The 138450-nt window shown below is 33.7% G+C and overlaps 14 protein-coding genes, 2 long non-coding RNA genes, 2 other non-coding genes and 1 pseudogene across 31 annotated transcripts; 7 read left to right on the top strand and 12 right to left on the bottom strand.

The window, feature by feature from the left end:
• Positions 1 to 19590: 19590 nt before the first annotated feature.
• On the bottom strand, positions 19591 to 25427 carry LOC18601593 (F-box protein CPR1-like). Of its 5 annotated transcripts, none has more exons than XM_088805298.1 (4): positions 25153 to 25427; positions 23200 to 23841; positions 20428 to 21629; positions 19591 to 19866 (listed from the first exon to the last, which is right to left on the bottom strand). In XM_088805298.1, the coding sequence occupies exons 2-4, from the start codon at positions 23286 to 23288 to the stop codon at positions 19853 to 19855; spliced, it is 1305 nt and encodes a 434-aa protein (XP_088661424.1). In that variant the 5' UTR covers positions 23289 to 23841; positions 25153 to 25427; the 3' UTR covers positions 19591 to 19852. The 5 variants fall into 5 exon arrangements, with proteins under 5 accessions (XP_088661424.1, XP_088661425.1, XP_017975313.1 ...); XM_088805299.1 differs by lacking the exon at positions 23200 to 23841 and adding an exon at positions 21797 to 21899; XM_018119824.2 differs by lacking the exon at positions 23200 to 23841 and having other exon boundaries at positions 20428 to 21899; positions 25153 to 25426.
• Positions 25428 to 27999: 2572 nt separating this feature from the next.
• LOC18601592 (F-box/kelch-repeat protein At3g06240-like) lies at positions 28000 to 29619 on the bottom strand. 3 transcript variants are annotated; one of them, XM_088805300.1, is made up of 2 exons: positions 29093 to 29225; positions 28000 to 28954 (listed from the first exon to the last, which is right to left on the bottom strand). In XM_088805300.1, the coding sequence occupies exons 1-2, from the start codon at positions 29191 to 29193 to the stop codon at positions 28048 to 28050; spliced, it is 1008 nt and encodes a 335-aa protein (XP_088661426.1). In that variant the 5' UTR covers positions 29194 to 29225; the 3' UTR covers positions 28000 to 28047. The 3 variants fall into 3 exon arrangements, 2 of the variants coding, with proteins under 2 accessions (XP_088661426.1, XP_088661427.1); XM_088805301.1 differs by having other exon boundaries at positions 29111 to 29223; XR_016025777.1 differs by having other exon boundaries at positions 28008 to 28250; positions 29111 to 29619.
• Positions 29620 to 35800: 6181 nt separating this feature from the next.
• LOC18601591 (Saccharopine dehydrogenase) lies at positions 35801 to 40218 on the bottom strand. Its single transcript, XM_007032581.3, has 3 exons — positions 39713 to 40218; positions 38349 to 38673; positions 35801 to 36729 (listed from the first exon to the last, which is right to left on the bottom strand). The coding sequence occupies exons 1-3, from the start codon at positions 40063 to 40065 to the stop codon at positions 36040 to 36042; spliced, it is 1368 nt and encodes a 455-aa protein (XP_007032643.1). The 5' UTR covers positions 40066 to 40218; the 3' UTR covers positions 35801 to 36039.
• Positions 40219 to 44557: 4339 nt separating this feature from the next.
• LOC148763196 (small nucleolar RNA snoR8a) lies at positions 44558 to 44650 on the top strand. The gene has a single exon (XR_016026082.1). It is a non-coding gene; the product is annotated as a small nucleolar RNA snoR8a (small nucleolar RNA).
• A 1374-nt stretch (positions 44651 to 46024) lies between these two features.
• LOC148763195 (small nucleolar RNA snoR8a) lies at positions 46025 to 46117 on the top strand. The gene has a single exon (XR_016026088.1). It is a non-coding gene; the product is annotated as a small nucleolar RNA snoR8a (small nucleolar RNA).
• Positions 46118 to 47425: 1308 nt separating this feature from the next.
• Positions 47426 to 50511, bottom strand: LOC18601590 (pentatricopeptide repeat-containing protein At2g03380, mitochondrial). The gene has a single exon (XM_007032579.3). The coding sequence runs from the start codon at positions 49998 to 50000 to the stop codon at positions 47628 to 47630; it is 2373 nt and encodes a 790-aa protein (XP_007032641.2). The 5' UTR covers positions 50001 to 50511; the 3' UTR covers positions 47426 to 47627.
• Positions 50512 to 50645: 134 nt separating this feature from the next.
• On the bottom strand, positions 50646 to 56373 carry LOC18601589 (uncharacterized). 5 transcript variants are annotated; one of them, XM_088805283.1, is made up of 5 exons: positions 55867 to 56373; positions 55712 to 55775; positions 54292 to 54509; positions 53362 to 54190; positions 50646 to 53086 (listed from the first exon to the last, which is right to left on the bottom strand). In XM_088805283.1, exons 3-5 carry the CDS (start codon positions 54505 to 54507, stop codon positions 51006 to 51008), a joined length of 3126 nt encoding a protein of 1041 aa, XP_088661409.1. In that variant the 5' UTR covers positions 54508 to 54509; positions 55712 to 55775; positions 55867 to 56373; the 3' UTR covers positions 50646 to 51005. The 5 variants fall into 5 exon arrangements, with proteins under 5 accessions (XP_088661409.1, XP_007032640.2, XP_017975317.1 ...); XM_007032578.3 differs by having other exon boundaries at positions 55752 to 55775; positions 55867 to 56372; XM_018119828.2 differs by lacking the exon at positions 55712 to 55775 and having other exon boundaries at positions 55867 to 56371.
• A 2958-nt stretch (positions 56374 to 59331) lies between these two features.
• On the bottom strand, positions 59332 to 60794 carry LOC18601588 (PPR containing protein (DUF179)). Its single transcript, XM_007032576.3, has 2 exons — positions 60470 to 60794; positions 59332 to 60228 (listed from the first exon to the last, which is right to left on the bottom strand). Exons 1-2 carry the CDS (start codon positions 60612 to 60614, stop codon positions 59498 to 59500), a joined length of 876 nt encoding a protein of 291 aa, XP_007032638.2. The 5' UTR covers positions 60615 to 60794; the 3' UTR covers positions 59332 to 59497.
• A 2920-nt stretch (positions 60795 to 63714) lies between these two features.
• On the bottom strand, positions 63715 to 66141 carry LOC18601587 (Tetratricopeptide repeat (TPR)-like superfamily protein). Its single transcript, XM_007032575.3, has one exon. The coding sequence runs from the start codon at positions 66055 to 66057 to the stop codon at positions 64039 to 64041; it is 2019 nt and encodes a 672-aa protein (XP_007032637.2). The 5' UTR covers positions 66058 to 66141; the 3' UTR covers positions 63715 to 64038.
• Positions 66142 to 69359: 3218 nt separating this feature from the next.
• Positions 69360 to 73720, top strand: CM1 (chorismate mutase 1). Its single transcript, XM_007032574.3, has 6 exons — positions 69360 to 69671; positions 70692 to 70917; positions 71032 to 71118; positions 71752 to 71895; positions 72948 to 73040; positions 73126 to 73720. The coding sequence occupies exons 1-6, from the start codon at positions 69484 to 69486 to the stop codon at positions 73360 to 73362; spliced, it is 975 nt and encodes a 324-aa protein (XP_007032636.2). The 5' UTR covers positions 69360 to 69483; the 3' UTR covers positions 73363 to 73720.
• Positions 73721 to 76846: 3126 nt separating this feature from the next.
• Positions 76847 to 79212, top strand: LOC18601584 (early nodulin-like protein 17). Its single transcript, XM_007032572.3, has 2 exons — positions 76847 to 77181; positions 78539 to 79212. Exons 1-2 carry the CDS (start codon positions 77001 to 77003, stop codon positions 78877 to 78879), a joined length of 522 nt encoding a protein of 173 aa, XP_007032634.2. The 5' UTR covers positions 76847 to 77000; the 3' UTR covers positions 78880 to 79212.
• Positions 79213 to 80808: 1596 nt separating this feature from the next.
• On the top strand, positions 80809 to 82715 carry LOC18601583 (early nodulin-like protein 20). Its single transcript, XM_007032571.3, has 2 exons — positions 80809 to 81075; positions 82353 to 82715. Exons 1-2 carry the CDS (start codon positions 80913 to 80915, stop codon positions 82670 to 82672), a joined length of 483 nt encoding a protein of 160 aa, XP_007032633.2. The 5' UTR covers positions 80809 to 80912; the 3' UTR covers positions 82673 to 82715.
• A 521-nt stretch (positions 82716 to 83236) lies between these two features.
• LOC18601582 (uncharacterized) lies at positions 83237 to 84277 on the bottom strand (annotated as a pseudogene).
• Positions 84278 to 85246: 969 nt separating this feature from the next.
• Positions 85247 to 88708, top strand: LOC18601581 (glutamate NMDA receptor subunit epsilon-1, putative (DUF3598)). Of its 2 annotated transcripts, none has more exons than XM_018118711.2 (7): positions 85247 to 85540; positions 85622 to 85716; positions 86049 to 86166; positions 86301 to 86419; positions 87263 to 87449; positions 87554 to 87688; positions 88152 to 88708. In XM_018118711.2, exons 1-7 carry the CDS (start codon positions 85304 to 85306, stop codon positions 88440 to 88442), a joined length of 1182 nt encoding a protein of 393 aa, XP_017974200.1. In that variant the 5' UTR covers positions 85247 to 85303; the 3' UTR covers positions 88443 to 88708. The 2 variants fall into 2 exon arrangements, with proteins under 2 accessions (XP_017974200.1, XP_017974199.1); XM_018118710.2 differs by having other exon boundaries at positions 87545 to 87688.
• Positions 88709 to 89119: 411 nt separating this feature from the next.
• LOC108661687 (uncharacterized) lies at positions 89120 to 90414 on the bottom strand. Its single transcript, XR_001927457.2, has 3 exons — positions 90119 to 90414; positions 89633 to 89861; positions 89120 to 89320 (listed from the first exon to the last, which is right to left on the bottom strand). It is a non-coding gene; the product is annotated as an uncharacterized LOC108661687 (long non-coding RNA).
• Positions 90415 to 91827: 1413 nt separating this feature from the next.
• Positions 91828 to 94546, top strand: LOC108661795 (uncharacterized). The gene is made up of 3 exons (XR_001927629.2): positions 91828 to 91969; positions 92249 to 94431; positions 94532 to 94546. It is a non-coding gene; the product is annotated as an uncharacterized LOC108661795 (long non-coding RNA).
• Positions 91906 to 96325, bottom strand: CDC2CAT (CDC2C). Its single transcript, XM_088805532.1, has 9 exons — positions 95667 to 96325; positions 94555 to 94839; positions 94061 to 94378; positions 93576 to 93803; positions 93253 to 93350; positions 93070 to 93178; positions 92448 to 92972; positions 92191 to 92305; positions 91906 to 92108 (listed from the first exon to the last, which is right to left on the bottom strand). Exons 1-9 carry the CDS (start codon positions 96063 to 96065, stop codon positions 92098 to 92100), a joined length of 2088 nt encoding a protein of 695 aa, XP_088661658.1. The 5' UTR covers positions 96066 to 96325; the 3' UTR covers positions 91906 to 92097.
• Positions 96326 to 97736: 1411 nt separating this feature from the next.
• LOC18601579 (putative WRKY transcription factor 3) lies at positions 97737 to 101936 on the bottom strand. The gene is made up of 4 exons (XM_018119894.2): positions 101384 to 101936; positions 99876 to 100576; positions 99631 to 99786; positions 97737 to 98491 (listed from the first exon to the last, which is right to left on the bottom strand). Exons 1-4 carry the CDS (start codon positions 101804 to 101806, stop codon positions 98209 to 98211), a joined length of 1563 nt encoding a protein of 520 aa, XP_017975383.1. The 5' UTR covers positions 101807 to 101936; the 3' UTR covers positions 97737 to 98208.
• Positions 101937 to 112906: 10970 nt separating this feature from the next.
• On the bottom strand, positions 112907 to 119548 carry LOC18601578 (DUF1336 family protein (DUF1336)). Of its 3 annotated transcripts, none has more exons than XM_007032563.3 (10): positions 119080 to 119548; positions 117438 to 117737; positions 116870 to 116953; positions 115968 to 116447; positions 115397 to 115532; positions 115108 to 115270; positions 114789 to 114917; positions 114029 to 114223; positions 113450 to 113572; positions 112907 to 113272 (listed from the first exon to the last, which is right to left on the bottom strand). In XM_007032563.3, the coding sequence occupies exons 2-10, from the start codon at positions 117712 to 117714 to the stop codon at positions 113159 to 113161; spliced, it is 1701 nt and encodes a 566-aa protein (XP_007032625.2). In that variant the 5' UTR covers positions 117715 to 117737; positions 119080 to 119548; the 3' UTR covers positions 112907 to 113158. The 3 variants fall into 3 exon arrangements, with proteins under 3 accessions (XP_007032625.2, XP_088662033.1, XP_088662032.1); XM_088805907.1 differs by lacking the exon at positions 119080 to 119548 and adding an exon at positions 118344 to 118366; XM_088805906.1 differs by lacking the exon at positions 119080 to 119548 and adding an exon at positions 118114 to 118286.
• Positions 119549 to 138450: the final 18902 nt, after the last annotated feature.

Raw genomic sequence — 138450 nt, 5'->3', positions numbered from 1 at the left:
AAGATTTTCTATATATTGAAACTCTAGTACTCTAAGGTGATAAAAATCAATGGACTTGCCAAGAGACACTTGAAGGAAAGAGAACAAGTACAAGTACCTTTGTTTTTGTTCATGACTATTGAAATTCTCTTTAAAACAGTAAGTGGGTTCTAATGAAGATTCACTTATTTGGCATTTGATGGGACTTTTATGCCTTTTTGTCATGTGTGGTAGGCTTTTTGATAAACAGATTTGAAAGGAGTGAAATGAAGGAGTTTTACAGTGAACTTGGGAAGAAATAATAAAAGATAAACAAGGCAAGAATATTTTTAAGCATACTAAAATGGTGATTGATCTTTTGTCTTCAAAAAAAATTCTGACATTTTTAATTAAGGTGTTCTATTTCATTTGATTACTGTGTTTTCAGTCTCGATGCACTTAATTACATTATCAAGACTATTATAGGTATCAGGATGTTAAATTCAGGTCTCAATATTTTACCTTTGCATTTAAAAAAATTGTTGTGCGACTTCTTATAATGAATGCATGTGTTTCATGTCATGATGCACTTAAATGATAACAAGCACATATATTTTCATGATAAATCATTCAAGATAGACTTCAGGTGTAATATTATTCATAACCCAACATTGTTCTCACTTACCTTTGTTTCTCATACATGTTTCATGCCTTGTAAGAAGTCTTGGAGTATTTTGAAAAGCACTCTATGTCGAAAGAATCGATTCTTATAGATGCAATGTCGATTCTTGAGTTTTAAGATAGGCAAAAATATGTTTTATGTAGTACAAGAATTGATTTTACAAAATAGAGATATCGATTGTTGCACTTGACATTTTGATTTCATTGTATGCTTAATCTCTATAATTTTTCTCCTCTTTGTCTTGATTTGCCTACAAAACAAATTCTCACTTGATTTTTGGTATTCAAATGCCTTTGGATCCTTTTGTTAGTCACAACAATCAAAAAGAAAATTTTCTTTGAAGCTCACACTTATTTATCTCTATTAAGTAAACAATTAAGAAAAAGTAATCTTAGAATAAAAATTTATTTGCTTCACTCTTGAAATCTATTATTTAATTTCTACATCCCTTTGTTTTTTAATAAATGACCTCAAGCGTATGTCTTCAACCAAAGAAAATTCAAGTTTTTGATTTGGTACCCAAGCTTTCTTGGGTCCATGCGTGTTAGTTCATCCCATTTTGGTTCTACTTGGAACCTCAAAGATCTTAACAACTTTACCTAGGTAGGTTTAGTTTTTTTTGGAACCCATACCTTTTTGCCAATCTTTTCTTTAGGAGATATCTTTCTAAGATGATAAATATATATAGAGTGACCAATCTTATGACTGTAAATGCATAAATGTGATGCACTATGTTTTTCATTTTCCTTTTCAAAAAAGGTTTTTATTTTTGTCTCTTTTAGTGTTCTATGATATCATATACCTTCCTTATCAAAAAAAGTCTTTTCAGTTTCAAACATCTTATTGAGCTTCTATGAACTCATGTTCCGTTAAGAGAATGATTCATTTAAATGCTCATTTTTCTTTTTCAAATTACTTACTTCATCCTCAAAGCATTTGACTTTAACTTCTAGCTCACTCTTGACTTTATTTAGATAATCATTTTCAACCTTGAATTTAGAAATAATCTTTTTATATTTCAAGGTCATATGCTCAAATTCAAATGCTAAATCATCATATGCATCTTGAAGTTCATCAAATGTGTATGAATCATCAAGATAATTACTTAATAAATTAATTATATGGTTATTTTAAATGATATCCTCACGTCCATATGACAGTACATGATTTATCTTTGAAAATTTTTTTCAATTTATTAATTTTAGACGTGTGCATCTTGTAATTAGATAAAAAATTTCTCTATGGTGGCTAATTTTTTTTTTTTTAAAGTTGGGATTTCATGGCATAAAGGAGAGCAAGCTCTGTCCATGTACAAAAGGAGCTCAAATTTTTGGTTGCTATATCCCCACAAGTTGGGTATATCAGCCAAAACCTGCATAATTTCTCTATATAACAATAACAAAATAAACAGGGTATTTCATAAGATACATATACATCAAAACCCATCATCAACCATAAATAAACATGAAACTAAGCTAAGGAATACTCCAACATATGCTTGTAACAAAAATAACCAATCAACAACTAGAAGGTTGCACAGAATCAGGGTTAGTCAACATATAATATAAAGGTAACCCCACTTTTCGCCATATCATTGGCTTCCTCGTTGGCAGAACGAGGGATATGTCTGATTTTCAAATGTTGAATTGAATGGAGCAAGTTGAAGATCTGAATCATCACTTTTCTCATCCTCCATGGTACCTCATGAGGACTTTGCACCCATTTAACTACATTTATGGATTCAGATTACATTTTTTACTTGTAGTCACTCTAATTTGATGCCATAAAAATGATAATAGCTTCCCTTACCGCTAAAAGCTTAGCCATGTTAGAATCACTAAACCCCACCAATTTAGAGAAAAGAGCAAGCATCGTTCCTCTGCTATCTTTTAGGATTCCATCAATGTCAACTTCTCCCAAATTGCCTCTCAATGTTAAACTTAATCCACCCTACTTTTGGCCTGGACCAAGCCACTACTTTTCTAACTATGACAATGGCACAGAAGTTCCTCCCTTGATTCAAAAATCTCAAAAGGTCCCCAACTGAGATGTTTAAGCTAGGCATTTAGCCTTAGTCCACCAAGCCATTCGAGCTTTGACCAACTCAAAGATCATATCAACATCCCATTCTTTTCCTTTAAACACTAATTAATTTATAGCAATCCAAATTCCCTAGTTAATAGCATAAAATGCCATTTTTCATATCATTCCATTCCTAATCGAAGAGTCAAAGCCAAGCCAGGACAAAAAGCAAATAATTGGGTTTTGGTGCACCACCCACTGAAGGTTCCATAAGCCACACCACAATTTCCATAGATACCAAGAATAAACACAAACAAAAATATGACTCATTATTTCTTTTTCCTTTTTGCAAATCACGCACAAGGAGGCAACTTCATTAATGATACCGAAAGAGGCCAACGTGTTTTTCACTAGAAGTTTACCATATACCAATTGCCATACAAACACTTTAACATTGCGAGGAGCAATATCGGCCCACAGATGCTTTCATATACTTGACTACACATTATTAGATGCAAGAACTGTCTTGTGGAAGCTTTTAGTAAAATAGCAACCATTGTATTCACCTTTCCACATGAGTTTGTCATTAAACTCTTTCCCTAAGACTTGGTCATCAATGACCGCACCAAACTGTCCCCATTGCTCCATCCCCCAACCAAAAATCTTATGTCCTAGCTCAACATTCCATTTCCATTTGTCTCCATTCCACGTCCCAAACTCATTACTAAGTGATATACCAAGATCAGCAAGCATAAAATTTCCATATTGATAATCACTCGAGAGAGGTTTGATTATATTCCTCTATTGGCACGAAGCTTACTTACCTCTCCCTACTTTCGACACAAAAGATTTGTTGTCTAGCTACAACTTTTCAATAATAATTTTCTACCATAACCCTTTCCCTCATTATTGAAACTCCATAGCCAATTGTTCAAGAGGGCTCTATTTTAAGACCTAGCTTAAACATTCTCAAACCTCTCGTATCCTTGTATGTACAAACCACCTCTCACCACACATGGTGTAACTTGTGGACTAGATAAGGGCCTCCCCACAAAGACCTCTGCTGGATCTTTTCAATAGTTTGACGGACCTTAACAAGCATTGGAAAAAGGGACATTAAAAATTGGGTAAGCTCTTTATGACAAATTTTAACAATATAACTCGAGCCACCATCAACAAGAACCTTGCCTTCCACATAGACAGTTTATTCTCCAATCATTTGATAACAAGCTGCCATACACTAACAGATGCAACATTAACCTAAAAAGGCATACCCAAATACACAGTAAGCCACGTACCCACATTACAGTTAATGCAACTAGTCCAATCAACAACGAGGTTCTGATCAATGTTAAACACCATAGATACTAGTTATAGCAAATCCTTATATTATTTTATAGTCATTTGTTAAATTTGTTGTCACTTGACTTGTGACACTGACTCCATTAACAAAATTACCTAAAAATAAATAAAATTACAATTAAAAATATAAAATAATATATACAACGCAGTCAAAGGTATTAAGCTTTAAAAGTTTTATACAACCGATCATCAAAAAGAGATAAAAGAGGATGGGTTGTGGACTAGGTTTTGTTTTTAAGCAATAATGGATATTGTCTAGTATGGGTACTAATTATGTGGACTAGGATTGTTTTGCTTTCTACTAACCCTTATGATGTTTTGTTTGTTTAGTGTATATATTTTGACAAGGAAGCTGTAGGTTTTAAAAGCAAGAGAGAAGTCTAGAAATGTATGTATTTATTTACTTAGTCTCATGAAAAGAAAAAGAAGAAAAAGGAAAAAAAAAAGGGAATTAGAAAAAAGGAAATGAAAAAATGAAGGAAAATAAAAGAAAAAAAACGTAAAAAAGAAAAAAAGGAAAAAATGATAAAGATAAAGGGAGAAAGATGATTATGACAGTTACACGAATTTAAGGAGCGGGGAGTGTTTGTTGGTCATTTTATTTGAGGTAAAAACTAACATACCAAGTGTAAGCCTTTTCAATGAGGGACTCGGAGTAATGATACTTGATAATGTGCTACGTATACTTTTAAAAAAGAAGAAAATGGTAAAGCACATGTACTTCAAGGAAAGGTTAAGAGAAGTTCTTTTAACTACCTTCATATCTGAGCCATCAAACTAAACTCTCTAGAACATCCTGTAGACACCTAAAACAAAAAATTTAAATTATAAAATAAATAAAGAAAAAAAAATATATATATATATATATAAAAAAGAGGGATGCGCCCAGCCATCCCGTCCCCCACCCACTACGCGTGATGGGGTTCTGGCCACTAACTCCCTGGTGCCAGAACCCCCTTTGCCTGGTTGTCCAAATTTTTGGATAACCCGGCTCTTTAAGGGAGCACCTGCAAAAAAGCCAAAAAAAAAACGGAAACAAAAAAAACCCAAAAACGACCGCAAAAAAAAAAAAAGAGGCAAAAGAAAAAAAAGAAAAAGAAGAGGGAGAGAGGTGAGAGGTCGGCAAAGGAGAAAGAAAGAAAGAAGAAGCCAACGGGGAGAAGAAGGAGAAGGAGAAGGAAAGGAAGAAAGAAGAAAAAGAAAAAAGAGAAGGGAGATCCGCAGGGAGAAATGAGAGAAAGAGAAGAAGAAAGAAAGAAAGAAGAAGCCAACGGGGAGAAGAATGAGAAGGAGAAAGAAAAGAAGAAAGAAGAAAAAGAAAAAAGAGAAAGGGGACCCGCGAGGAGGGAGAAGAAAAGAAAGAGAAAGAAAGAAAAAAAAAAGAAAATAAAAAAGAAGACAAAGCAAGTTGACCAAGAAACAAGACAAGAAAAAAGTTGTGGGCTCTTGAATTCATCTGAGTTTCGTCGGACTCAAAATTAGGTAAGTTTTGCATTTTTTGTTATTTGGGTTATTATATTATTAGTATTAATTTTATTAGCATTCAATATAGTTTTTACAAAAATTATAAATGTATTTATAAAATAATAAATAAGAAAAAATATATTTAAGAAATCAAATAAATAATTAAATAATAATAATAACGATAACAAGAGTAAGTAAATGCGAAAAATAAAATAAAAAAAGAGAGAAAGAAATAGTTATATTATAAATATATTTAGATAGTTGTAAATATAATATACATACAAAAATACATGATACGAATATAATATATATATATATATATATATATATATATATATATATATATATATATATATAAAATGAATGAAAAAATGAAATGATTATTGGAAAATTTTCACTTAAGAAAGGCAAAGAGTTGCTTTTTTTTAAGTGGATTTTTTTTTGGGGTGCAAAGTTCGAGACGAATTTTCACCGAAGCGTCGGGATAAATCCGAATTCTAAACTCCAATACCCGTTAAGCCAAATAGTTATTGTTAAAAAAATAATATATATATAAAAAATTTATATAATGTTGCATCGGAATTTAAATTAATAATATTAGTTAATTAGCTTAAATAAATATTACTGAATAAAGTTAATTTAATCATTTTAAAAAAAAATTAATTAATTGTTTATTCGACAAGTTATATAATCAAGTTAAATGTTAATCAACAATGTTAGTTAAAAGATACGGATCTAAATAAAAAATTAAAAAAAACAAAAAAATAATAAAAAATTAAAAAAAAATAATAAATAATAAATAATCAAAATTTTTTTTAAACAATCAATAAACGCGTGCATGTAGATATCATCATTTTATACTGTCATTGCATGCCACTCTTATTTTGCAAATGGTACGGGAATCCCGATGACGGGATTTCCCCTAGGAGCTTGTAGAGACGAGTTCTTCCGGAGATATCTCTAGGTGAGAAGAATTTCGAGACTTCACCAAAGCATTGGGATGGTCTTCGAATAATTTTTCAATAAAAGATTATCGACTCCATCATTTAAAATAAACAAGTCATGACATCATTTTACGCTCGCATCATTTGCATACATAAAACCAAATAAAAAACTTAGTCTATCAATTTAACAAAAATTTAATTAATAAAGTAGAGATTAAATTAAGAAAATGCTATATTAAGATAACTTAAGATTAAATGGTACCGTTCGTGAAACGGGCGCCACAGAGGTGCTAACCCTTCTCCGTGCGTAACCGCACTCCCGAACCCATCTCTGAAAACATGGACCAGTTCTCGTTCTGTCGACGAATCTAAAATCAATTTAGAACTTCGTCGATAGAATCGGATTAATAGGTGACAAATCACACCTTAGATAAAAAAGATTGGTGACGACTCCCACACGGATTTTAATTTTTACCCGCGTCTGGCGGACGGGTTCCCGGACCTGCACGTCACGACAGATGACGACTCCACTGGGGAACTCGAGAGTCAAGCCATTAATTAATCATAAGTTATCTTTAGCCTTGAATAATTTGTTATTTTCCCTAGCATCAATTTTGCATATTTTTGTTTAATGCATTCATTTATTTTGTCATTATTACTTCACTATTTTTAATAATTGCGGAAAATTTAGGATAAGGGGAGCGTGAAATTGTTGGTCCGAGATCAGCATATTCCTTCTCACACAATACACATCTTGCATTCATGCATAAGCCTTCCACCCGGGCTTTGTCCTTAATTAGGAAGGAGTTAAGTAGCTACGCTCTCGTGAGGTGATAACCTCCGCATGGGCTAGTGAAGACTCCCACTCAAATCGAACCTAGTCCGTTTGAAGCTTGTAATGGGTGAGGATCGGGGTGCCTTACTAGTCCGTGTGGACGACAGTGAGGAGCGATTTGGGAACCTTTAGCTCCATTTTCAACCCAAACTCAGTATGTAGAATACCGAGAGTCACCTTTGCTTAGGTAGAGCTTCACCCGTGAGAATATACCTTTTGACTAGGTACACATGAAGGAATTTTCATAATCCTCTTGTTCTAAGTTCTTCTCCGTAAAGTAATAAAGGTATCATATCATTAATTATTTTTATTCATCTTTTTTAATTAGAATAGCTTTTGGAATTCCTATTTACTGTACTAACTTGAACTTTTTGCATATGCATGTTTGCATCATAATTTTGCATATAGGAAAAGTATGTCATTTGACAACCATTGACGAAGTAGATGCAAAAGATGACTCCTGAATTGCAACAAGAAACAATAGCTTATGCACTGAATTACTTTGTTGAGGGGTGTTATGTGACAGATACTTTTAGTACATGATCATTCATATGTGCATAAATCCTCATTTCATGACAATAAGTATTTTCACCTGTAAATAAAGATAAGGGGTTCATTTTTTCATTCATACATGCATCTAATTCACGTTTATGATTACAATAAGGTTCCAAAAATAGCTCGACCACCTAAGCCAAGTGACCAACGTGTTCATAATACGCGTCGATGAGCAAAGATCATGGAAGAAGAACAAAGTGAGCGAATGGATAGAATGGAGAGAGCTCAAGAAGAAATGAGAGAACAGTTAGCAAAGATGATGGAATTGATAACAAGCTTAAGTAAAGGAAAAAGGGTTGCAGAAGAGTCAGCTCCGTCAGAAAACCCACCAGCACAAGACAGTGGAAACCAAAGGGATGATCCATCCTATCCCCCAGGGTTCACTCCACCACATGCCCAAACCTCTCAAAGGGTCCACCCTCAAGTGATGCCATCCGTTTATTACAATGCACCACCCCCGCTAGGCCATCAACCGACTCACGGGCAATTTGAGCCATATTCTAGGATAAATCCTGCTGAACCAATACATGTCCCAGATTTAGACGATCCAAAAGAGCAAGAAAAACTAAGAAAGGACTCGTCACAAACAGGAGAAAATGAAAAAGACCAGAAAAAGTATGATCTGTTAGAAGCACGTCTTCGTGCTATCGAAGGAGTTGATAGGTTTGGTACCATGGACGCAACCGAGCTATGCTTAATGCCGGATGTATTGATCCCTGCCAAGTTCAAGGTTCCGGAATTTGAAAAATATGACGGAACAAAATGTCCCATGGCACATATTACCATGTATTGTCGGAAGATGGCTGCACAGTCTCAAGATGATAAGTTACTGATCCATTTTTTCAAGACAGTTTGATTGGGTCAGCTGCTCGGTGGTACGTACAGCTAGATCGAAACCGTATTAAGACTTGGAAAGACTTAGCAAGAGCCTTCATAGCTCAATACAAGCATGTGGCTGAATTAGCCCCTGATCGGTTGTCATTGCAGACTATGGAAAAGAAGCAAAACGAGAACTTCAAGGAATATGCCCAAAGGTGGAGAGATACAGCAGCGCAAGTTCAGCCACCTCTCACTGATAAGGAGATGACTGTTTTGTTCATAAACACACTCCGAGCTCCATTCTATGTGCGCTTGATCGGCAATGCCACAAAAAACTTTGCAGATTTGGTCTTATCGGGAGAAATAATAGAATGAGCTATCAAAAGTGGCAAAATTGAAGTGCATGAAGTTGCCAGCTCAAAGAAAGGGAATACGCCCAAGAAAAAAGAAGGGGATGTGCAAGCAGTCGCTCACGACAGCCAACAAGCCCACAACTTTAACCCGTATTACCCGTACCCCCTATACTAACCCTTCTATCCGAACATAGGCAACATCACACAAAACCCATATGTGTACCAACCTGCCCCGCAACCAATATTTCAAACCAATGTTCTTCCACAAACTCCACCACCAAGACCGGTAGCTTCAACCAATAATCTTGGTCATGGTCAAAGAAGACCTATAACTATCCTAGAAAAATCAAAGTTTGATCCTATTCCAGTCCCTTACACTACATTGTTGCCGCAACTCATAGAAAATCGACTCCTTGCTTGAACCCCTTTAGAACCACTCCAACCACCTTTCCCGAAATGGTATGACCCGAATACACATTGTGATTACCATTTTGGAATTCAAGGGCACTCCACCGAGAATTGTACTGCTTTAAAACATAAGGTCCAAGCGCTCATTAAGGCAGGACTTTTAAATTTTGCCAAAAAAGACAATTCAAATGTTGATGGGAATCCCTTGCCTAACCATGGAGGTTCGACAGTGAATGCAATACATGAAGGGATGATTCGAAGGGTGAAAAAGAATGTCGACGAGATTCGAACACCGATGGATAGAGTGTTTGAGGCGTTGTCCAAAATAAAAGTCATCACTCCAGAACCGATAGAGATAAAAGAAGTAGGACATGATCTCACCCTTTCTTGCAAATTTCATATGGGGGTTGTTGGACATTCCATTCAAAATTGTGATGGCTTTCGTCTTAAGTTGCAAGAGTTGATGGATTTGTCAGAAATCGAGTTTTATGAAGAAAGTGAGGAGGAAAAATTTTGGAAAAAGACAATTCCCTTTTTGTATGAAACCTTTCGATTCGTGGGGTGCAAGGCATCGGACGAGGTCAATCAGGTTCCACGGATGTTTGGTGAGCTATCAATCCATATGATCAAAGATGAAGAACTTAACGAGATCCCTATGGTGTATCCAGTACTGCCAAGAGAGGAGCTAAGCAATTGGACAGCCACAGAATTGCCCATCATCTTTAAGTCTTCCGAAATGTAATGAACAATTTTATCTAAATGCCTATGCCCAAGGGTGTTAAGAGTAATTTCTTGGTTAAGTAGGGCTTTCTGTTACCTTCATCATTTAAATAAATGACAATGCATAATGTGCTTCATAATTCATCAACCTTTTTGCATGTTTCCTTTCATCTATTCTTTTAGCCAATAAATACTCGCCCATACACGCGTCCAACTTTACCTGTTTGTAGGTCTTTAAATAATGAACACGAAGACAATCTAGACAACGATTTGAATATCGATTTTGAGATGATTCCGAACGTTGATGAATTGAAAAATGAAAAGGAGGTGGACGACTATGGCTTACCCCCTGATTTGTCGAGAATGCTGGAACAGGAGGAAAAGGAGATTATACATCATCAGGAACTCACAGAAATGATTAACCTCGGAAATGGGGAAGAGAAGAAAGAGGTTAAGATTGGCACCTCGCTGTCATCCGATGAACGTCAGAAGCTAGAAGAATTGCTCTGTGAATATGTGGACGTGTTTGCTTGGTCATATCAAGACATGCCAGGTCTTAATACTGACATGGTTGTTCACAAGTTACCTTTGGAACCAGATTGCAAGCCTATTAAACAGAAGTTGAGAATGATGAAGCCAGAAATGTTGCTGAAGATTAAAGAGGAAGTAAAAAAGTAATTCGATGCTAGATTTTTAGAGGTGGCTAAGTACCCTGAATGGGTGGCTAATATAGTTCCAGTTTCTAAGAAGGATGGAAAAGTTCGAATGTGCGTCGATTATAAGGATTTGAACAGAGCGAGTCCGAAGGATAGCTTCCCTTTGCCGCATATTGATACTCTTGTGGACAACACAGCAAAACATGCTTTGTTCTCATTTATGGATGGCTTTTCTGGTTACAATCAGATTAAGATGGCACCCGAAGATATGGAAAAAACAACGTTCGTAACCATATGGGGAACGTTTTGTTACAAAGTAATACCATTTGGATTGAAGAATGCAGGCGCCACCTACCAAAGGGCAATGGTAGCTTTGTTCCACGATATGATGCATAAAGAGATAGAGGTATATGTGGATGACATGATTGCAAAATCTCATACAGAAAAGGATCATACTGTTAATCTCAAAAAACTGTTCGAGAGATTGCAGAAGTTCCAGCTCAAGTTGAATCCTGCAAAATGCACTTTCGGTGTAACTTCTGAGAAATTGTTGGGGTTTATAGTAAGTGAAAAAGGAATTGAAGTGGACCCGGATAAAATACAAGTTATTCAAGAGCTACCACCTCCCAAAACGCAAAAAGAAGTGAGAGGATTTTTAGGGAGGTTGAATTACATTGCTCGATTTATATCCCAGCTCACCTGCAAATGCGATTCAATCTTCAAGCTGCTTCGAAAACGAGACCCAAGAGAGTGGAATGAAGAATGTCAAATAGCCTTTGATAAAATCAAAGAATATCTCACAAATCCACCGGTACTGGTGCCACCGACAGTCGGAAGATCTCTTATTTTGTATTTGACTGTGAACAAGAATTCAATGGGATGTGTACTGGGGCAACATGACGAAACTGGGAAGAAAGAACAGGCCATATATTACTTGAGCAAGAAATTCATGGAGTATGAGTCCAAATATTCTGCGCTCGAAAAGATGTGTTATGCGTTAGCATGGACCGCCCAAAGACTCCGACAGTATATGTTGTATCACACAACATGGTTGGTGGCAAAATTAGATCTCATCAAGTATATTTTTGAAAAATTCTGCCTGTCAGGAAGAATAGCTCGATGGCAAGTGCTATTGTCTGAGTATGACATTGTGTATGTGTCCCAAAAATCAATCAAATGGAGCGCTATCGCCGATTTCCTTGCAGATCGAGCTAATGAAGATTATGAATCTGTAAGTTTCGATTTTCCAGATGAAGATTTGATGGCCGTTTTGCATGTAGAAGAGGTTGGTCCCAATGAACTTAACCCATGGAAGGTGTATTTTGATGGAGCATCCAATGCTTTGGGGCACGAAATTGGGGCAGTATTGATTTCTCCGAATGGAAAGTACTATCCAGCCACGGCGAGATTGAATTTCAATTGTACTAACAATATGGCGGAGTATGAGGCGTTGGTAATGGGATTACAAGCAGCAATTGAGATGAAGGCTGACGCGATAGATGTTTACGGAGATTCGGCTTTAGTGATATGTCAAATGAAAGGTGAATGGAAAACTAGAGATCCTAAACTAGTTCCATATAAAAAGCTGGTTACAGAATTAAGCAAACAATTCAAAGAAATCAGCTTCAACCATTTGCCTCAAGAAAAAAATCAGATTGCTGATGCTTTGGTCACCCTCGCAGCGATGTTCAAAATAAAAGAGGCGGCTGATGTACGCCCTTTTGATTTAGAAGTCCGTGAAGTCTCCGCTCACTGCTTGAATGTTGAAGAAGAGGTTGATAGTAAGCTGTGGTATCATGATATCATGCAATACATCAAGCACCAGGCATATCTTGAGAATGTCACGGATAATGACAAGCGAACTCTTCGAAGATTAGCAATGGGTTTCTTCCTTAGCGGAGAAGTGCTCTACAAAAGGAGTCGAGATCAAGTACTCTTGAGATGTGTGGATGTTGCAGAAGCCAACAAAATAATGAAAGAAGTCCACGAAGGAACTTGTGGAGCTCATGCTAACGGACATATGTTGGCTAGATAAATTATGAGAGCTGGTTATTATTGGTTGACATTGGAATCAGACTGCATAAACTTTGCTCGAAAATGCCACAAGTGTCAAGTATACGCTGATAGAATCCATGCTCCACCAGCCCCATTGCATGTTTTCACAACACCTTGGCCATTTTCAATGTGGGGAATGGATGTGATTGGACTTATTATGCCAAAAGCCTCTAATGGACATCGATTCATATTGGTGGCCATTGATTATTTCACGAAATGGGTAGAAGCAGCTTCCTATGCCAATGTGACACAAAAGGTGGTGTGCAGGTTCATCCAAAAGGAGATCATATGTCTGTATGGGCTTTCAGAAAGGATCATTACGGATAACGCAAGCAATTTGAATGGTGCGATGGTGAAGGATGTTTGCGTTAAATTCAAGATCAAGCATCATAACTCGAAAACTTACCGTCCGAAGATGAACGGAGCGGTAGAGGCAGCCAACAAAAACATCAAAAAGATTGTCGAAAAGATGACTGAAGTTTATAAAGACTGGCATGAGAAACTTCCTTTTGCCTTACATGCATATCGAACTTCTGTGCGTACCTCCACCGGGGCAACTCCGTACTCATTAGTATACAGTGCAGAAGCAGTTCTAACTGTTGAAGTAGAAATCCCATCATTGAGGGTGTTGATGGAGATAGAATTGGAAGATGCCGAGTGGGTTCGCTCCCGCTACGAACAGTTGAATCTGATTGATGAGAAAAGGCTTGCGGCTCTTTGTCATGGTCAGATGTACCAACGAAGGATGATGCAAGCATACGAGAAAAAAGTTCATCCCAGGCAATTCCGAGAAGGAGAGTTGGTTCTCAAGAGAATACTTCCTAATCAAACTGATATTTGGGGAAAATGGATGCCGAATTGGGAAGGGCCATACGTGGTAAAAAAGGCTTTTTCAGGATGAGCTTTGATTTTGGCTGACATGGATGGGGGAGATCTGCCTAATCCAACAAATGCGGATGCGGTGAAGAAATACTATGCTTAAAAAAAAAAAGAAAAAAAAAACGGAAGGGGTTCATGCTGAAAACCCGAAAAGGGCAGCTCGTACCTAAAGGGGGGGTTCGTGCTGAAAACCCGAAAAGGGCAGCTCGTACCTAAGGGAGGAGGCTCATGCCGAAAACCCGAAAAAGGGCGGCTTGAGGTCGAAAAATAGGAAGATAGAATGGAATTTGGGGATGTCAGCCTAAAGATTGAGGTAGAAATACACCATGATTGGAGCTCCACAATTTCACAAAGTATGGGAAGTTAAGGAATCTGCAACCTACAGATTTGCTCAAAGCATCAATCAAGGACAATTCTTGAAGTCGAATATCAAATTGTTTTCTTTTAGTGGTCTGAGTGTTCATTATTTAAAGATCTAATGTTTACCCTGTAAATTCTGTTTGCCTTGAACCATTTGATTTCTCATATATGAAGTTCTTTTTCGCCTCTTTATTTTAACTCTTTCGTTATTTACCATCCCATGATTCACATAGTGATTGTCATATAAATGAATGATAATTGGTAAAAGGAATAAACTAATTAAGCAAGAAATTACACTCATTGTTCAGCAAAAGACTTAAGGATGAAAAAAGGAATGGCAGAGCCCTGAACCAAAGACAAAGTCAGATGTCAAAAAAGAGGGTACTTAAGGGAAAATTTGGAGTTACCTGAATTCTACAGGAGGAAAGAAAACAGGCAAAGAAGATCGAAAGTTGCAGTGAAAAATCCGATGAAGCAAGAGGAAGGTCTTGGAACCTTAATGAATCGTAAACATGAAAAGCATTCAATCATGTCAATCATGCATACATGCTTAGCCACGCACTCGACAAGAATCAAAATTAATTCATGTCCCAAGCGTCGAAGGTAGAAAGTCACTCGACCTAAAGGGTTGAGATTGTAAAACTTTGATGGAAAGATTTGAGTTTTTTTTTTTTCATTTTATGTTAATCCAATTAAGTTAGCATTAAAGAATTTAAATCGAACCTGTAGTGAGATAGGTCGAGCCTAGATTAAGTCTAGGAATTTCAACTTTTAAATCGAACCTGTTGTGAGATAGGTCGAGCCTAGATTAAGTCTAAGAATTTCAATTTTTAGATCGAACCTGTTGTGAGATAGGTCGAGCCTAAATTAAGTTTAGGAATTTCAATTTTTAAATCGAACCTGTTGTGAGATAGGTCGAGCCTAAATTAAGTTTAGGAATTTCAACTTTTAAATCGAACCTGTTGTGAGATAGGTCAAACCTAGATTAAGTCTAGGAACTTCAATTTTGTAGATCGAACCTGTTGTGAGATAGGTCGAGCCTAGATTAAACCAAGGAATTTTAATTGAATTTGTTCCAACATGGGTCAAGCCCAGATCAAGTCTAGAAATTTCATTTTAAATCGAACTTATTTGGAGATAAGTCGAGTCTAGATCGATTTGATTAAACCAACTGGCTTCGAGATAAGCCAAATGTGGTGTCTACGTCTTTGCACTATCCTTGATTCTCAAGAATGTACAAAGAGAGGCAACTGTAGACACCTAAAACAAAAAATTTAAATTATAAAATAAAATATATAAAATAAATAAAGAAAAATATATATATATAAAAAAAAAAGAGGGATGGCTGGGCGTACGTCCCCCACCCACTACGCGTGATGGGGTTCTGGCCACCAACTCCCTGGTGCCAGAACCCCCTTTGCCGGGTTGTCCAAATTTTCGGACAACCCGGCTCTTTAAGGGAGCACCTGCAAAAAAGCCAAAAAAAACGGAAACAAAAAAAACCCAAAAAGGACCGTAAAAAAAAAAAAGAGGCAAAAGAAAAAAAAGAAGAAGAAGAGGGAGAGAGGTGAGAGGTGAGAGGTCGGCAAAGGAGAAAGAAAGAAAGAAGAAGCCAACGGGGAGAAGAAGGAGAAGGAGAAGGAAAGGAAGAAAGAAGAAAAAGAAAAAAGAAAAGGGAGATCCGCAGGGAGAAAGGAGAGAAAGAGAAGGAGAAAGAAAGAAAGAATAAGCCAACGGGGAGAAGAAGGAGAAGGAGAAAGAAAGGAAGAAAGAAGAAAAAGAAAAAAGAGAAAGGGGACTCGCGGGGAGGGAGAAGAAAAGAAAGAGAAAAAGAAAAAAGAGAAAGAAAAAAAAAAGGAAAATAAAGAAAGAAAAGGAAAATAAAAAAGAAGACAAAGCAAGTTGACCAAGAAACAAGACAAGAAAAAAGTTGTGGGCTCTTGAATTCATCTGAGTTTCGTCGGACTCAAAATTAGGTAAGTTTTGCATTTTTTGTTATTTGGGTTATTATATTATTAGAATTAATTTTATTAGCATTCAATATAGTTTTTACAAAAATTATAAATGTATTTATAAAATAATAAATAAGAAAAAATATATTTAAGAAATCAAATAAACAATTAAATAATAATAATAACGATAACAAGAGTAAGTAAATGCGAAGAATAAAATAAAAAAAAAGAGAAAGAAATAGTTATATTATAAATATATTTAGATAGTTGTAAATATAATATACATACAAAAATACATGATACGAATATAAATATATATATATATATATAAATGAATGAAAAAATGAAATGATTATTGGAAAAATTTCACTTAAGAAAGGCAAAGAGTTGCTTTTTTTTAAGTGGATTTTTTTTTTGGGTGCAAAGTTCGAGACGGATTTTCACCGAAGCGTCGGGATAAATCCGAACTCTAAACTCCAATACCCGTTAAGCCAAATAGTTATTGTTAAAAAAATAATATATATATAAAAAATTTATATAATGTTGCATCGGAATTTAAATTAATAATATTAGTTAATTAGCTTAAATAAATATTACTGAATAAAGTTAATTTAATCGTTTTAAAAAAAATTAATTAATTGTTTATTCGACAAGTTATATAATCAAGTTAAATGTTAATCAACAATATTAGTTAAAAGATACGGATCTAAATAAAAAATAGAAAAAAACAAAAAAAATAAAAAAAATAAATAATAAATAATCAAAAAAATTTTTAAACAATCAATAAACGCGTGCATGTAGATATCATCATTTTATACTGTCATTGCATGCCACTCTTATTTTGCAAATGGTGTGGGAATCCCGATGACGGCATTTCCCCGAGGAGCTTGTAGAGATGAGTTCTTCCGGGGATATCTCTAGGTGAGGAGAATTTCGAGACTTCACCAAAGCGTTGGGATGGTCTTCGAATAATTTTTCAATAAAAGATTACCGACTCCATCATTTAAAATAAATAAGTCATGACATCATTTTACGCTCGCATCATGTGCATACGTAAAACCAAATAAAAAACTCAGTCTGTCAATTTAACAAAAATTTAATTAATAAAGTAGGGATTAAATTAAGAAAATGCTATATTAAGATAACTTAAGATTAAATGGTACCGTTCGTGGAACGGGCGCCACGGAGGTGCTAACCCTTCTCCGTGCGTAACCGCACTCCCGAACCCATCTCTGAAAACATGGACCAGTTCTCGTTCTGTCGACGAATCTAAAATCAATTTAGAACTTCGTCGATAGAATCGGATTAATAGGTGACCAATCACACCTTAGATAAAAAAGATTGGTGGCGACTCCCACACGGATTTTAATTTTCGCCCGCGTCTGGCGGACGGGTTCTCGGACCAGCACGTCACGACACATCCAAAAAGTGAAGATAATTCAGTGAATCTTGCCACTCATTTTAAGTTACTTTCACTTTCCCATGTGACATGGTTATTTCATGATGTTCTCATACCGTAAGACAATACTTAAAAGAAATAATAATTAACTAAAATTGGGTATCTATGGAGACTTTAAAGATGAGGGCTTTTAATGCATTAAGATTATAGACCTTAGACAGGAAGAGAGATATTTTTATATAAAGTTGTTTTTTAATGACCCTTTTGTAGAATCTTGATGTGTAAAATACAAATAAAAAAAGAAAGATAGAAAGAAAGAAAGAAAAGAAAGCTTTGTGAGTGCACCTTGATGTATTTGTGTGATCTAGAGAATAGGTTGAAGTAAGTTAATAAAGTTGTGTGGGGGATGGAAGTAGGGGGAGGGAGGGTGAAGGAGAAAAAGGTTGAAGGAGAAAAAGGTTAGTTGAGGAGTAGGCATTTATGGGGAGTAGGGGGAGGGAGGGCCAAGGAGAAAACGGTTAGATGAGGAGTTGGTATTTATGGGGAGGTGCGACGGTGTTGATCATGTTTTTTATTTTATTTTATTTTTGAGTAAGTAAGATAGGGAGGATGAAGGAGTTGAAGGTGAAACCAGGGGGGAAGAAGAGTCTAGCTCAAGGTAGAGGGTGAGGAAGTTCTTAACGGAGGGAGTGGTGGGGGTTGCTCATGTCTTTGAAGTGATGGTAGGAGAAAGTGGGGAATTACCATGGCTTGGCTTGAGTTGTAGAGAGAGATTGTAGGAATAGAGGTCATCTATTGGGGTTTAAATGAGTGGTGGGTGGGGGGAGTTTATATAGGGGTAGGGGGAGGGTGGTTTTCGGAAAGAATGTTAAGATGATGGCTGGTGATTTGATGAGGCGGAATGTTGGGTAGGTAATGATGGGGTGGTACAGATTCAGGTCATGTGCACACAAATTTCGTGTTAAAAATTAGATTGTAAATTTGTCTTGGCTGGATTTCTTGTTGACTATGATTGATTGGAGTTGGCGCAAATTTGCTGGCTATGCGCTTGGAGTTATTGTTGAGGCTATGTGCTGCATTTGGTTTAGGAGCCACCACACTTTTGGTTTACGAAACAAATTTAAGTTTAAGAGTACAGTTGCGTATAAGGAAGGTATTATCACTCTCACAACACCCATTTAAATTGTGTGTCAGAAATTCACTTGATGAGCTTACGAAAAACTCTTACCAACCCAAATATTCTTAGAATTTCCCTTAAGCTTACTAACACAAGTGAAAAGAGGCATTCAAAGATTGTTTGCTTAACATGAAAAAAAGCATTACGTGGGTTTCAGATCGTGTCAAGCTTAAAGATCAATTTTCAGAAAAGTGATGTTATAGGGGTACGGATTAATGTGACAGAACTGAATATGTGGGCAGTAAAAATTCAATGTAAAGCAAGTGTCTTACCATCTACTTATTTGCAGTTGCTGTTAAGTGCTAATCAAGCATCACTGAAAATCTGGAAACCAGTGATTGAACGATTTGAGGTGAAGTTGAAAGGGTAGAAGTCCACATTGTTGTCACTAAGAGGTAGAGTCACTTCACTGAAATCAATGTTGAGTGGTCTGCTTATATTCTGTATGTCCTTATTTAAAATGCCTCGAGGCATTCCAAATGAACTGGATAAGATTTAAAGAAGATTTCTCTGAATTGAGAATCGGTTATGTTAGTTGGGACAGCATTTGTACTTATAGAAACAAGGGAGGACTTGGGTTAATTGATCTGGAGATAAAAAATAAGATCTTGCTCACTAAATGGTTGTGGAGGTTTGGGATCGAACAAGACAGTCTATGGAGAGATCGTGATTGTAAAGAACGACTAGGATGATAATATAAAAAATCTTTTTAGTTATTAATGTGGAAAAAAAAAGAAGACAGAACGATGCCCAGCAGCCAAATCCTAAAACAGAACCTTGCACATCTTTGTCTTCTTCCCCTCCTCCATATGTTTTTTGACGCTATGAACATTTGTTTTATATCAATGTCTAGGCTAACATCAAATCCCTAAATCTAAATATTTTCTACAGGAATAAATGGCAACATCAACAACCGGAACTTAGTAAGGTAGGAATCGGCAACACTATCCTGGCTCTACCAAACCAAAAAAAATTTCAAAAATTCCACACTTATTGATCTTAAAAATCTTTATTTATAGCACAAAGATTCTGATAAACCCAAATTTAGGATGGTAATTTTTCTGTACATTTATGATATCATCTGTACACTGAAGATTATTTCTCTGTTCATTTTTCCTTTCTTATTTATTGAACCTGGCAACATTGACTTTCCATCCTCCCCGTATGTCTCACTCATGATGGTACAGGGCTCTCAACCTTTGCTTCATACTGAAGGAAGCATTTCGGAAGGTTATCCAGGGTGGAAAAGCCTTCACCAACCAAAATCTAAGACAAAAACTAGGATTAGCAGAAATACACGAGAGAAAATTCTTGTAGCTTCAACATATCTTTTAAACCATGATATGTTCTAAGAAACAAATTACCAAGGCATGTACTGCTACAAGTAATTTACAGGCCTAAGGATGTAAGTATTTCAAGACAATATGAACATTAGCAGAAATGACACCTCTTTTATGGAAAATAATGATGCCTTTCCTTTAACAGACAAACTATACCTTTACTTGTAATGGACTAAAAAATATGTCTCAAATCAAATTGGGAACTCATCCTGTATGCCTCTAGGCCATGTTAGAAAAGGAAGAAAGGGTTGGGAAAATTCACAATTCTTCTGTGCTAAATTCTAAATAGTTGGTGTATATATATATATATATAGCAAAACTTTAAGCATGTTCAATTCTTTGAATGGGCAACAAAAGGGTTAAGACAAATGCAGCAAAAATGATTTTAAAAGATGCAAATCTGTTATGGATCTCCAATGCTAAGTAACAGAGATATAAAAAGACCTTTGTGCAAAAGAAAATATAACAAGAGTTGAAACCTTTTCACCTGTATTATCTCCTTCAGCGAGCATTTGATAGCCTCCTTTGACTGAAACAAGGCTATTCACGTAAACAAGAGTAGCAAATGACTTTGGAACCCCATAAATTGGAAGATCCTTAACTTCTTGGGTCCTAAGGTTGTAAGACACCACCTGTCCGTTAGTGCCTTCCATTAGAATCTCATCATTTTTCCAAAAAACCAAAGGCTTTTCCACTCTTTTAAGAGGTCCGATTGTCAATACTTTTGTCCAAGATTTCCTCACTCCATATTCCTTCATCACACATATCTCAAATGATTTTTCAATCCCCCTCCCTGGATAGATTATTAGAGAAATGCACCCATTCCAAATCAAAAGACTCCTACACATCGAATAATCATACATGGAGAGAAAACTTGGCATTGGTATTACTTGGAACTCCTCATTTCCCATGTGGAATGAAAGGATGACTTCATTTCTGTTATCATCCATAGCATGCCAGTGAAAGGATCCATTAAAGTATGTTTCGAAACATGGAGAATACCAGACATGGGCAGGGACCTTAACATTGATTTCTTTCCAAGAACCAGTTCCCAAAGAGTAGACTTCAACCCTGGAAAGGTGGGGTAAACCATTCTCATTTATCTCCTCCCAATATGAAACTATCCTAACAACTTTGCAGTGGTGACTTTTTGCATCATAACCAAATCCCAAGGCACTGGTTTGCGGGATCAAATTTGGTATTGATGGAGAACAAGGGAGACAAGACTGGGGGAGGACCATGGACTCCCTAGTTGCAGGGTTACATAGAACTATATCATCCCTGTAATTTGATAGACAGATAACGCCATCACAATGACCTAAAAGTTGCAAACATGGCTCCTTCTTATACAAAGACAAGTCAACATCTAAATTTACAAAAGAAAAACCGTTGCTGCAGACCAAAGACAACATATTTTCTTTCTTCCCTAAGCATGTCAGAAGGCAGCGCTTGAGAAGGACACATACATTGTTGTTGCAGTTGTACTTAAGGTGCAATTCAATGAATTTAGCATTGCGAATGAGAGTGTACCAACATTTGCAAACGCACTTGCATCGCATCAAAGATTCCACTGGCAACCGTAAGAGGATTTCAAGGAACAAGTCTCTTGGCAGATCACCAAAGCCCTCCATTCTAGGTTCTTTTTGCTTTTCTCCTTCCCTATAGTCAATAACTAGAGAAGCCAAAACCCTGCATGTGCACATTATTATCAAAAACTCATGCTTATACTCTTGTCGAAACTCATGGTTTCCCCGAAAAATATACCTGCATCAATAAGCATTTGCCATAGCAAATCTTGGAGAGCTTTAAAAAACAGGTTAAGATAAGAATAGTAATAGTTGTATGGCAGAACTTACCAAATATTATACCTGCTTTCTTTTCCTTTCAGTTATTACCATCAATTTAGCATCAGTTTTTGAAACTGATAATCGTGTTAGAATTGTTTTTCTTTCCTTAGCCCTGCAATCATAGAATTAAAAGTCCTTGAATCTTACACTCCCAAATCATGCAATCCCAATGTGGAAACTGGGACTGGCATGGTGCTGTTTCACTATCTCAAAACTTGATGATTACGAATTCATTAGTATTCCAAACTTGGTGGGTGAGTTTTGTTTCTTACTGCCTTCTCTAAAAGTTGGGGCATATACTTTAAGCACAGATTCCTGGGGAAATCTTGTGTCATCATATTCTTTTCTTTCTTTCAAAAGAATTTTAATGAGCATTTAAAATAATTCAGATGCTTGACTTTTGCTATTGATACAGTTGGTTCAGGAGTTTAATGCATATTTCTGTAAAGAAAATAAACACAGTAACAGAGAGAAGTGCTTTTGAGTACATTTTCTGTCTATCAATCTAAGAGAAGGGCACTTGTCAGGACAGAGAAACATTTGCTTTTCCTTGGCAATGCCTATGAAAGAAAATCTTTTTGCTCTTCCGCCATCTTATGATTGAAATGTTATTGTCACTGCTTATGATTTTCCTCTTTATCTCTTAGAGTTCAACACACAGTTCTAGCAAAATGTGGCCATTATTATTGAAAAAAACACGTCACAAATGTTTCAAGAGGTATGTCACATATTTACATTGCTTCAAAAATTATACTCCTGAGAAAAGTGTGCACAAAATTTGGGTGATTCCTAGAGCTTTTTAACATAGATACTCAGGAATGAGGTTCTTATATAGGTGATCTGAAAATAAATAAACCCGATACTTTTTTTTTTTCTTCACAAAATTGAAAGCTCGATGACATGGTGCCTCAAAAATCTGGTCATAAGAGTGAAAATATCTAGTTTCAATAAAAATCGCGAATTGAGAAAAAAGGTCATGACTAAAAATTTTAAGTCCTGCTATGTATTGAATAAACATTTTGAAGTACTGATATATGTAAAGGAAAGAGCATCAGCAAGCTTTCCCTACCGCAAACAGTGTGATACTCTTTCCACCAAAGTTGGAAGGTCATTTCCTCCTATATTTTCCCGACTGGTCCCAGATAGAAGTAAATATATTTTTCAATGACAAAAAGAACTCAATAAGATTTAGAGTAAAACATCTGATCTAAAAGGGCAATACGATAATGGTCGCTGAAAACTATACTTATCTTTGTTTAATACTCCACTTCATAGACAGTTAAGAATATGCAAAGCGATAGGTTCTATTCAGTCCCTTCAACTAAGCAATGAAATTGATTTCAATCCCAAATCTGTTGAACACACTACCAAGCTAAATAATAGAAAAACCAGAGGCTCTTAAACATATTTACCTGTACTCCATCAAGCATTTGATTCCCTCCTCTGACTGAAACAAGGCTATCCATATAAACAAAAACTGTGAACAATATTCTGAACCCATGAATTGGAAGATTGTTAATTTTTGTTTGCCAAAACTGTTGGACACAACACCTCCACCATTGCCTTCCCCGAGAATCTCATCATTTTTCCAAAATATCAAAGGAATTCAATAACTCCATAAACCTTTAGTCTTCTCATTTTGTTAATTACATATCCAAAAGTATTCTGTCACTCTTGTTGGAAAATGCATGCTAAAAGTGTTCAAATGACCTTCCTCATCTTTCTTGCTAATAATGATTTGGGAAAATCAAATTCATGCAGCCATAAGAGTAATAGATAACTAGAATGGGTAGCCAGGACCTTTTAAGCACAAGGGTTCCCTGCTTTCTTTTTATGGTTTTTTATTCAGATTTCTTTGTAGGCTGTGATTGCTTTGTTAGACATTTTTCTAGCCTTCTTGTCTCTTGGGGCTGGTTTTGTCAATAGGCATAATCAGCCACACTCATGCTTCACTCAAAGCTTTGTCTGCTGGAAATGGTTAAAACATGTTGACTCTGTTGTTTCTAAAGGTAGGGTGGTGCTGTGCTTCACAATTCTGTTAACAAATTTGGGTTCTGAAAAGTGTGACTATAAGTAACCGATTCAAGAAAACTAGGATCTCATCAAATTACAACTTCAAAAAAGCTCTATTATAAAACATTTATAGATATGAAGATGAATGTATTTAAGTGGTTTATCGTGCACTTGACTCGATGACAACTATCATATAAGTTCCATTTGCATCAATATACTAACCCTCCCATACATGAAGTACAGTCGTAATATGTGAATTTTCAACAAAAGGCCCTTCGAAAATACTAAGTGATATAGCATGCATGGTTGAGTAACTAAAGCAAAATTATACATATGTTTGTAAAATAGTGTAGGATAATGAAAAAGTTAAGCAATGTAAAATAACGTTTTTGAAAGATTTATGGCCCCTGCCTTCAAATGCCTCAAATTCAGAATCATATATGATATCCAACCCTCATTCATCATCCTATCTTTTTTTTTTTTTGTTTGCTTTTTTGGCCAAGGTTCATCGTTCTATCTTTCCTCTACATCAATATGTCCAATTCTGATCCAAATTGTCTCCATAAAAATTTGAGTTAAGCCTCCAAATACAGATATTCACCTCACCCTCTCGCCTATGGTCTACTGCTACCCACCACAAATTAACCAATTAACAAAATTTAAAAGCAAACCTTAAAAACTAGAAATCCTAATTTTGCATATGCTTAATTTCTCAATTCCTTAGTAAAGCTAAGACTCCAAGAATTGAACTTAATGAAAGAAAACAAAATTTTGATCGTATCATCAATACAGCAAGGCCCAAAGCAAACAAGCCTAACAAAAAGCACCAATAAAACCAAGCCACCTGAACTAGTCTCCCTCTGCCACTAAATTGTTTGGATATCTTTTGTCCCATTGTTATTGCTCCATAAGTCTCCACATGATGACACGTGCCACTATAACATCAGCATATTTTCCTTGGTACTTTACAACAAAGAATTAGAAATATATATACATATATATATATGTATACATATATCCTACTACTGTCCAAATACAGCTCTATTTACCAAACTGCAATCAATAATAGAAATTCACCAAAACACCCTTGGCAGCATCTCAAATTTTCAAAAACGACCCTTTCTTCCAAATTAAGATGACAGCAAAAATTTTTTAGCATATACCAGAGTCCTTCTTTCCCATAACAGTTTATTTTTGTCTGTTTCCAACAAATACAAACATATAAGGAAACTTTGTGGTTTTGTTCTAACAATTATTCAAACAATACCCTTTCAAGTTTATGAACATTCATGAAGAAAAATTCAATAAACAAACATGTTAAAGGAAATTAAAATCAGTGAAATCAATTATACCTTAATTGGCTCCCATAGCATCAAGGAAAATTGGGTTTCAAGGATTGTGTCTGGTAAAGCTGTAGGCCAAACAAGGAATTGATAGTTTCAAGCTTTTTCTACAAAAGATGGAGAATAAAAAAGTAGAAGGAAAGATAAGGAAATTGTTGTGAAGAAGAAGATGATGACATGAAAAGAAGACGGAAGAAGGAAAATAAAAGGGAATAATGAGAGGTGCGGAGTGAAGGGGTGACGGTTTTCACTCATGGTTTTTGGTTTTGGAGTTGTATTGTTTGTCAGCACATCATTATCCAAATATCCATGGGAAAGGAAAGGAAAACGCTACACGTACTGACACTGTCTTTGAAAAGGAAAGGCTATTCCATGTACTACTAGAGATTCTTCTACTAGATAGATACCCTTTTGAGTTATTATTACTTCCCAACCTGAATAAAAACTGTTCCACTACGTTTGGATGTGCACATAGTGACAGGAAGGAAACAAGGGATTTTGTTCCTGCCAAGACTGGTTAAAAGACAAAAAAATGAAAAGATTATTAAACTGGTTAAAAGACTTTTACACCTAAGGAATGATAGGGTTTTTATGGGTGTGAAAAGTGCAAACTGTTCTAACACAAAATCTGGTGCCAAGTGTTGATCAAAAAGAATTGATAATCATTTAGATTAATGCCTGTTTTGAATACTTCCACTGCTAATAATTGTATTAGGTACTCCTACTATTTAGATGCTTCCATAATTGAGACTTTATTAGATGCTCTCAATAATGAACACTAAATGAAATAACTGTTCATCCTAAACGTAGTTACTTTAATTTTATAACCTCATCAATTACACAAGCAAATAGCATAAAAAATTAGAAACTCTTAGTAATTTTTCTTTCAATCTAAGCCAACTCACTTAATATGTCACAAATATCTTCTCTAACTTGCTCTAATCTTTGCATATTCCAATATTTTATAGTAAATGTGTAAAACTTAATTGATTTTCACTAACATTTGGATTTTTGAACCCCTTTGTAACTTCAAGATATTTTGAGGGACATTCTAGTCTTCTATGCTGATATTTCTCAAACGGGAAGAATCATGATAAGTCCTTTGTTGTTTCCTAGGAATGTTGTTTCTTTCTTGCAGGTGCTAAGGTTTGGGGTTTGGAAGTTTCTGTTTTTTAAGGTTACCCTAGATCTTGTTGGAACAGTGCATTAGTATTTATGTTTATTTCCTTATTATACTTGGGTAGTTTGGCCTGAGAAGACTAAAGTAGGGTGAAGTGGGCACTTTCTGAAAAGAAATGATGAGATTCCCATTTCTCTCTTTTAGTCATTCATGGAAATCAATTGGACCACTTCTTCTTTCTTTTTTTTTATTTTTGTGTCAATCCATATAATTGATAAGTTACACATACCAAGAGTAGAGATGATGATGATGATGAAATCAAGTTGTTGTCAAATGGTGTATCACCCCATCTTGAAATGAAGGGACCTTTTTGCTTGAAAGATAGGTATTGGATAAGGCATGGCAATGATAAGTTTTGAAAATATCACCTCACCTCATCCTAAGTTCATTTAAAATGCATTATTTTTTTTAATTTTATTTGCTTTTTATATTGTGTGTGTGTGTGTGGGTGTGGGTAGTTTTTTTAAGAAGATACTGTGTGCTTTGATGATTGTACTACGTAATATGTACACAGATATGGTAAGATACAAATTTGTATCTTTTCCTCCCTCTAATTAGCGTCACATCAAGGTTTTTTCTTTTATTCGTTTAGCTAATTCCTTCCATTTTCTTTCATTTGGTAACAAGTGGAGTAAATGTCTTAATCAAAGCAAGTCCAAAAAAAAAAAGAGAGGATAGAAGAAATCAACTTAAATGTGCGGCACACGGTTTATTACTAATATTCCCAAACTTATCTGTAATTTTCTCCTAATATATACCCACAGTTATTTTTAAGAAAGACAATTTAAAGTGATTTTAGCTTTAAATTTGTAAGCATTTATAATTTGCACCCAAAAAAAAAAAAGAAAGCAAGCATTTATATCATCACCCTATTGTATATATATTCCAAATAAGATGTATAATGGGTTTGTTTAATTTGATATGTAAAATCTCTCCCTCATATGATTTATTGTTATAAAATAAATACAAAAAAGAGATAAATATATCGATAAGATCTTTCTCTCTAAAAAAGAGTTTACGATCTTATCTCATTTTTTCTTATCTTATAATAAATACATATTTAAGATTAAAATAAAATATAATTTATATCTAAATATTTGATTTAATAATAAATACATAATAGTTACCCAGAAACTAAAATTCTAAGTTTTCGTTTCTCAAAACAAAAAAAAAAAAGTAAGACATATGATTTTATATCTTATGTCTTTCTTTTTTAGATAATTTATGCCCTAAACCAAAACTTAAAACAAACAAACAAACAAGATCAATAAGATCATTAAAGAATTAAGAGAAAGATCTCATCTTATACTGAGAATTTTTCTTCTAAATATTATATCATGTCATATTTGGTGTAGATAAATAAATGTAAGATAGGATAATTTTGTTGTCATTTATCAAAGTTACTCTTCTTTTCCTCTCCCCAGGATGCAAAAGGTTCGCTTATTTGTGACACAAGTAATTGAAAATATCAATCTCTGATAATGTACTTCACAAGGAGAGTGGACAACATTATCCTAACCGCCAAGAATCCACAAATTTTGAGAAAATGACACTTGCTCCCCAGTGGGCAAGGAGACTAAAAAGATTGACATTTTTGTACTATGCAGAAGTGATTGGTCGGGGAAAAAAATAGCATAGTTAATCACAGTAAAAGTTAAAAAAAATAATAATGAAAGTGTCAATCAAACAGAACCACCTCTTAATTATTCATGACCGATAATAACTTATTTCATCAAGCATTGATTCCCTCTCCTGATTGAGACAAGGCTATTTGCATAAGTAAGACTTTGAAACGATTTTGGAACCCCATAAATTCGAAGATTCTTGATGTCTTTTGTGATGAAGTTGTAGGACACTGCCTGTCCATCAGTTCCTTCCATCACAATCTCTTCATCATTTTGCCAAAATATCAATGGCCGTTCAACTCCTGCAAGAGGTCCAATAGTTAATTTTTTAGTCCAAGATTCCTTCATCCCATAATTTTCCATCACACATATCTGAAATGATTTTTCAATTCCTTTTCCTGGATAGACTATCAAAGCAAGGCAACCATTCCACACCAGGAGACTCCTGCAGATGGAATGATCATAAACGGAAAGAAAATCTGGCATTGATATGTTTTGGAACTCCTCTTCTCCCATGTCGAATGAAAGGATGACTTCATTATTGTTGTAGTCCATAGCATGCCAATGAAATGCTCCATTGAAGTAGGTGTCAAAACATGGAATTGGACAGTATTGGACATTGGCAGAGACCTTGACATTCTTGACTTCTCTCCAGGAATCAGTTCCCATGGTGTATACCTCCACCATGGAAAGTTGGGGTAAGCTGTGGTCACCAAACTCCTCCAAATATGACACAATCCTAACCACCTTGTATTGTTGATTTTTCAGGTCATAACCAAATCCCAGGGCATTCGTTCGGGGAATCAAATTTGGGTTCGATGAAAAACAGGGGAGACAGGATTTCGGGAGAACCGTGGATTCTTTGGTAGCAGGGTTACATAGAACTATGTCATCTCTATAATTTGATAGACAAATAATGCCATCACAGTGACCCAAAAGCTGTAGATATGGCTCTTTCTTATACAAGGGTAAATCAACAGCTACATTTGCAAAAGAAAAGTCCTTGCTGCTGACCAATGAGAACATATTTACTTTCTTTCCTAAGCATGTTAGGAGGCAGCGCTTGATAAGAACAAATTCATTGTTGCTGCTGTTATAGCTAAGGTGCATGGAAATGAATTTAGGATTCTTAAAGAGAGCATACCATGATTTGCAAACGCACCTGAATCGCGTCAAAGATTCTACTGGCAGGCGGAGACAGACTTCGAGGAACAAGTCTCTTGGCAGATTGCCAAAGCCCTGCATCTGGCTCTTCTCCTTCAGCTACTGTCAAATACATAGTAAGAAACCCCACATTTATATTCTCTTCTACCCACAGGTTCAAAGAAAACACTATACATGCTTCAATATCTCTTATATTATCTACTTATGTGGTAGAGAAAAAGCCAAGGAGTGCTCCTACCAAATACCATCATTCCTAGTTCTTTCCTTTTCAACTTTTTACCATAAATTTGTCATCGTTTTTTGGAAACCAGTAGTTGCAATATAATTTTCACAGGCTGACATAGAATCCTATAATATTACCTAATCATCCAATCTCAATCTCGAAATATGGGACTAACATTAATGAGGGGATTCTTACTATGTACCTTTGACAGGATTCTAGCCTTCTGGTACCTCTGCATGAGTTTTATTCTTGCTGCCTTACTCAGCAAAGTTGTGGCATATACGTTAAGCACTGATTCTTAGAGAAAGATTAAGGAAAATGCTTTTTCACAGAATATATTATATTCTTTTCTCTCTCATATCTTTTCCTAGATACCCTTCAACGAGCATATCAAATAATTCTGATGCTTAAGTTTTGTTGTTGGTTGGAGGGAATCTCATATGCTCAATGAATCTCTTGTTATTGCACAAAACCTCTACTGTGAACATAGATACAATATATGTTAGGATGAGCCCTGCAGTTAATTAGAATTGGTTAAGACTTAATTACAATCATGTAACAATATCATTCATATTAAATTATTAGAAGTTTTCCTTTATCAATAAGATATTAATTACAATGGGTTATAAGTCTAATTAGATGAAGTTCATGAGATTAATATGCTTTGCAAAAGAACTGTAATGGTTTACAGTTATGAGATCTCTATACATCAAAACATAATCTCTAAATGTTCCTGATCAATGTATCATTGAAACTGAACATCAATGATATATAGAGACTAATATATTCTATGTTTTTTACTTGAGAAGTAAGCAACCGATCTCACAGGTTGAAATATAAAAATACTTGAAACTACAATGTAGGTGCTTGCCTAGGAGAGAAAATTAATTAAACATGACATGCCATGAGAAATGCATTTGGTATTTCACTCAAGTGTTTATATAATACTTCTCATATATAAGTTGTGTAAATACTCCCTAGACTTGAAATACTAGGTTGTCTTATATATGAAGTGATATATTTTGATTTTATCTCTATAGGTGCCTAACTAAAGATGTCAAAACAAGATGTTTTTGGGTATAGCATAAAGCATATGAAGGCAAATGAGTGTAGTCAAGAAAAGAATCATCACTCCAAGTGATTTAGGAGACATATCCTAATAGTTCTTGGTTGATATTAGCTTATTGAAATCCTTGACTAAGACGACTTGGAGATTATGAAAAAGAGTTTCATAAGTCTCTATAAAACTAATAATCTAACCTCAAGAACGATTATGGAGATCAATAAGAGTAGGGATGGCAATGGCCACCTGGTTATAAGGTACCCGCTGATATCCAACCCGATTATATAGGGCTAAGGTATCTTATAATTGAGTTTGGGACGAGTTCAGGTAGTGATTTTACTACCATATAGAGTTTGGGTAGGGTTTGGGTAGACTTGGCAATTCGTGTTAACATATCGTAAACGTGTCAGACATGATTAGACATGAAACAGGTTAAGGCTAAACACGAACACGACACGTTTAATATTCGTGTTTTAAATTTAAAACATGTACACGTACACGTTTAATACACGTGTAACACAACACGACACGATTAATACATTTATTAAATGTGTCAATATACGACACGATACGATTAATAACACGTTTAACACGATTAACACGTTTAACACGATTAACCCGTTTAACATGATTAAATAAAAATATTTATAATTAAATATAATTTTATTATTTAAATTTAAAATCTATAATTATAAAAATAATTATAATAAAACAAAAATAATAATAACATCAAATAATCACTAAAAGTTAAAAATTAGGGTTGAGCATGTATAATTACATTATACCCTTTATAAAATTAAAAAAACTTATTAAAATAATTATTTAAAATTATTTATATAAGGTTAAAATAGTTTTTAACTATTAATTTTTAATAGGTTAATAAATGTGTCACGCGTATACGTTTAAATACGATAATACGATTAAGTAAACGTGTTTAAACATGTTTTAAACGTGTTTGTCTTGTCTGACGCGTTAAGACACGAAACACGTTAAAACTAAACTCAAAACCTGTTTAACCTGTGTCTTCTCGTGTCGTGTTAATGTATCGTGTTCAAAATTATCAGATCTAAGTTTGGGTACCACCCCTTAGGTACTACCCGTATCGGGTTTGGGTAGGGTTCGAGTACCACCCCTTGGGTACCCGTTATCCGAATATGATTACTATTTATCAATATTTTATTATTATTTTAATAATTAAATTAAAATTTTACAACTTTACCAACTTTACAAGTAATTTTTTTTGTTAAAACCTAACAAATATATGAAACATATGGTTACTCTAATTATTAATATGATAACATTAGTATATTTAAATTAAAAAATTATTAGATTGTTAATTATGTTTAAATAATATAAATAATATATATTAAAAAAGAATATAATTACTATTATATATATACTTTTAATATAAATATATTTATTTTCTATTTTGTATTAACATTACAAAATTATAACTTATAAAATTATTAATTATAATATATATAACTTTGTTTATATAAATTTATATAAACCTAAAGAGAAGTTGTGAGATTAGAATAGTTCTAAATCTTAGTTATTTTTTTCAATTTTATGTAATTAAGGACAAACTCGTATAATTAATTAAATTAATTCATGAAACTATAATTATTAATTAACTTGTAATATCTTTTAATATTATACTTTATATATATATATATATATATATATATATATATTAGATTCATTTATAAGGAATACAATTACTATTTTATATATATTAAAATATTTTTTATGTATGTGTGTGTGTATATATATGTACTTTAAATATAAATATATTTACTTTCTATTTTGTATTAACATTACAAAAATTATAACTCATAAAATTATTAATTACAATATATATACCTTTGTTTATATAAACTTATAACATATAGGTGGCATTTGGTGTGAGAGAAATGAGAACACATTTCTTACAATGTGTCTAATTAAATTACATTGCAGTATTTGTTTTGCAGCAGACCACTACAATATAAGATTGCAATGCAATTACATTGCAATCAAGGGATGTAATGTGATTGCAATCCAAAACTAATACAATCACATTATATTACACTCTACAATATTCTTAAGGATATTTTTACCCAATATCTTTTAAAAAAATTATTCACAATCCCTTTCAAATCTTATTCATTGTCGTTTTTGGGGTTTAGGGTTTGCTGCTTCTCTATTTTGCTAAAGTCGCTCCTCCTTCTTCTAGCTAATAAGGTCCTACTTCTTCATCATCTAAAATTGTGGATTGAAATCTCTCATTCTTCTTTTTCTTTCTCTTTTTTTTATCTTCTTTTTATATTTTTCAAATTGAGTTTTTTTCTTTTAATTGGAGTTTTCTTCATATTTATATTTTTGTTTTATCAATAAAACAATTTGATCCTTGATTGGCAAGAAACGTTGGATTTCTGGGTTAATCTTCAACAAGAAGTAGATATGTACTCCATCTTGTTTCTTGGCAAGCAGATATATCATAATTTAATGACAAAAACCAAGTAACACAAAGAATTCCAATTCCTGGCTCGAGTGAAAATTTAGAATAGGCATATTTGACAAGACCCAAGGCACTAGAAATAATACAACAAGGAAGCATCGTTTTCTGTTTGTTTTTCCCACTTTGTTCTCCTCCGTTTTCTAAGCAAACAAACAAACAATTTGATGAGAATTCAACAAGGCAGCAGGAGGCGGATACTTACCTAAGGGTTTGTAGGGATGAAATGCAAAAACAGACTCGAGTAGCTATAACTTAGTAGCCTAACTAGGAGGAGCAAAGAATTTACAGTCTGTTGCACGACATGCAACGGCTGGTGGAGATTCTGACAGCAATAATTAGCTCTATTTGACTTGATTGATCTGTCTTTCTAATATCTAAAATTTGAACAAAAAAATCTCATGTGATGTTATTCAGTGTCAACGAGAACATTTGTGTATTGCTCATTTTTTTCTTCTTCCTTTAGCATTGCAAAGACAATTTGAGTTTTTTTTTTCTTTTTTCATACTATTCATCATTACTAGTAAATTCATAAACAAGAGAGGAAGCTATCACGTTAATATATACACATAAAACATATTAAGAAATAAAAATAAAATACTATCTTTTAAAGAAAAAAATTAAAATAAAATATATAATATAAGAAATTATGTTAAAAATAAAATATATACCTGTAACAAGAAATGAAAAATAAAATATATGACATTAAAAATATATTTAAAAATGACATTATATAAAAATTAACAATAAAAAAATACATGTTAAACTTGTATTTTAATATATAAGGATAGTTTTAGAAATTAACATTACATACCCTGTAAAGTAGTTGTAAAACAAACACTGCAATATTATCTTCTCTGCATTTTAATCATTATATTACTTATATACCAAACAATGCAATGTTATCTTTTATGTAATCACATTGCTTGTAATTACATTACCTATAATCACATTGCATTGTAAAGTACTAAATGTCATCATAAATCTAAAGGGAAGTTATGAGATTAGAATAGTTAATTGGGTAATTGGGTATCCATGAAAAAGATTTTAATAACTTTTTTATCTAATCAAGTATTTAAACAGGTTAAGGTAATTAGAGGATAGTGGGAATGTATTAGGGTTATGGTAATCATTTTTAAAATTATTCAAGTAGTTAATAGGGTTAGGATATTTGATTTTTAATAGGGTTAGGGTTTGAGTACCTCGAAATTAACAAGTACCTTACCCGTTGATATCCCTAAATAAGAGTAGACACTGCACCATACTCTTATTATTTTCGGGATATATGATGAGAAAATGAATTACACTGATAGACTGTACACTGAAAGATTGTCAAAGAACCCTTTGACTCTCCTAACAATTGAGTGGTTATAATACATTGTTATATATCAATCTTAATCTATAGAATTGAATTAATTAATTTAATAAAAATTATAATTCACTTCCATTGTCAATATGTAAGGAACCTAATGGCGAACACATAATAAGTTGCATTATGAAATAAATTGGGAGTGTGATTTGAACTTATATCATACACTAGGTTTTGAACTTCTAAGGACTTAATTAAAAAAATTTAATTAAGTATAAGGCCAATATTATAATTAGTTATAATATTAAAGCCTTATTGCAAATAAATAAAATAAATTTAATTTAATTTTAATTTTAATTTACAATGACTTAATTAAAAAGGTTTAATTAAGTATTGTACCAATATTATAAAAGGTCATAATATTGAAGCCTTATTTGCAATTTAAGAAGTTAATTAACCTCAACATCAATATTACTTTTCAGCTACTCCTCATAATACAACTGAAACATTAAAGGTTTTTGAGTCCTCAGGAAACTAACAAGAAAGCCTAGCCGCACACTTTCTTAAGTGACTTGAAAAATAGTTTCCAACTTTTTTTTTCGGCTAAGAAGAGAGTGATGCGGAGAGGACAAGTTGTTGTTCACCTTACTAACACAAAGGCATAATTGAGAAAGCTCCCTCCTTATAAAAGTTCAAGTGTAACCATGCGTGCAATGGTTGGAGGTTAAGCATTTGAATGGCTCAAATTCTTTGCTCCTTTTGTTGTGTTCATGGGTTAGACAAGGAACAGGTATCATCGTGATAGCCACATCACTTGGTAAGATAATATTATTTTTTTATTATTTCTCTTCTAGTTTTGTTTGTATTAAAACCACCAAAATGATTCATGAGTGACAACATGACATAGTAAGTTTAAATTTTTATTTTTTGATGCGTATGATAATTGTTATCTCTGAGTTTCACGTCATTCCAACACTATATATCTGAAATCATATTCTCAGAATGTATAAAAAATTTAGATGCATTCTTTGCTTCATTTCTCTTAATTTCGATTAAAAAGAACTTAATTTTTGTGTGAATCCGGGCAACTCAATTTTCCTTGTGTTTGCATTGACTAGATTTTGCTTTTGTACATATTCTATTGATGACAACCTGTTCCCTTAAATCAAGTGACATGAAGCAGAAATCTAAGCAAATAGGTTTAGACTGTTTTGAAGAGTCTTAAAAGTAATCTGAATCACCTCACACCTCTGGCATAGTAGGGCCGGTATTTTTTGAAAGGAAAATGGCTCCAATTTTTCAGGAGGCTTGTTCTTTCCCTACAATACTCAGATTCCCTGGCAGGGCAGCAGGAGAGTGGAAGGCTGGTTGTAAATTCTAATAAAGAAAATTTCATTCAAGAAAGCAGAGTTCAGCAGTACATTATATTTAGACTCGCATTTGTGTGATTTGTTGGAAAGATGGGGAGGTAAAATTAGTTTTGAATAGCCACAGGCATGCTAGAAAAGGACTGGGGGACAAAGGAATTGTTATGCTTGTGTTACCACCTTTTGTCACATTTCTCATGGCTTGTTCACAGAGAAGAGACCTACGCAATTTTTCCATCAACTACAAAGGGAGCTTTTCCTCAGTTTGCTTTAAAGAAATTGTGTCGAAGAGACAATAAATAGCTTCAGCAACACAGACATTTATTACAATCAGAACTCACTGGAAACAAGTTTGAATTTTATTATTTTCAAGTGTTGGTATGTTATTCATCGAAAGGAAATTGTTCCAAGACCATGGCTTTGTTATATTTCCCAGAAAGACGAGCAAGTCCGCACCAGGCTACCAGTTTAAGCAGGCAGTGCACACTTTGAAATCAGATCAAATGATATTCCATTCTCTTGCAGCCGTTCTTCGAGATGTGGGCCAAATACAACCCCAGGGGTAAAAGCTCCTCCCTTGGGCAGGCTTTCACGTTGGCTCAAAAGTATAAGAGCGCATTGAAGTAGTACTATGGGAGTAGTCACATAGCCAATCTCAGGTCCCATCACTCTTGTTATTATTTGCATGTCAGGTTTTGAGTTTGCTTGTGAAGCGAGACTGCTGTCACTAAAACCATATCCAACAAACCACATCTTAAATGATGCACTTCTTACCTCATCCTCAGAGGGACCCTTCTTTCGAAACCATCCAAGGCTGAAAAATGAGGGAAATTTCAAGAGAAGCCACCTCCCAAAAGAAGTTCTGCCTAAGAGACCAATGAACATCCCCACTCCGATGATCCGATAGATGCCCAACAAGGACTTAGATCCTATTTTCACGCCAAAATGAGCTGGCTTCACTGATGACCAGAAGGCCTCCCTCTTGTCACTATGTTCAACACTTTCATTAACCCCAGGTAGGCCATGGGGGTTCTCTATCAGAGTAACAAGAGTCCTTCGAACAACTACAGCATCTGCAGAAGGTAGCCTTACGGCCTTAAGTCCGATTTTCTCCTGGTGTTCTATCATTGGTCCTCTGGAAGGAGGTGGACCAGGAATCTGCAACCATGCAAGTAAACCATTGTTACTGGACACCATAAGATAAATCTTTTAGAAACTCGTAATTATTAATTTTGAATATGTAAGATTCAACTTAAGGATAACATAATTCCAAAGCCTAAGACTTAATTAATAACGTGATCCATCATTCAAGAAGCCCCTGGTGGGATTCACATAAGTCTTGATTTCACAGCATCACACCAACCTTTTGGCACAAGGGTTTATGACTTCTACTAGCAACAGGGTAAAAAATAAGCACAATTACAAACTGTATTTTCTCATACTCAACCTCAGGTGCATTATATTGCAAAAATGATTATATTTTAACCATAGAATACCAGAGAGAAATATGAAATCCAATCCCACATAAATTCAAAACTAATAGCAATGCCCATGTCAAATATTGAACTACGTCAAAAGATGCTATCACAGGCAACACCATTATCCACCCACCTCTGCCTCCAACTGCAGCTAGCTCAGCACTTCTGCCAACCAATCCCAGCACTATTATTACCACTCCAATACCAGCCGATCAATGTAAATTTCACCGGTAACCTCATCACTTTTGTTGCTGTTAGTACCATTATTCCTACAATATAAATCTCTGTGCTGTAAGAAGTAAGAACCAATACCTCCAATATAAAAATGCATACACCATGGTCTTTCCATGAACATCAGCACCATCACTACCAACAACACAGCAACTACCATTATTATCTATATACCCAAAGATATGTTACCATCAGTATTTATTACTGCAGCCACCTAGCCCTAGGTTTCCAACCCTACCAACATCTTCAAAGCATTTGCCACAGGTACAGACTCCTTCATCACTTCAGCCACCTATTCCTACTCCATGGCCATTACCACCAATCATGACTACTTCATGGGATGGTGGTGAAGGAAGAAGTGGCTACCATGGTACAACCAGTGCTACCACCAACATGTGCCTTTGGCTTCATTTTCACCATTAATGTTCCCACCACCGTGTTTTAGTCATCAGTAGCACATCTGCCATCATAGTCGGTGATATGTGCTGCTACAAAAGGTAGTAGCAACTTGCCTTCCTTGATCGATACTACAAGCAAACCAGGTGCCACTGAGCATCATAATGAAGGTGCTTGCACATTGTATAGCAGTGCAAATAAAACCTGTTTAGGATCTGCCTTCCTACTTAGGGATGACCCACAAAGCCAAACATATTTAGGAATGATGAAGTAAAATCTATAAAATATAGAAGGTAAAATGAGCAGGCCCCAGATCTAGTTGCCGTCAACAGCTGTAAACCCAAAAGAAGAAGGCCAATAGTTGCATTAGGACAAGATTAATGAAGCTTGATTTCCTTAAATCTGACATTTTGTATAACTAAGATCCACAAGTTATTTGTCCTCCTCAATTTCCAAACTAACCAACTAGAGGATATAATTAAATAATACTACAATAAGGAAAAAAATCACTTATAGTGAGATGAGGTTGGAAACTAAAACAAAGCAAACCACCATTGAATTCCTAAATATTTAGAAAATCATAATAGCCGTCCTGCAGCAACTGATGTCTTTGTTAAACAATGAACCACTAGGGTATCTCTAAGCAAAAGAAAATGGAGAACAATTGCTCACCACTGGTCTAGGTCTCTTAGGTCTAGAACTCCTGAATTCCTGCAGCTTATCCATGTTCGCAACACCCAAAACTGCTGATTCGTATGTTCCAAAGTTCCCAACAATTCTTTTATCAGACTCCAAACTCACATACGCATCGACATGGTTTGGTACAGCAGGGGCCACCCACTGCCTGGAATTGAACATAAAACCCATTTCAGCAGGAATGGAATCAAATCCACATGCTGAAACAACCAAAGAACCTGTCTCCACAGCCTTTTCATGGTATTTTGCCTCCATTCTTTCCATGAACTCAGGCTCCCCACTTATATCCAAATAATCACACCTAGCATAATAAAAAAACAATTAAATATATTACTTTGGAATTTATTATAATCAAAAATTTTAAATTAGAGAGATTAATGGTCAGAACAACTAATTCAACTGATTAAATACTTCTGATAACTCAACTAATTCAATTCAATTTTAATCCTCATCTAAATAGAGTGCAAGGCATATCAAAGCAAAAAGGAAATTATAGACAGAGCAAAACTAAATGTGGGAAAAAGATGATTAATTTTACAATACATTAAGCTACTGACTACTGTACTTATCATTACCATGAACCAACAATATAACTAAGCTACAAGTGTACGACAGGAACATAAGAATATGTATCCAATACCCAATTATGTATGCAATAGTAGCATGAGATTCCATCAGTTAACAGATGACACCATACAGGCAGAAAGTCTCTCTAAACTTAATGTCACTTGTAAAACCATCAATTATCATGTAATTCAGAAGCCTTCCCAAGAATCATTAGCCTATTGAAGGCTTTCACTTTCAAGATTTCGTTTTCACAGCCTATTTCCACCCATCTCAATTATCTAATAACACTTATTTCAACAGTAACTGTTCAGCGAACAAACTAAAAGATCATAACTTTATGCATCATCGACATCCAGAATCCTTCAAAACCCAACATTTCCACCATTTGGCAATAAACCAAATACATGCCTCTACATAATCAAGATTAGCAATAACTTTCTAGAGACCAAAAAAAGAAGCCGGGGCAGAAAGGGCAGGGCCAACAACATTATCATCCCCTAATTTGCTAAATACCCCAAATATTGGTATCCTATCCAAGGTCTTTACTCTCAAGATTGAAGATTCATTCATTTCCAACATGCTCTGAATATAACATTCATTTTAACAATAAAAATCCATAAATAAAAGCTAATGGATCACACATTTATACATCATTAGCACTCAAGAACCCAAAAAAAAAATAAAACCCAATTTTGCACCATTTAACAACAAATCTGAAACTTCAAATACACAAACAAGAATATTAAAAACTTCGAAAAAGGCCAAAAGAGTACCCAGAAGAGGCGCAAGCAGCAACAACAGGCTCACCATGGATCCTAAAAGGCCCAACACAGTTAAGCAAAACCTTAGTTTGCCTACAAAGACTCAAAAGAGAAGGTCGGTCAGTAGTATCAGCAGTGATAATACTAACAGATGGAGGAAGGGGGTTAGGATGAGCTGCCCATTGAAGCGTCCTAACAAGCTTCTCATGGCTACGACCAGCAATGGCTAAATTTTTAAGAGGAGAAGCCGGTGTGTTGAGAAATTTTAAGGCCTCTTTTACTACATATTTGCCAGTAAAGCCTGAGGCTCCTAAGATAATTATGTCATACAGAAGAGAGGGGTTTTGGAGTTGCGATGTTTGCATGGTTTTTGGGTTTTTTTTTTTGGTTTTGCTGGAAAATGAAAGTGGAAGAAGGAAGGAGAGGTTTTCCTTTTTGTCTTTTAAATTGGCGACGGAGGTTAATGGATTGGGAGATTTAGCAACGGTGTCTGGTAGATTTCGTCGGATTTGACTACATATTGATGCTCAATGGGATTTTGCAGAAGAGCAGGTGGAGCAAATTAGCTGTTACTTAGTTGGCTTACTTATTTAAGTAATGTAGTTTCATTTAAATATAGGATGGCTTGTTTTGACATAAAATGTTCTTTGAAAAACATTTTACAAATTAATAAAAAAAACCATTAATAACGTAAAATATCCCTTTTTTAGAAATTATAAAATATTTTTTGGAAAATAGAAAAAATGTTTTTATACTAATACTTAACTTAAAATATTAAAAAATTAAAAATATTAATATTTAAATTATTCAATACTATTAAAATTAAAAAACTACATATTTTTAATAAAATCAATCAATGAAATTAATATTTTAATTTATAAATTAAATAAATCTTACTAATAATTATAGCAAAAAATATTTCAATGTGTATCATTTGACAAATACACATTTATAAATATAGGTTTTGTATGTTTTACACAATGGATGAATATTGATATTTTTATAGTGTTATGGTAAAAAAAATAATGAGATCAAATTTTTTTTTGAAAATTAGAATTTATTTTAATTTCAATATGTGGTTAAATACTTTTGAAAATATCATTCTTGATTTTTTCTTTTTCATTTTCATTTTCATTTTCATTCTTAATTTTAATGTGAAAACTAAATGTTTTGTAATAAACTCTTATTTATCATTTTAACATCTAAAAAACTCCACTAGTGATTATGAAAAATATTTTCTAGAGTATTATTCAAACAATAGAAAATATTTCTATAGTTTATCTAAATAAAAAAGACATTAAAGTAGCGTTTGATAACCTAATCTATTTTGTTTTCTTTTCTAAGTAAAAATATAAACATTGTTTTTGTTTTTTTTTTTAAATAAAAATAAAACACGTTTGGAAATATTCCTATTATAAGAAACTTTTAAAAATAAATACATAAAAACATGACCAGGGAAATTTGAACATAGTTATCATAACTCGCAGATAAAATGACATAAAATAAGAAAAAACATTGTTCTATACAAGCACCTAAAGTCTCTAGAAATAATAAATCAAATCTAAAAGATAAAATAAAGTCAAAAAGAAAAACAGAAGAAAAGAAAAAAAAACTCGACTGACGTGGATCAAATATGAAAAAACTCGCTTGAGGTGAAAAAGCAAACAAATTAGACAGAAAAATAGAAAAAGAGATTGAGAAAATTATGAAGAATAACCTTTCTTGATAAGAGCATTTCAAAAATAATCATCAAAATAATTTTAATTATTTTTAGTCATATTTAGTCATGACTTGACAAAAATACCTTTAAAACTATTTCAAATAAATTAAACCATTCATAACAATTTCTCTCCATCTGTGCTTCCGATTTCTCTCTCTCACACTTCCACTCTTTCTAATTTTATCGATTTTTCTTTTCGGCATTCGTTTGTTATGCTCTCAATTTCTCTCCCCCGCATTTTCAAATTTCTCTTTACTACGTTTTTAAGACACCAAGCGATGGTTTTGATCTGCTTGGGCGGGTGGCTATTTGGAGAATTTGATTTTTAGGTATTTTAGATAAACTAAAATGATAAAAATGATCACAGATGTTTGAAATAGCTTTTTATTATATCAATTTGAGACCTAGACACAAATAAAATCAAAAATTTGAAATTTATAAACCTAGGTTTTCAAAGGGAATTTTTTTTTATTTTTAGTCAAAATAGGTGTTTCAGATAAGAAAATTTGTGTTTTAATTTATGAAAACATGTTAGAAACACTTTAATTGGTGCTAAATTGTCAAAAAAAAAAAATGAAGAGAGTTAAGAAGATTTGAAATTTTGGTTCATAAGTAACAACAACATTTTAGGTATTAAAGTATAACAAAATGTTTTTGAATATGGTGTATAACAATAATATTTTTTTCAACATGGCGTGTAACAACAATATTTTTTTTCAATATGATATGTAACAATCTAACCATGACATGTCACATATTTTTGTACATGGCATGTAACAACATAACTATGACATGTCACGTGTTTTTGTACATGACATGTAACAACCTAATCATGACGTGTCACATATTTTTATACATAGCATGTAACAACCTAACCATGACGTGTAACATATTTTTATACATAGCATGTAACAACCTAACCATGACGTGTAACAACCTAACTATGATGTATCACATGTTTTTATACATGGCGTGTAACATGTTTTTGTATATGGCGTGTAACAACCTAACTATAGCGTGCTAGATGTTTTTGTACATGGCATGTGTAACAACTTAACCATGACGTGTCACATATTTTTGTATATAACGTGTAATAACCTAATTATGGCGTCACATGTTTTGCATATGACATGTGTAACAACCTAACCATGACGTGTCACATGTTTTTGTACATAATGTGTAACAACCTAACTATAGTGTGTAACATGTTTTTGTATATGGCGTGTAATTTCATTAAAGGGTAATTTTGTCCAATTTGATTAAAAATAGTTAAAATTATAAAAAGAGTTATTTTTGAAAACATCTTATCTTTAAGGGTTATTTTTAAAAATGTTTCAAAAGGATTTAGAGTGTGGTAATTGGAAAAGAGAGAAACAAAGAAAAAAAAGTGAGAGTGGTGGTTTGGTGTTGGTCTAATTGGGATGAGGTGGTTCAGCATGTTTTTTTTTTTGTTTTGAAAACAAAAATAAAAAAATATAAAACACATTTTTTGTGTTTGTGTTTTTTCCACCAATTTAAAAAACGATTTCAAAAAAGAAAAAACAAAAATAGAGTTACCAAATATGTTTTTTGTTAGTGTTTTTATAATTCTACAAACAAAAATAAAAAAATAGCAAACACCTACTTTACTAAATGGAGCCTAAATTTTCTCGTAAAATATTTTATACAAAAAAAAATTTTCGTAATAAATTATTTTCCGATTACCAAATGGATTCATAATTTTTAAATAAAAATAGTATTATATCTTTATATCTTTATTTCCTTTTTATTAAAATTTTAACTAATTAACGGATTTAGATAGGGATTCAAGTAGGCAAGTCTACGAAATACGAGTACCTCTACTACATTGATGGAATTTTTGTCCTTTTTCCTAGATATTTTGAATATTTTAGATTAATTTTTTTCTAGGAAGGTTGATTTAGTTATTTAGAAAATGATCTCTTTATAGTTTAAAGTGATAAGGATGTCCAACCTTAATTTAAGTGATAATATTTTATACAAATCTTCTAAATAAGTATGCTTATTTCAATTTATGTAATTTTTTTTTGTTATTTGGCTAAATATCTTATAATCCAATATTCAGAATAATACCTAATGAAATCTGGGGGCTTAGCTTATTGACCTACTTGGAAATGACGATATGCAAGATTGAGTATTCAGAATTCCAGTTGCTATTAAAAATTAGTCCAAATACTCACCAGTTTCTATGTTCATGCATTTTGTTCAATTTAGTCTCTGTACTCAAAATCGAAGTAATTTAGTTCATTGATTTTAAGAATTGTTTCAATTTAGTCTTTTCACCTAAAGACATCTAATTTTACCGTTAAAAGGGATGATATCAGCACTGACGTGCCACATTTTAGTGATGTGGTACCGATATGATGATGTGGCAGTACCATGTGGCACTAACATGCTAACATGTCGTGCCACGTGGCAATGCTGACGTGGTAGATAGAGAAAAAAAATTTTAAAATATATCGCGTTATAGGGATTAAATTGAGCAAAAATCTATAGTACAGAAACTAAATTGAACAAAATTGAAATATTTAGGGACTAAATTAAAAAATATATAAATATAAATTTTACATAGATAATACATATACTTATTAACAAGTTAAATGTTAAAGTGTAAAAGATTTATGGTGTTAATAAATATATAAATATTTTCTTAATTGATCATTTGATTCCATAATAGGCACGTTAATTCATCTATCTTGCAAAAATTAAGTTTGAATTATCCTTTTATAAAAAAAGTTCTAATATTTTATCTTGGATATATACTTATAGAAGGATAGCATCGTCATTTACATAAACTCTAAAAAGGCTTAGAATTAAGATTTCATTTTTGCAGTTATAAAAGGCAATACATACTCTTCTCCTTGACCACCCCTCAATCTTTCTTCTCTATTCTTTGTTTTTCTCATTAAAAGTTTAATTCATCGATTAATTGTTACGAAATTAGGGCGATGATGACAAATTTATGTTTTTGGATTCTGATTTGGATTTTTTTCTTAAATTCTTTTAATTTAAGGACCAAACAACTCTCTGATGACAATATTTGTGCGTGTTTGAGTCTCATTGTTATTTCTTTTTATTTTTGTGGTTTTTTTCTTTTAAAAATAAAGAAAGAAGATATGAAATTAGAGATGATTATAAAAGTAATTCGTTGTTTTGACTTGCTCAATTTGAGCATGACAGACCTTTTATTATATTCATAGAATCTGAGCTGCTCTACCCCTTCAATGTTTTGTTTATTTTTTTATGTTTTATTTTATTTAATATTCAGGTTATATATTTTAGGTTGAAATTATTTGGATTAAATACTATAGTTATGGTGGTAGAGTTAAATATAATTGTATATATTTGTACCATTTTATTTTGTATTTACAATTTTTTTGTAGATCCAAATTAATAATTTAAATTTAATTTTAGTAGAATTTGATTGTGATTTTTAAACTTAAATAAAATCGTTTTATAAGAAACTGTGAGTAAATTTAAATAAAGGGTAAATTAGGGAAGGGTTGAATAATTTCAAAAAAATGAGTATTTATAAATTGTGAAAGTTATAACTAAATTAACTTATTTTGCTAATTTGAGTTCAACTCAAGTTAAAAACTAAGTCAAATTTAGAATATAATTTTGATCAAAATAGCCAATAAGTCCCTGTACATGTACATATGCATCTTATTCAATTTAGTTTTTGTACTTAAAATTAAAACAATTTAGTCTATTGATTTTAAAAATTACTTCAAATTAGTCCATTCTCTTAACGACATCTAATTTTGTCATTAAAAATGATGACATCAACGATGACATCAACGCTGACATGGCATATTTTGGTGACATGATACCAATATGATGACATGGCAGTGCCACGTGGCATTGACATGATGACATGTTGGTGCCACATGGCGATGCTGACATGGTAAGTTGAGAACAAAATTTGTACCACATCATAAGGACTAAATTGAACAAAAATTTATTGTACATGGATTAAATTGAACAAATTTAAAGTATTTAAGGACTAAAATGAAAAAAGTATTTGACAAAATACACATTTTTAAGTAAATAATACATATACTTATTAGTAAGCCAAATGTTTAAGTGTAAAAAATTTATGGTATTAAGAAATATATATAAATATTTTCTTACTTGATCATTTGATTCCATAATAAGTACATTAATTTATCTATTTTGTAACAATTAAGTTTGAATTCCACTTTTATAAAAAAAATTCCAATATCTTATCTTAGATATATATTTATAGAAAGACAGCACCCTTATTTCCACAAACCCTAAAATCGCTTAGAATAAGGATTTTTATTTTTGCAGTTATAAAAAGCAATAACTATTTTTCTCCTTAACCACCCATAATCTTCTTCTCCATTCTTTGTTTTTCTCATTGGAAGTTTAATTCATCCATTAATTATTACAAAATTAGGACAATGATGACATATTTACGTTTCTGGATTCTAATTTGGATTTTTTTTTCTTAAATTCTTTTACTTTAAGGACCAAAGAATCTCTAATGACAACGTTTGTGCATGTTTGAGCCTCATTGTTCTTGATTTTTGTTTTTTTTTTAAATGAAAAAGGAAGATATGGAGTTAATAATGATTATAAAAATAATTTCTTATTCTGACTTATTCAATTTGGGCATGACAGACTTCTTATTACACTTATAAAATCTGAGCTATTCTACCCTTTTAATTTTTTTTATTTTTTATGTTTTTATTTTGTTTAATATTTCAAGTTATATTTTCTAGGTTGAAATTTCCTGGGTTAAAGACTGCTATTATGACTGATAAAATTAAATATAATTATAAATATTTGTACCATTTTATTTTGTATTTACAAATTTTTGGTAGATCCAAATTAATAATTTAAATTTAAATTTAGCATAATTTGATTGTGATTTTTGAACTTAAATAAAATCGTTTGATAAGAAATTTTGAATAAATTTAAATAAAAAGTTAATTGGGTAAGAATCGAATAATTTCAAAAGAATGTGTATTTGTAAATTGTGAAAGTTGTAATTAAATCAACTTATTTTGTCAATTTGAGTTCAACTCAAATCTAAGTCAAATTAAGAACATAAATTTCAAAATTCTATGCTATTATAAAAAAAAAATTTTATTTATTTTTTTATATTATTTTATCCCAACATAATGTAAGTTATTCATTTAAATTTGATTATAGCTATGAAATTTTTTTCAGAATTTTTTTTATAAAAGGGGAATTCAAACTTAATTTTTACAAAGAAGATAAATTACTATATTTATTCTAGAATCAAATAATCAAGTAAGAATATACTTATATATATTTTTAATATCATAAATTTTTTACATTTTTTTAATATTTTTTTCAATTTAGTTCCTCAACATCTTAATTTTGTTTAATTTATTCTTATATTATACATTTTTATTCAATTTAGTCCCTATGATGTGACACAAATTTTTTTTTAAAAGTTTTTTTTTTTATTTGTCACGTCAATATTACCACGTGAAACACATCAGCATGTTAGTGCCACATCAATATTGTCACTTCATCATATCAATACCACGTGGTAATACTACATCATCACATCAGTGCCACGTAATTTTAAATTATTCTAATTTTAAATATAAAAACTAAATTGAATAATACGCATAAATACATAGACTTGATAGATATTTTGACCATTAAAAATCCCTAACTAATGTCGATAGCCTCTTAGGGAGGCGTGCCCCTTCTAGGCCGTTTTAAGGCTCTTAAAACACTAAGTCGGAAATTGGGACTCGAGGAAAACAACAACCTTACGTGGATAAGACTTGGTTCAATGACTTTAAAGAAAGATGATGCAAGGAATTTTATTGAACCAAATGTCGTTTCTTGCTTTGGGAGTGTCATGGCAGTCCATGTCTCAATCGTTTCTTGACTAGTATAATGATAAAAGCATTCATTCAGAGTAATGTGTGCATGGAAAACATGGTTGAAGCAAGGACTATTAATTTGAAGATATATCATCACTGAAATCTTGACCCATCCACTTTGTTTTATTCCACTATAAACAATTGTAACTAGATTACAGGCTACACATGCAGATCTCTTTATTACCTTGCGGTAATTAGAAACAGTATCCAAGTCAACAGTATGTTGTACCGAGCCTAGGTTCTAAAGAATGATAATTGTATTTGAAACCAATCGTGAATTCAGTCCAGTAGATATTTACATCTCTGAATCTAGTTCAATCAGACTGTATCCTGGGGGCTTTTTCAAACCCCTCTTCTTTGCCATGTTCCTCATTCTGGCTGCTGCATCCCATTTTCCACTTTCTGCATATAAATTTGATACCAAATTATATACACTTGGGTTATCAGGTTCTAAATCCAAAAGGCGATTTCCTATGACCTCCCCCATTTCTGTATTCCAATGCATTCTGCAAGCAGCAAGCAGAGCACTCAATGCAGTAGCACTTTGCCTTTCTGGCAGCAATCTAACCAAATCATATGCTACTTCAAGCCGTCCTGCTCGGCACAATAAATCCACAATACATGCATAATGCTCTTCACAAGGATCTATAGAATATTCTTCTCTCATGCACTTAAATACTTGCAGACCATCTTCTACCAAGCCTGAATGACTGCAAGCAGTAAGTATTGATGTAAAGGTCATGCCATCGGGCTTAATCATCTCCTTTTTCATCTGATCAAATAGTCGGAGAGCTTCTATGCAGTTCCCATGCATCCCATATGCAGCTATCATTGTGTTCCATGATGTTGCACACCCTCTAGTGGTGTGCTCAAACAGATTTCTGGCCATACTTAATTTTCCTAACTTAGCATAAGTAGTTATCAGGGAATTAATTACTGGTGTTTCTCTTTCCATTAGAGCTCGATACAAGTGACAGTGGACTTCCTTTGCTAGACTAAGATGTCCAAGCTGTGAGGATGCCTGGAGCAAACTTATCAGAGTAACAGAATCATGGTCTAGTCTTTCTCTTTTCATAACCCGGAATAATATGATGGCTTCATTTGCATGCCCTTGGTAGACATAGCCCATTATCATTGAAGTCCATGAAATCAAATCCTTGTATTTTATACTGTCAAATACTTGCCTTCCATCAAAGATGGAACCACATCTTGCATACATGTAGATAATTTGATTGGCAACTTCAGTATTCATATGAAACTCATGTCTCAGTATGTATCCATGCACACTCCTTCCTCCTCTTATGTTCTTCAGATAAGAGAATGCAGAAAGTATACTCAGGATGGAACCTAGGTTTGGTTTACTACAAATTCTAACCATTTCAGTAAAAATGTCCACGGCTTTGAAAGCAAATTCATTTTGGAGGTAGCCTGCCATCATGACATTGTATGAAACCACATCTCTTGTCTCCATTACATCGAACAATTTCCTAGCTTGGATCAAATTGTTGCACTTGGAGTACATATCAACCAAAGCAGTAGTAGCTACTAGATCAAGCTGGTACCCTATCCGAATAATGTGACCATGAATACTCTTGCCTTCCCGCAAATACTTCAAATCAGCACAACACAAAATCCCATTGGATAAGCTAATCAGATCTGGAAAAACATTTTCTTGTACCATTGTATGAAAATGTCCCAAAGCTTCCGAGGGCTGCCCCATTTGAAGATATCCAATTATCATTGCATTCCAAGAACCAATTGTTCTCACCTTCATGCTACCGAAAATGCAGGCTGCCATTGTTGGGACCCTACATTTAATATACATGTCAATGAGACTTGTCTCAAATACTTCATCTAAACAACCAATCCGTCTTCTAATAGCATATCCATGGATTGAACGACCTTCTTCTAAAGCCTCCAACTCAGCTGCTGCCCGCAGTAAACTAACCAAGGTCACCCTGTTGGGATCAATCTTTTCCTTTGGCATTCCACGAGCTAATTCAAAAGCCTCATAAGCAAGCTGACCGCCCAGCTGTGCATATCCAGTTATCATTGAAGTGTAAACAACAACATCTCTAACAGCTATTTCATCAAACACTTTAGAAGCACCACCCGTATCTCCGAACTTCGAATATAACCCTATAAGTGAAGACCCCACAAATCCATCTTTACTAAACCCAAACTTAAAAGCATCAACATGAACCCCTTTTCCAAATTCAAAGCTACCCAAATCAACACAACTCTTCAAACAAAACGTAATAGCTGAACCATCAAAACCAATCTTATTTTTCTTTAAATTCAAATACAGCCTAAGAACTTCACTACATTGACCATTTCTAAAATACCCAACAAGAATTGCATTGCAAAGAGAGAGATTGTTATTGATAATTCTATCGAATACACATCTTGATTCAGCCAAGAATCCGAACTTTGAATAGCAAGTTACAAGCTTTGAGCCTAGAAAAGTACTTTGACAAAGCCCAAGAGTGAAAATACAAGCATGGAGCTTTCTCAAGGAAACAATATCTCTACAGTTCTCTAACAAAGAAGCAAACTTTTCTACTTCATTGCTAGTTGAATGATAAAGGAATAGACTTTGAAATTTAAAAGATGGAATTGGGTTCATTTTTGGGACAAGTGAAGGTATTTTAAACAAGAAGAAAATCATGCTTATACGTAGAATAACGGAGAAAGATTGCTCTTTTGAAAGGAGATAGGAAAACCCAGAAGGCAGATCAACTAATCAAGTCATTTTTTGAAGTTTTAGATTTTTCTGCAATTTTTTTTCCGAAAGATTACTAGTTCTTTTTGCAAGTAGTAGTAGGCCTAAAAACTACAATTTGAATTTAGCGCCAAAGCTGAAAGGCTGGCTTCTAAGTTCTCAGAAAGAGAAAGAACTCAAACAAGGCATTCCATGTGAGAAACCTAAATTTTTTTTTATCTTTCCTGCCATTTTTTTCATTTCTTTAAAGGACGAATTGTGAAAAATGGCGCTGAGGCAAAAGAATTCACCTTCTCTTTTTTTTTTTTTTTTGCCCTTTTAGAAACATAAGTACATGTATCATTCTTTATGTTGCATAGGCTTGAAGCAGTATCTAATATGAGTATGTCATGTAACCGCAACCATAAACTTGACTCACATTTTTGAAGGTCATGGAGGATATATCTGGATTGAGAGCTTGAATGGCCTATTCAACAGGTTTTACTACGCACAGGATGCGAAGGGATCAAAACAAGTGGTATAATGCAATACAATGAAGGAGCTTGCAAGCTTTAAAACATCATATCATATTTTATAGACAGATAGACACAGTTGATCAGCCAAAACACAGAAATATAACAATGAGCTCATTAACAGTGAGGCATTGAACAGTTCTTGCACACTCTCAAGCAATCCTATGGAATATTTTACATTCTACGTCGAAAATTTTCAGTTTTTTTTTTTTCCTTCTCTGGTTACATAAGGGGCAATACAACTTATTTATAAAAAAATTATACAAGTCACTCAGGAATTAGGATACTGTGAACTAAGAGAAAACCGAATTATGGTTAAAAAGGGAAAATGAAAAGAAAGATGATGTACAATACGAATCTTCCTGGCTTGGAAAACTAGCGAAGCCATGACAAGAACATCCAGTTCACTCTGAAATGACAAACTGATTTTGGTTTTCGCTTATTTTATAGCAAGAGGACTGCAAATTGGGTATCTCTGACGTGGTGGACGCCTGGTCCTCTTTCCCCATCCTGTTAGGCTTCTTTCTTCAAGTCCTGTTTTCATTTGCTGAAACTGGTTCAAACAGTCTTCAGTCGTAGTGGGAGGAGCAGATCCCCCTGAACGCTTCCTTCCCCTACCAGTACTGCCCTTAGCATTATTCTTCTGTGTCAAACTTGACTGCCAACTTCCACCAATTTCTCTAATTAGGCCTTCTATCATCTGAAAATCCTCAGTCACCTCATTTCTCGACAAAGAAGTGAGATTGGGAAGTACATCTCTCTGAAAATCCTTCCGCTGCCTTCCTCGCCTTGCCTGTCCTCTCCGGGGTCGTTTTGAAAGTGGTTCTTCACTTTTTTCATTCTCCAGAACTTGTGGCGTATAATAATACTCCTCTGTTTTGGTCTCCGCCAAATTTAATGTCATGAACTCAAAAACATCAATCCCATCAGGTATTGAGTCTCCAAGGCATGCACCATTGGCTGCCTCAATATCATGCTCAGGATCACTCCAGCAAGAAGAAACTATCTCTGCAAACCAATGAAGGGAATCACTTGCTGATGTTTCTGATTGTTGACAACTGACATTCTCCTGAAGATTAGTCACACACGATGATGATATGGCAACCAGTGCCTCAGCTGCAGCAGAAACACTCAAGAGTCCTTGAGACTCTCTAATTTCTTCATCTTGCAAGTTAAAAGGTTTTGTAAGGTTGCTTTCAAGATATTCACAACCAGAAGTATCATTATTTCCCATTTCAATGGCCACTGGCATATCCAAATCTATCTTGGCAGTCCTTATATTGGTTCTCATAGAAGAGGGTGTTGATTGAACATCTTCTTCTACCCCTTCTTCCATAACACACAAATTCAAATCAATGTGCCTGACATCAGCATTCTGATTAACTGATCTCTTCTCTGCAACCAGACCCTCCAATAGACATTGTTGTTCACATTTGGGTGGCAAAGGACCATGAGTTATAACAGAGTTAACACCATCGATTGCTGAAGCAGGAAAACCCGGCTTTAAGGGGGAGTTCGGCAAAGGCAGATCTCTGGATACATTTCCAGAAATGGAGAACCCAAGAATCTTTGTACTGCTTGAAGAGCAACCATTACCGCTTTTCCGGTGCTTAGCATCGGCAGCACAAGTTGCTGAAAAGGAATCTTGGATTCGCATTGCAGTTTTCTCAATTGATTGCTGAGAGCAGTTTTGCAAGGAATTCAGATTCATTTGACCAGAAACTTCTTCTTTGATAGGTTTGGCATCACATGGTCTTGCGGCTGTTAACCAAGACAATCCTCCATTTGAGTTCTGCTTCACTGATCTGTTCATAGAAACAAAGCCAGATTGAGAAATTTCTTCATTCTGATAGTTGTCCACAGCAATTGCACCCATATTTAGATCTACTGCAGACTTTGACTCCATCATGCATGGTAAAAATTCGAAGCCAATTTTAGGACCATGTTGAGCTGATTGTTCAGAAGCAAAATTACTCTCACTGGTGCCATTTTGGTTGCAGAAGCCAACTGGTGCGCAGCAAACACGTGACTCCTTGGAATCAGATGGAGAGCCAAAGTGAAAGTCATTTTGGGATGATGCTTCAGCTCTCAAACTTGGAAGAGATCTTGAATTGCCATCAACAAGCAACTTGCCCCAAATAATGTCATGACCCTGCATCAAGGCCGTTGAACTAGAATTCAGTTGGCCATAGGTCCTAGAGCCAGGGTTTCCTAATAAATTCTGGTTCAAGTTACCAGAAAACTTTGTCCAAGTTGAACAAGAGAGTATCTCAGAATTGTCTGCCTCTAACTGAGAATGAACTGGCAGTGGATCAAGTGCATGTGACGCAGCAGCAGATGCACCAGTACTCTTTTCAGGTATATCTACACCGAAAATTTTCCGTTTAGTACATGTTTCTCTCTTATTCTGATCAGATAAAAGAAACATTGCAGAATGGGCCTTGGTAGTTTCAACTTGTACCGATCTACATGGGATATGCAAATCTTCAGAATGAAAACTTCCATTGCTTCTGGTTTGTCCTGAAAGTGTGTGCCATATCAAAGAGTCAAATGGAATTGAATAATGTTGCGACACTAATAATTAATCCTGCTTTTAAAGAAAAAAAAATCTTTTGCTGCTTTTGCATTAAGCACCAACTTATTAGCTTTGGGGATTGAGGAAAAGAGAAGTTAATGTAAAAGTTTTAGTTATAAAGGATTCAGTAAGTGGCCAAAAAAAAATTTAAAGGATATAGCTACTTGTAATAGCACAAAATTTGAACATCAAAAGATTCATAGCAACATAGATACATTACCGTTTTCAAATTTACTGGAGAACCATCCATTTTGCCTCCTTTCAGCCTCCAAATGCAGATTGTTAAGACTAATCCCTCTATCTCCTGCTTTGTTGCGGTCATGCGAAAATTCTGCACCCCAATGCTGGAAGCCTGTATGTGAGCGTGACAATGATGATAGATCCTTCCTTTGGACCTCCTGCTTGGAGCAGGTAATGTTACCAGGAATGCCAACACAAGCTGAAGTAGATGCTTCTTCAACCAAGATAGGTTCATTCAAATCGGTGAAACCACGAGTTTCCTTTAAATTTAAATTGAAACTGATGGCTGCATCATTACAACTATAATTGCTATCAAAGTGCATAGATAAATCCCCATCCCTCTTACAGGGAACCTCATAACTCCTTTTTAAGTGGTCAATTTCCACTCCTGACACTGCAGAAATTCCTTGCCCTCCCTCTTCTTCGTTAATACATTCCTCGGCTGGACATTCAAGGTCAAACAATCTGCTCTGAACCTTGCTGCAATGAGATTCCAAACTTTCACAGTTTTTTAATTTTAATCCATTTTGAGTCAAACCACAACCAGATTGGACAACATTCCCTTTCAAAGGACTAAACTGGGACTGGATGTTATGTGCACCAGACATGGATAGTCTAAAACAATTTAAGTCTGACAAATGAGATTCCGAAGCATGACACCTCTTTTGTTCATCTTCAGACATAAATCCAGATGAAAAAGGATTTGGCTGTGATGTAGCCACAGGAATCAAATGTTGGTTTCCTTCTTCACTATTGATTTCATTCATCATGTCCCTCTGTATTCTGTAAAGACGATGGAGTTCACGGAGCTGCAGAAACAAATGCATAGCATCAGAGAACTGCAATCCAAATCGACTTGTGCGGCGGCCATTAAAACATCATAATCCAACAAAGTTGATAGAGGGAATACCTGATGCCTGAATATAGAATCATGCTTCAAGATAGTCTGCCTCATTTGTTCCTTATCATATCCCATTGCCAGCCTCGTCAGAAATAAATCATTGAACTGCCCTGAGTTTCTGTTTTCATGATGTAAAGGCCAGCCAACGTTGCCAGTATTTCCATTTAGATTCCTCAAGGAATAGTATCCAGGAAGCTGCATGTTTGAATGTACTTCAGTTCCCATTCCTGCAAGCAATACAAAAGTGGCATTGAATTACTAGGCAGAATGCAATCTAAAAGAAATACTTTGTATATTAGCTGAGTATCACAGGAGTACTCAATGGTTCATGATCAGAACAACTGAAATAATCCTTGCATTATGCCTAAAACATACAATGATGCAGACAACTTTTTGTGATATGCATAATCTAGAGCCTCCTGTCCATCTTTGTACAACCATCCCCACATCACTAATTATAATCAACCTCACTATTCAAGAGTGATTAAACTAACAGAAAGAAATGGAAACCATCCCCAGCATCATAAACAAGTAATGAAGCAGTTCACTTCTGGGAACTGGAAAATTATATTGGTCTAAATTCTCCTTTCTGTGCAAATGTTCCAAAAAGGTCCTTTGATTAAGAAGTATATGGTGTGTTTGTATGCAAGAGAGAAATGTGTTACTCGGTTTAATTAGGAAATTCATAGAAGCAAACATCTTAACTGACTATTCACCAAGTATTATATTTGAGGTGTTTTGTCTTTTATGTCAAGCATTTCTGAAGTCAAATCATCAACTAAACGCCACAAACATAAATTAAAGCACTGTTGGTTTCCACAAACTATTGCCATACCTTTCCAAATGATGGCTAAATTTACACGCAATCTAAAATAGACAACTCATTATTGCATTGATAAGCAGGGAATGCATTTGGAACAAAACCCATAAAACCAAGGTGGGTGCAGATTCAGAAGTCAAAAGTCTATAGATATGGTCAATCTGGATGAAATCTGTGGTTTCAACCATCAAGATCCACACACACACAAAAAGATCACCAAATGGTACAAAAAAACGCTAGGCAAAAGCAGCAGAATGCAATGCTCAAATTAAAACTTTAAACATAACTCTACAAAATCAGGGAACAAAACGAGAAGATTTATTAGGTCATTCACTGGAAACCGAAATCAGTTCTGCTTGCTATCTGGAAAAACAGCGGGAGACGTTGCAACAGATAATTAAAGTAGATTTTTAATTGGACATTCAAATGCTCACACAAGGAATGACAAATGCAGCTATAAACCTATTCAGGCCAACAACAAAGCAATCAAGGAAAGGAAAACTAAATCCCCAAACCCATAATAAACATAATAACAGTTATATAGGAATAGAATCTACTATAGTAATGACTACCATGGCCAATACAAAAGAAGCGAGATGGATAAATCACCCAGATATATAGAAACTCAGACAGAGAGAAAGAACCATACAATCAAAGCACCAAAATATCCAACCTGCAAAAGGGAAGAAATAAACTCCAGATTATAATCAATTAACAGAATCAATCATCCACTCTGGAAATTAAAAAATAAAATAATAAATTACCTCATAATTATATTCTTTGCCACCCTACTTATCAGACTCTGCTGTATAAAGTCACCAAATTATCCAGAAAATGACAACCACCCAGAATCCAACATGATTCCTGACAATTCACTGTAGCAGAACAGGAAAAAAATACACAATAAAACCCAGAACAACCCATGATCTATATGAACCAAAACATGAAAACAAAGACCTTGTAAAGCCTAAATAAGGAATTGGGTATCTGAAAAAACCAGCCATTGAAGAACAAAAGAAAAAATAGAGAGAAAAGCTCAGATCATGGTCACCCCAGAAAAAAAAAATAAAGGAGGAAAATTCAGATCTGCTGGGCCAGTATCTGATGAGAGAAAATCGAGAGATCCCACATCCCAGATAAGAGATCTTCTCTAAATAACAAAAAAAAAAAGGGGAAAAAAATGTCTCTCTTAACAACAACAATGACTTCAAATTTGTCAACTTGTGGTCTCACTCATTATTCTATTATACTTAGCTTTGTTTTTCAATTAATGTAAACCTTTTTCTCATAACCTTTTTCTTTTCTGGGCCAATGAGGATGTGAAAGATATGCCCCTTCTTGAAATAAATAAATAAATAAATTATTATTATTATTATTATTTCACAATTTCTAGATTCTCTCCCACCCTCCATGCTTTTTGGGTACACATATTTTTAAGTAGTTTAAGAAAAATTCAGACACCTGGGTTTACTCAAACAACACCTCCCCAACAGTTTCCAAAACAGCTGACCCCACCATTGCTTTCACTTATAAAATCTTGTTTTCTGAAGACTCTGTCACACCCCCACGCGCAGTTTCAAACACATGAGACAACAACACTCTCAGACAAAGTACGACGTCTTTTATTTTCTAATACTAGGAACTAAAAGTTCTGTCACACGCGCAGCCACAACAAAAGAAAATTCCTTTTTTTTTTCCTTTTCTTCTTTTTTTTTTTTTTCTCTTTCTGGTTTGGGGTTTGAAAACTTTTCTAATTATTAAAATTTATTTGGATTATTGCGTTTGTTTGCTTATCTATGTTGGATTGGTTGGTTGGTTGGTTCCTAACTTATTTGATCATGATCTTCGGTCCTTTTGCAGCAACCAACTCTTTTATTCTGAGTGCTGTGACCAATCATGGAATGTTAATATTCATTAACAGATAAGCTTCGTGTCCTGTCCCATTGATGGGTTTATTGTTTTTGGAAGGATTACTACATGTTCCTCCCTTCTTCTTTTTCTTTTCCTTTCAGTTTTATTTTGGAGAATTTTTAAATTTATGTTATTAGAAAAAGTTGGAAATTAAAATTATGTGGACGCATCATGTGGTTTTGGATTATGTACCATGGATTTTAAAATTGAAAAAGCGACAAAAATGATTATGAAATAGGACTGTTTGTTTAATTTCAATTGAAATGAAGTGAAGAATAGCCAAAGCAAGAATGAGGTAAAAAGAGTGCACTTTGAGATGATCAATGATGAGACCCAATTTAGCTGCACATTGGAACAATTATTTGCTTTCTTTCAAATTAGTTTTATGGGTGTAAATCCAATATGCTTAGGAATCTTACCCAACCATTATTATTATTATTATTATTATTATTATTAGTAAAGTCATATAATTTTTTTGGTTAGGTCCAAAAATGATCACCTTCTATTCTATACCTTACTTCTTGATTAATCAATTAAAAAATTGAAGAGAATAAACGTGGCTACATATTTTGACACCACATTGATTAGTCCTCTGGCATCTTCAACTTGTGTATTAAATATATATTTCCAGTTATATTTGATTCCCCTATTGAAAAGCATTTGCCTCTCTCTCATATGAAATGAATCCTTTTGTCAGCTTTCCAACCCATCACCATTGATGAGGAAAGGCTAAAAATGGAATGATTAGTTGATGACAATATTCTTATTTGTTTACAACATAAATCGTAACAGTTATTATGCCTTGAATAAATTAAAATCCATGGGATTTCTACTGATACATGTTGTTACCTGAACTCAACAACCTTGGCAACAGTCAGAATTCCGCAAGTCATCTCAAGTTAGGTTTAGTCATAACGTGACTCTAATCAACTTCATTTCAACATGTACAAGGCTCTCTATGTGCAGTGCAGATGGCAACTATGTCGATACATGTTCTTATCCAATGACACTGTGCAGCAGCAGTCAACCCAGAAGCAGGTAAATTAAAGCAAACTTTGCAAATGAAAAAGAAGCACAACTTTTTTTTTTTTTTCATCTTTCCCTGTATTTCTCTCCTCTCACTACAGTTAAAAGAAACCTGGCAAGATCTTCAGGGTTACCTTCTTTTTGACCAATTTTGGACCATAACCAGATACAGTTTTCAGGCAAAACCTGCTCTAATTTGAAACAAAAGGGTTCAAAATCATCAACAAAAGCTACTTTAAAAAGCCTGTCTGTTTTGAATGGAATGATCTAAAAGCTAAGAGTGCCAAAAGAATGAACATGAATCCCCCAAAAAAAGGGTTGGAAAAAGTGTGATTGAAATGATTACCAAACATACTTGTCTTGCAGCTTGAATCTTCGAAATTGGATTGGGCACAAGGATTTTAAATGTGGTATTTTTCAGTGATGGGGTCCTAAGGACTTCCATTAAATGCTGCTACTCTGTATGCACCCTTTGTGCATAAATTGCTTGGTCCCATGATGTAAAATATCTACTTCCTCTTCTCATAGTTGGCAATAATTTAGGCCATCTACAAATTGAAATTATAGGTTTGTAGTTATGGTGTTTTGTTAGATCTGAATAAAATATTTGTATTTAATAGTCCATTCATCATATGATCTTGGCACGTCATAAATTTGATTGAATATGTTGAACCCTCAATCAATTTCCAAAACCCCCTATGTTTAACTTGCCCACCTAACTAATAAAGCTGACATTAAAAATTACAGCTATGTAGGCTGTAGGCTGGAGGCTGAAAGGACCATCTAAATATTTGCTACAATTTGTCAAATTGTTGTTTTGTTTGGTCAGTTTGTACATCATAATATAGAGTTATCATTGTATGTAAATGTTTTCAAGTTTGGGAATCCAAATTCTAGGTTAATGACATGGGCATGAATAAGGACGCTTGCCGTCCTGGACTGAGTAACGAGAAATATCTATATATACCATGATTATACAAGAAAATAAAGCATAATAGGTGATCAAGTCATTAAAGGTATGGGGTTGGGAAGGTGGAAGAGACCAGGCCAAATTTCCTGGAGCTATATGTGCAACAACCTTATTATAGCAATTGCATTTTGATTTCAAACAGGAAACATCTTTTGTTCAAATTTTGAATAGGTGGGGAAGAAAGCAGCATTGCATCTTCATATGCCCCACTTTTCTTTTTAACTGCATACTTTCTGTTTTAGCTCTGCAGCTAGACAAAAAAGGCAGTCTTAGTTTTGACCATATAATCTATTTCTGTTCACCATAAATCAACTCCAGAACATTGGCCAAAAAAGAAGCTAAAAGTTATATAATAGAGAGCATACTATACAACATGTAAGACTATGGATCAGATTCCATTACCATAGACCAGATCATGGTATAATTATTGCCTGAATACGCACATAACCTTGGATGAAGCAGTCCTACAATTTGTATGGCGTGTAACTTCACCAAACCTTTCTAGGACCCATAAGCCCAAGAATCTCTTCCCAAAGCCCAACACTTCCTACACTCCCAAGACCAATTACACTTGGGCTACAAGCTGCCACTGTCCAATAACCAGCCCTTATCTCCTCATTCAATTGCTCCTTCTCCCACCCACAATACCCATCGAAGAACCTTAAATCCCCTGCCCCGACCTCGTTTCTCTTGACCATCTCCGCTGCACATCCAACGCTCTCTTTCGTTCCGTAATACAACCCTTTCATAACCTCTTCAAACACCGCGCTGTTATCATTCCCCGTCGGGCTCACCAGGAACAACCCTTCTTCCAAAGGCCCGCCGAAGAACAATGGCCTATCCGAGAACGTCCCCACAACGTCCAGCACCGTCGATCTCATTTCTTTTATCGACATCAGCGACGGCCGGTTCAATATGATCCCGGATGGGCCTATGGGCCCAGTTGATAAGAGCAGGATCACCGTCCGTTCGAAAATGTGGACCCCATCCAGCTTCTCCTTGGCGATGAGCAGACAACCCTTTTCCGGTTCATGGATTATATGAGCCCATTTGTCACCAAGCGTAACTGGTGGATGATCAGGGTCGGCATATGCTGACGAGTCCTCGGGCCTTGATACTTTCTCCTCAGCCACTAATCTTGCTCTAAATGAACGCCAATCAGGATCAAGGATTGGTCTGCTGTCATCATCCAACGGTGAAGATGAACCGAGATGGCAGCCTATCAGTGAAAAAACTCATTAGATTATCCAAAAACAAGTTTAATAATCACAGAAGCATTGCTTTTCAGGCCCAAAATATTGTAAGTGGTATCAGTAGCAATGCTTATGATCAATAAATGTATCCTGCCGGTGTATGTGTGGGTTAAGACACTTCTCAAAATAAAATCAGACCACAAAATCAAACCCAATACAAGATTTATTCAGTTGATGTAATGTTGATATGGAAATTGAACAACTTACATGTTATACAAGTTGGGAAGGCAACTTTTCTACGGTGGGAAAGGTTGGCGTTTCTTTTTGGAAAGGAGAGTGCTTTAGCTTTGATTGAGGGCACAAGCTCAACGCTTTTAGTGAATGAATTTGACGAAAGACAGCAAGCTTCCATGCTTTGTCTTCTGTGCGTAGTTCCGTCAAATTCAAGTGAAGATCCTAAAGGATAAGAGAGCCAATACTGGGCAATTTATACTTGGAATGAGAGTATATATGCACCACAAGCTGAATTCATTCTCATCCCATTCCATCCAAGTTGGAGGCTTTGTCTTGCGCTTTACGAACAGCACAGCATTTGGACACTGAAGCCTAGACCTTCTTTTGTGGGAAGTAGTTAATGGACATTTTAACCCTTTCTGAGATGATGTGTCATGCTCATAGCCAGTTATTTGTTATCGAACCACTATCTCAGCAGACACTTTTTAATGATGTGTCATCCACTTAGCCTGTCACGTTTTTTAACATTTTCTGCTGCTCACCTTACTTTCAAATGCAATTTGGACAATTCAACAAGTTTGGTAGTGCATCCTCCGCTTGCCTACATAAAGGGGGGGATGCCAAGAGGGCAAAAAAGGGAAATGATATCTTCTTCTCAAGAGTGGATAGACTTCCTTGATAACCCACTAAACTAAACTTCTTGAAACAAAATATTGCAAAATTAGAAGTTAGTCAATTGAGCAGGGGAATATTCCTCAACTGAAAGAATATAAGTGCCTCCAACTTAAGCCAACTGCAAGTGCGAGTGCCATGTGTCTTTAATTTTGCTAAGCTCCAGCTCAGTGCCAACGTTTGTTCGGTTTGTAAAGAGGGGGTTAATAGATAGAGCTTTCTTGAAGTAGCATCTATATATTTATACATAACACTTGTTATCCTAGAAGTTGGCAATGCCTTTAGAATATTAGGAAAGTCACACTGGTGCTCATTCCACTGTTAATATTATCTTGTCATTTTCAAATCCAAAACTGAGATAATGGGTTTCTAGGCATCTACTTAGTTGCTCTGTTCTCCAAGATTGCTTCACATCAACAGCATCATCCCAATAACTGTCGCCTTTTTAATTAAAATAGGGGGCAGGTGGGAGCAATGGTCACCCATGGAATGAGATGAGGCACATTGATTGAGTCCCAATGCTATAAGCATTGGGTACTTGTATTTGCCAAAATAGTACAGATATATGAGATTTTCCTGTACAGTTGCTTTGCTTTTCCTTTCTATAGTGACAGGCAAAGCATGAATGTTCCTCTTTTCACCAAATAAAGAAGAGGCGAAGCAGCATTCAAGGCCCATAGAGGAAAAAGAAAATGTTAGACAAGCCGGGTGTCTGCTACAAAAATGTGATATCCTTCTTACCTTAACCTACTGGAATGACCTCATTCAGCTTAGCTTCTAAAGTAGACACGAACCTGCAGCACAAAAGTTCGTCACGGTGGATCTACTGCAGGCTCATATTTTCTGTTAAGCACCCTAGCTAAATTAGTTTGAAGCTGTTAGGGAGGATGGTGGTAGGGGGGAGGGGGGTGGGGGACTGCTCAAGGATAGTAGTAAGCATTTCCAAAAATGAACTTCCAACGCCCAAAAAATGCAAGTTTACAGCACATAAGCATTGTACCAGCAGTAGCATGAGCAATGACTAAGTGACACAAACAGGTGGGATAGATAAATGCTAAGAAAGATGAAGGAAACAGGTGGAGAAAGAAGAAGCCTATAGTTTCTTTTAATCAATCATCCAACCACAACAAGAAACACTCCCCACAAAACATATTGGCTCTTAACAATCAAGCAAATTTAACCAGTGTAGAGGATTCTTATGATAGAAAGAGAGGATATGTTGCAATGAGTGAATCAGAATACGCTAGAGGCGACAGCGAGAAAGACTGGAGTAGTTTTTGAAGCGTAAATGCTTTGGTGGCATATGGTGAGGGATAAGAAAAAGTGAAGGAAACGATGGATTACGATAAATGGGAATGACTGAATAGAAAGAATGTTTACAGGAGTCTTGAGAGAGCTTTCAAGATAATCTCTGCTAGATTTCTAATGTTTTCTTTTTGTTTCCTATAACTTCCAAGACTCTCATATTTTTACTAATCAGGAGCATCTTCTTAGAAGTAGTTGGAAGAATACGTTCAATAAACATGCTTGTCATAGAAGAGTAGTTAAAAGAACGGTTTATAAGATATTAAGAAAATAGCAATGTAGTTGAGTAGTTGGCGCAAGTTTTGGGTAATGAAATAGTAACACTTGACAGTGCGCCACGTATATTTTTAAGAAAAAAAAAAAGAAAAAATGGTAAAATACATGTACTTCAAAGAAAGTTTAAGACGAACTATCTCCATATTTGAGCTATCAAGCCAAACTCTCTAAAACATCCCAAATGTGAAGGTAACTCATGAACTCTACAGCTCGTTCTAAGTTACTTTCACTGCCCCAAACAAACAGTTGTTCAATGCTTCTTCCTAGGTGCTTCCGCACTTGGAACGCTCTTGGGATCTTTTGCGTTTAGAACACCCTTGGGCCCTTCCGTGCCGTTTTCATGCTTGGAACGTTCTTGGATGCTTCCGTGCTTGGAATACCCCTGGTGCTTCCGCGCTTGGAACGCCCATGGGGGCTTTTGCACTTGGAATATCCCTGAGCGCTTCCATACTTAAAACACCCTTGGGCGTTTCCTTGCTTGGAATACCCTTGGGTACTTCCGCGCTTGGAACAACTCTTGGGCATTTCCACGCTTAGAACGACCTTTGAGCGCTTTCGAGCTTAGAACACCCTTGGGCGCTTCTGCACTTAAAACACTCTTGGGCACTTTTGTGATTGTAATATCCCTGGACGCTTCCATGCTTGAAACACCCGCTTCCGAGCTCGAAATACCCTGGGTGCTTTCACGCTTGGAATGCCCTAGACGCTTTTGCACTTGGAATGACTCTAGATGTTTTTGTGCTTGGAACGCTTTTTGGCGCTTAGAATACCCTTGAACGCTTCTGCGCTTGAAACACCCTTAATGTAATTTTTTTCTATAATACAATACTACAAGAATAATAGTTAGCCAAAATTGGACATTTACAACCAATAACCTTATAAATTTGCAGCAACCTATAGGAGAAAGTCCTAACCAACAAAACAGATGCGTTAAAACTATTGAGAAAGAAAGTGAGTGGAAGTGGGAGAAAACAGAGTAATAAGGAAAGTAAGTCCATTTAACAACATGGGACAATAAAAGGAGAAATATCAACTAAAATGTTTTATCATCTATTTGAACAAATATGTAACACATTGGCATTAAAATAAGTTTAAGTTTACAGATAAAATCATATAAAAAATAAACCACTCGCTCCATAATCCACTCTACACCCATCGTCTTATGCTTTTCATATTCTCCCAGAGTCAATTACTTCTTTTCTTGGTCAGTTTGCAACTAAAGAAGTAGAGAAAAGAGCTTGACTCTCCCGAAATACAGGCTTTTTACAAGAGTGCCCCTACCTCTTTGAGTGATAACTTATAATATGCTTGCAAATTGTAATTAAACAATCTTGTAGCAGTGCAATCATCTAAATCACCACCTCACCAACTTCTATCGGTAAGGTTGTACCTTCGGGGTGTACAACTTGCTTAAGGTCCTCTCGCAACCTCTCAATCATTTGATATATTCCATCAAATTTTGGGTGTGATTTATCAAATACAGTGAAATCATGGACCTCATTGTCTATTTCAATAGAACTTGATCCTGATGGTTTTTGGACCCCTATGCTCTTCATTCGAAGCCTTACACTTGCAACATTGTCCCAATCCCCTGATGCAGCAAAAATATTTGCTAACATGGAATAATTTCCGGGATCTGAAGGATCCAATTTAAGAAGGTGATCAATCACCTTCTCTGCCAGTTTCACAGCATTATGCAATCGGCATGCAGCCAAAAGCGTACCCCAAATAATGGCATTTGGTTCAAAAGGCATGATTTGAACAAGTCTAAAAGCTTCATTTAAACGCCCTCCACGGCCTAAAAGGTCAACCATGCAACCATAATGCTCGATTTGGGGAACAATCCCATAATCCTTTTCCATCACATAGAAGTATTCAACACCCTCATCAATAAAGCCTGCATGGGTACAGGCACACAAGATACCAACAAAAGTAACTCTATCAGGCTGAAATCCTTCCTTCTTCAATCTGGAGAAAACTTGAAGTGCTTCCTTCCCATGCCCATGCATAGCAAACCCCTGCAGCATCGCATTCCAAGAAACCACATCCCTTTTTGGCATTCCATTGAAAACACTCCATGCCTTGTCCAGACTACCACACTTTGCATACATATCAACTAATGCATTACACACCGCAATGCTACATCTAAACCTAAGCCTCTCTATTGAATTATGCACTTTTACACCCACTGCTAACAAACCAGACTCAGCACAAGCAGCCAGAATACCAATAACAGTTCCATCATCCAACTCCAGTCCATCTTGCTCCATTCGATCATACAACTCAATAGCTTCCTTTGCTAACCCCTTTTCTGCATAGCCGGATATAATTATAGTCCAAGGAACCAATGTCTTAACTGGCATCCTATCAAACAAAACCCTAGCCATATCCATATCCCCAGCCTTACTATAACCTGAAACCATCGTTGACCAAGACACAACATTCCTCTGAGGTATCTTTTGAAACAATTCAAAAGCTTTCTCCATCTCTCCTGCTTTAACATAACCATCCAAAATTGTATTCCAACTAACCATATCTCTCTGAGGCATTTCATCAAACAACTTCCTAGCTTCCCTCAACTCCCCAACTTTCAATAGCCCCCCCATCATAGAATTCCAGGAAACAACATCTCTATCTTCCATTACCATAAACAACTTCAAAGCTGCTTTAATACCCAATTCTCCAAACTTTGAATAACTATCAATAAGAGCATTCGGTACAAAAATATCACTCAAAAAACCATTTTTTTCAATCTGGGTATGTATCATTTCCACCATTTTCAGATCAGTACAAGCCTTTAAAAGAAAAGTATACGTAAAATTGTCAGCCAAAATCCCATTCCATTGCATATCAAAGAAAAAAGAAAAGGCTTGGCTGGGCTGTGAATTTTGTACATAGGCTCTTATCAAATTGTTATACAAATGAACATTGGGGTCTTGAATTTGGTTAAAAACGTTAAGAGCTAAGGTTATTTGGCGGCAAAGAGAGAAAGCTGAAATTAACTTGGGAGCTATATAAAGGTCTTGGTGAAGATTTTGTCTGATTATTTGGGCTTGGAGTTGTTTAATGTGGCTTAAGTTAGTACATTTATGGAGGTCTTGGAGCTTTTGTTCAAAGAGCCTTCTCGTGGAGAACCATGATGGGGATTTAAAAGGGATAGACATGGGGTTTTGGAAGGGTTTAGGGAGAGGAAAATGGTGGGAATTTTGCATAGAAAATGAGGTTCTGCATTGGAGATTTTGATGAAGTAAAAAGGTTTGGCTTTTTGAACTCGTGCTCTTGAGAGTGGCTTTGCTAAAGTAGAAGAGCAAAAGAGTTAGAATGAAGAAAAAATTCTTGAAACTTGGAAGGGGGAAGAGATAAGGCATCTGTGTTTTCTCTGGCTAAGGTCTTCTTCATTTAACTGAGCTGTTGGGTTTATTTTTGCGGAATTGGTTCTTTAGATTTCTGCCCTGCTTGTCTTGCCTCAGTTTTCCTCGTATTGGGCCCCTTTCCCATGTGAGTAGGTGGTTTTTTTTATTCCGGAAAAAAAATCTGAACCTTATCTTTTAATTAAATAAATACCAACTAGTAAGTTAAATATTCGAATATATATAATTATTATTTGATTTAATATTTTATAATTTTTTTTTTTTGTTTTTTAGAGCTTGTTTGTGAGTCTGGATTTCGAAATCTTGAGTTAAGACTTTCGTTCAACTCATGGATAAATTTTGGATTTTGAATTCATGTTTACCTCATTTCATCAATTTTCAATTACAAAATACACAAGGAAAAAAAATTACAATATTTACACTTTTGAAACCAAAGTTGTCACAAATTTAATATTTCAATCAAGGCAAACTACTCAAGAAGTCCTTGTACTATAATGTTTTTTTTCAATTTAATCTCTTTATTAAAAAATTGATTAATTTAATCTATATATTATGGCATTGTATGCAATTGAGTTTTTATAATTAACTTAGTCCAAATTGGCCGTTAATTATATTAATGTTGAGGTAACACTGATGTGTCAAACAATTTTTTTTTTTTGAGAAAAATTCTCCACATTAATTTTTTCTATACCACGTTATAAGGACCAAGTTACACTAAATAGCAAAGTATATGAATTAAATTGAATAAAACTCTACACTATATAGACTTCTTAGATACTTTCACCATTTTTTTTGTTTCACATTATATATGGGAATGTTGACCCTTACTATAAGTTGAAATAGTGTATGAAGTGTATGGAAATCTTGAAACACTATAGTTGAATGCAATTTTTCCTTATGATATGAAACACTCTAGTTGAATGCAATTTTTACTAGTAATATAAAACCCTGCTATTTTTTGTTTCATTTTACCTCCCCTTTTATGATGCTTTCTTGAGTTGAAACTAATGCACCATCTAACAAATCAACAATCGATGAAGGCCTATGTGGTTGATGTTATTGTACTACTGTTATTTTGGTTATTGTTATTTTGTTGGAGCTGGTGAAAGATCTTGGGATAGATAAATGGATCTTACAATTCTTTTTTAACTAAAATTGATTATTTTGTAATCAAGAAATTAAACTAGATGTTACATTTTTTGAGTTAATTCTTAAAAATGGAGCAATGCAATGTAATTGATTTGTATTTGAACATGAATCAAATTGTTACCTTCTATGTTTTCTGGTACAAATGAGAAGTTAATACAATGCTGTCATTTCATGATATATTTTTTCTTGGATTGCATAAATAGATCAATAAAATAAAAAATAGCAGGGTTTCTTATTACAAGTAAAAATTGCATTCAATTACAATGTTTCAAGATTTTCATACGCTTAGATATATCGTTTCAGCCTATGGAGAGGACCAACATTCCCATATGTAATGTGAAATAAAAAATAGTAAAAATACCTAAGAAGTTCTTCTACTATAGAGTTTTGTTCAATTTAATCCTTATATTATATAATTTTGTATAATTTATTCCTTATGACATGATATAAAAAAACTGATGTCGCACAATTTTTTTTCTCTCAAAATTTTTTTTTGACACATTAGTGCCATGTCAACATCATCTGACATGCCAGCATAATTAGCGGTCAATTTAGACAAAATTATTCATAAAGATCCGATTGCACATAATGTCAAAATATAAAAACTAAATTGACCAATTTTTAAGTAGTTTGATCATTTTAGTTAGTATAAATTGTTGTCAGATAATGCACTAGCAATATCAAAAGATACCAAAACAACAATTTCAAAATCTCTCTTAAAATTTAATTTTAATTATTATATGTCATAACATAACAAAACGTATCAAAAATAATATAATAATTATAACCATTGTGTATTGTTTTCCAAGAAGATGCACTCACTTATAATTTCAATTAAAACAAAACAATAAAATTAATAAAAAAATATGTCAAAATAATTTTAACCGTTACATATAATTTTATCTAATTAAATGTGTAATTTTATCTAATTTTTATGTTAATTTGTTTAATTTATTTATGGATTTCCTTTTAAAATTTAATAGTTATGTCATATGTGTTGAGTAATATTTTTATTGAATTGCAATATTTACTTATACATGTACTTATATAAAAATCACAACAAAATAGAGTAATGGAAACAAGTAAAAAAATAACAAAAAATACCAAAATAATTTTAAAAGTTATATATCATCATTTAAGAAAACTCACTTGTAATTTTAAATCATAATGAAACAACAAAACTAACATAATTGAAAAAAAGATTACATAATAATTTCAATTATATCGACTTTTAAAAAAAACACCTTCTTAATTTAAATCACAATAAAACAATAAAATCAACTGACAAAAAAGGTAAAGAATTACCATAAATAATTTCAGTAGTTACATATTGTATTTCAAGAAAACTCAATTGCAATTTCAAATCACAGTAAAATAATAAAACTAACATTGCAAAAAAGAAAAAAAAAACATAATAATATAACTGTTAAGTATGATTTTTCAAGAAAACACACTTACTTTCGATTTTAAACCACATGAACAACAAAACCGATTGACAAAAAATAATATGAAAATATTTAACCATTATATATCTTTTTCCCATAAAATTTACTTACAATTTCAAATTACAAAAAAAAAACTAAATTCTATAAAAAAACAAGAAATGCATTATTATATATATTATATATATAGCATCTTCGAAAACAAAACCCATTTACGCACAATTTTAAATCACATTAAAAAATTTACTAAAATAATTTTATCATATTGGGAAAAAGAATTCACTTATCATTTCAAATCACAACAAAATAAAATAAAAAATAACAAATTAGTTGTAGTAAACACCTTCCAAAAAAAGGACTTATTATTTCAAATCATAGAAACGGATAAAGCATGTGACTACTTTTAATCATAGTATATATCCCAAAAAAAAAACCTATAAAATAAGGCAAAATAAAATATATAATTTAATTATCCAAAAAGATTTTCAATACCGATACAAAAGATAAAAAACTATACGTAGGTATTATTATTCAAAAATTTCAAAAAAAAAAAAAAAAGTGAACGTCCTTGTGACCTGTCAACGCAACTCGTGTTTCTCTGTTTCTTCTCAGATTCTCACACTCCACCAACCCTCCTTTCAACACCTAACTCAACCACCACAAGAAAGCGCCAATCTCCGTTTTTTGTTTTTTTTATTGATGGATCTTTAATTTTTCTCTATTTATACCCTTTGGTTTCTCCTCGTTGGCTCGTTGTGTTTTAAAGCCTCAAACTTTTGCTTTCTCTGTTTTTGTTTAGTGATTTGTTTCAAAAGTCTTCTCTTCGTGATCAATGGAGGCTAAGTTGTTAAGAGCTTCTTCTCCAGCCTTACCTGCTGCTAATGGCACTACCAAGTTTTCAAGACCCAGATACCTGTTAACCTTGCAGACCAGGGAATTTCCAAGGTTCAAGTTTGATTGCCGTGCAAGCTTGTCGAAGAAAAACATTCAATCTCTTCATGCTTCCACCACCTCTGTTGGGTATAAGAATAGCATCCCTTCTGGCTATTTTTGTTGTTTCTCACGATTCAGCTTGTAGATGGTTGAAAACGGAGTCTTTCTTTTATTGTTTCTTTGAAAGAAAAAAAAAAAAAAAGCTTTGACTTTTACTTGCCTGAATTTGAAATTGGGTGCTTGCGATTATTGAATGAGCTGCCTCTTTATTAATGCCCTGTCTTTAAATTTGGCTGATGTTGGATCTTCCTGAATGTTATGATATTGGGTTTATTTCTATGCTTCAGTTATGATGATTGCATTTCCAGATTGGTTGGAATCTGGGTTTTTAATTGTTTTCATGGTGTTTTTCAATCCTGGTTGTTAAATATTGCAGGAGAAGCTTTCTACTTGTAATGCAGTTAGACAATTCATATTCGAATTACTTGTTCTGACCCTTTTTTTAAAAAAAAAAAATTGGAATGGATTTTGCTTCCTTTAATCTTTGACTGCTGAAATTTTTATTGGTATTTGTTTGTAAGAATTTATTTTTCCTTCTGGAAAACACCAATTTGAGTGCAGCTGTATACATGCTAGCGCTTCTTTACCTGAATGCATTAATTTCTGTATTTTAAACACCATTCTGCTAAATATGTACAAGAATGCAAGTATATTGTCTGCTCTAATTTTTGCTGTCTGTTTGGTAATGCAAATTATAATAATGATATAGAAAATTGAATGATTCTTATAAACATGCGTTGTTGTGTGCTTTTTATTTTATAAAAAAATAAAATCATGGATTCTTGAACAAATGTGAAAAGAATACTTTGAAAGCATGTGTATATGCTTGCATGTATAAGCATCAAGAGACTCTGGCTGCTATGGTCATAGAATGAAGTGCAATAGCTCTTAAATAATTTGCCAAAAAAAATGTTAGTTATTGGCCTTTGTCCAAAACTCTTCCAAAAAATTCTTTTTCTTTGGTATTTCAATTGTGCAGTAGCTGATTTCCTTTTGACATTTTATGAAGGTTTTTTAGTATTTAATGTTTTGGTAACTTCTCTACAGGCCTATGGGAATGAAGAAAAGGGTAGATGAGAGCGAGAACTTGACCCTGGAGGCCGTTAGGCATTCCTTAATTCGACAAGAAGACAGCATTATATTTAGCCTTCTGGAGAGAGCTCAATATTGTTATAATGCGGATACATATAACCCTGATGCCTTTTCAATGGATGGGTTCCATGGCTCTTTGGTGGAGTATATGCTCAGAGAAACTGAAAAGCTTCATGCCCAGGTATGTTGTACTCAATAGTCTGGTTGGGAAATGTTAATTAAAGGATAGAGATAAAGGAAAGAGGTACAGCAAAATCAGTGCTGGTTTTCTGACAAACTTTTAATTGAAAATTAGGTTGGTAGATACAAGAGCCCAGATGAGCATCCTTTCTTCCCAGATGAATTGCCTGATCCATTGTTGCCACCTTTGCAATATCCACAGGTAAAATAGTAAGATGCAATAGGAATTATATTGTTGCTTTGGCACAGCAGCCTTGGACTTATGTTTCACTGCTCCAAATGTCATCATTCTCATTAAGACACAAAATATTCTGTTAATTACTTGTTTTATTGGAATTTTAAGCATTTGTCACTGCCATCACTCTAGTTGTAAAGGGATGGGGTAGGTTGAGGGAGGTCTTAGATTCAAATCTAGCAGTATAAAATGATAAATCTGGGTAAAACATAGTCCTTTGCTAGGAAATCAGTATTAAGTGCCCTCTTGAAGAACTTGGGAGTACTTTTCTATGACACTCTTAATACTATTTTTTGGTGATGAGTGATGCTCTTCATGTCAATGCAACACATATACACAACTCATCAGTGAATGACAATTCAGTTTGATTCCAGTTTTTATCATCATCAGAATATAACATTTAAATTGTTTTGGAGAGGAATGCTATCTTCTGATTTATTATGATACTATATGGCAGTCTTTTCAAAGAATTTAATCCTCCACACATGATCTATCTCTTGCTTTTTTCATGATATTTGTGAATTTGTGGACATTCAGTTTTTTTATTGTGGGTGCTAAGTTGTAACTGCTTATTGGAGCCTTTTACTTACAATCAAACAGGTACTACATCCCATTGCTGATTCAATAAATGTAAATAACCAAGTCTGGGAAATGTACTTCAGAAATCTTATTCCAAGATTAGTAAAGAAAGGAGATGATGGAAATTGTGGATCTACTGCCGTTTGTGACACAATGTGTTTGCAGGTAAATGTTTTAACTAATGTCTTTTATTTGGACAGACATCACATTAGCCTGAATGGCTGGCCTGCATGTTACGAACAAATTGAAACATATTTTGTCCTTTCTGACAAGTATCATGTGCATTTCTAATTAGTTTCCACTCGCTTGCGCATGCACCCACAATATGTACTTTACATCCCCTGATCTAAAATATGATTGAATGGTTGCAGTAAATATTGTGAATTCTGCTGCCTTCTTTCCCTTCTATGTACTTTCAATTCAGATTTATTATGTGCTTAATGTTAAAAAATTTGGCTAGCAGAATGGGCAGCAGAAGTTGAGGGTCCTTTCTGGACAGAAGTAGTTGACCCCTGATAGTTGAATGTGGTTAAGACTTTCTAAATGCTAATAACATATGGTTATCGGATGTCTAATAGATAGATGCAGGTGAGGTGCCTAAGCAAGAATTGGTCTGTACTATTGTCTAGAACCTTTTCTAGCACTCAAGGTACTTTGTAGCATTGCTTCTTCATTGCTTTGGTTTGCTTGAATTTGACAGCGGACCACTATACTAGATATATCTGCCAAACTAGTCTTCTTGGTTCATTACAGGTTATATTGGTCACTAATTCATGGAGAGTTAGGTATCATGGTAGCATGATCTTTTCGAAAGTATAGGTCCCCTTACTTTGGGAAGTTACTCCTTTTGTATTTTCCAAGTGTGAACCAAAAATGCAGGAAATTGATGATGAGTTGGTGACAAATAGTGTCTTTTGAACGACAGATAAATTTGAATATACTATACTGGATTTTTCTAGTACATGTAATTGCATTGTTGTTATACTGTGCGTCTATACTCTTTTCCACATATCCTTGCCAACCATTAATGCTACAATTTTGTGACTTTTCATGGGTCTCACTCAAAATCTTGTGGAAGGATTGCTGGTTTATAAAGTTTTCATGGCATGCAAGAACACCTATTGTTCAGATCAGTTCTTTCATCTAACTATGGTCGTACTCTTGACAACTTGGCGTTCTGGGAATTGCTGGGTGCTTAAACATTTGTGTCACTGCAGGCTCTTTCAAAGAGAATTCATTATGGGAAATTTGTGGCAGAGTGTAAATTTCAGGCATCTCCAGATGCCTATAGATCTGCCATTAAACGACAGGTATCATTGATTGGCTTCATTCCAAGTACAGTTTGTTGAAGCATCTGTTGGTTTGTGTTTCATTATTTGGCCTTGTATTTTGCAGGACAGGGAAATTTTGATGGACACGCTGACATATCCGGCAGTTGAGGAGGCAATCAAGAAAAGGGTAGCAATGAAAGCCAGAACTTATGGGCAAGTAGTGTCAGCTAATACAGAAGAAGATGGTGGCAATCCAGTTTATAAAATAAAACCAAGCTTGGTGGCCAACTTGTATGGCAAGTGGATCATGCCATTGACAAAGGAAGTCCAAGTTGAATACCTGTTGAGAAGGTTGGATTGAATTAAGAGAGAGATTTCTTTAGCTATATCTGATGAAATAGAAATCCTGGGTAGGGGTGAAGTTATATGGAGAAAAAGTAATTTCTGTCAAGTAGTATGAAATATTAATGCCAAAAAACTGGTAAGGTAGTTGTGAGTTGGTCCCAAAAGAAAAGCTCAGTAGAACTTTTCTCATGCCATTTGCACATAACTTGTTTCTCCATAGGACTTTTATCTCTTTGTGTGTGTGGATATTGGTTTGTTAATGCCAATGTTTTTAAGACTAAAAGATGCATAGATATAATGCAATGTAAAGGGTGTCATGCGCTTTTTTTTCAAAGTATTCCTATTATAAGATCATCATTCTCGTGAGCAAACAATCCTAAATTATGCTTCAAAAATTGTTATGCAGTGAGGGTTAGGCTCAACACCCACTGGCCCCTCGGTCCAATTCTGCCAAACTATTCCAACTGGGATGCCTCTGCCTCCCTGTTGAAATTGCACCCTGCTTTTTAGAACTTATAAGAATCTGCCCTCAGGCACTGGCTCCAAATCTTGGGCTTAAGTTAGCTGTTGTTGACCCAGCCCAAGCTTTATTAGGTTCCTCCCTTCTCTTAACTTTCGTTATCGGGTTGATTTAGCTAACAAAATTGTCAGCCTTATTTGGTTTCCATTTTGTTTCTCTGTCAAGAAAAGAACTTGAGCATGTACACCTATTCCTCTAAATAAAAACTCAGAAAAGAAAAGTACATAATAGCCCTATATTAATATAATATACAAGAAAAACAAAACAAAAAGAACTCAGTCATGGTGTGTATACCATTTACTGCACGTTTAGTATAGCTATTCCCCCTCTATTCTCACTCTTTTTTTGTACCTTTGTTTAGTTTAAAATTAGAACACGGAATAACAATTCTTCAGAAATAAAAATTTCATAAAATTGGTTAAAAATCAGCTTTAGTTATTCCCTTCTCCCAAAAAACTATATTTATTCAATGAGACATGAAATAGCTTTCAAATATATAATAACTAAAATACCCCTTATAACTTAAAAATATTATAACTCTGACCTATGAATACTTTTTTCCCATTTTTCCTATTCTTTCTCTCTCTTCTCACGTTCTTTCCTCTCTCATTCTTTCTCTAACTAGCACTCAAACCGACGACGACGGCAACGACGACGACAGCGGCAGCGACCGAATATGATCGAAAAGCGTCGATTAGTCCTTTCTAACAACATTCAACCGAAATCCAGCCAGATCTAACCGCGGGAAGCACTGGATCTGGTGCTTCCCGACCAAATCCCACGGTTGAATCTAGCACTCCACGGTCAGATCCAGTCGCGAGAAAACATTGATCTGGCACCGTAGTGGCCAGATCCAGCCAAATGGTGCGCCAGATCGACGTTTTGTTACATTAGTCGCCTTTCCTTCGATCAACCCATAAAAAAGAAAAAAAGAAAAAGGAAAAAAATAGAATAAAAAAAATAAATTATTTGTAAAATTTAAAATATTAATATTTTATATATAATTTAAACATTATTAATATTAATATGATTAAAACATTAAAATATTAATATTTTAAATTATTAATATTTTATTTATTAAATTATTAATATATTAAATTTTTAATGAGTATAAATAAAAAATAAAAATATTAATATTTTAATCAAAATAATATTAAATTATAAATAAAATATTATTAATTAAAAATATTAATAATTAAACTATATTAAAATATTGATATTTAAATTATTAATTATTAATATTTTAATTAATTATAAATTATTAATATTAAAAAATAAAATAAAAATAAATAATTATATATAATAAATGATATTTTTATTTTTTTATTTTCTATTCCTTTCTTATTCCAAAGCTATTGTTACAAACCAAACACTGTAATAAGTTATAATAATTATTCCTACTCTATTCTATTCATCATACAAAACGACGTAATACTTATTGTATTGTATTCCCACCTCATTTAATTCTCATGTAATAACTATTCTATTACATTTTTATCTATTTTGCAAACTAAACGTGCCCTTAGGTGACAAATTGTTCACATATTGGTTGAGCCTTTTTACTATATGAAATAAATAGACGAAAAACTGGACCTCGTTGATCATCAAGTGTTTCTTTTTTTAACTAAGATTTTATTTTTTACGAGAATATGTCAAAAGTAAAATTTCGAATGCAACATCTGACAGAGTATGGTTCGAATTTCTTTTTCCTTAATTAAAAAAATGATTAAAAATTTTTTTTGGAATGTGTAACTTTGGTTAAAAAAAATATACCTTTATTATCTTGAATAAATTCACATAGAATAATGTTAGTGTACGTTATGATGATCCCACAACCATAATCATAATGAACACATGGGAAGATGTACTGGATTTTGGGGATTTCTTTTTTTGCAAATGTACGTAATTTATTCAATCAAATCTCATGGTTACTAGCCTAGGGAGGGACCATGGACCATGGACCATGGACCATGGCTACCTCCATTATGAGTAGAAAAAAAAATTATAATATGCTTTTGAATTTTCTAGAGAAACTTATGCTTCTATATCATCAAAATTACTTAAATATATACCCCACTATAGATTTTATAGCGACATGAATTTTGTCAGATTAAGTTGGTGTTGTTTTGAGCAAAAATATTATTAGTGTCAATTAAGTGTGATACTTAAATGGTAGATGCCAAGGAGACAAGTACAAGTTTTAAGTCATGGTTCATGGACATGTAAATTGTACTGAATATTATATTTTTGTCTCTTTTATTCTGGAATAATAATTTTTAAGTGACACCCTAAACAAAAAAGTTAATTTCATGGTCATTGTTAGTTTGGGTTCCATTTCTTAAAACTTGCCTATGTTGTCATTGTACGTTTTAAATGCAAATAGAAAAGCCAATAAAACTATATTCTAACTAGCTCAAAAATGGCTTTAAAATATTTCAATTTAAAAATTAAAAATTCTGTTAATTTAATTATCACTCATATAAATTAAATAAATTATAAAGTACCCACCAAAAGGGAAAAAAAGGGTTCACAGCCAAAAAAAAAAAGAAGAAGAAGAAGCTAAATTCCCATCCAACTAGAAAACAGAAGGGAGTCAAACTGTCCTCTCTGATAAAGATCTAGTATAAAAATTCTTTATCATAATTTTTAACCTTAAGATTCTCTAAAAAGTGTAAAAAGATAGCTGTGGATACTGGTTGTGAGGTACATTGAAAAAGTGAAAAAGCAAAGCAAAAAGAACAGTTAAAAAAATCCAATAAACTTAACTGAGAGTTAAAAGGTGAAAAAAAGAAGAAGACAAAAGACAAAGAAACATGAAATCTCGAAGTGTTGCCTGTAACGGTAACGACCAAAGACAAAGCCAAGATAGTGAAGTTGAAAGCAAAAGCTTGTTAAAACTTGGGAACATGAGATAAGGGTCTTGTTTAAGCATGTTACCCCTCCAAATAAAAAATCAAGGGCAGTTGTGGATCTAGAAACTACACACAAAGTCAAGAAAGAAACCTTCTTTATCGTAGGTAAACACTAGCTGGCTAATTGGCCTGACCTTATAAACCAAACCCAAAACAAAGGCCAACCCAATTAACAGCAAACAAGAAAACTCAGCTGAGAGAGAGAGAGAGAGAGAGAGAGAGATGGAGAGAAGCAAAGCGATGATGGTGGTGGTGGTGGCAGCTGTGGCATTCGCCTTGGTGGTGATGGTGCCACAGGCTGATGCTACAAGGTACATTGTGGGAGCAAACATGGGGTGGACTACTAATGTGAATTACACTATCTGGGCTCAAAGCAAGCACTTTTACAATGGTGACTGGCTCTGTAAGTTCTTCTCTCTTGTTTGGATTCTTTCTTCTTCAGATCTACTTGGTGTACCTTTTTCTTCTACTATTTTTATTGCTCTTTTAGTGGTGGGTACCTCATTTTCTTCAAAATTTTTGCTTGTTTTTTGGCGTATTTGGTTGCTAAATGAATAGATCTAGATTTGGGTAGTTTGAATGAATTGATAGTCTCAAATCTCGACCTTTGTCTTGGTTTCCTGGAAAGCTACAGCTTACCTGCTGCTTTAGTAAGATTTTGCCTACTGATAGTTACATACTTTAGTTTTCGCTGTTAGTCACTTTGTTGAACTAAAAGAAAAGTAAACTTTAATCAAGATTTAAAAGAACAGAGTTTTCATGTAAAAATAAACTTTCTTTAGCTGCCCAGAAAATGCAGGGAGAGTGAAGGAAAGCGAGAAAGATTTACATTTGTTACTTTATTTTTCATGTGATGCTCAATAAAGTATTTTCTAATTTAATCGGATTAACATTTTCTAAATATGTAGTCCTGGCCATCCTAGATCTGGAAATTTTGCTTAGTATCTTCTAGTATTGGTTCACTACAAAGAGGAGCTCATTGTCTACTTAACTTCCTTTCATGAAGGTTGCAAAATGTTCTAGTATCAGTTGAAAAAGTCCTATCTTTTGTTCCTTTTAGCTACATTTTTTTTATGATATTCACTCAATCACCATCTTTTGATTCCAACTTTTATCTATCCGTTCCGCGACAGTGTAACATATATCTGGTGGTCTAGTCTTCAGTGTCAAAAGAGGTCACTCAGGTACAATGGCAAAATAAATAACTTTCAGTCTTAAAACCGTTTACCAAGTTTGAAGGAGGGAAACCAAGAGAATGTGTTGAAAGAAAAGTTTGATGAGAGGCTGCCTTGAAGTCTTTTTTCATTTCCTACTCATAGGCCATTCTGCTCTGTATTCAGGGCACAGTGAACAATTCCAACTTCTCCCAATTCTATCACCCAAAAATAGATCGCAGTTCTAATATAGGAAGGTTGATTAGCCTGTTTATGTACTGTTTCTCCCTTATTGGGACAATATCCACTTTGTTGCATCCGCAAGAACCAGGCACCAGTTCAAAGCACCTGCTGCAATCTGTTGCTGACCAGCTTTTTTGGTACTTGGTTCTGTTTACTAGTGTTTCAAATTTCAATGATCATAACTAGAGACACATCCATAGGTTTTCAGGCAGCGATTTTAAAGATTGGCTCCTATTTACTTGCTGCTTACCATTGTATTATAAGCCCCAATTTTAAGTTATGATCTGATTCAAATTATAGAACTTTGCTTCAACCTGGCTATTAGTTAACTATCTGGTTGTATGTCTTTGTTGTTTTTCCCAGTTTTCGTGTATGATAGAAACCAGATGAATGTGCTCGAGGTGAACAAGACAGACTATGAGTCATGCAATTCTGATCATCCACTTCACAACTGGACAACTGGAGCTGGCAGGGATGTGGTTCCACTAAATGTGACTCGTCACTACTATTTCATTAGTGGCAAAGGGTTCTGCTATGGGGGCATGAAGCTAGCTGTCCGAGTCGAGAACCCACCTCCACCTCCCACATCTTCTCCATTAAACGAAAAGAGTGGCTCTCCAAGTTCTATGTACAGAGGCCGAATTGTTTTACCAGCTGTTTTCGCCATTGGTGCACTGTGGGATGCATTTGTGCGCGTCTGGTAGTGAAACCGAGTCCACCATTTGATCAGCTTAGACATTCCTTCATCAATTGTGAAAGAAATTGAGTCACATTCCATTCCTTGTTAAATTATTGGTGTAAGTTTTGATATTTTTGGATTCTCTCTCCATGTTCATGATGGTTGACCTGGAACAAGGGGTGTTGTGTAATCTTTAAGGTAGTGAATGGTGTTTGAATTTGGAGATGTATTGGGGTTTGCTGACAGAGAGGCATTTGAAAAATGCTTCCTTGTTGGAGAGTCTTAGATGCTTAGATTGTGGGAAAATGCAATGGTTATTGAGCTTTGGAAATGAATTTAAAATTTTATGGGGGTCCAATGCAGCATGTGGTAGGCCACTTTGTCAATGTTTCAATATCCCAAAATGGCCACTGATTTCGGAAGCATGCTTTCCTTTATTTGTTCATGACTGCCATTGCTTATGCCTAACGATGAAAACTTTGTGCTAAAAGGCCACATGGTAGTGACATCTTCGGTCCACAGCAATTCTTTATAGATTGAATTATAGTCACCTAATTTTTCCCTAATAAGAACCATAATTAATGCTTATACAATAATTCATTCTTTTGATGGGCTCTGGCCACTCACTTATAATACATTTCACCCGCAACAGTGTATTTTTATCTAAATGCAGTCCTTCATTAAGCTATCAGCAGATACTAATTGTTCACCTCACACTAGTTTTGCTCCCACTTAAAAATGTTGACCAGAGATGAGTAACTAAAACTTAAATACTATTTTACGAGATAAGTAATTAATAAAGTATTTAAAAAATTTTCTTACCTGATAATTCAGATAAAGAGGAAATTAAATCAAATTACCCCTTAAAACATTATGATCAATTTGTAATTGCATGATAGAAGAAATTAAATCAAATTATAAAATTAATCCCTATATTCTATAAAAGTATTGAATTTAATCTTTGTACAATAATTTGTAAAAATTAAAATTCTATATTTTACAAAATTGATAACTTCAGTCTACCATTAATAATGTTAAAAATTTTCTAGCTATTTATGCGGTCATGAATTTGACTTTACTAACGTGATATATTCTTGTTAATGGCATGTGTAGATAACAAAAATACCATATCAACAACATAGTAGTGCCACATCAACATCACTTTATTATTTAAAAATCATGTCCGATCGGTCACGTATGTGTAATCATGTCATTGCTTTTGGATTTTAGTCATTACATTTAATACCACATTAGTAAGGATATGTCATGTCAATACAATCAAATACTATATTAATATATATAATGAATTTTTTTTTAAATAAATAAATAAATAATGAAAACAATTTTAATACTATTAATAATTGGATTGATATTATCAAATTTCATAAAATAGAGGATCCAATTTTCACAAATTATTATATAAGTATAAAATACAGAGTACATGGGTTAATTGTATAATTTCATAAAAAAAACATCTTTTATTAAATTTAATAAAAAAATATTATTATTTTATTTCGAATAATTCGAATATCCACAAATAACATGACATCCATATAGTATTAACAAATCTATGAACATTTAATTTTTTGTGAGTGACTGGACTATTGACCTATCCAACCTGTTAACATTAACAAAAACTTTTTACAGATAGAATTAAACCGCCCATTACTCAACATTGCGTAACTGCTCTAAAAATTCTCATCGCCCAATACTTTACAAACAAGATACAGATAACAGCCAATCATCTTTTGGCATCTGGAACAAACACCCCATTTCTTTCCCACTTTGACCTCGCACTTTACACGTGGAGGTGACTAGGCAAGAAGTGAATCATCAACCGTGTAACTTTAGCACTGTCGCCTAGTACGTTACTAATTAACTCTCACCAGCAAAATTAATTGGTCCAACTCATCATTTGTCTACTCCAACAGGACACAGAGAGTGCCCACGACTGTTTCAGCTATAACTGAACTGTGGAGACAACCACCGTATACGAGGATTTTTTGCAGCTGCCTAGGTTGATTTTTCCCAGAAATATTTCTCAGAGAAAACTGAAGGATGAAAAGAGATTATTCAGTCAAGTTTATGATCGTGATGTTCGTGATGTTCGAGGTTGGTGTGGGGAAATTGCATCGCGTGGGAGACAAGCAAGGGTGGAATCCTAACGTGAATTATTCAGAGTGGTGCAGCCATGAACAATTCTATGTCGGTGATTGGCTACGTAATCTCTCTTTTTCTATTTCTTTCTCAGTCTCTGGAAATGTATCTGTGTTTTTATATTCATATATTTTGGACAAATTGACTTCTTTTTTCTTTTAAATTCTTTTTGGACGAAAAAATTAATATCGAAAAATGCTTTTGTTTTTTCCTTTTAATCATGAGTTTATATGTAAATCAATATGGAAGGGAATATGTTTGCTTGCACTTGTTTTAATTCATTTATTTTATGTATTTATGCTAACTTTTCTACTTAAATATAAATTTCTTTCATTTTTTTCTCTATTAAATGAATTCCAAAACCAAGGGTAAAACATCTGTCAGTGCTTAGCAGCATTTCCTCCTTGAACTTCAACTTCATCTTTAACATCACCGTTGCTTTTAATGTGTTTTAGTTGATAATATTAGCTGGGTACTAGGAATATGTGCATTGCTAGCTGTACTTAGGGTTCTTATGGTGCAACGCAAATAAACATTAAAGAAAAAAGATTGCAAGTGTTAGTGAAACTTAACTTTCAATCCAAAAGTAGAGAATTGAATTTAATACTAGCTATATACCTTATCAGATAAGGAATAATTGAATGTGAGCTATGAAATGGCTGGCTTCATCCATTTATAAATTAAATTTGGTAAGTCATTGATATTTTTTTCACATCTTAGCTGTTTCTCGTAGTGATTTTTAGATAATTTTTGACAATATAAAAGAGAACCATTCCATAATATGAAGGCATATCTTTTCTTTACCTTTAATCCAGAAATGCCATACTTATTGCTATTCACCTTACCTTAGTGCTTGACATAATATCTAAAAAGAGTCGACAATTAATGAACTTTTTCTATTGACATATTTTGGATGCATTGAGCACCACTTATCTGTTTCAAGGTTCTAAGCTAATATTGAAACTTGTAAAACCATCCCCACTCCCTAGCCATTTCTGGAACCTTTTTTCTTTCTTGATAATACGGTCAGGATAACCCTAAGTTTTGCTTAGGTTTAATCCCCTCCCCGAAACATTTTAAGGCGGCACTCCCCCACATCGACCTGGTGCGTTTAGGATTTTACTCCCAAGGGTGCTCCCCACAAGTCATTTGCTGAACATTGATCTTCAATACACTCATATTTGCAGAAGTTGGAGAACAAATCCTATGTATAAATTGGAGTTCTGGGTACCTGATGTTTGACAGAATTCAAAACTGTGCAAAAGCAAAAGCTGCATTAGAACTTTGAGGTTGATTCTGTTGTTATATGCTAACATGCTCAAGTTTTTGCTCTTTTTTTAGTCTTTAACTTCGACAAGCACTACTTCAATGTTCTGGAGGTGAACAAGACAAGTTATGAGACTTGTAATGACCAAAATTTCATACAAAACATTACTCGCGGTGGCCGTGATGTGTTTGAACTGACAGAGGCAAGGCCGTATTACTTCCTCAGCGGTGGAGGATACTGCTTTCATGGGATGAAAGTTGTTGTGAACGTTGAAATACCTCAGGCTCCGGTACCTGCTCCTGCCAAAAATGATTCCCCCTCGATTGCTGGCAGCTATATGTTTTTACTCATTGTGATTTCAATGCCTGTGGCATGTTTGGTCCTCTTATTTTAGATCAGATAGTTGAATGAGATGAAAGCAGCACTGAAAGGTTCCATATAAGATCACATTAAGTATGATGGACTATGATTTTCTTTTCAATATAGAATCATATGCTTCAGAAATGAAATGAATCTATGTGAGTCTGGTTTGCATACAATTTGGAATATTATGAGGTGTGAGATTTTACTTTCAGTGGTCTCTAATGACATCCATCTGATCTGAGAATCAGCAAGTGGGAAGCCTTCTTTTGCTACTAATTAATTACTTCCATTTTAGGCCTAATTAAGCTGATAAATTTTCTCATAACTCGATTGACATTTGATTAAAGATAAATCTGTAATGGAAAATGAAGGGAAATAAGGCAATGCAGCGAAAGGCTTTTGTCTTTAAGAAATCCTATCGTAGATCTCTCTGAGCTAGAAGCTAATGGCGGCAGCAAATATCGAATAAGATGAAAAGATCTAAGATTTTATTAACAAAAAGAAGCATCCTAGCATCCATAATTGTCCCAAAGAACACTAACTTCATTTTCCAGCTGTTAAAGAACTCAAGCAACCTGAGAGAAATATAGCTGCTAAATGCTTTTAACTGGAAACAAAACTAAAATTCTTCAACCAATAAAGACCTTCACTATACCATCCGTCGATAATTTACCTGCAATGTAAGTATATAACCTAGCATATCCTCTTTCCTTGCTTTTAATGCAACTCAATCATCATCAGAATTTTTCTTCATCATGCGTTTATATATGTCTAGAGCCTTTGTTATCATGCTGGCAGGATTCGCAATGTTGCCTGGAAGCAAAGTTATCCTGCTCTTCTTCCCTATCTCACCAAATGCTTCAATGTACTGCTCTGCAACCCTCATTCCTGCAGCTTCCCTTCCCCTGGGCGAGTATGTAGCATTCGAGACATCTCTTATCGCCTTTGCGGTAGCATGTGCATTCGCAAGTATAGCCTCCGCTTCACCTGTTGCTCTATTGACCTGACTTATTCTTTCAGCTTCAGATTCCTAAATGACCGAACTCCTCATTCCGTCAGCGATATTAATACTAGCTTGTCTTTGATCACCCTCGGAATTAAGAATCTGAGCACGCCTCTTGCGTTCGGCTTCTGCTTGACTATTCACGGCCTTCCTCATCCCGTTCGGTGGTGATACATCTTTAATCTCATACCGCAAACACTCTAGACCCCAATTCTTTTTCAAAGGCCAGTCGTTAATAGCATCGAGAATGCTTTTGTTGAGCATGTCACGCTCTTCAAAAGTCTTGTCAAGTGTGATCTTCCCAAGCTCGCTTCGCATTGTTGTTTGAGATAGTTGAATGACTGCAAATATAGGATCTTCGATGCCATAAGATGCCAACAAGGGATCCGAAATCTTTATATAAAGCACCCAATCAATGGCTATAGGAACATTGTCCTTTGTTATCGCAGTTTGGTCTGATATGGGGATTGCTTGCTCCTTAAGGGAATGCACATACCTGATTTTATCGACTATTGGCATCAAGAAGTGAAGGCCTGGATCCAGAGTTGTCAAATATTTTCCGAATCTTTCAACAACATAAGCTCGTTTTTCAGGGACAATACCGAACACCCGATGGGAGTTCTTGTCTTGTATGAGTCAGTTGAGAAGCTGCGGACTGATGAGCCAAGTTGAGTTGGGATTGAGTGATGGGGTGTTCTCAGCATCAGGTAACTCGAAGCTGAAACGTTGCGGGAAGAGGCTCTGGGGTTCGGGAAGTTTTTCAAGGATTTAATGGTGTTGATGGAGCTAGCTTTGAAGGGATTCATGGTGATTATCCGGTATCGATGCAAACTGTTGCTAGTTTATGAGAGTCCAAATATTGAAGCCGCCAGACTTTTTTCTGTGTCTTGCGTGATGGAAAAGAAAGGGAGGCTTCGGGATAAACCCTACTTTATCCATTCATATTTTTATGTATAATCATACCAAATTTACCTTTCTTTCTCAAGAGTTCAATAGTTTTATAGTTCTTTGTATTTATTTATCAATGCTGGTTACAAGAAAACAGAATTTTATCAATACCAAAATTTATCTTCAAAGGAAAAAAAATTCATGTAAGAGTAATTCCTTGAATAAAACAGCTAAAATCATTACCACTTACAAAATGTAAATGTAAATATATATATATATATATAAATTAATTTCTAAAAATTTCTTATACTATTTAAGTTTAATTTTAAATAAATTTTTATTCTTTCATTAGATTCATTTAAGTTACTTTGTCAATTTTATTTCAAGTGCCATTAATGTGACATGTAGATACATCATAATGAATAATAATAACATATAATAATATAATATTTTAAATCTTCAATTCAACTTTATGTTAATCATAGTTAATTAATTATTAATTATAAAACTTATTTATTCTAAAATATATACAAGAACTTGATTTAAGTAATAAAAGAATAAAAAAAATTTTAAAATTTCTTAAATTAAATAATTTATGAGAAAAGCATCATGCTTTGGAAAACATAATTTATTAGTTATTTGTAACAAAAAGTTGAATATTCCAAAATTTTTATTTTTAAAAACTAACTTAACTGAAAAAATCAATCTATAACAGATAAGATAGTACTGGAACAAAACCAAGCTCTCCACTGTCTCTCCCTCTTCCGCCCAATGGCTTCAATCTGTTACTCTTCCATTTCCGTTCTTTTCCCCCCCAATTCATCCAATCCAAACAAACCCTTCCCCTTCCCTCCAAAACTTCCCTACCCGAACCCTTTTCCCTCCCTTCGGACCTCCAAAATCAGAGCCGCCAACTCCTCCTCGGTCCAAGAAGAACATTACATGAGCATCGATAATCTTCACCGGTTTGTCGACCTTAATATGGGCAAATGGACCGGTTCTTTCCACGTAATTATTTATTTCTCAGTCACATTTAATTGTTCTCGTTTCTTAATATATTTTTCTAAAAAAAGTTTTTTGAATTTGCAGCAATTTGATGGAAATGGTAATTTATTGCAAAAAATAAATACGAGGCTTTCGGCGAGTTCCTATGGAGAAGATGAACTTATCAGTCTTATTCAAACGTAAGCTTTTCTTTTTTATTTTTTTTTGTGAAATTTAAACTCTTTTAGTAAGTAAAAGTGAAGAAATGGCTAAAATGAAACACACATTTAAACATAATTGCTTTGCGTAAAAGTCAAATCGTGAATTTTGTTTGTGGCAAATTTAAAATTTTAATCCATTAATTATTTAGAAATATTATTGCTTTTGTTTCCCCAAGGCATTTTCTTTCCTTTGATGGAAGCTGATATTGGATCAATGTAAAATCAAGAAAGCCAATTAGTTATAGCAAGTAGATTCTTATGGTTTTTATATTTCTCCTTTCCAAGTTGCTTAATAAAGTTGTAATTTTTAGGTTATATATACAGCAGCCTCAATCAAGTACTTCAGTTTCTGGACATGATGAGGAACCTGAATGGGCAGAATACAAAATAAAAGAAACAAACATGTTCACTGTAGACAAATATCAGCAGGTGAGCTCTTCCAATCATTTGAGGAGTTGAAATTGATCCACTTTCAATGTACTTTATTATTATTATTATTATTAAATCTTATCTTTTAGAGTTTGTTATCTTCCCTTAGAAAATCTATTATGTTTAGTCTGCAGATTGGCTTTTTTCCCAAAGAGAGGGCTTATTCATTAAGATACCTGACTGCTGGCATGTTAGAAACCGTGTTGAGGCAAGGGGTGTTGGGGGAAGATGACACAGGAGAGGAGTCACCAAAGTAAGTGCTTCCATTCTCGGAAGGCAGTCCTTTTATGAATTGAATAACTTGTACATGACAAAAGAATCCGATAGCAGTTCTTCCTCGTCAAGCTAGAGCAATAATACTGACATTGGTGCAGATGATTCAAACACTTTGGTTTTTTTGCTCTTTTGTTGTTGTTATGGTGAATGAATCTTGTCCAAGGCACCAGTTTAAAACCAACTGTAATATGTAATGCATGATCCATGGTACAGTATCCCCTGTTTTGAAGAAATTTTCTACTAACCTTAAGAAGGCATCTTATGGTTGTGTCACATTATGGCAAGTTGATTTGGATATTTCTGATTGGCTATATAATTTGGTGATCTGGCAGCCATATCCCTTAATGTCTTCTTACAATCATTTCAGGGCTTTATTTCCCACCTTCAAACTAGTCTACTAGGGTTGCTACTTGATAGTCTGCCTGTTTTTTTCTTAGTATTTGGGCAATGGCTTACCAGGACAGAGTATGGGGGAGAAGGATGATTAGCTATTTCCTTCTTTTTGGATTTCTGATCTACATCATTTCAGTATAGTCAGAACAGGAATATCAGTTTTATTACGTTGTTTACAAAAATATTTAAAACTGATCTTCTTTGAGTATCAAATTTGTGTGAACCAATGGAACTCTAGACAATGTTGATTAGCTAATTCTCTCAAATTATTTGTCACAATCACCCATTTCTGAAATGATGAGTGTGCTTTCCAGACAAAAATATCACAAAATGACTGCCTTCCAAGGTTTTCTCCTCTATCTCGCAACCTTCATATCTACATGGGTGAATTCCATTAAAAAAACTAACTATTTGTTTTACTTTGCAGAAATCTTAAGCTTCCTTCTCGTCGGCCTTCCATTGTTTGTGAGAATTGCCTATATTCACAAGAGAAGGATAGGCGAGCGAGAGCCTTTCATATCATGGACCCAAGAGGCTTTATAGATATGCTTGTCATCTTCCTTGAGGATAGAGGTGATGGGCTGCTTTTTCATCCATCACTTGGCAATATGATGGTAATTGATTTTTGAACACATTGTTTGAATTGACAATGTAATCAAACTTTCTTATAAGATATATGTATACAAAAGTGTGTTTGTTCTGATTGTAGGATGGCCAGGTCCAGATTTTACCATTTCTTGGCAAGTGGGAAGGTCATTCTGTAACAAAGCGCAGTGGTGTTTATGGATCCACAATTACAGAAGCTGATACAGTTGCTTTACTCCAAATGGATGACAAGAATAAGCTAGTCCAGGTATGTGCCTGTCTCTCCAAATGCATAAACCAAAACACAATTGTCGTAAAAGGGTAAGAGTCATTGAATCATGAAGTGGAAATTGATTTGTATGAGCGGCTTGACTGCATATATGATGACACATGGGGTTGTTTCCATGAAGTTAGTGATGAGATCTTGTTCATTATGTAGTGCATTTATGTGCTTCTAAGAGGAAAGAGCTGCATCTTGGTTCTGTTATTGTCTTTTATGGCTTTTAAAATGAAGGAAAATTTTATGCCTATTTTTCTTGTTTCCGTTTTGGGCTTGGGATTCTAAATGCCACATACTCCAAATTCCAAAACCATGCAGGTAGATAGTATATTGATGTATAGTCTACTGCTTGTCTGTGGTGATATCCATTATAGTTGGTTTTGGTTTTGTTATTATCACTCTTGGCCAATTCTCTTTTTTTTTTCCTTCTTGTTTCCATATACACAATCAGGATGTTACTTCCATGGGTGGTGGGCGCGATGTAAGGACTAACGTGCATTGGACGGGTACAATCTCAGATAACTTGGTTGAATTTGAAGGGGCATATCAGCTAACATTATTACCTGGTGGCATGTATATGGGATATCCTTCTGATATTGCAAAGAGTGTAGCCGAATCCAAGTCATTCCATTTGGAGTTCTGTTGGCTTGAGGCACCTGGCAAGAGACAGAGACTGGTTCGAACTTATGATGCAGAGGGGTTGGCTGTCTCATCAACTTATTTTTCTGAGGTTACAATTTGAGTCCCTCCTACATCAGTGCCTGCATATTTCATTCCCTCTTTGAATGTTGAATCCTTCTCTCAGCAATTCCTTGCGGTGAAGTTAGGGTTTTGATTTAACATAAATGAGAGTAAGGAAAACGGAGCTCTATTGATGTAACTGATAAGATGGTGTATATTTTTCTAATTTATTGCTCCATCCCTTGTAAAGTCAGTGAAAGTATTAAGTTTCAACATTCTCTCTCTCTGTGTCTAATCATTAAATATAAACCTATATTGAATTTAAAATATTGAGTTGTTTATATAGATAGACTCATTCTGGGTCAGTTAGTATGTACTTTTGTGGCAGGGATTTCCTGCTTTTGGATGAATGAATATTGTCCATTATGCCAATAAGAAAAAGGGTCACCACGCATACAAGGATAATTAGCCTAGTAGATGGCCAATCCTTGCTGGATTTTATCCTCCCTAATAAATCCCTTCAAAATGTTCTAAAGTACCGAAAATTTAACTGCACAAATGAACAAAAACTATAGACACAGATGCAAATTAAAGTGATGACTTAGGTAAAAAAGCATTGAAATAAAAACAACCTTAGGTAGAGTTATTTAGGTGTCCCTAAAACTGATTCAAGAAAGCAAGTGAAGCATTACAAGCTGCTTGCTCAATAGTTTTCCTTCCAAGTAAAAACTTACATTGAACCTTTCTTCCAAAAGTAAATCTAACACCATTTCTATTCATAAAAGATCTTGAAAGTAATCCATAATACAGCCATATCCTTGACTTTTACCTGTAAGATATAACAACAGAGTACTTGAGTTCATCATCTCATAACTTAAAAAACTAATAACAGCATTCCTGAAGTGAAGGGCCAAGGTATCCGTGGACTATGGTGTCATTCTGCAAAAACAAAGTGATTTTGTGATGTGTTACAAGGATAAAGTTATAAAACCAAAAAAAATATTGCAAATAAGGTAGTAACAAATTTTGCTTGAAGATGATCTTATTGTCATAATCAATAGTGGAGGGAATGGGGGCTAGTGGGGTCTTGTCCCTTCAAAAGTTTTAAAAGTTCATAATATACTTTTGTTTTTTTTTTTTAATTTTATAGTTTTGCCCTTACAATAATTTTGTTGTTTGGTAAGATGCTCCCACAGCAATTAGTCAACAACTAATTTTAATAGACTTAGAGATTAAAGTAAAACCTATTACATTAAAATTATTCCACAAGCCCCCTTTCTCCAAGACTTCACGATCGTCCGATCTTCTGTTGGCCCTTCAACGCGAAATTTTGACTCTGCCACACTCATAAAGAGATAATGTCATTTGGTTCAACTTGAAGATTGGTTGCACCAAATTCCAATTTTTGGGAACTCTGAAACAGTTTGTGAGCCTAGAAAGGCTACCTCAGTGGGAGATTGAGATAAGCAGTGGTGAAACCCTGGAAAGCAGAAAAGCCAAGCAGTAAATTTCACACGGAAGGCACCTCTGTAATGACTGCTTTGGATATTTAACACAAGCAGCACATTAAATCTTATGCACAGGCAAGCAAGGAAACCAAAATAAACAGCTTAGCGTGAATAATAAACTTCTACCCCATCCCCATTTTTTAATGAAACCATCAGAATTAGTTCTGGGTGGTTCACATAAAAGCAATTAAAACAAAGAAATAAAGCTTTTTTGGAGGTGCTTAGTTACCTATTTAGTCTTGCAGGGCCTGGTCTGAAGAAGAGATGGGGGGCAGAAACAAAAGAGTGATAAAATACCAAGGCTTATGAAACAAATGATAAACAGAGCTTCCCAAGAAGAAAAGCATCCTCAACAAAGGATTTATGATCCTCCAAAACGAGATGTCCATAGCCCATTCCATCCAATCGAAACTAAGGAAACCACCAACAGAATATCTCAGAAAACACAATTTAACCAGGGGAGAAGAATCCTACCAGCACTTATAATAGGATTACCAAAATTGAAAAAGAAAATAACGAAAGTTCCATGCATTTTCTTTATCTAAAATGTCTAATTTCGTTTCTCTTTTTTGAAACATGGTATAAATATCACATGCATACTATGCTTTCTTTTCTTTTGATTAAATACTAAAAAGCAAAGCTCTTAAACTATGTCTTTTTGCACAATTAAATTTTATAATATCAAATAAGTTCTTTATTTTATAATTTCTTACCCACACATGCCTTTAATCTTAATGAAAAATAAACAGTCATTGGACTTAATATCAATTAATGAGCACATGATAATTGATGTAAAATGGGTCACATAATTACGTTATACATCAAGTGGACAGAAAATACAAATTAATATTAAGTTTGATGAATATTAAATTTATGTTAGGGTTAAAGATTAGTCTGGATGCAAATTAAAAGATAAAAACTTATTTAACTACAATAGGAAGATAGAGATTTGGTTGCATAAATGGACAGTTGGAATACAATTAGCATTTTTTGTTCATGTGATAAGTTAACGTGATCACGTGACAATTGATGTGAAATAAATTTCATAATTTCGTCAAATATTATTTAGATAGAAAATATCAATTGATATTAAATTTGACTGATGTTAAATTTTTGTTAGAATTAGAGTTTATTTTATTATTTAATCAAAATATAAGTTATATAAATGGACATAGTTCAAGAGTTTTTTTTTTATTATTTAAGCCTTTTATTTTGAATTTTGTTAAGGATGGCTTGTTTATATATATTGATTAAGATACTCTTCAGTCAATGCAATTTTTGTTCGATTTTTAACAGCCTTGACTTACGTGGTAAGGAATACAAAGGTCAATGACGAAAAACAAAGAAGGTAAAACAGAGAAAGTAAGATTAGGGTTCGAAGGATCTATATAAAGAGAATTATGAGACAAAGGATGCGGCGCCTAAGGCCGAGCGCTTCCCTCGTGAAAGAAGGGGAGGCGTGGTATTCCACGGAGAGAGGTTCTTACACATCGTGGCGCACGTCAGTGCGATAGGCGCATATTAACACAGTTCTTTTGGGGATTCCATGGCCGCTTTGCTGCTTTAGTTCTTGTAGCCAAAGCGAGGGTATAGCCCTACATTGTTTTTCTTTCTCTTATCCTTTTTTTTTTTAGAAAAATTGTTTTTTGATTTTTGTTACCCATTAAATGATGAAGTTTTGTGTTTATGGGCACTTTTCGTTTTGAAAAACTCTCTTTGATCTTGTTTTTGGGGAGTTTTTCGATAATTTTAATGGTTTTTTTTTTCTTTTTTTTTTATCACGGGATTCGTTCTTCATTGCCTTTAGTTGGTTGAGTTGTTAGAGTTTTGGTACTAAAAATGATTGAAACCAAAAAAAGGGAAGCATTACAAGTAGCATGATGAAGATTTCTTCCTTCCCAATGAAAACTTGCGTTACACCTCACAAATTGCGATGCCGAGGTTGAGATTTCCCATTGTAATTTTCTTCACCTACTCAAAGTATGCGAAATCATCGCTCTGTATTTTCCGTATACGTTCTGCAATCTTTGTTTTGATACAATTGATTTCAGTAGCACAGAATGCGGGCTAAAAGGCAAAGGTAGGCACCGAAACTGTGTTGTTTGAGCTCAAGTGAATTGTTTTCAAGGTTTGCTTGCTTGTAAGCCTGTACAATTGATTGCCTGTTATCTATTTCAGGATTTTCCACTCATGGAAACAAGCCTTGCATCATTTCTCTGCTAAAAACAAACAAAACCCAAATTTAGCCAATGTTTTTCAGACAAACAGCTTCTCTTATAAGTAAAATTGAGTTTCCCTTACCTCTGTGAAACCTTGATCTTCGCGCAACTTGCCTGATATGGCTTTCATTCCTTTGCAGGAGTTCATCGACGTTATATGATTCTGTTACTAATGGTCCTGAATAATCAATTTTCACCTGATGGGGACATGGTTGGATAGCCGAGATGAAGAAAAGGTTCATGAGTTAGAAGCAGAAAGTGATTCGAAACTAAAAGCAGGAAGTCACTTATGATAATCACAGATGCTGCCTGTGATCTTACCATGTCATTGTTTATTGCAGTTTCTTGATGAAACGCCATTGAGTAATCATGAGATTGGGGTACATCACTTGCATGAAAAACATCTGACCTATCAAACTTGCTTTGCACCTGCTGATCATTTACATAAAAGAATCCATGCCTATTCAATCCGTTTTGCTGCTGCTTCTGCTCCCTCCAATAATCATAAACACCTTGAGGAACATCTTGAGTCTCTTCTTTTGTTAGTTTAAAAGCACTATTTGAAAAGGTGAAGCTGGATGAATCTGCATCACTAAGTTGACTAATTGAAGAAGGCTGGTTGTATGACAGTGTAGATGTAGAATCTTTTCGCTTCGCCCAGGAAAAGCTGCTTGATCCCGTGACTGGTGGTGGAGCTGTGAAAATGTCACCCTGAGATACAGTTGTTACTTGAGAAGTCTCTGACCTTGTATCGAAGAAGGATGAATTCAGCTGCCCTTTATGAGCAGCCCCTTCTCTCCCCTTGAGATTGTTCGCAGTCAAACCATGGTTCTTACTAGCAAACTGAGTATTGTCTCGCGGTTCCTGCACACATATATACATAAACAAAACCTAGTAGTTAGCTCTTTGTGTTAACACCACACACAGACAGAGGCATACATTCTGAGAGAGAAGTATAGACCTCTTTTGGCGCTGTTTTACTGAAATTGTTGGGTTCCTGCAAAGCTTTACGAGATCTTCTTGTTTTCTTGGATACTCCAGATTCTCGGGTTCTAGATCCAGCCTTCTTCCTGAAATTATAATGAATAAAACACATGCAAATGCAACTGGTTAATAAAACTTCAACATGGAGTGAAGATTTCACCTTCGTAATTCATCACGCTGTTTAGCATCAATTTCTTTATTAGGTGAATACTTTGGCAAGCTTGACGGATCACAGGCGTAGGGCTTTGTGTGGAAATACTGAAAGAGGGCAACAAATAAACATGGGATCAGAAGCCCATACAAAAACTTTTGAGCAGTGATTGAAGAAGCATGTCTTTGAGGATGTTATATTTTTCAGTAATATTGGACAACATGAAAGCTTGGGGAGCCTGAGAAACAAACTGCTGCAACCTGAAGTGTAATCATTTTGGTATTGAATCTCAAAAGACTTCGGTAGCAGACAGAAGTTTCAGTAAGCATTACCTCAGACATTAGCGATGAAGAGGCAGTCCCACGCTTGTGGGGTTCTACGGAAAGAAGAGCTTCTAACAAGTTCATTGCAATTGCGGGAATATCTTTACACCTTTCGCGAAGACAGCTTTCGTAAGGATGCTGAGGTTTAAACATGGTTGAATGAGGAAGCCGAGTCTTTTTCCAATAATCATCAGGAGGGGAACCACAAAGCTTAAAGATTTTATGCAGTTGTTCAACCTGCCAATGAAGGAGAAGACCAATCAACTTAAGATGCCTAACAAGAAAATATGAATGTAAGCCAATCAACAAATAGGGAAAACCCTGTAAAACTTTCTGTTTGACTCCTTATGTTGAAGATGAGTGTAAAACGTTTAAATCTCACTGATATCAAGTCTGAAAAGTTTTAGCATAATAATAATCATAATAGAAGTCTGCCTGCAATGATGAGATGTCATATAAATAGCAGCTAAAAATGCAACATAATAGCACGTCACCTCAGTTCGCCCTTTAAGGATAGGCTTTCCCATAAGAAGTTCGGCAAAAACACAGCCTACACTCCACAGATCCACCGAGACATCGTAACTTGTTGATCCCATCAAAAGTTCAGGAGGGCGATACCATAAAGTGACTACTCGACTAGTCAATTGTTGCCTGTTCCTCGAAGTAAGGATGTTTGCCAATCCGAAATCCCCCAATTTCAGAACTCCTTCATTGTTTACCAAAATGTTAGATGCCTTAATGTCTCGATGCATTATACCTCGCAAATGGCAATGCTCAAGTCCTGATAATAGCTGCTTCATATAGCACTTCACCTACACAGAAAGGTGACCCTCAACTGAACTTCTTAAACATTGAAGAATTCGAGGTAAGATACCATGATCACTAATTACTACTTTCTGAAAAAAAAACAACAAAATATATATATGCTCGAGTTTCAACTAACCACCATCTATGCTTTTTCAAAGTGATCAGAAGATGCAGAACAAACCTGTGCTTCACTGAACTTGATATCAGGACAAGAAGATAGTCCAGCAAGATCATGCTCCATGTACTCAAACACAAGGTATACAGTACTTGAAAACCGAGATGTGATTACCCCGTCCAATTTCATGATATTTGGATGGTCAAGCCTGCGAAGAATTGTTATTTCTCTTGCCATGAACCTAATGCTTTCTGGTTGAAAGTTGTCGAACCGCACCTTCTTCAAGGCAACCATCCTCCCAGTTTCAACTTCGCGTGCCTGGAATACGCTACTATATGTACCTTGTCCAATCTACATGAATATTATGGATTGAAAAGAATTCTTGTCAAAATCAGGACTGATGCAATGACCAAAATTATGACCAAAGAACCACCTATTGTAGAAAAATAAAACAAGAAAAACAGTCATCGCCAGAACAAAAAAATGATACAAGGAGTACAATTGACTTCATACATGGATACTGCAAGGTATTCAGCCTGCTTGTAAATCAAACAACGTACCCATTGTTGCTACAAACTTGTAAAACCTATATTTTACCAGTCAGTTCAATTAGCTTATTAGGTAAATAATGAATATTCCTACTAGTGTAATACCTAAATCTTGAATCAACGGAAAATAAGGCCTTAGCTTTAAGGCTCTATTTTTTCTGGCAGGAAGGCATGTTAAATTATCAGTTATATAGAAATGGAAATGAAGTTGGGGAACCTTGAAGCTTGGCTAATGGCTAAGTTGAAGGAATAATACAACCTAAAAAGCAAAAATCACCAAATTATTTGCAAAGAATGAATGATAAATTGTAGTTTGATATTCATGAACCATCCAGCACTTCTGCTTTAGAACTAAGTTATCATTCTCTTTTACATTTGCAAATGGATAATTCTATCACTCAACCAGTAGTTTCAGAGGAGAACAGAAAAAGTACCTACATCAGGAAACTTATATCAAACAAAGGCATGCTTAGAAATGCGTAAAATAGCTCACATTATGACAGCAGTTGACAATTAAACATGCAAACTTCAAATGACATAATGCACTCGATTTGAAATCATGATTAACAAAATTCTACTTTTAAGTCATTTTGATGGGAAAACATTTAAATTCTAAAAAACCTTAGCTACCTTGTCTAGTTTCTCAAAAGCATCAGCCTGCAAAGGCACCCAACCATGTACAGCTTCACCAGCAGCTGAGCTGAGCCAAGCAGGCCACCCGGCTGCGACCTGTTCAGCCTCCACAAACCTATGTGAAAAGCCCAATTTCAGGCTAAAAGAGCCGCTCTTCCTACTAGAACTCCCCCTCTTCGATTTCCTCAACTCGCGGCCACTCTTTCGATGATGATGGTTAATAGTTTTACCATTATCATCCAATTTCTTATCATCTCTATTACTCTCTAACCTCCCAGATTGTTGTTTTGATGATGATGAAGAAGCAAATATCAAACCGTGGCTATTGTTGTGAACCACTGAAACAGGGGAAGCTGCCACAATAGAGCCACCGTGTTTGGAGGTAATGCAACCCATTTAGCTCGAAACCAGGATTGACCCAGATCACAAAAAGAGGTCTGGGTCAAAAATGGAAAATCATCCCCTCATTAGACCAAAAGGGTAAGCATTTAATCTGGGAAACAAGAGAGAAACAAAGAGAAATAAGAGAAACAGGACAAAAACAGAGTTACAGAGAGGAAGAAAACAGGGTAGAAACAGGGAAAGAAAAAAAAACAGAGCTTTGTTTTTTTTTTTCCTTTGGCCTGTCTGTCTTGGTCTTTGTCTGCGAGATCTGCGGAGGGAACAGAAGGATACCAAAGGAAGAGAAAGAAAGAGAGAGAGAAAGATTCGTGGGTCCATAGTGGCACATCTTTTGTTGTTAGAATAGAGGTTTCTTGTTTTTGCAAAAGCTTAAAAACGTGACCGTTGGCAAGTTTCTTGTTTTTTCTGTTATATACTCCTGTTTATTTTTTTTGTTAGTTGATTTGATTTTCACTCAGACATAGCAATTTCTTTTTTAAAAAATAGAAAAAGAATATACAAGTTAAACAGAGAAGTTAATGGTTTATTTATCATTTAATAATTTCTCAAACTTTGGAGTTGTATAGTGAGGGGTGGTTGTAGGTGGTCAACTGTTCCAACAGATCCACTGCCAATGCAATCCTGTTAAGAAATGTGGTTTTAAGATTGATGATTAGGTATTTAACCTTTTAATCATTTAGGAAGATCAAGTGGTGATGATTACTAATTATTATATTTAAGTGAGTGAAAGGGTGCCTTGGAATTCTGTGTTAAAGTTTATTTGAGGAATTGCTGTTGCATCTTTTAATGGGTCCAAACTTTATTCTAAAGAAACAATCACTATCCCATTAACAAAAGCATTTAAGCAAATTTTCAGTCTTCTGGGTATCATTTAATACTTCAAAATTTTTTGAAGAATTCTGTTCACTTCATTCAAATAAGTGATTCATGGAATATAAAACTTGGCATAAGCTTGACCAAAAAAGGGCAAAGGAAAGTTTTTTTTTTTTTTTTTTATCTTTAAATGTTTAGAACTCTGATATACATACATACAACATTGGAAATTAGTTGTGATTCTGTCAAAGAACTTAAATAAGGAAAGGTCTAAAAGGCAATGCCTGCCAGCTGACTCAAAAGCATAAGCTAGACCTAAAAGTTTGAACAGCATGGAAGAAGAAATGGTTGAAACCATCTTTTCTGAAGGGAGAGTTATGGCCTTATTGTCAAGTTATGTGAGGAGAAAGCAACAATCAATTTGTTTGTTGGAATTGGGGTCGAAACGATAGCCAGAGTTTGGTTTCTTACGACTGAATTCATTGGCTTGTTGAACCACAAACATTTTTCACAAAGATCTTCCCACTTGTATACCTACAAATTCTCACCAAACTGTTTACATGGACAAAAGCAAGTTCTAGTTTTCAGGTTAGATAATTTCTAGGAAGAAATGACATCTTAACAGCTCCTTGTATCTTTTAGGCTCTAACGCTGCTGTCGTAAAAGGCGATTATATCAGTCAAAAGTACCCTTGGTCAATAAGAAATGGTTAACCGTAACTGAATAGAAAAGGTTGAAAAGCATGGCGAAGTAACCATAAACTGATCTAAAACACATGTATATCATGTCAAAGCTTATATAAAACAAAAGTTTCCCCAGCAACCACCAACAAACATACCAATGCAAAAAACATTCACGAAGAACATTGTATTGGATACTGTCCAGATAAAATTATACAGTAGACGTATTGCCATAAACCTCCAAGAAAACCTGGCCATTAACAGATAAGAGGGAATCCAGTTTCTGAACCTGTTTCTTGGCCTGTGTATCAAAATGCTTATTGTTATTAACTGAATCTACAAAGTATTCATCAATCCGGCAGCAACAAGCCTGGCAACTTGAATAACACCTAATATATGTCACCTTCTCCAAAAGAGTGTAAACATATATACAGCATTACTTACGAATATCAATATACAAAACTGGGTAGTCAATAAAGCACTCCTACTTAATCAAATTATATCACAGCAGCAGCTATTATCATTTGATTTTTATCACCTTTTGTCTACACTTTCTGCCATATATTTATTCGTTTCATAACCATGTTAGTTGGCTGGGATCAGCAGCTGAACCTCCTGTTACTTAGCAGGTTTTAGCAGGGGAATTAAACTCTAATTTGCTCCTCTTTTAGCCTTAAAACTGCTGGTCCCTGGGCATTGTTTAGAAAATCCATCTTTTGAAGTAAAGAATGCCCCTCAGCCACCACCTTGTGTGGTTTTGGCTGCGGCAGACTATTGTTGACTGCGGTGTGGCTACTGTTTCTAGCTGCTGGGACATCATGATTATGTTTTCCCTCATATGTTGTTATGACAGCTTTGGGATCTGTTGAAGCTCTTTCCACATGCTTCCGAACGTTGCATCCCGCACTTGTGCATTTGTAATAGCTCCTGCGGGGAAAGCTTAAATGCCTCAGAAATAATCCCAAAAAGGCAAACAACTTTTTATTAAAGTACAGCAGCTTGAAAGCCAAAAAATAAATTACTAGAAGGTAGATGAAGCAGAGTGGGATTAGATTAGAGCCCCTTGATAAAACCGTGTTCTTTCTATTTTTATAATACAACCATCAAATATATTTACTCCCAATTGTATACAAATATACATACATAAATACATACATACATATATATATATAAAAGATATAGAGTCAGCGTATCACGATAAACTCAAAGTCATAATGTATATGAGAATAAATAAATAAATTCACATTCAAACATGTATCTGCAACAAGATAACAGCATTGATACTACATCTACATTCGTCAAATCAGTATTAGATAAACAGCATTTAACAAGCAAAACAGGGAGATAAATTGATGACGGTAGCATCTATCCTGCAACATGAGTTCTTTTAACTCAGGCTTAGTTTGGCATTTGTGGTTAGGTTGCCAAACTGCAGTCCAGAAATTTGATAGATGCTTTGCACAGATAAAGAATAAGGTTATCTTTCCATTTTAAGTTTCTTACATTCATCAAATTTTTCAGCCAATATGCACACAAACTAAACAAAGTTGGGGATGTAGGGTAGCCCAGTTTACCAGAGAATCTAGTCAATATATACTGATGGCAGACAATCAAGAAAGGTTTTTGCTATAAAATGCGTACTCAAGGACTTTTTATCAATTTTTTTAGTCTAAATGCAAGAGAGATCAAAAGTCACAATGATTAGCAGTCCTAAGGTTGTATGCCTATTATCCAAATCTCCAAGAAATTAGATCATACTGCTTTTGAAGATCAATTCTAAGATATATCAAGCAGGCAATTTTCCATTTTAGAGCACTCAAAAGTTTATACCATAGCTAAAACATCATTAGGTATAGATTTTGCTCATCTTCAAATGGTTGTAGAGTTCAATACTGTTAAAGTTTCAGTTTATAAGGAGAAAAACACTGTGAGAATGAATATAGAATGTCTTGAACAGAGAGGCAACTGTATGTTTAATTAATCAGAATATGTTAAGCACCAGAATTTATGCCATAATGTAATCATTAGAACCATAGGCAAACAAACATATGTATATTCCATCGCACCTTGGATGTGGGTTCCCTTTGACCACTTTCTGCCCATATTTGCGCCACCTATAGCCATCATCTAAAAGGTCGACTTCACTTCTTGTTTGCACAATAATTTTTGATTCTGTGACTGTCTTGTGCGACAAGACTACTGCAGATTCCCCTGCAGCATTCCTGCAGTCAAAAGCACAATGCTCTCAAAATTATGAAGATTTAAGAAATATGAATTTGCATGATCGGTTACAAGTACACTTAAAACTTGCCTTCTTTTTGGATTTGGTTCATCATCATCTCTTTCTTCTCTACTTTCTTCATCGCAACCTTCCTCACTCTCACTTGGTATTTCCACAGCCACTTGAGCAGATTCATGATTTTTCCCAGGTATGGAATGAGTTGGTACAATTTCACTTAACTTGTTCAAATTTCCAGCTACACCCTGAGAACCTAGTTCGGAATTAGCCTGTGAAATTGAATTTCCATCATTTCCACCCTTTCCTTGTTTATTTGGTTGAGGCTTTTCATGATTGTGTGCACCTTTGTATATAATTTCAGTTATTTGGCCATCAGCAGATCGCTCAACCTTCTTCTTGACAGGGCAATTCAAATGCGTACACTTATAGTAGCTTCGCGGATACTCACAGCCTTTAATAGGCTTCTGCCCATACTTACGCCAGTTGTAGCCATCTTCAGCAGGTTTATCCACAGCAACAGAAGGCTGATTTTTCCTATCAGATTGAGAAGCTTCGGAGTATTCTATTGCAGAGCTTTGAGGGTCAGAGGCTGCAGGAGGCATCTGCTGTGAAGTTTCTTCAGAATTGAAGGATGGATGATGTATCAATGACTCTGAAGGAGCTGCTACTGACAAAGTTTGATATTCTGCTTGTGCACGCACATGAGATTGGGCTAGGGCAGCTTGAGCTGTAACTTGTGCCAATGCTTGCTGGTGGGATATTCCAAATGGACTCTGCAGAAATTATGAAACAAAAGTTTGATTAACTGATTATCACCAAAATAAGAATTTGGTTATGGTAGATTGATAGCCATCAATATGGCACCAAGTGACACAAGAAGACAATCATGACACAGTAAGCAAGGTACACTTTTTCAACTTCTGGATTCAATTTCTATATGTATTTGACAGAATCCCACAAGTCCTACATAGAAGACTGAATTGAAAGGGAGTGCACACTGCTAACAATCAATAACTCAATTCAGCATTTAGACCATAAATGATATTCCATCCAACTCTTGTGTCATCAGCAACAAGTTTTAACGTGTCAATTCAGCATTAATATCTACAGCAACACTTGAACCAGTAGCCAACAAATTACACTTCCACGAAAAGACCTTCACCATTCTCAACTGTTCAACGTGTGATGCTAAACCCAAAAAGTTCAGTTTGATGCAGGCCATAAGAATTCATAATAAAAGAAGAAAATAAATAAGCCTTAACCAAACAGACTAAGATGCTCAACAGATCAATTAGTTGATCATAGAATTCCCAATTCTATGAATGGAAGAACGTAACCTTAAGCATCTAAGTTCTTGACCCCCCATCCAAGAAACAAAAAACAAATTCCCCCATCATTTAAAGGCTAAAAGCTAAAAACTGCATAAACTACATTTAAATCCAAGATACTATTACTACCCAAATTATTTATCTTACTTAAAAGTAATAAAAACCGATACTTTTTTTCTTTTTTAGTTTCTTTTTTTGACACCAAGAACAAAGCAGACTCATAATTAAAAGAACATAATTTAAGTCAATTACCTGAGGAGAAAGAGGAAAGAAGCCCGGAGAATTAAGCAAGCCAGAAGGGCTTATCCCTGGAGGCACAGTGAACAAAGGAGACCTAGCAACAGCCAAATTCAAAGGCCTACTCTGCTTAAACCCAGCACTTTTTTCAGCTCCATCTTTAAAACCCACTTCCATAAATAAACCATCCATGGAATTGTAAGGTAGTCTAGCTCCAGGTGAAGCCATAGCTCCAGCTAAAAGCTGAGAAAAAGACTTATGCTCTGTTGAGTCAGGGTCAGAAAAAAAAGCTGAAACCAGTGTCATAGGCCCTGGACTTAGCCCTGAACCACTTGAAAATAAACCATCCATGGCTGGTCTTGGCGGTAGAGTAATTGTTGGTCGTGTTAGAGCTGAAAGCTTTGATCTTGTTCCTTGCTCTGCTTCTCTCTCAGCCATTTTTTCCCCTGCTTTTCGTCTGTGCTTTCTTTCCCTGTTTTTGTGTTTATATATAAGAAAGAAGAAGGATTGTCTTTGCTCTTTGTTCTTTGTTTCTGTGATTCTTTAATTTTGTTGTTTTTCTCTTTGCAAATTGGTTGGTCCTTCTGATAGTTTCGTGTTATCTTCAACATTGAGTGAAAAGTCTAAAGAGTAGAATTGAAAACGACATTTTTATTTTTCTGTTAATTTGTATTTTTTTTTTATTTCTTACATAGCTTTTCACGATTAACTAATCTTACACTATAAACAAAACTATTATTTTCTTTGTAAAACGGAAAACAAAGGCTAATTTTGAATTAAAAATTGATTAAAGTCAACGGAATGATTGTATCAGCCAAAACTATGGTTTAATCCAAGTGAATTTCTTAGTTTTGCTATTGTTAAAGAAAATACCAATATTGATAAGGTTTTTAATTATTTCAAATTAGAATAAGGAAGGTGCTATATGTCCAATGACGTTGTAAGCAAGATAAAGACAACAGAAAGATAGACTTTGAAACTAATATGTTTAATTTTTCTTTTTCCATATTTGAGAGGAAGAGGTTCGAATCTTGTTTTTTAAATAAGAAATTATGTATCAATCAATGAGTTAAATGTTCGAGTACAACTAATATGTTTAATTGAAAGAGGAAGAGAGGATAAATAAAAAATAAAAAAGGATTAATCACTAAATTTTTTGTGTTTTATTCCTAACAATTATTATGTGTTTGTTTTAATAATAGAGTTCAATCTTTTTTTTTTAACAACAACACGTGACACTCAAATGGACATGATTTCGATTTAATGATTTTAGCCGCACCTTGCCTTTAAAGATTCAATGATTCACAAAATTTTACGATTCACGAAATAGAATTCAATACAAAATTTTAAAGTTTTTTCATAAAATAATAATTTTAGTTAATTTCTATAACGGCATCGTAATTCTTTTATATTTTTAGCATTTGTAGCTAATAGCCTAATAGCGAGAATTTTCTTTCCTTTTCTTATTCGTTTATTAGCTCCTTTTATGAAGTTTTGTCACCTTTTTCATGTTTTGCAGCAATCATAAAAAAGGGAAATAATCTTACACAAGTTGTAACTTTATTTTGCGTCTTTATTCGTTTATTTAAAAGACAATTTTAAATCCTATAATAATAAACCTTATATAATTGAGACATTGAATCAAGACCTAAGGTCATGCTGCCATGTCACAGAGCAATTGACATATACATGAATTAAAATAAACACTGACACATGAGCAACCTTTTGTCCACTTAGATGCCCAATTGGAAAACCAAAAAGAAACGAAATGGAAGGTAACCCCATAATACCTTGTGCTTTGAAACTTGGGGTTGGTTAAGTGAAATGTCAAAAGGCAGCCAGGAAATGGGTAAAGTCTACGAATTGACTTGTTGCCCTCCAAGACCGGCGTTTATAGTCTTCTAGACAAAGGAGGACCAAATATCAACCACTTGCAAATACATGGTAATAATGATCATGTCCTAATCACTTCTCTTTCTCCCCCCACTTTATTTTCTATTTTTAAGCAATTTTGGATGAGCAACTACTCTCCATTGCAATTAGAAATTTAGACTTTCGTGCATCAACATTTTGTAAAATTTAAACCCAATTCAACAAAATTGATTACCCCAATAATATAAAGTTGCTAGGATTTTTGTGATTTAATGTACAATTGGGACATCTTACTTTGTCAATCCCAATTGAATTTAATTAAGTAGGGGAAGAAGACTATAACAAATTTGCACCAAAGGTCGTGTTAAGAAAACTTGGGAAAGGTGGTAAAGCCAATGAGAGAAAAAAAAGAAAAAAGAAAAGAAACCCAATGGTAAAAATATTAGGAGAAACTTAATTATCACTCTAGAAGTATCAACCATGAACAAAATCCAATGTGGCTGTCAATTGCAAACAAGGTGGAAGTCTAGAGACCTTGACTTGATTTCTTGGGGTGGACATGTTCAACCCAAGCGTGACTCCAACGTCACCCTTTTTCTACTAAACACAAAAATTACTCTTTTTCAGCAATTTAGTGATTTATGTACTCTCTTTTTATTCTACACGCATAGTAATTTTTAAATTATTTTAAAAAATTTTATTATGTTATTGTATTCAACGAAATTCTTATGTTTTTGTTTTGAACAAATTAAACTTTTATAATTAATGCTTGATTACTTGTTATTAGTATAAATGTCATTTATAATTTTATATCACATACATAATGACATGATTATATAATTTTTTTTTTACCCTTAAAGTCAGCACCACATTAGCGTTACATGACATAAAAAATAACACGTGGTACTGCAACTAATGATAATTAACCAATTATTAATTATAAAAACTTATTTAGTCAAAAATAAAGATATATAATTAAATTGAATGTAACAAAAGAATATAAATTTATTTAAAATTTTAAAATAAGTTATAAATTTTTTCAAACATTATATCTTTATTGTTTTATTATAGAATAACCTTAGGCATCAATTACTTTTCCGCCAATAAGATTGATTGGTTCCAATAATTGAAAAAAGATGATTGGAACATAAAATTCTATCGAAATGATATTTCATTGAACTCGTGAAAAAATGCACGTTCTTTTTACATAAATAATTGATAGTTGAGGTGTAAATAATAAAAACTAACTATAGGAACGTATTACTATTTAATTTTGTTTGGAAATATCATAGTGGGAGAATACGGACCAACCAAAAGGAAGCAAGCATCACAATGCCGTATACGTCTTTGCAAACTAGATTTATATTAGCCGTAGTTGTGTTTGCGCTCACGCCTTTTCTTCTTCCGTCAAAATCAATCCCATTTGTACATACATGAATCTTAAAAATCAAACTATATACAGGTTCAGGCACCAACGAAGATCCAACTATAAACTTTACTCTATAATCTTTTTTATTTTTAAAAAGTAAATAAATTAACCAAAAAAAAAAAACCCTCTATAGTTATCTACTTTGGATAAGACCACCCTTTTGAGTGTTGGGACCCATTTTTATGGTGCTACAATACCTAGCCACCCTCATCATTAAGAGGGTTGAACCCTTTTCTCTCAAATTGTTATTACCATTATGGAATATTTACTTCAACTACTTCCAAGTAAACTTTATGATCTTTGCCATGTTATGTCATGCCCTCCAATCAAGTATAATATTAAAAAAAAATTAAATTATTTAAAAAATTTAAATAAATTCTTAATTTTTTATTATATTCAATCAAATAATTTTATTTTTATTTCCAATCAAATAATTTTTTATAAATAATAATTAATTAATTATTATTAATCAAAATATCACATGTTATTTTATCTCATATGATATGAACATATTATAATGATGATGATGTGAGATGTTGATATAACATAATAACACAAGTGTGTGATATTTTTCACTTTTTACGTCTATGCCACACAATAGTATACAATGATAAAAATAATTAGTCAACTGTTAATTATAAAATTTTATTTAATTAAAAATAAAAATACATAAAATTAATTTAATAAAAATACATAAAATTAATTTAATATAAATAAAAAATAATTTTTTTAAATAATTTTAAAATTTTTTCAAGTATTATATTTTTATTTTTTATGTTTAAAAAGTATGACGCAATATCTACATGGTGTGAAGGAAATGTACTTTCAAATTTGCTTCTCGACAATCATGCATACCAAACTCTCAAAATCTACCAATAAACATCCTCAAAGGTTGCTTACCAAACTTGTCCTTCTAGCAGGTCATTTATTATTTAATTAAATAATTGGCAGTTTGAGGTAGCCCACAATCATTAAATGTCTTGCTAATGTTAAATCAAAGCATTATACATCAATTACATTAACCTTAATCATGTTGGCCTTAGCTAGTCTAATGACTGTACCCAAAAAAACAAAACTGGTATGATCAAAATAAAAGTTAAATTAAAATTTTTAAGTCAAGTTATATTACTTAATTTGTTTTCTTGTGGAAAGTAGAAACAAAATTATCAATAAGTATTAGAATATGTAAATTTGTTTTAACATACATTCGGTAATTATTTTCGATAGAAAGTAGTTTTTTTTATAAATATCATTCTTTTTATCTTAAAATCTCAAATTTTAATTTAGAGAGATTTTCAAATTACAATATCAAATTGTCGTTGTCTAAGATATCCTATTAACGGTGTACTACATAACATTCTAATAATTCGAGTTGGGGATCTCCAGATATAGCAAGATCTTGAGTCATGACTATATATATGGGCAATTGAAGCATAAGTTTTGCGCAAACAAATAAGTTATTATCAAGATAATGACTGGTCCATTAATGGGAAAAATGTGCGCAAGAAGAGGAGGTGGCGAAAGGATAAAATTAAGTGGCAGAGTTAAAGTAGTGATGGATGATAATTACTGTCATTTTTTAATTTTTTATTACTATATTATAAAATTTGAGATAATTCATAATTTTGTAAAATTACCTTTAATTACCTTGTAAAATTCTGGATCTATCTCTGATAAAATCAATATTAAAAAATCGTTAATGACAGCCGAAAAGAAAGTAACGTAGAGTAATCTTGTGGATATCTAGTTGTTGTGAATAATGGAACGGTTTTATAATTTTCCTAAAAGAAATCAATAGGACAGGTTGGTTGCTTGGTGAGGGCAGGCACAGCGTTGCGGGGTGGGCGGTATGTTTGGTAGCAGAAATGGACGTGGTTGCGATCAAGTTGTAAAATGTCAGCGTCGACTGATTGAAGGATGGGGTGGGATGGGATGGGATGGGATGGGTTGGGAGTAGGCGTGGAGGCCATTTTTCACAACATTTTTTTTTCTTCCTTCTTAACGAAACGCGGTTTCGCGTTGTCAGAAGCAATGACAAAGGAAAGAGGAAGAAAAAGGGGAAATCTGTCGGCTTGTATGCCAACTTGGCTTTGTTTTCATGTGGACAATTTAAGTCTGTCGCACGCCTAACAAAGCAATCTAATATACCATATAGGGATTTCACAACTCATTTTTTAAGCCATTTAATAAAATCAACTCAAAAATAAATAAAAAAAAATTTGAGTCAACTTCATGGTTTTTTTTTTTTAAAATTAAAAATGAATACCAAATTACTAATGGATTGATAAATTTTATTAATTTTTTTTTTAAATTTAAAAGTGTCAAAAACAAAAAACTTCTCAGATCAGCCAAATTTATATATTTAAAAAATATTTACGGGAAGAGAATTTTTCTAATGAAGTTGTTCAACGGCTGAAGATTTAGTTACTTGAAATTTTTTTTCCGAGAATGGTTACTTGAATAGTAATTGTAGATAAATTAAAATTATTGGGTAATTTGGTTATATTTTTTTCTCTATATAAATGTATAAACTTTAAAAGTGTTAAAAGTGGTTGACTTAATTACTTTTATATAATTTTGAATCAACAATTTTATTATCTTTATCTTTTTCTTTAAATTAATCAATTTGTTTAAGTTTAATTTTAGTCTAGATACAATAGTTAAAATAGTTACATTTTACTTGAATTTTAAAAAAACGACAGCATAATATTTAAAAAAAAACCTCTAAACTATTCAGAAAAATTCAAAAAAATTCTTAATTTTTTATTGTCTTCAATCAAGCATTTATACTTTTATTTTAAGCTAAATAAAATCCAAACCCTTAACAACTCTAAGGCATTCCTCCAAATGGTTATACTTTTGTCCTACCCCCAAATCTACTTTTTATTCTTATTGTTCATTAGGGTCGTCCAAATAAGGCATATGAATTGGGTCATAAGAATTTGCACTTAAAGCTAGCATAGTGTTCCTTTAAGTCGATAATTGTCTCATGGGAGGTTGTATTCTAAGGAATGATACATTATGACATATGGCTTTAGTATCTAGTGGAGCGAATCTTCTTGGATATAAAGATTCCTTTCTATCGTCATCTTGAGATTGGGAACCATTTGGAGTAGAAGTTACTTCAGCAATCCCTTTCCTTTATCGATAGCCATAATTGCCATTAACCTTGCCAATTTTTTCATCATTTCCTTTTTAGTTTTCTTGATCTTATCCATCCGGCTTGATTGTTTGTTTTCCATAATTCTGATTCTATCTTACAATAAGGTATTATATGCATGGCAAACGGGCTGCATTTAGAAAAGAGCACAATGTTTTTAACTTTTCGTGCGTGTTACATTAAATAATCCAATGTGACTTCATCAATGAAACTTCTTGTACTTATTCTACAAGTTTGTTTCCATGTCTTAGTAATCTCTTTCACTTTCTTTAATGTTTTAGGGTTACCATAAGAAAACTTAATTTGGTTAAGCTTGTGAGTCATTGGGACAAATTGTTCAGACTCAACTTGTCTCCATACCATAAGTGGGACATAGCTGATTGCCACCCATGGCCTTAAATGAAACTGATAGCTCACTTTCACAATTGTCCAATACCGATTGATGGGCCATCCACGGTGCTCTCAATACCATTTACTATCTTATGAGGCTTCGGAGTCTCGAAATCCATGCTTGTTTGGGTTTTTGCTCAAGCCATTCACTTTAGAAAAACTCCTTAATGGGAATGTTGTCGGAAGTGTATGGTGCATGGAGCTTACTCTTTTCACATTCGAAGTGGCTCTTGGTCCAGATATGCAATAGCTACAAACACCTAATCAAATAACTTTCTCCATTTTGTCGATAATAACTTAGCGATCTAAAAGTTTTGCCAAAATTGCTAGTGACACATTGAGTTTGTTTTCAATTGGCTTGAAAAAAATCCACCATAGCAACCTCGATATGTCCCAAAACCTTTAAAAAGACCATCTCATAAATTGCTAATGCCATAATACTTATGCTTTGTTCATATTCTAAATGCTTCATGATGAAACTGTGTAGGAAATCCCATGGAATGTAAGTACTTATTCTTTTTTGTTTAACATTCATGTCAACTTCTTGCACACTAATTCCCATGATTTTCACGATCGTTTTTCGGTGGCTTGTCTTTTGTCTCTTCAAGTAAAGCTTATCTTGTAAAACCCCACTTCTTAAATTAGGTTTGATTTGTAACCTACCTTGGTGAGCTATTAATTTGGTGTTTTTGAACTTAAATTTTGGACTATATTGACTTAGAAAATTCATTTTTTGATAACCAAATGTGTTTGATTGAAAGTTAAGGCTATTGAAGGGTCAAATGGAATGACTTTGAACTTAAAAACAACATTTTGTGCAAAATCTATTGATACATGTTCATCATGTAGCGATAAATCAAACATAGAAAATGATTTTGAAAGACATATGAATAGATGAGCCAATCTATTGATAGATAGTCAAATTTATTGATAGATAGGTCTGATTTATTGATAAAATGGACTCAAACTGGAAAAAAAATGAGGCATATTGGTTTGTTCTCACTCATTTAAAAAGCCCTAAAACCTCAAACTTTTCTCCATTTGGTAAAAATATGGTTTTTCCTTGAAAACCTAGTCATTCTTCTTCTTTTCTCTTAAATCTCATCTTCAACAAAATATATGGATTTCTAGCTTTCAAAAGTCATTTCAAGCTTGGACTTTAATTCTAAAAGATATTGGAAGGTTTAGTTCACTATTTTAAACTTTAAATCTAAGGTTTGATTTCTAGAAATTTATGTATTCTCATAAATTTCTTTTATACATGAAAAACATAGGTTTTGAGTTGGTTTTGGAACTCTTAAGCTCACCAAGGTAGAGTTGTCTTAAACTCCAGCTAGTATTAGACTTAAATCCTTTAATTAGAGCTAGATTAGCTATTGATTTGTTGAGTATGAGTTGTTGGAAAATATTTGTGGAAGGATTAGATGATCATTAGTCTAAGATTATGTTATAGAATCAAGTACTAATAATGGAAAACTTCATGGTAAGTGTTGTGGAGAAAGTTTGAATTTTTAGAAAACTGAGTGTTCCACAAAAAATGCTAAAGAGTAAGGCACGCTTTTTTGAAGTGGGTAGATGAGGTGTTTTTAATTATTTTAGTATAATTAAATATGGCTATTCTATAACCTTGCATATGAATTAATTTCAAATGAGTTTGTGCTGTGAACAAAGATTTACAAGTATATTTTGACGAGAACTATAGACTAAATATATTAGTCTACTATGTATTACTTTTGAGCATGAAGAACAAGCCTTTCAAAGTTTTATCATCTCAAACATTTCATTTTTCTATGATTGATTTATGATTGATGTTTTAAATGTTAATGTGATAATTGATTTATCCTTGGTGAGGCCATGGTATTTATGGTCATTTATTTTGAGATTATTGATATGGTTGATTAACTCTAGTTGTGGTTATGTCACAATCTCTATAATATGTTGGTGATAGGTTTTCACCTTTTGATTGAATGTATATTTTAAACATTTGATTATTGTAATTTGGTTGTTGAAGCCTATTGGGATAAGGACTTGTAGTTAGTGGCAGTAGGCACTAGCCATTGTGCGCAATGAGTTTTGGTGAGTTGGTTGAGGTTATATCCCAAAACTCACAATGATTTATAGCTTGAGCTAGTTGAGGCATTTTCTCGAGACTCGCTAGGTATTGTTAGTTGCTTGAGTGCTACCTTTTCTTTTGGTCGGTGTCTATGTGAACCAGACTGGTCTATTGTGATGACAGTAGGTGATGTGGTTGTCCTTGGCTAATGCTCCATGATTTGCTTGACTTGATGTCTAATATGATGAACTTGTATCATGGATGATGTTTATATGATGTTTGAATATTGATTATTTGACTATTGATTAATAATAGTCTTGGTTGAAGTCCTAGTGGTGAGTTATAAGCTAAAAAGTTGTATTTTGTAACAAATCTATCGATACATTGCACTAATGGATCAATAGATACAACATAAAACAGTTGGAAATGCATTATACTTTGTATTTATCGATAGATTGAGGCAATATATCGATATAAGGGACAATCTATCGATACATGGAGTCAATGTATCAATAGATCAGGATTATTTTGAAGTTTAAATGTTTTCAAGAGGTTTTTTAAATATAAAAATGAGTTTGTTTTAGAATCTTTGACAACCTTTATTTATGTTTCAAATACTCCTAAATTGATGTTTAACTCAATTTTATCTATACTTCTTGAATTGGTTTCCAAACTTATAAATATTCTTTAAACCAATGCCCTAAAAATGAACTTGAGAGGGAACAAATGAAAAACACTCCATATGCTTTAACTGTTGTAAGCCTAATGTATGCTCAAGTTTGTACCAGACTAGACATTGCATTTGTAGTTGGAATGTTGGGAAGATATTAAAGTGATCCAAGCTTATATCATTGGGGGGCTACAAAGAAGGCAATGAGGTACCTTCAAGGGACTAAAGTTTTATGCTTACATATAGACGATCTGAGATCTTGAAAGTTGTTGGATATTCGAATGTAGACTTTGCTAGTTGTGTTGATTCTCAAAAGTCAACGTTTGAATATATCTTCATGCTTGTTGGGGAGCTATATCTTGGAGAAACACAAAGCAATCTTTAGTTACTGCTTCTACCATGGAAGTTGAGCTTGTTTCTTATTTTGAGGCTTCATCGTAGGGTATTTGGTTGATAAGTTTCATCTATGGGCTTCAAGTCGTTGAATCTATTTCTAATCCATTGAGGATGTATTCTGACAATTTAGTTGCTGTGTTCTTTGTTAAGAAAAACAAGAGTGGAAGTCAAAGTAAGCACATCGACATTAAGTACTTAGTTATCAAAGAACACATTAAAGCAAATGAAATGCTTATTGAACATATTCATATCGAGTTGATGATAGCAAATCCTTTGATGAAAGGCATGCCACCAAAGATGTTCAAGAATCATGTAGTGAAAATGGGATTGAGTATCGGTTTGTCACTTACTATTTGAGTTAAGATGCTAGCACATTTTCTTTGTAACAAGACTCTGAATTTTAGTGTGTTTTCTCATATTTGATTGTATACATTTTATGTTTGAGAACAATAAATATTTTAAGGATCCAAAATAAACATTTGGGGTTTATTCATAAAATAATATATCATATTTAGGAAGTTTATTAGAAAGAGGAAAATTGCATTGTAGTACATGGAAGCTAATCCTTATTTACAAGAGGACTTATCACGATGGTTCATGTAATTCTATTTTTCTGTTTAAGCATATAAGGTATAAGAATACTGTGTTTTGAACATTATTGTGTAATAAAAGTTCAAACCAAGTGGGAAAATGTTAGAATTTTTAAAATTCAAATTCTAGATGTTCCATATATTAAGTGGTCCTGAGTTTTATATTCTACAATTAACGGAATAATTAATATTCATTATAAACGGTAGTTTTAATGGGATTGTGATAACAGCTTGTTATTTGGAAATTTTCTGATTTTGAGAGAGCAGCTATCGCTTTCGTGGGAGAAATTCTATTTATAAAAAGGACAAATCACGAGTCCCCAACTTAGACAATTCTGAGTGCCCGATCTTTATCATTGTGAGTTGCTATTGAGTTGGAAGAACCCATAAAGAAGTTCGTGTTGGACTATTTGCTATGGCTGAAAGTTAAATGTTATGATCTCAACTTTTCAGCTTCCATTTTGCTCTGTGATTTTCATATGTGAACATGTTTTATATGTACATTTGGGAATGTCTTACAATTTCTTCATTAATTAACAAAATATGTTTAATTTACCACATTGGGCACCCTACAATCCACTAAATAAGCATGATTTCAAAGAAAGCTTTCAACCTTGTCAACAAGAACTGTGTATTTCCGAAATAAAAAAGACATTCTTCCTATAACTTTTTCAATTAAGTTAATACTAAATAACAATGATTAGCATGATTTGTACCCTAAACTAAGATAAGTTTTCCCTGGAATTGGTTTTGAGGGAGTCCTTAAACTAATATTTTACTTAATAAATCAACAGTGATAATTTAGCAAACTCTACATATTTTAGAGTTTTTTTTTTTTTATAATTGGAGAAAGAGAGATTCGAATCCTGCTCTTTAAACAAGGGGATTATGTACCAATCCATGAGCCAAATGCTCGGGTGCTTTACACATTTTAGAATAACTACCGAGTTTTTACTGCCAATGTATTGATTCTCTAAATAGCAGGCATGGAAAAGGTCAAAGGTACTAGATTCATAGTAAATTTGTGTGACATTTCTGAAAGATGGTATTACAAAAGCAAATGTATAAAAATTTACATCAATATATTTGCAGTAAAGATTTCCTTTTCTTTTCCTTACATTGTTAAGGCTGGAATTGTTGACACTTGAGCTTGTACAGAATGAGCATCTTGATCCTCCATACCAGAGTTTCTAAATCTTCAACAGCCATATTTGCACCTTAGCAATCATGTCAATTATCATCAACAGTCACAAGTGTAGGTATTTGGCCATGATCAGAAAAGTCAATCTTGTTCAGTCTCAAACAGCACAACACTCGCTCTGGCAGTTCTTCTTGTTTTTGTGCCTGTTAATAGAATGCAAAGACCATTAGACTAAGGTATAACATTCAGAGGTTGCTTAAAGGAAGTTGTCAAGATTACAGTTTCCTTGATGTTATTTATTATCTTATGATTTATTGATGACCAGTCATTGATTGGTGCATAGCGCCCACACGATGAATGCAATCAGATTGTTGTCTTACCTGGATGGTTAAACCCAGATCAAGTATTCCATTTTTCAAACGATCTCGAAATGACTCAAGTCCCTTCCTTGATATGTAGCTGAACCGATGAATATCCAAATCAATCTCAAAGTAATTGGGGCCCTGCAAGAGAAAGAGAATCAACAATCTCATAACTAATTCTATACTGCTAGTGATCATGGTAGTTACAAAATACTGTCTATGGATGCATGCATGGTGTATGCACTTTCTAAATTCAGACAAGCTAAAAACAACTCAAGCAGAGGAACTGAATGAAAAGGTTTTATACTATCATGACTCTGGAACAGACTTAGAGTTTGCTATGTATGCTTCAAGAATGGAAGACACTGAAGCCCATTGGAATTATCTCATGTAGTGTGTGAATTCTTGTTTAGAAACAGTATCTAATGTTCTTGGATTAGCCTAGAATTTCAGAGCACTAGTTAATATGTGTCCCCCAAACTACATGAGTTGTGTGTCCAAATCATGTCTTAGGACAAAAATTTGGGTTAATTATAGTGCGCTCATCTCACTAAACACTGATAGACCCAATGGGCGAAGTAGAAACTTATGCCATACCTTATAAAAGTTGTGCTGCGGGCGTGAGAGAACTGGCTTTTCATTGTAAGCATTTACAAGCTTCTTTTCTGTGGAACTCAAACTGAGATCATCAGGATTAACGAACCCAGCAATGATCTTTAGCCTTTCTCGGAAGGGAACAGTAGACTCTTTTGCAAAACCTTTAACCTTTTCCATCTCATCATCAACCAATTTCTGGAGCAAATGAGAAACTTTTAGCCGATAGTACACAGTGGAAAAAGGAGGCAATAAGGAATGAATAAATTAGGTTACAAACAACAATTGGTAAACAGGAAACAATATAACATTGATTCAAAAAAAAGATAAGTAGATTCTGTTTTTCTGTTTCTTTTTTTTATCAAATGTTCATCTTTCACATTAACTACTACTCTAGAACTACAAAATATGCTAGTAAACAAGAGTGCATGAATGTGCATGCCAAGACAGAGATGCTACATATGCACATTCATTCTTCATCTGCATGCAAAGAAATAGTACCCAAACAAATAAGAGCTTTTAATTCAATCTCCTAAGTGGATTCTCTATTAGCAAAGAGGAATAGCTCAGAATCTTCTCATCTCACATTCTGTTTAAGGACACTGTGACTACAGATATTAACAATGCTTATTCTTATTATGCTGCAGGCTATAGTGAGTCCTGCAAGCTATGGAATTACAACAGGCTGAGTGCATGATCTGAATATTATAGAATTAAATACAGGACTCATTCAGAAAGAGAAATTTTACTTTTATTATGTTACCTTGATGCTCTCCTGATATTGAGGAGAGATGACCCTGTCAAAATACTCAGAAACTTTGAAATAAAGAACAAGACTCATTCCTTCACCATCACTATCACCAAGGAACATTGCAGCTGGATAAGTAGGCAACTGCAACAGGACACACAAGATGATAATAAGATACAATATAAGAAATTACTGGCAGGGATTTTTTGTGGTTTGATGGATGAAATTGCAGTCCAACAGCCCACCAAGATATGCCACAATGATTAAAACGGAGAAAAAGCAATAACCGCAAAAAGCATAGAACTGTACACTACATGATTACTCCAAAACATACCTGAATATTAACAACTAAAAGAGGAGGGACTTTCCCATTTGCTTTCACATTAGGAAGCTCAATATGTTGAGCAATGTGATTTATCTTTCTTGGACAGATAAATAAGTCAACACCTATTGGAGTATATGGGGAGTAATCAGGAGCAGGGGACTTTCGCTTATCTCTGTACGGCAAATTAATCAACCATGAATAGTTAAAATTAAAAGGCATAGAAATATATGTGTGAATTTCTTTATAATAACAACTAATATAAGTGCCTACAAATCAAGGGTGAGAATCACTAGCATACTTGAAAAAGGTCTCGCCTCGAAGTTTAAAAGTTGACGGTGGAATCTCAGACCAACATCCTGGATTTGGCTTCTCATCCTTGCTACATGGAATTATGTATCCTGCTCTGGGACGATATAAAAATTGTTTTGATGAACCTGTATATACATCAATGAAGTTGAAATTGTACATAAAATCTTGAAAGAAAATACAATCAATATATTACATGACATGACATCTGAGCATTTGACTCATTGGTTGGTGCATGATCCCCCTGCTTAAAGAGCAAGGTTCGAATCCCTCCTGCCCCAATTATAAAAAATATATATATTACATGACATGACATGACCAGCACCAGAGCATTTGGCTCATTGGTTGGTGCATGATCCCCTTGCCTAAAGAGCAAGTTCGAATCCCCTCTCCCCCAATTAAAAAATAAAAGATATATATATATATATATATATATATATATACATATATTACATGACCAGAAAAGAAGGGTAGAAATTCTGCCAAAATGCAGTGCAAACATCTATCAATTTATATAAATCAGAAAATTTTCATCAGAAATATAATTAACTGAAATTACTTACATTCTTCAAGTTTGTCTTCTCCATCACATGATCTCCTCTTAAAAGAAAGCCTAAAAACTGCTGATTTTTTCTTTTGGGACTGTGGAGCCATACTTGATGTCAAAATCTTCTCATTGAAACTCACAGAAGGAACCATTCTGGATAAGCCAGATCTTAAGATTTTCTCTTCAGAATTATGCCTATCCTCTTTCAGACCTTTAAAGCTTCCATAAGGATGATCTAATACTTTCTTCCTCCTATTACAAATATCATCGGCACTCGCAAAGTGCGAAAGCTCATGACCCTGATTACTAATAAGAGAAAATCGGTTTGATTCTTTGAAATCATCTTTGCTCATTTTACCTCCATCTATTTTTAAATAACTTTCATGGAATTCTTCATATTTACACTTGCCATCCACAAAGCATGAAGAGCTTTCATACTGAAGCACCTGACCACTCGATATATTCCCAATTGCATTGCCCGCTGATGGAAAACCATCTGGAAAGAAAAATCAAGACAAATTACATACATAAGATTGTCATAGATGATTAAATCTTTCCCTTTTCTGTCCAAATCAGCAATATATAACTACACACTCAACAACATATACAGCTTGCAATGTAGTGTACTAAACAAGGCAGACTACATAACGTAACATACCAAAAACACATTTTATCTATTATTTAAATATGGAAATTAGCAATCATAACTATGTGATATATTAGCCCCAATATTGTCTAAAATTCAGCAGATGCAGAAAAATATAGTCCAGATAATGCCTATTAGTTTTATCTTGCAACATATGGTGATTGATAGTTCTGCTCCAAATCACTGCATTGCTATGCAATCATGCTTTACTTTCTTTTAAAGAAAGCAGTACCCTTTAAATACAATCAAGGAAAGGTTGAATCTTTTATTACCTCCATGAACGCTGATGAAATCATCATCTGAATCGGATTCCAGAATACTGACTGAATCAAACCAAGCATCCTCTTGGCAAGTTACTGCAAAAAAGAAACTTCTTTGGTCAATTTCAAAATTCTTTTCTGGCCACAGTGTACTATAAATCTGTGGTAAAGAAACAAAAACAAAATCATCTTAGCTAGAGGGTTGGAAACTTCAAAAAAATGAATGAAATTTTGCTGATCAACCAAAGGAAATGTATACTCAAAACACCAGAGAAAACACAAGATAAAAAATGTTTTTCTGAGACATGTCATTGCATAGAATAAGATGTTCATTGGAAGGAAAAAGGGTACCAAAATGCATTTGTTATACTGTCATCTTAGACTAGTGCCAGTCATCAGAATCCTTTCTTACGTGACATATATGGCGAGAGACAATGGAAAGTTATAGCACTCAAGAAAATAAGAAGTCCCTTCGGAAAAAAGTTTTACACCCTTTCTTCAGAAGTTTTTCATAACCTTCTATACTCTTTAGCAAAATGTATTACAAAGATATTAATATTGAAGAAAAGAAAGGACCTACCATTTGCATCAATTTGGCTAAGATGCCACTGCAACTGGGTGAGATGGAATGTCGAGTTTGAAACTTCAGATCTTCTACAAGTAGTGGTTGCACCTTTCTCAAAATCCATATGTACATATTCGCTAACAGCTATATCCGTTACTCGAGCATCACTACTCCTTTTCTTGGTTCCATCTGTGATAGAACCAGAAACCTTCCCATGGCATTTTCTGGACCGACGACGGTGCCTCTTCTGTGTCTTGATTCTTTTAGAAGGTGTTGATACACAACTCCCCATTAAGACTGCTTAGTGACAGAACCCTGTTAACAACCAATATTTTCTACATCAGATATTCCAACCTTTCTGCAGGAAGCCTAAGCTGCTCTACGAAAAGCAAAGAACTTGCAACTAATGGTAGGCATTATCACATGATCAGTTTCTTTTTGTTTTAAAAAAATGTTTGTATAGGTGAACATATATGGAACCGTCATGGTCATAACATCGAATTCCTTAGCAGACAGAAAAGCACATATTATCAAACTAAAATAGATTTAAACAACTGAATTGAGAACCCAAAAGAAGTTTTCATAAGGATTCTAGAGCTTAGTAGTTAAAAGCCTAAACCAGCTATATTCATTAAATCAGATAAACCATTTTAAGAAGAAAAACTGAAACGTCAAAAAAAAAATGAAAAACCTGATAAAATCCAAAATCAACAAAACAAATAATTTCTGACAGGATGATCAGGGTCAGGAGGACCCCTGCTCAAACTGGAAGCAGCTCCCGTTCGAAGTTTAACAAGAAATACAAGACGGAAAAGCTGAAAAGCAAAGACAGATATAGGCTCCACATCCAGTGATTAAAGAGACCAAACGAAGAGGATTGAGGACAACTACACAAAAACGTTTTAAAAAAGAATGATGTACCCCCAAAACTAAAATGAATGAAATCTGCCCCACATCAGACAGGGATTATAAAATGCTCAAATAACCATATCTGACAGTGGAAACTGAGAGCTACACAATTTTATACCACAAATATGTATAATATGTATATAGATTAGCAGGTAACAAGGAGAAAATAATTTTTAAAAAAATAAAATTGAATCTAAAAATGGAACCCGAGAAATAGGATACAACACAATCTAAATTAGAAAAGAATTTCTGTTTTCACACCTAAAAAAAAAAGGGAGGAAATTTGTCGACATCGAAAGGAAACAAGACAATGTTCGAATAAAAATTATATGAAAACGACATAAGAAAAAGAATTATTAACAACATATTTTATTTCTAAGAAAAGGGTAAAGAAAATAGAAATTTTGAATCCAAATTGGCAAAAACAGAACACACAAGCTGTATTATAAAAGAATACAGCCTCTCTGGTATGAAATCAACGATATGTTGAGACATTCAAAAGCGGATATCCTTACCCAGAAAATAAAAATAAAAGGTAACGCAGATTGTAAACAAAACTCAGAAAAAGAAAAACCAGCAAACTTTGAATCCAAATTGAAAATTAAATGAAAACCAACACATATGCTGCGGAATACAAAACAAAAGCCAAAGAAAATCTAATACAAAAAACCAACGTTGAAACCAATATTAATGCATTCAGCCACCATAAGCAACAGCTAAAAAGATAAAATACCAAATAATAAAATACCTTGAAAACAAAGAAACCAAATAAAAAAATAATAAAGGCCCCAGCCTTTTTCCAGCAATGGGATCTCTCGAATAAGAGAGACTCTGCAGAGAAAGGGAGACAGAGCGGGAAAGAGATATGTCAACACATTCAGGTCGGGTCGGATCCAGGTAAAATGCAGAGAAGATCAAGCTGTTAAAGAGAGCAAAACAAAGAGAGGAGAGAATTTATAGGGCTTAAAAAAAAAGAAGAAGAAGAAGATATGTTTTTTTTTGGTTAATTAAGGGGTTAATTAGATGAAAAAAAGAGAAAATGGAGGGAAGGGGTTCTCTCTAAGTTGGGATTATTCCTCCATGAATTTAGCTCTTTTCCTTTTCTGGATGTGTTGTTGGTAATACAGACATGGAGCTGGCCGTTTTAAAGCTTGCTCTCTTTTTCTGTTCCTCGTTGGGTTTGTTAGTGTTGCCTTCACGCCATCTCATCCTCTCTTGGGTAAACAATGTGTTTGTTGGAGACGCATTTTTTGTCAGGTAATGATTGCTAAGTATTATCTTTTTTCCTTCAAAAGAAATAAACTGAAAGCATTATCAAATAAGTTGTTAAATTATTTAAAAATATTTAAATAAATTTTTTATTATATTTAATTAAATATTTATATTTATATTTTAAATTAAATAAATTTTATAATTAATAATTAATTAATTATCATTAATAAAAATAATATTTATTATTTTATATTTACATAATACTGACATGATATTGATATGAAAAATAAAAAAATCACATAATTATGTTATCATGCTAAATTAACATATTATGTCATTATTAATTATGGTATGTCAACATCACATATTATCATTAATTATAATATTTTAATATTTCACATTTTATATAAAATAACAAATGATATTTTTACTAAGTCAACCATTAGTTATAAAAGTTTATTTGACTAAAAATAAAAATATAGAGGCTTATTTAGCTGAAAATAAAAATATAAGGGCTTGATTGAATGTAATAAAAGTATATGAGTTTATTTGAATTTTTCTAGAAGTTACTCATAAATATTTGGTTTTAAAACAATACTTAACTAAAGAAAAAAATAATCCTGTCAAATATTCAGTAATTTTTTTTATTAAAAATATATTGTTCAAACAAAATAAATAACATTTGTGATTTAGAGGTTTCTATTTTTATCAGATGATGTACATCAACTTTTCTAAATACAGGACTTTTACTTCGCTAAATGTTAAGGAAATATAAACTGTTACACAATTGTTAGATATGTCTAATTATGGTGACAGTTTGCTTTTCCTTTTGCCATATACATTTGTTTCTATTTCTTTGGGTTCTATCGTTGTGCTATATTATATTACTAAACTGCATGAATATATAATTCTTGCTAATAGAGGAAAAGATAAACTAGTATTAATTGAAAATAGTTATTTGCTTTGGTTTCAATTACTAGAAATCTACACCTACATATATAGTTAGAAAATAGTACTTATCTAAATAAGATAATAATTCTATCAAAGATTGTTAGATATATAATAAAATATTAAAAAATAACAAAGTATATAACCTATACTAATGGCAAATTAAGATAAGTCGTTGTAAAATATAAGGCAACAATATAATGTAAAGATCCTATCAATATAAAATATTTACTAATTTTTAGTAGCATCTGTCTTTTATATATAAAATGAATGGTTAAAGGTTGTCAAATTTAGTTAATTAGTTTATTCAATGATTACTGTGTACTATGTATATTGATAAACGAGTAGACCTTCTTGATTTTTTTTTATTTTATTCAAGGAATTGAATAGATAATTATTGAAATTTAAACATTAATGTATAAAAGATATGTCTAAATACTATGGATTCAAGTTTATGCAAAATAAAAATATATAGATAAAAAATAATATTAAATTACAACTGATAAATATTAAATAAATCTATCATCTAAGTATTAAAAGTTCGATATTATTGTTTTCAAGTATTTTTTATTGAAATAAATAAAAGCAAAAAAAACCTCCAAATGTAAAAAATAACGCAATTTTGACATAAGGTGTACAAACAAAATTAATTTAATTGAGAATGACAAGTATCAATTAATTAACCCAATCAATTATCTTACTTTTATATATATTATAAACATAACATATCAAAACAACGTAACTTGAAAATCTCAATTAAAGGTTTTAATTGGTTACTTGTAAGGTACCAATTAATTAAAGAATTGTTAATGCCATTAATAACATAGTTGTAGTACCTATAACTTAGGACCAAAAAACTTGTTTTCAAATTAAGGCATCCAACATTGTAAGAAAAAATAAACACATTATAAACATGAAGCGGGCTTTGGGTTTAAAACATTGCTATTGACTTCTTATATAAAATGGACAAAATATAAATAAATAAACAAATAAATTAATTAATTAATTAATAAAAGTTGTATATATGGTATGGTTTGTTAGTATTTTTCATGTGAACATAAATATTTTTTTATATTATTTATTATTATTCATGAAAATCTTGGTTTTTATTCTTCTTGTACATAATATCTAGGATTTTATAATGTGAATTGACTTTATTAGTTTATTGGGAGAAATTTAGGTAAAATTGAAACTTGAAATTAAGGACATTATTCATAAAAAGGTTTGGAGGAAATATTTAGTTAACATTAAGAATTCCCAAATTAATTGAAAATGAAATTTCATGTTTATAAGAAACAGAAAGAAAAGAACAAGGATTTGTGGGTCTATTTTACACAACTGTACACCTACTATGATAAGTTTTTACTAATTTAGAAAACTCAAATTATGTTGGAAGGGTATGTATGTATGTATGTATGAATTATATATATATATATATATATATATATATATATATATATATATATATATATATATATATATATATATATATATGCTCTCCATGTACTAATAATTTTGGTTAAATCAAATGGGACATATGTAAAACGTTGCCCCTAATTACAAAGGAAAAGTATGTATGTTTCACATAACAATCATCTAAATCTAGCTATATCATCACTGGTCCCATTTAACTCGAAAAGGCCAAGAGATAGATAGAAACAAGAATACAACAGTGAAAAGATGAGCTCCCCATTTTTATATCTATCTTTTTGTTTTTCATGGTCTTTCTACTTTATTGTTATTCGACCTTGAGTTTTTATGCTCTAGATGTGGTCACAATAAAAAGGAAACTCACTTTTTGTCACATAAGAACTTTGAAGTTGAAGAAAGGACAAAAAAAAAAAAAGAAAAACAAATCAAATTATCAAATATTGTCAACAAGATAATTGAGGATGTCAAATCTAACTTTTTAATACAAAAAAGGATGTTATCCAAAAAATAATTGTTGTTTCTAATCATTCATTTTCATGGTGAGAAGTTACTCAATTCTTATAATTAATTAAAAATTTTTTAAAAGAATTGAAAGATCAAATTCGTCATTTTTTTTCTTGAAAAATTGCCAACTAATAAGAGAAAATTTTTAATTATGTAAATGGACAACTAAGTTTGGTTTTGCTATGTCTTGTGGACAATCGAAATGTGAAATAATTGTGTTGGTTCTCATATTGTCACTTTTCTTTGAAACATAATCATTTACAAATTTTTGTTCATGGTCCCCTCCCCTATTATATATTTGCCTAGGTGGAGTTTGAGATTGTATCTTTCACAACTGTGACATCCAAGAACTGGCTGCACCAATGATTTTAAGTTAGCTTCAAGCCAAAAATATTGCATTTGAGTGTAACCACCTTCTTCTTTATATTTCAAAGATTCAAAGGTAAAAAATGCCATCAAGCCAAGTTGGGAAAATCTTTGTGATCATTTAGTAAGATCCTTTGGGGGAGAAGGAGGGTTAAGAAAGTTTTTACCAAGGAAGATTATACTAACTTTGTGATATCATTTAATAATGACTAGGAACCAAATTAAATTATTTAGCTAATTTTGCCATTTAAAAAAATAAGGTTTTTATTAAAAATACCTCTCATACATAAAGTTTTTTTGAAAATAACCCTCTTTATAATTTTAATTATTTTTAACCAAGAGAAATTAATTTTAGATAAAATTATCTTTAATGAAACCAATCTATACGTTTGAATCCGCATCTCAAACTGACCCATATGTTTGGGTCAAGTTTTTTACCATTGTAAATTCTTAGCTTTTCTTAACAGACCATTTATCTCCAGAGCATTTCTCATCAGAGCATTTCTCTCCAAGAAGAAAAACTTTTGAGCTTTTTGTGCATTTTGGAATGATTTTTGATACACGAAGAAAAATATTGGGCATTTTGAGTATTTCTCGCCAGGTAGGCATATTCATTAATTATGTTGTTAAATGGAATATGGTGTGTTTTTGAAGTTATTGATTTTGTTAAATAGAATTTGGTAGTTTTGGTGGTTTTTGGGTCGAACATCAATAGGACATGCGTGATTGGTTGATAAGGTATGCATGACTGGTTTTCGGTATTAGGTTTAGGGGGTTTTAGGGTTTGCGTAAGTTAGACATTGCATGAGTGGTTGATGAAGGATTGCGTGATATGTTTTTATACATTGCGTGGTTGGTTTTTAGGGCAGTGCATGATTGAGGTATGTCAACACATCCAAGTCGGGTCTGATCCAGGTAAAATGCAGAGAAGATCAAGCTGTTAAAGAGAGCAAAACAAAGAGATGAGAGAATTTATAGGGCTAAAAAAAAAAACAGAAGAAGAAGATATGTTTTTTTGTTGGTTAATTAAGGGGTTAATTAGATGAAAAAAAAGAGAAAATGGAGGGAAGGTGTTCTCCCTAAGTTGGGATTTTGCCTCCATGAATTTAGCTCTTTTCCTTTTCTGGATGTGTTGTTGGTAATAAAGACATGGAGCTAGCCCTTTTAAAGCTTGCCCTCTTTTCCTGTTCCTCGTTGGGTTTGTTAGTGTTGCCTTCACGCCATCTCATCCTCTTTTAGGTAAACATTGTGTTTGTTGGAGACACATTTTTTGTCAGGTAATGATTGCTAAGTACTATCTTTTTTCCTTCAAAAGAAATAAACTGAAAGCATTATCAAATAATTTGTTAAATTATTTAAAAACATTTAAATAAAATTTTTTATTATATTTAATTAAATATTTATATTTATATTTTAAATTAAATAAAATTTATGATTAATAATTAATTAATTATCATTAGTAAAAATGATATTTATTATTTTATATTTACATGATACTGACATGATATTGATATGAAAGATAAAAAAATCACATGATTATGTTATCATGCTAAATTAACATATTATGTAATTATTAATTATGATATGTCAACATGACATATCATCATTAATTATGATATTTTAGTATTTCACGTTATGTATAGAATAACAAATGACATTTTTACTAAGTCAATCATTAGTCATAAGAGCTTATTTGACTAAAAATAAAAATATAGAAGCTTATTTAGCTGAAAATAAAAATATAAGGGCTTGATTGAATGTAATAAAAGTATAAGGGTTTATTTGAATTTTTCTAAATAGTTTAGGGGCTTATTTGTATATTATGCCTTAAAGGAATTATCATTTTTTCCTTTAAAAATAATTTCATATTTTTAATTATATTTTTAAAATTAAACTTAAATAAAAATAAATATTTGTTAATAGAATAACATCTCAAATAGAATTTGAACTTTTTTGTCTGAGTTTAGTGGATAATCCGACTTGTGGACAAGTCTAATGCTACAAATTTTATTTTATTTTTACAATTATTAATACTAGGATGGTGCCTGTAGCTACTCTATGGAAAAGATCATAGGAAATATAGATTATATTTGAGTGGACTTCAATTTGATACCTTCAAAAGAATTTGTAGGAAAAACTATATTGTATTAGTCAACTGCATGAATGTATGATTTTTGCTGATAGAGGAAAAGATAAATTGGTATTAATTGATAATAGTTATTTGCTTTGGTTTCAATCACTAAAAGTTGCTCATAAATATTTAGTTTTAAAACAGTACTTAACTAAAGAAGAAAATAATTTTGTCAAACATTCAGTAATTTTCTTCATTAAAAATATATTTTTCAAACAAAATGAATAACATTTGTGATTTGGAGGTTTCTTTTTTTGTTAGATAATGTGCATCAACTTTTCTAAATACAGGATTTGTACTTAGTTAAATGTTAAGAGAATATAAACTATTACACAACTGTTAGATATATTTAACTATGGTGACAGTTTGCTGTTCCTTTTGCCATGTATATTTGATTCTACTCTTTGGTTTCTGTTATTGTGCTATATTGTATTTACTAAATTGCATGAATATATGGTTCTTGCTGACAGATGACAAGATAAAGTGGTATTAATTGAAAATAGTTATTTGTTTTGTTTCAATTACTAGAAATCTATACCTACATATATAGTCATAAAATAGTACTTATCCAAAGAAGACAATTATTCTATTAAAGATTGTTAGATGTATAATAAAATATTAAGAAATGACAAAGTATATAACCTGTACTAATGACAAATTAAGATAAACCGTTGTAGCATATAGGGCAACAATATAATGTAAAAATCCTATCAATATAAAATATTTACTAATTTCTAGTAGCATCTGTCTTTTATATATAAAATGAATGGTTAAAGGTTGTCAAATTTAATTAATTTGTTTATTCAATAATGATTGTGTGTTATGTATATTGATAAACAAGTAGGCTTTCTTGATTTTTTTATTTTGTTCAATAAATTGAATGGATATTTATTAGAATTTAAACATTCATGTATAAAAGAGATGTGTAAATACTATAGATTCAGGTTTGTGCAAAATAAAAATATATAGATAGAAAATAATATTAAATTACAACTGATAAATATTAAATAAATCTATCATCTAAGCATTAAAAGTTATATATTATTGTTTTCAAGTATTTTTTACTGAAATAAATAAAAGTAAAAAAAAACCCTCCAAATGTAAAAAATAATGCAATTTTGACATAAGGTGCACAAAAAAAAATAATTTAATTGAGAATGACAAGTATCAATTAATTAACCCAATCAATTATCTTACTTTTATATATATTATAGACATAACATATCAAAGCAACATAACTTGAAAATCTCAATTAAAGGTTTTAATTGGTTACTTGTAAGGTACCAATTAATTAAAGAATTGTTAATGCCATTAATAACATAGTTGTAGTGCCTATAACTTAGGACCAAAAAACTTGTCTTCAAATTAAGGCATCCAACATTGTAAGAAAAAATAAACATATTATAAACATGAAGCGGGCTTTGGGTTTAAAACATTGCTATTGACTTCTTATATAAAAAGGATAAAATATAAATAATTAAATAAATAAATAAAAGTTGTATATAGGTAGGGTTTGTTAGTATTTTTCACGTGAACACAATATTTTTTATATTATTTATTATTATTCATGAAAATCTTGGTTTTTCTTCTTCTGGTACATAATATCTAGGGTTTTTAATGTGAACTGACTTTATTAGTTTATTGGGAGAAATTTAGGTAAAATTGAAACTTGAAATTAAGGACATTACTCAAAAAAAGGTTTGGAGGAAATATTTAGTTAATATTAAGAATTCCCAAATTAATTGAAAATGAAATTTCATGTTTATAAGAAACAGAAAGAAAAGAACAAGGATTTGTGGGTCTATCTTACACAGTTGTACACCTACTATGATAAGTTTTTACTAAGTTGGGAAACTCAAATTATGTTGGAAGGGTATGTATGTATGTATGTATGTATGTATGAATTATATATATATATATTTGTTCTCCATGTACTAATAATTTTGGTTAAATCAAATGTGACATATGTAAAACGTTGCACCTAATTACAAAGGAAAAGTATGTCTGTTTCACATAACAAACATCTAAATCCAGCTATATCATCACTGGTCCCATTTAACTTGAAAAGGCCAAGAGATAGATAAAAACAAAAATACAACAGTGAAAAGATGAGCTCTTCTTTTTTATATTTATCTTTTTATTTTTCCTGGTCTTTCTACTTTATTTTTATTCAACCGTGAGTTTTTATGGTCTAGATGTTGTCACAATAAAAAGGAAACGCACTTTTTGTCACATAAGAACTTTGAAGCTGAAAAAAGGAAAAAAAAATCAAATCAAATTATCAAATATTGTCAACAAGATAATTGAGGATGTCAAATCTAACTTTTAATACAAAAAAGGATGTTATCCAAAAAAATAATTGTTGTTTCTAATCATTCATTTCCATGATCAGAAGTTACTTAATTCTTATAATTAATTAAAATTTTTTTGAAAGAATTGAAAGATCAAATTCGTCATTTTTTTTGTCAAAAAATTGCTAACTAATAGGAGCAAATTTTTAATTATGTAAATGGACAACTAAGTTTGGTTTTGCTATGTCTTGTGGACAATCGAAATGTGAAATAATTGTGTTGGTTCTCATATTGTCACTTTTCTTTGAAACATACTCATCTACAAATTTTTGTTCATGGTCCTTTCCCCTATAGTATATTTGCTTGGGTTGACTTTGAGATTGTGTCTTTCACAACTGTGACACCCAAGAACTGGCTCACCAATGATTTTAAGTTAGCTTCAAGCCAAAAATATTTCATTTGAGTGTAACCATCTTCTTCTTTATATTTCAAAGATTCAAAGGTAAAAGATGCCATCAAGCCAAGTTGGTAAAATCTTTGTGATCATTTAGTAAGATCCTTTGGGGGAGAAGGAGGGTTAAAAAAGTTTATACCAAGGAAGATTATACTAAGTTTTTGATATCACTTAAAAACGATTATGAACCAAATTAAATTATTTAGCTAATATTGCCATTTAAAAAAAAAGGTTTTTATCAAAAATACCTTTCATACATAAAGTATTTTTGAAAATAGCCCTTCTTATAATTTTAATTATTTTTAACCAAGAGAAATTAATTTTGGACAAAATTATGCTTACTGAAACCAATCCATATGTTTGAATCCGCATCTCAAACTGACCCATATGTTTGGGTCAAGTTTTTTACCATTGTAATTTCTTAGCTTTTCTTGACAGACCATTTATCTCCAGAGCATTCCTCACCAGAGCATTTCTCTCTAGAAAGAAAAACTTTTGAGCGTTTTGTGTATTTTGGAGTGGTTTTTGATACACGAAGAAAAACCTTGAGCATTTTGAGAATTTCTCACCAGGTAGGTATATTCGTTGATTATGTTGTTAAATGGAATATGGTGTGTCATTTGAAGTTGTTGATTTTATTAAATAGAATTTGGTAGTTTTGGTGGTTTTTGGGTCGAACGTCAATAAGGCATGCGTGATTGGTTGATACGACATGCATGACTGGTTTTTGACATTGGGTTTAGGGGTTTTAGGGTTTACGTAACTTAGACATTGCATGAGTGGTTGATGAGGGATTGCATGACTGGTTTTTAAGTATTGTGTGGTTGGTTTTTAGAGCATTGCATGATCGATTTTTAAACATTGCGTGATTGGTTTTTAGGGCATCGTGTTACTTATTTTTAAGGCATTGTGTGATTGGTTTTTCGCATTGCGTGACTAGATTTTATGCATAACATGACTGATTTTTAGGTATTGCATTACTAGTTTTTAGGCATTATGTGATTGGTTGATAAGACATTTTGTGGCTTATTTTTAGGCATTATGTGATTGGTTGATAAGGCATTATGTGACTGATTTTTAATCATTGCATGACTGGTTGATAGAGCATTGCGTGACTAGTTGATAGGCATTGCGTGATTAATTTTTAGTCATTATGTGACTAGTTTTTAGTTGTTGCATGACTGGTTTGTAAGTTATTGCATGACTAGTTTTTAAGCATTGCGTGATTGGTTGATAGACATTACGTGACTAGTTGATAAGGCATTGCGTGATTGGTTTGTAGGGCATTGCATGATTGATTTTTAGACATTGCGTGCCTTAAGCATTGCATGACTACTTGATAGGGCATTGCATGATTGGTTTTGCTCAACTTTAATGCTTATATTATGTATCTATTTTGTTACTTAATAAGTCATGCTTCACACATCTTTATTTATTTTCTTTTATGTATGCAAAGATAGTAAAAACTAGTTCTTGTTTTTCAATCTTCCTTGATCATATTTACTAAATGGATATGTTATCTGTTTATTGTTGCAAATGGCCAAAACAAAGTAGGAGAACTTGGAAGCTTTTCTTTGTGTTCTGAGGGACAAATGGGCCTTTAATGTTGCCATTAACATCAACTGTAAATGGATGCAGCTATATGTCATACGTGAGACGTTGCGAAAAAAAATGAGTTCGATGCAGTAAAGAGAACATGCTTCGAGAAGTTGATGGACGTAAAATAAAAAAAAAACTTATTCTGCTCTAGTCTCGTGTACAACCCATTCCTACACAGAATTGATGAACCTGGGGCCATCGAGGGTGAGATATCGTTTGCCATAGGCAATTCCAAGGCGTGCTTTTCCAATAGTGAGTTTTGCTTGGTGATAGGACTGAAGTTCAACCCCATGCTGGATGTTATCTCAAGTCCTTACAAGGCCGTCCTTGGAGGAATTCACTAGAGATAGTAGGGAATGGAGAACAAGGTGAAGCTCCAAGATGTGTTAGATAAGAGCGAGAGAGGACAGTTTGATTAGGATAGAGACGCAACAAAGATGGCCTTACTACTGATCGTAAATAATATTTTATTCAGTCAAGACTACAATAGATCAATGACTCCGTGGCTGTTTTGCTGGTCGAGAACATCAACTAGTGGAATGGGTTCCCATAGGGTACCTATGTGTGGAGTCTGACCATGGACTATATATCAAAGGGTTTCCAAGTTCATCCAATGGGGATGTCTTAAAAGAAATAGTACCACTATTTCAGATTTGTATAAGCGCTATAAGCAGTGTACATTAAGGTTTTCCATTTTCCTTTTCACATAAGATTTTATTAGGTGATTATAATGTTTACAATTGACTTCCAGTTCTAAGCGTTGGAAGTCATTCTTGTTATCCAAAACTACTGTGGATCCTATCGCTAGTTTGAAGATGCTTATCCATGAATGCTTAGATGACATTGTGATGAGATGCCCACAGGCTTTGACAAGATCATTGCAGATTTGGAGAATGAAGACAGGATAAGGAGCGAATCGATACTATTATTATTATTATTTTTTCTTGTCATATGTCAACTATCTTTCAACCTAATGGCAATGTATGTTTTGGTGCAGTTGCTCACATTACAAACCTTGGAGCCAACCACGAAGAACTTGGAGGCATATTGGACCAACATTGATGTCCTTCTATCCCAAAGGCATCAGTACATTCCATTATGGCAACTTAAGGGTCGAGTAGCATTCAATCTTAAATAAAGGTAGAAGATCATCACACACAAGGAGAAAAGAGTTACAAGAGCCGTTAAACAGAGGTGCATTATGAATGGGGAGGTTGATGCCCCTTCTACTACTCTTGAGGCTCTTGTTACTTGATCCCTGCATGATGATCAGATGTATACGACATTGCATCCTTAAATGCATACAATCATAAATGCCTTAATTGAAATGATTGAGGATGTAGTGGAAGAAAGGCCTACAGTCAATGCAGCTAGAGATCCAACGGGAGATCCAACGTGAGATGCAGTCAATGCAGTTGGAGATCCAATAGGAGATGCAAAGACTAGAAGATCGGATTGTACGTCGCCTTCAACATTTTGAGGTATGAGCTTCTAACTTTTTTCATTTTCAACATATAACATTTAAGATGTATTTGATGTTTTAATGTGCTTAATTTCTGTCACTATGTAGGGTGGGTCTACCGGTCAACAACATGGTGCACGCAAGGAAGATGATGATGTCCACAGGGTTGATAGTGATGAGCCAACTAGTATGGAATGAAGGACGAGTGGTGATGAGCCATTTGCTTAGGATTTGCATATAGGTGGTGATGAACTAATTAGTTTGGATTCACATATGGGTGCCAAGCAGTCATAGCTAGGCTTGTATGTCTATTCAGCTCAGAGCACACCTCCTCTTATGACCAACATCATGTTCAGAGTTCACCTTCTCTTGCCCCATACATAGATCATCTTGAGGCCCCACATCTTGCTCATAACACACCTCCGCCTACAGCCCTATATCTTGCTCATAGCACACCTTCGCCTGAGGCCCCACATCATGCTTAGAGCACACCTCCTCCTAAGGTTTCATCTCCACTTTCAATTGAAAATGTGCGACTAAGCAAAGCCAGCAAATACTTGAGGAGCCTTTATGTTAACTCCTTATTAGTCCAATGTAAAGAGAAAGATGATTTGAAGGACAAATACGGGCGCTTCAAGAATGACAAGCACATCAGATAACATGAAAACATTACAAGATATTAGGCATTATAGTTCGAAATAATGGAATCTAGTGACCTTTTGGCACCAATATTTATATGTACAGGGTTAACATGATGGGCATCGAATAGCAAGAAAGCCCTAATTTTTCAGGCAATTGGAAAAATAGGATAAGTGGATGAACAGCCAACATATTGACGCATGCATCAGCGTCATGTGTAAGCGTAATCGTAAGCACCATTCCTTGTTGTACAAGTAAAACATATGCATTGTTGACACGTTTTTCTATGTAAGTATATTATAATGAGTTTCAATTATTAAAATATTTGTTTAGGGGTTTAGTTCATAGCGTTGAACTATTGAGCGTAACTTAATTGACAAGATATTTTGCATATCATGTGTCATGAAATGGACCCTAAACCCTTTGGTTCAAGTCTAATAAAGTGGTTATTCCTAAACTTTTGCTTGATTATGTGAGGAGTGACAATTCTCCATGGGGAAGCCATGGCATGAGGTCTACTCGATCTTGACGCCATGCCATTTTAACAGCCACTTGGTCAACTGGCATATAATGTTGGTGGACTCCTCATATGGTCATTTGGATGCAATCAAAGGGCTGAAGAAAATATATGCACTAGAGATTTTTGCTAGTAGTATTGAGATAGATTCATCGTGAAATGCAAAGTAACTTTGTTATTTTTTTCATTTAGACTTAAGTTTGTAAAGTAAATTTGTTTATTATTGCTCCAAACCATTAAGTTGTAAACTTTTGAATTATGTATAGCTTTACAATTGTGGAAATCATATCTTTTGTAGATAGATTACACAATTGTCAATCTAGAACTAAACATGAGTATAGCATACGGGCATTGCATGACTTAGACATTGCGTGACTGGTTGATAAGATATTGTGTGACAATTTTTTAGGCACTGTGTGACTAGATATTAGGCATTGTGTGATTGGTTGGTATGTATTGTGTGGCTTAGACATTGCGTGACTGGTTTTGACGCATTATCAGGCATTGTGTGACCTATATCCAGCATTGCACTACGTGACTTAGGCATTGCATGACCCTACATTTGACATTGCATTGCATGACTTAAGCATTACGTGACCCGACATCCAACATTGCATTATGTGATTCAGGCATTACATGAATGGTTTTTTGGCATTGCATGATCAATTTTTAGGTATTGTGTGACTGGTTATTAGGCATTATGTGACCCCACATCTGGCATTGCATTATATTAAACATGATTGACTTGCAATTTAAGGCTTTTCAACACTCAAATTAAATGTTTGTCAACTTGAATCGTCAACATTATAAGCAAAACCATAAAAAAGAAATTAAGAAATTGGCAATTTCTTCCCATATTAAGTGAAGCAAATTAACAAAAGTTTATAATGGTATTCCTCCCATCAACATTCTCATCCTTTATTCTAAAATTAATCAGTTTCTATGAAAGGCTCGCTTCCTTAAGAAACAAAAAAGTAAGAATTTTCTTGAAAATAATGGAAATATATCGCAACATGTTTTCTTCTTTTTTTCTCATTTTCTTTTATAGTTTGGGTATTAATTACCATATGCTTCTATCAATGGCAAGGCATAAGAAAACTAACTAACAAATATGTTCATTGATCATATTAAGCATTAATGAGACACAAGAAAACTAATTAATATATATTTATTGAAATGTAATTGACAATGATGTTACATGGTTAATTTGTTAATAGCAATGGACCATACATACTGGGATAAACATCAAGTTCATAAACAGTGATCAAAATATCATAAAAAGAGTATTTTGGCTCTAGTAATTAATCAACATACAAATTATGATATATGTGATGCACTTCATTCTAAGGAGCCATATCTTTGTCTACGAAACCCAATACGTTATTAGAGTTTGTCATTCTCATTAGTTAACTGTTGCGTGTGTGCCTAGGTTGTCAACAAGTTGAACATGCTTTCGATCGTCGTCGTCATTAAGGCATTGACTGACTAGAAAATAGTGCTAGATTTGTCGATGGAACTATAAACAACATTGGGCAATTTTGTCTATTATGATCGTAGCTCTTGCATTGTGTACATATGTCTATTGAAATCATGTTCATCTCCATCGTAACAGCCTCATCCAACTGATGGAATCTTTTTCCTCTTAGGTCTTTCGCTTGACCTCACCAAGGTGGTGGCAAAATGACAATTTATTTCACATCAAGGGGGATTTCCCAATCGCTAGGATGCCTAACTAGGTGAAGGGGAACAGCATAACCCTCCACCCAAAATTGAGTCTTGTAATAATCCAAGCAAAATTCAATGGCTGTACACTTACTACGAAGACAATGAACTCACAGTTGAGGAACCATGTAAAAGTTCAATTCATTACAAAGCAAATAAGAAACATGGATATTCATACCTTATTGTGGCTACAAGGGAGTAAATTGGTTTGGAACTACTCACATGAACATGCCTTGATGGACAAGTTTACTACTATATCCTTGCTCCAGCTTATAACTTGGAACTCTACTCGATTGATTACTTATATAGAAAAGTGACATGTTTAATTAAATCATGTGTTCAACAGATCGATAGCCTAAGAGTTGAGGGGTATGGTCAAATTAAGGGCCTTCTTATGTCATTCATGGAACGAACGCTGAAACATGCCTCTAATACACTCGATCAAGAAGGTGATTGGCATTTTTCTTGTCCGACTTAGACATGAGTTATACACTCCGCAATATTGGATGTCATAAGTTTATAATGCCTTATCGGTGACCATGCACGTGCCCATCTCTCAAGGCGTAATTTCATGAAGTGGTCATAAGCATCTTTGTAAATTTGTTTCAGTTGCTTCATATGTCTATTGAAATCGGCTACCCTGTAGCAGTTAGTTACAAAAGTGAAAATCCTTGCAATGTCTTTACGTTTGTACTTGTTTTTTATGTTTTTTTCCAAGTGCTAATCGCATAAACTCTGGTGCGTGTTATGGTACACTTTTTCAACTACATTCTTAATGCCAAGATGTTGACCAGAAACAAACATTGCATTTTTATGACAACCAATCGCATGACACAATTAGGCAAGAAACCATGACCACGACTTTGCATCCTCAACGTGCCTAATGTTAAATGCAATTGGATATATCTGTTCGTTCGTGTCTTTGTAAACAATACCCAGATACATGTTCTGGTAAACCCTAAACGAAATACTCTTGAATTTGCCTTTCAGATGTATGGTATTGATAGCAACTACTATCCACATTACAACCTTGAACCTGCGGATACATGCCCCGTACGCCCATAAACAATATTTGAATTATTGTGCCTGATCGGTAGCCACAATTGTGACTGTACTAGGATTTTCTTGTACTAACATATAAAAATTCAAGGGTAAGAGTTGGAATTACTCCTCTGGGGGACCGAAAACAAGACTCTCTGCATACTTCTTCGTTTGCTAGGCCTTACCATACAAGCATTACAATCCCCACTTGTGATTCATCCCTTCTATTATTTTCTTAGGTTTCAATGGTGTTACATTATTTCTTTACAGCTTGAGGGATATAAGTTCACCAATTAACCTTGCGTTCGTTGTTCAGTACCTACCTTGTAAACCATCAATCGTACACGTGTGTACCTTGTGGAACGTGTGAACTTGCCAATAATCTCCGTTAGGCAACTTTGTTGCACGCACAACGAACTTGCATGCCTTGTCCTTATAAGCAACCTCAAAATGAGCGCGATATGACTTTTTAACTTTAATCTTGAAATGCTCTTTTAGTGCCAACATATTCAAAACTTGTTTTAATTCAACCTTGGAGGGAAACACTTTTCCTCAGTATAAACGATCATCAATTGATCTAGACTCCTCGGTGGTAATTGTTTAGAAGGAGATCATATCTACACCCCAGAATAATCCATTGATGAGATACCCTTACATTTACTCTTTCCTAATCATTGTCATCGAGTGAACGAATCTCGTTGTCACCAGCGATGGTGTTGTTTTAAATAGGATCATCACATTGAACATCTTCTAAGACAATAGTTGTGGCATGTTCTGTACCACCATACACATGATTGCAATCCGGAATGTCATTGTTGTCACCCCTATCTTCCTCTAAATAATCATCCTGCCCACCAACATAATTGTCATCATTCAAATTAGTAGTGTCATCTTTTACATAATCATTATGCATCTGATCAAATGCATAGTCATCACTCATTGCCATAGCAATGTCATTTGAGAATGACAATGTTCCCACTACAATCTCGGGCGACGGTTGTATTCATTAGCAAGAACAAAGTATTTGGTTTAATGCACAGGCTAATTAAAATTGTGCAGATAGCATTTGCAAACACCTCATGTGTATACAGGGCTGCTTAAACTTATTGCATTCATTGATGGTGATTGTCATTATTATCAATTAAGGATTGCATGGTGTGGTTTGTTTGAAGTAATATAAATCTGATTTAGGTGATTACTATGTTGGGCAGCTTATTCATGTGGCATAACATTTATATGTCATTCCTTAACAATCACAAACATTACAATTCCCCTCTCATCTCGTAGAATACTTGCTAAATCTTCATCTTCCCTGATAACCGGGCATGAAATCCCTACAACATGACTGAGCAATGCATGTAGCTCGATTTTGTGAGTTTATTCTAACAACATCTTCAACTAGTTTCATCAAGCCCGAAAACAACAAATCACTCTCAACACCCTTCACTTATGTCTCACCACTCTTGTAAGTGTCATCAACCCAATGACCACCGTATATAATTGTAAGCTTCACATTTGGCATGCCGCTGAAATTTAATAGAAAATAAGTGTCACAATCAATTTGTCAAACACGTGTCACAAAATGCTTAAAATCCAGTCACGTAATGCTTAAAATTCAGTCACATAATACCTAAAATTTAGTCACGTTATGCCTAAAAATTAGTCACACAATGCCTAAAAACTAGACATGTAATGATTAAGTCACACAAAGGTTAAAAGGCAATCTCGCAATACTTAAGTCGCACAATGCCTAAAAACCAGTCACGTAATACCTACAACCTAGTCACGCAATGCTTCAATCACACAATGCCTAAGTTACGCAACGCTTAAAAAATAAAGACACAATGTGTCACGATCCGAAACTCCTATTGAGCCTGTGACAATTGCCGCGACGTCCCGATTGACATTCATTACCTGGAATGTTAATTGAAACCTCGCAAGGCTTAACATCAGTTTTTCTTGCTTCCCCTGTGGATATTAGTCACTAAAATTATGTTTTGAGAGATTATAAACTATTTCCAAATCAAAACAATGGAAAAATATTTTTTTCTCAAAGTATGTAGTTTGCGAGTACAAAACACATAATTCATGATCAAAAATAAGTTTAAACATCTAAAACCTTCATTTAAAATGAAATTTTGATTATTTGGATATAATAAAAAATAAAAAAAAATATTCAATAAAATATTCTATTTTCTTATAAAAAAATATTTTTAGAGTTATACGTAAATAATTTTTTTGCAGCGTAAAAGAAAAATAAATTCATACATACTGTAATACAGTAAGCCAGAGTATTTGATTTAATTTACAATAGCCAGTGGGCCCCTGAATAACTAAAAGTAATAAAGACTGTGAACCTATAGTTTGGAGGATGCAAATCCAATGATAGCCTTGATGAAATCAGCTATCTACAGCCTATTCTGAGCCTGAAATTGGTGGAAAAAAGGGTGGTGAGATTATATAATCCCAGTAAGTAAACAAATACTATCTAAAATATCTAAAACTGAGTAAATTGAGACAGATAAAATAGTTTAACATACTGTAATTCATCACCTTTCAACTCATTTCAACCAAATAAAATCAATTCATATAAATCGAGTAATCAACATAGCTTATGAATTTCTTAAAACTTTGGCTCGTGCCAAAATCATTCTCATACTCAGTTATTAGGGATACCTTGATCGAGAGCTATCCCAACCGAGTCCGCCAAGGCTGTTAAAAAGTTATGTACGCATAAATCATGTTTTTATTTTGAAAACATAGTCGTTCCTTGGCGTTGGCTGAGTTCACCCTCACGTGGTGGTTTGACGTGAAGTGAACTATAAAGTGTTAACCTCAGGAGTTATCCAACCGCCCCTCTCATACTGAGGTATGAAAATAATAGGATTACCGTGCCCCTCTAATAGGCTGGTCCATGGAACCCGTCCACTGCAACGACTAATTTATAACCCACCATATAATAAAATTTGCGATAACATGACATGGTAATTATTTTATTTTATAATCTCTTGAGGAAAATTAACAGTTCATACATTTTCAACACATTTACCAAATCAACCATTCATGCCAATATTATCATAAGCCATTCAATTCAAACCATGATTTATAACACATGAAAACAGTCTCCAATTACTCTATTTTCAAACCATCATTTCATTTCAAGACAATTTTATAAAACACAAGGATTTATCGTTTAACTCATTTTCCATAAAATCATAAAATCGGATAAAAATCACTTTAGATAATTAAGATGATAGTAAGTTTACTCACTATTTCGGGAGTCGAATTCCAAATATTTCGATTCTTGATCCTCGAGTACTATCTCTTTACTTTTGCCAGAATGCTCACCACCTAGACATAATGCACAATAAGCCATTTACTACATTGTGCTAAATTGTTATAAAACCAATTCGGGCTTTATACTAATGTATGAAATGGGATGCAAATTATTCGGATTATCATCTAAACACGATGTTCTACACAAATTCAATTGTGTACCTAAATAAAACGGTATTGGCCTAATTCGATCTATCACTCGATTAATTGGCCAATATATCCAATTTAACTCCAAGTAATTCCATTTTTCTCCCAATACTCCAAATCATCAAACACAAATTAAATAACTTGAAATATGGCAAAAATCATCCTCACATTTTCTCTTGGAAATTTCGACCATAGTGGGTGCATCAATACTATGATTTTTTCTACTTGATTTTCTCACCGTAATTTATCATTTCCTAACCAATTCACTTGAAATAAAATCAAAATCATCATCCACACTCTACATGGAAAATTCGACCAA

The sequence above is a fragment of the Theobroma cacao genome, chromosome 4 (genome assembly GCF_053813885.1).
Source record: "Theobroma cacao isolate CCN51 chromosome 4, ASM5381388v1, whole genome shotgun sequence".
In the NCBI taxonomy this organism is placed as follows: domain Eukaryota; kingdom Viridiplantae; phylum Streptophyta; class Magnoliopsida; order Malvales; family Malvaceae; genus Theobroma; species Theobroma cacao.
Note: the sequence above shows the minus strand (reverse complement) of the source record. Positions and strands in the feature narration are given on the sequence as shown.

Coding starts and splice junctions, on each gene's coding strand:
- LOC18601593 (XM_088805298.1), bottom strand. CDS start 23,288: ATGGGTTCAGAATATTGTTCACAGTTTTTGTTTATATGGATAGCCTTG. Junction 21,630..23,199: donor AAATGCTTGATGGAGTACAG/GTAAATATGTTT, acceptor GTGCACATGCAG/GGTTTTGGCTTCTCTAGTTA.
- LOC18601592 (XM_088805300.1), bottom strand. CDS start 29,193: ATGCAGGGCTTTGGCAATCTGCCAAGAGACTTGTTCCTCGAAGTCTGT. Junction 28,955..29,092: donor AGGTGCGTTTGCAAATCATG/GTATGCTCTCTT, acceptor ATTGGTCAGCAG/CAAGGACTTTTCTTTTGCAA.
- LOC18601591 (XM_007032581.3), bottom strand. CDS start 40,065: ATGCAAACATCGCAACTCCAAAACCCCTCTCTTCTGTATGACATAATT. Junction 38,674..39,712: donor GCTGCTTGCGCCTCTTCTGG/GTACTCTTTTGG, acceptor TTATTATGCTAG/GTGTGATTATTTGGATATAA. Junction 36,730..38,348: donor CTAAGAGACCTAGACCAGTG/GTGAGCAATTGT, acceptor GCATGGTTGCAG/ATTCCTGGTCCACCTCCTTC.
- LOC18601590 (XM_007032579.3), bottom strand. CDS start 50,000: ATGATTTTCTTCTTGTTTAAAATACCTTCACTTGTCCCAAAAATGAAC.
- LOC18601589 (XM_088805283.1), bottom strand. CDS start 54,507: ATGGGAACTGAAGTACATTCAAACATGCAGCTTCCTGGATACTATTCC. Junction 54,191..54,291: donor ATTCTATATTCAGGCATCAG/GTATTCCCTCTA, acceptor TTGTTTCTGCAG/CTCCGTGAACTCCATCGTCT. Junction 53,087..53,361: donor CTCCAGTAAATTTGAAAACG/GTAATGTATCTA, acceptor ACACACTTTCAG/GACAAACCAGAAGCAATGGA.
- LOC18601588 (XM_007032576.3), bottom strand. CDS start 60,614: ATGGAAGCTTGCTGTCTTTCGTCAAATTCATTCACTAAAAGCGTTGAG. Junction 60,229..60,469: donor CTTCCCAACTTGTATAACAT/GTAAGTTGTTCA, acceptor TTTCACTGATAG/GCTGCCATCTCGGTTCATCT.
- LOC18601587 (XM_007032575.3), bottom strand. CDS start 66,057: ATGCCTTATCTCTTCCCCCTTCCAAGTTTCAAGAATTTTTTCTTCATT.
- CM1 (XM_007032574.3), top strand. CDS start 69,484: ATGGAGGCTAAGTTGTTAAGAGCTTCTTCTCCAGCCTTACCTGCTGCT. Junction 69,672..70,691: donor GCTTCCACCACCTCTGTTGG/GTATAAGAATAG, acceptor ACTTCTCTACAG/GCCTATGGGAATGAAGAAAA. Junction 71,119..71,751: donor CACCTTTGCAATATCCACAG/GTAAAATAGTAA, acceptor ACAATCAAACAG/GTACTACATCCCATTGCTGA.
- LOC18601584 (XM_007032572.3), top strand. CDS start 77,001: ATGGAGAGAAGCAAAGCGATGATGGTGGTGGTGGTGGCAGCTGTGGCA. Junction 77,182..78,538: donor TTACAATGGTGACTGGCTCT/GTAAGTTCTTCT, acceptor TGTTTTTCCCAG/TTTTCGTGTATGATAGAAAC.
- LOC18601583 (XM_007032571.3), top strand. CDS start 80,913: ATGAAAAGAGATTATTCAGTCAAGTTTATGATCGTGATGTTCGTGATG. Junction 81,076..82,352: donor CTATGTCGGTGATTGGCTAC/GTAATCTCTCTT, acceptor CTCTTTTTTTAG/TCTTTAACTTCGACAAGCAC.
- LOC18601581 (XM_018118710.2), top strand. CDS start 85,304: ATGGCTTCAATCTGTTACTCTTCCATTTCCGTTCTTTTCCCCCCCAAT. Junction 86,420..87,262: donor ACAGGAGAGGAGTCACCAAA/GTAAGTGCTTCC, acceptor TTTACTTTGCAG/AAATCTTAAGCTTCCTTCTC. Junction 87,689..88,151: donor ACAAGAATAAGCTAGTCCAG/GTATGTGCCTGT, acceptor ATACACAATCAG/GATGTTACTTCCATGGGTGG.
- CDC2CAT (XM_088805532.1), bottom strand. CDS start 96,065: ATGGGTTGCATTACCTCCAAACACGGTGGCTCTATTGTGGCAGCTTCC. Junction 93,351..93,575: donor CTTCATCGCTAATGTCTGAG/GTAATGCTTACT, acceptor GCCCTCTTTCAG/TATTTCCACACAAAGCCCTA. Junction 93,179..93,252: donor CAGCGTGATGAATTACGAAG/GTGAAATCTTCA, acceptor TTATAATTTCAG/GAAGAAGGCTGGATCTAGAA.
- LOC18601579 (XM_018119894.2), bottom strand. CDS start 101,806: ATGGCTGAGAGAGAAGCAGAGCAAGGAACAAGATCAAAGCTTTCAGCT. Junction 99,787..99,875: donor GAACCAAATCCAAAAAGAAG/GCAAGTTTTAAG, acceptor TTTTGACTGCAG/GAATGCTGCAGGGGAATCTG. Junction 98,492..99,630: donor AAAGGGAACCCACATCCAAG/GTGCGATGGAAT, acceptor CTTTCCCCGCAG/GAGCTATTACAAATGCACAA.
- LOC18601578 (XM_007032563.3), bottom strand. CDS start 117,714: ATGGGGAGTTGTGTATCAACACCTTCTAAAAGAATCAAGACACAGAAG. Junction 116,448..116,869: donor TTTCATCAGCGTTCATGGAG/GTAATAAAAGAT, acceptor TTTTCTTTCCAG/ATGGTTTTCCATCAGCGGGC. Junction 115,271..115,396: donor CGAGGCGAGACCTTTTTCAA/GTATGCTAGTGA, acceptor TTTGCCGTACAG/AGATAAGCGAAAGTCCCCTG.